The sequence below is a fragment of the Brienomyrus brachyistius genome, chromosome 15 (genome assembly GCF_023856365.1).
Source record: "Brienomyrus brachyistius isolate T26 chromosome 15, BBRACH_0.4, whole genome shotgun sequence".
Taxonomy (NCBI): Eukaryota; Metazoa; Chordata; class Actinopteri; order Osteoglossiformes; family Mormyridae; genus Brienomyrus; species Brienomyrus brachyistius.
In genome coordinates, this window is record NC_064547.1 from 17683036 (window position 1) to 17827214 (window position 144179).

The 144179-nt window shown below is 46.5% G+C and overlaps 4 protein-coding genes across 7 annotated transcripts; 2 read left to right on the plus strand and 2 right to left on the minus strand.

Moving 5' to 3' along the window:
• Positions 1-412: 412 nt before the first annotated feature.
• lrp8 (low density lipoprotein receptor-related protein 8, apolipoprotein e receptor) lies at positions 413-91805 on the minus strand. 2 transcript variants are annotated; one of them, XM_048976087.1, is made up of 20 exons: positions 91669-91805; positions 81781-81875; positions 81124-81243; positions 40542-40664; positions 29895-30023; positions 19243-19617; positions 16775-16897; positions 16318-16437; positions 13316-13435; positions 13096-13221; positions 8596-8767; positions 6568-6795; positions 5545-5663; positions 4940-5079; positions 3653-3794; positions 3272-3424; positions 2500-2841; positions 1660-1728; positions 1503-1586; positions 413-712 (listed from the first exon to the last, which is right to left on the minus strand). In XM_048976087.1, the coding sequence occupies exons 2-20, from the start codon at positions 81845-81847 to the stop codon at positions 435-437; spliced, it is 3030 nt and encodes a 1009-aa protein (XP_048832044.1). In that variant the 5' UTR covers positions 81848-81875; positions 91669-91805; the 3' UTR covers positions 413-434. The 2 variants fall into 2 exon arrangements, with proteins under 2 accessions (XP_048832044.1, XP_048832045.1); XM_048976088.1 differs by lacking the exons at positions 1503-1586; positions 91669-91805 and having other exon boundaries at positions 413-697; positions 81781-81978.
• A 20761-nt stretch (positions 91806-112566) lies between these two features.
• Positions 112567-117732, plus strand: dmrt2b (doublesex and mab-3 related transcription factor 2b). 3 transcript variants are annotated; one of them, XM_048976093.1, is made up of 4 exons: positions 112567-112836; positions 115303-115590; positions 116030-116123; positions 116599-117732. In XM_048976093.1, exons 1-4 carry the CDS (start codon positions 112816-112818, stop codon positions 117339-117341), a joined length of 1146 nt encoding a protein of 381 aa, XP_048832050.1. In that variant the 5' UTR covers positions 112567-112815; the 3' UTR covers positions 117342-117732. The 3 variants fall into 3 exon arrangements, with proteins under 3 accessions (XP_048832050.1, XP_048832049.1, XP_048832048.1); XM_048976092.1 differs by lacking the exon at positions 112567-112836 and adding an exon at positions 112884-113929; XM_048976091.1 differs by lacking the exon at positions 112567-112836 and having other exon boundaries at positions 113963-115590.
• A 19049-nt stretch (positions 117733-136781) lies between these two features.
• fam183a (family with sequence similarity 183 member A) lies at positions 136782-138857 on the plus strand. Its single transcript, XM_048976100.1, has 4 exons — positions 136782-136984; positions 137080-137139; positions 138437-138540; positions 138668-138857. The coding sequence occupies exons 1-4, from the start codon at positions 136852-136854 to the stop codon at positions 138779-138781; spliced, it is 411 nt and encodes a 136-aa protein (XP_048832057.1). The 5' UTR covers positions 136782-136851; the 3' UTR covers positions 138782-138857.
• Positions 138772-143315, minus strand: ebna1bp2 (EBNA1 binding protein 2). The gene is made up of 9 exons (XM_048976094.1): positions 143113-143315; positions 142760-142843; positions 142432-142604; positions 141762-141885; positions 141115-141204; positions 140926-141001; positions 140180-140261; positions 139847-140018; positions 138772-139494 (listed from the first exon to the last, which is right to left on the minus strand). Exons 1-9 carry the CDS (start codon positions 143191-143193, stop codon positions 139447-139449), a joined length of 930 nt encoding a protein of 309 aa, XP_048832051.1. The 5' UTR covers positions 143194-143315; the 3' UTR covers positions 138772-139446.
• Between the last annotated feature and the right edge of the window lie 864 nt (positions 143316-144179).

Sequence of the window (144179 nt, forward strand, 5' to 3'; positions counted from 1 at the left end):
CGGCCAATAGCAGCAAGGAGAGCTACCCCTCCGCCTCCCTATCTTCCCCTTCATAGACCATGGCAGCAAAAAAAAATAAATAAATAAAATTTCTTCACGATCGTATTTCATCCTTAAATAAATATGAATATAAAGACATCGACAGCCATGGTTACAGATTGTCCTGTCATCTAAGGTGCTTACTGCATTCACTTCCTTTTTTCTGAGGATAACGCGAGCAGGTCTGATTTCTGACAATGAGACAAGCTGACAATGAGAGGAACACGGAATTAAAACGTACATCTGACACACGCAACCCCAAGCAAACCCCGTTTTCTCTGCCCCAAACCTCGTACACATCAGTGAAGGTTCGCCAGGAGAAATCAGGCATGAAAAATGGGTTCAGTGGCTCAGAGTACTGCCCCCCCCCCCCAAGTGCGCCCCCCCCACAGGCATCACTTAGTACTGCAGAGCATTGGTTGTGCCGAGTACCAGTGAGAGCTGGAGTCTGGGACGCTGCCCCCTAGTGGCAGGGCGATGAAGGGCTGGCGGACGCCTCCACTCACTGCGGGGTACACGTGGCCGATGTGGATCTCGTCGTCGCCCTCCTCTGGACTCTTGCGGTACACGGGGTTGTCGAAGTTCATGCTCTTCGTGTTCCTCCGACGCCAGTTGCGCCAGGTGAGGTAGCCCGCAGTGCAGAGCAGGCCGACGACCACTGCAGCCAGTGACGCTGAGGTTAGAGGCCACGGGAAGTGGGAGATCGCATGCAAACATCGGCGCATCCCATGCAAATCAGGGTTGGGCAGGACATATTATCAATCAGAGCAAGAAGTTCAAGGAATAAAACAGGGAACAGTGAGTCAGCTGCAGCACCTGGCCTGCATATAAACAGACTCACTATCCAGCTTAAGCACCTCTTCTCCTCAAGGGGGACCTGATGTGCACCCCACCCTCTCATAAGCAGGAACAAAAAAGGATCTTCCTGCTTTATAGGTTTCCACATGCTCCAGACAGCAGGGAATGGAGATTTACACTTTTCTAACACAGACTCTGGTGTAGGTGGAAAAAAATCATCAGCACAATCACTACTTACCTAATAAAAATCTATTTGAACTCAATTATGTGCAGAACTTAACATGGAAATGTTTCCCGCCGCTATGCCTTTTGCTTATGCGATTTCACTCATCTACGCTAATGAGAAATTACCCCAGAGTTTCAAACTTACTACCGCTTGACTAGTTAATAGCTTGTCTGCCCAGGTAGGGTGTGCGTACTCAAACACCTCATTTTTGTTTGCATACCACAAGCTACAAGCTCGCAGTTATGTTACAGACCTGTAGGAGACCTCGAGCAGATACCGTAGCTAACATGCCTTCAAACAGAGCAGAAGCCTCAAACAGAACGAGCAAAGAATACAGACGAGGTTTATGTTCCGCGCCGCTCCAGAGGAGAGTCTGAACTGCGCCTCGCGTAACGTTTCGCCGCAAAAACGACTCCCAAGGGAGACCCAGCATCAATACCTACGAACGCTGAGCTCAGACGAAAAGCCGGAATCGCTACGCTTGCTTGCCAACACCTGCTTCTGACGCCTGCCCGGTGTGTTCCTGTAGATTTGGCCAGTAAGCAGGGAGCACAGAAAGGCCAGGAGTGTGTGACTGGAGAGGCAGAGGCACCTACCGATGGGGGCCACGACGCTGAGGACGGAGACCGTGGTGATGCTGCCAAAAAGGTAGTGTTCACTGCCGGCTGTGGGAGAGGGGGGGACATGGAGGTCAGGGGGGGGGGGGGTGATCTGCTCTCCTGCTTGACCCCTCCCATCGCTTGCTGTCATGGCTTTCTGGTTGTTGGGGGAGTGGGGCTCAGTTTTGATACATCTACCTCCCTACCCCGAGGGGCCCACCATGGAGCATTCTGCCGAGCCCAGACCTTCCCACCCCTATAAATCACACCCCTCTCGCTTGCAATTAGAGGCACATAGGTCCTTAGTGCTGCTGTAATTAAAAAAAAACAGGGTCTTTGTGGAAAACAGAACAGAGCAGCAACAGAGAAGGAGGGGGGGGGGCGGGGAGAACGGGGAGGTCGGGAGGGGGAGGAGGAGCAGCACCCTCCCGGCGCTCACAGCCCCCGGGGTCGCTCCCCCATTGATACCCAGCGGGTGTCACCCATTCCCACCAGAGACGTCTGCGTGGGGTGCAGAGCGAAAGTAAAACTACCGAAGGACTCCAGAGGGAGGGGCACGGATCAGATAGGGCTGCCGCCGCCTGCCGACACCCCCGGGGGCCGATGACAGCTCCATTCGGAAGGAGCATCCATCACCTGGAGCGTCTAAAACTGCTTTTTATAGTCGCTTCTCCTCTGCATGCTACACGCAGATGATGGATTTAAAGAACAATTATTTTAAAAGAAGCCTTCATTTCTACAGAAGTCATTTAACTTTCTGGTGAATTATCTGCTGTTAGGCTGGGGGGAGATGGGGGGGTTCAACAGAGGGGGCAGGGGAAGGGGAGTGTCACTTACAGAGGTGGGACAGGTTCCTGTCGTCCCGCAGGATGGCGTCCGGCTGTGTGGGGGGGGAGAAGGCCGGTTTTGGGGAGGAGAAGGTAGGGAGGGGGCTGTAGGAGGTCTCTGGGCTGGATGGAGAGGTGGGGCTGGGAGGGGTGGTCATCTGGGACGTCGTGCCCATCTGGGACGTCGTGCCCATCTGGGATGTGGTGCCCTGTGTGGTGGGGGGTGGTGGAGGAGCTGGGGTGGTGGTGATGGTGATGGTGGTCGTCGTTGGTCTGGAGGTGGTGGTTGTCGTCATTGAAGTTGTGGTCGTTGCGGGTGCTGCTGTCGTTTTATGCCTGACAGGTGGAGTGGCTGGGGAGGAAGATGGCCCATTTAATCAGGGTCTCGCCAAAACAAACACGCATCCACAAAGAGTCACATGATACCACCAAAAGTCACATGACAGCACCAAGGGTCACAAGACACCAGCAACCCTTCTAGGGTCTCACACGAGTGACAAGACATAGTGTCGGATTAACCTGGAGCCTTAACCGCCTGGTCACACTACAGTCATGACCCCCCCCCGCCCCCCCCCACCCATGCAGCATTGGCGCCTGACGAGCCAGCAGGACCCTCCTCGGCCTCCTCCCTGGTCACCCCTCCCCCCCAGATCAGATACACATGCTAATTATAAAGCCCCTAGCATTACATCTGGGGCCCTGTGATTTTGTTAAGATGACATTCGCAACCCCACAGGCTTTTATTGGTTTGTGGGGGGGGGGGGGGTGGCGTGTGCCCTTACCTGCCACGCAGCGTCGCATGTCCGGCCCCAGCTCCATGCCATCTGGGCAGGCGCAGGTGTACCTGGGGGAGTGCTCTGTGATCTGGGGGGCTTTCAGGCATAGGTACTCGCAGCCACCGTTGGGCAGAGAGCCCAAGTTACAGCTGTCAGGAGCTGGACAGAAACATCCAGAGCAAAGGAGCAAATAAGGCGTGTGGAGGGAATAATGGAATGAAGACAAATGTGAGGAGAATAACCAGAGAAGAGAATGAGCTGGATTGGATTGGATTGGATGGATGGATGGATGGGTGATAAAAAGAGCCTAGAATCACACTTAACTTCCTCCTCCCTCAAACCCCCTTACAGACCGTAACACACGTTCTCTCCCCACCACCCACTCACCACTGGGCTGCCGCAGCTCGTGGAACACCACCACGTCCAGGGGGCTGTTCAGGTGCTCCACCAGTGTGGCCACATCGCGGCCTGTCAACCGGTTGGCGCTGTAGATGGCCTCGTTGTCCAGGTCGGTCCAATAGATCCGGTCCTGCAGGGGGCAGCATGTACACGTACCCATACACGCACACACACACAGATACACACAGATACACGTGCGTGCTCAGGGCTTGCATCACAGGCTCTCCCACTCAGCTCTTCTGAAGCACCAGCAGGTCTCATTAAGGCTGAAGCTCATTCCAAAATGCGCCACGGAGACCCGCGAGCATCAGCTTTGCCGTTTGAAAACTCTACAGAGCAATTTCACCTTTTTTTTTTTCATAACTGCGTGGAGAATGATGAGCTGACAGTCGACCGTTTTCTCTGTGATCTAACGAATCTTTTTTTCCCAGCAGGGGAAGTGCATGGAAGACGCACAGCAAAGCTAGTGACCAGATTCAGGAAGGAGCCCCCATCCCCCATGTGTGACGACCAGCAGTGAATCACTGTCAGACTTTCATTTTTTACCCTGATAGAGCATCAGGTGGTAGTTAGCGCAGAGCCCGGGGGTTAGACCCTGTGCCATTAGGGCGTCAACATCGCATATGGTGACAGCGGCTATTTATAATCATCCACCAGCACTCCCACACCCTGTTGGGTCACTCCCACACCCTGTTGGGTCACTCCCATGCCCTGCCAGGCTACTCGAATGCCAGCCCTCTCCCACTTCCTGTCAGACCACGCCGAGATCTAGTAAAGCCACACCCATACCCAACTGGGCCACACCCACACCCCATCAGGCCACTCCCACTTCCTGTCAGCCACTCCCATGTGGTTTATAACATCCTCAGCTCATTCTCCACACTTCTCCCAAGACAGCAAGAACCGGCACTGGTGAAATGGGGGGGGGGGGGATGTCTGGTGACCTATGTAAAGACACCCTACTCCCCCAAAAAGGACCACAGCACCAGTCACAGCCTCTCAGCATATTACTGGTCAGATCCTGCTCCCCCCCCCCCTCTGCTAAAAATAAAACAATGAGGAAAACACATTATTTCCCCTCCGGTCCATGATGGACGACCTGCACCAGGGCCACAGCGGCAGGAAAGCAAGAATCCTGGTCCTCTTTAATTCGATTCCGGTCTCAGAGGCGGTTCCCTCCCCGGCGCTATTAATCTAGCGCCCAGTGATCTGTCTCATACAGTGAGGCCTGGCACCCCCCGCCCCCCCCCCCCCCCCCCCACGCGAGAGCCTCACCTCAAACACCGTCAGGGCGAAGGGGTGGCCCAAGTGGTCAGAGGAGGAGAGCAGCACCTTCCGGCTGCCTCCGTTCAGGTCGATGCTGGAGATGAGGTGCAGCTTAGAGTCGACCCAGTAGAGCCTCCTGCTGGCCAGGTCTGCAATGACAGCGGCGGGAGGCCCTCAGAACCCAGAATATTCATTCGGCATTCGTGTCCCGAGATCCCCCCTAAATGCAATCATCGCCGGCGCCTCAAAGGGAAAATCAATATTAGAATAGAGAAGCCACTATTCTTGGCGGGGCCGGGGGCCACAGCAGCAGCTCTCGCTACACAAAATAATTTGTTTTTCTTTTGCAGACCAAGGCTCCTGCTTGGCTCTGCATCTAAGACTGCCTTAAACCACCCCCCCCCCACTCACTGTAACCACTAGCCGGATTGAGTTATGTTCTGGGGGTAAAGGAATCACGGATACATTGACATCGCTGGTTGTACAATTTCTTTCGGGTTTCCTAACTATTGAGTGATTTATGAACACGGGCCTGTGAATGAGTCTCTCAGATGAGGGGTGGGGCTGTCGTGGGTGAGGGGGTGGGCCTCTCCACCCTCCCAAGGGGGTCTTACCCAGCGTAATCCCATTGGGCCACTCGATGCTGTCAGAAACCAGCACCTGACGGTCCACTCCATTCATTCCCGCCTTCTCGATCTTGGCCTGGGCTCCCCAGTCTGACCAGTACATGAACCTGCAAAATGCAAAGCCCCACTGGATATTGGAGCACAGACAGGCAGTGCGGGAGCAGCTCCAGGTGTAAGATGCAGGGTTTGGCAATGCCGTCGTTGTCGGTGCGTACATAGCGCTTCATCTCCCAAACGAATGTAACCGCACAGAATTATGGCCCACCAAAGGAAGCAGCACGTCATGCCGATACCAGTATGGGGGATCCCCACACCAGTATGGGGGATTCCCCACACCAGTATGGGGGATCCCGTGTTTGCAAACATGACTCTGGTCCAAACCCAGAAGGTCCCCAAGCGCTCACGCTGTCCTGGAAAAGGAGACCTACATCTCCTACATTTACGCAGCCTGGGAATGTTTACAGACACTATGTAGGCTAAATGCAGAGCTCTAGGGAATTCCAGAGGATCCTTTTCGGGGAATACTTCTTAGCCCGCTCCAGCTCCAAGTGAAGACCAGAGCAGAGCACCGGAATTAAAGCCTTATTCCGTGTTCAGTATTCCCACAGGGCAATTAATGAACACACCGTCTAGGACCTGAGCATGACCAGTGTTCCATCACAGACTACTGAACATACGTATGTCCATCCCATACACACTCCCACTGACATATGTAAATAGTGACTGAATTGCTAATTGCTAATATTCTGCTAATTGCACACTATTTATGGACATTTATGATTATTGTTTAATGCATTGTCTCTTCATACATGTGTGTCACAGAAGCTACACCACCAAATATCTCACTGCACACTGTACAGATTATAACTGTGTGACAAATATAACTGATTGGATTACTAACAGCTGCGGTTAAGGAAGTATGCAGAAACCCCTTTGCAGAAGGATTCCCTCAATCCCAAGCTCCTCTCCGGCTTCCCACTCTCTTGATATGAACCACAGCCCATCACTCACCCTTGCTTGGGATCCACGGCGATGGCCCTTGGCTCACTCAGCTCCGTGTCGATCAGCACCCTCCTCTTCTTACCGTCCCCCGTGGCTACTGAGATGGTCTTGTCCCCCGAGTCAGTCCAGTAGAGGTTCTTGTGGACCCAGTCAATGGCCAGGCCTTCCGGGGAGTGCAGGGCGGAGTCAATCAGAGTTATCTGCTGGGAGGAGTCGCTGGCCTTGTTGATGTAAGCACTACACAAGAACACAAGGGAGTAAACTTAGTCCATTAGACACAACAAGTTCTGTCAGAAAAGTCATAACTTTCATGGTATATGTTGCACATCTCACCATATTACCCATAATGCATTTTTTTTCATAAGAGCCACCTGACCTGACAAAGGTAGACAGTGAGTCGTTTGTTACTCCTATTATTAATGAAAATGCTGGAACTTTATTTTTTAGGAGAACTTCGAGGATATTCTGCTGTCCCAAAGGATATTCTCATGTCTTTAAGATCCAGCACGTTATACCGTTATTAAGTCGACATTGATGCAGATTAAGACACAAAAGAATGCAGCCAAAATGAAACAGAGCTCTGGAGCTGAACTAATCTGGAGTTTCCCAGCCCCTGATGGGGGTACTGAACGGGACAGGAGCTGGTTAAACATGCCCCACGGATGCTGGGGAGCCTGGCCAGTTCCCCTGCTCCCCGCAAACGTCTCAATTAGTCTGAAAAATGAAAATCGTGGCCAGCTAAGTGACGCTAATTCGGAATTAATTAGCGGGCGAGTCACATCAGCGCCGCGACGTTAATCACGCAGCGGCAAGATGGAGAGGGGGGGGCAGCGGCTGGCGGACGCGACTTCCCGCGGCACGGCCTTTATTCCCATTGTTCCTGCAGTTGTCGGCTTTCGGGAGACGAGACAAGAGGGAGACGGGGGGGGGGGGGGGGAGCTGGATGAATGTCGGTATTAAAATGACAAAGCTGGCGCATAATTTAGATGAAAATAGAGCCGATCCTCCTTGGGGATATGGATCCGCTTGCAACATCCAGGACAAACACCGCGGAAGTTTAATAATTATAATAATGCATTCAGATTGTCTAGCCAGGGTTTAACATGAGCGTTTCTGTTTCTACCAAAGGCTCCCTTGGAGAGTAACTGTGTCAGAGTCGGACTTCCTTTGACACACTGACACAGACGGAGTGTCCTGCTCATGAACACGTTACGGTCAGCCGGCCACGCCTCTCGCCAGTCACATGACAGCTGCCGGCCAATCATCGAAACCCATCCCTCCAGAGGTCGAGGCCTTGTTCTCTTTCATGTGCAGGTGGCTCCAAAAAGCCCCAGCTAACCAATCAGCTATGGCCTTACAGAAGGGCTAACTGAGAACGGGAAGTCTAAGGGCACCGGCTCCCTCTGTAACCCGAAACCCCACCTATGCAGTTTCCATAACTACTTATTCGACACGGCGATGCAGACCTAGGAGGAACAGGGAGTGAGGCAGAGGACAACCTGAAGGAGACCAACAGGCCCCTAACAATATACAAGCCCACACAAAGGGAGCTGGGGCAAAATGGACCCTAAGAGCCAGTTGGTGAGGTCACTGTGCTACCCAGAGAGCCACAGCGCCCTCTACATTTAAATACATATATAAAATTTCTCTGCCATCAAATTCATATTACGTGTGATTGTTTTTTTAAGTGAATGACTGGACTTGAATAACACGCTCGTAGGAGTTTGACTTGCAAGAAAATGTTCTGAGGGCAGAAGAAAAATGATTGGTTCAGGGAGATAGCCAATCAGATTGGCGAGAAGGTGGGTCCAAGCAACTACAGGAGGCAGGATCAAGGTGTCTGACTGCTTGGACCCACCTCCTCTCAAATCTAATTGGCCAGCTCCCTGAACCAATAATTTCTCCTTCTGCCCTCAGAACATTTTTGTGTGACTAACTCTCCCATGAGCAAAATATATTGCCAACATAACAATAATATGAATGTGGATCCTGCAGGGCCAGAAGCTGCCCAGGCCATATGGGTGGAAGGTGACACACCTGTAGATTTTGCGGTGAAACAGATCACACCAATACATCTTGTTGGTGGCGACGTCCACATCTAGTGCCACTGCGTTCTTCAGGGTGGGGATCACCTGCGTGTAGTCCCGCTTAATCAGGTCAATGCGTCGAATCTCGTGGCGATTGGTAAAGATCAGGTAGGGGCTTTTCCCTGAGAGTGCACAGGTGGAGAAAAAGTAACAATGTAAAGTGAAGACCTCCAAGCCAGTAGGGGGCAGACAAGAAAATGTGCTCCTGCTCAAATTGATGTCATTAGTATCCAACCTGTCAGCTATGATTTTACCTCCAAAATATTTTTAGATGTTAAAAATGAAGACACGTCAGGCAAAAGTCAAAGAATAATTGTCCATATCTTATGGAATCATAAGACGGCAAAGAGCCCATCTGTTATCGTGTGACTTCGTTAAGGTAGCTGCATTTGATGTGTCGGCTGCGTTTGGGAGTCCTGGCGACCTCCACCCGTCTGCCTTGGACTTTATTTACCCGGAGTGTGACGTGTGCGTCTGTTCGCAAGGCAGTTTAATCTGTTCCTCTGGAGATCCGTGCCTTTGAATATTCAACAGAGCCCCGCAACACAGAGCGTGACCTTTAGCGTCAAACGCACCACTGTCCGATCTTCTCTTCCAGATTCTGGTAAGTACAGCTCCGAACTCACCCTTTCTCTGTTACCCTCCACGGAGTACCTGTATTAATCTTTAATTTGACTTCTTATTTGTAATGCCCAGCTACTCTGGTGCCTCCTAAAACGAACGCCCTCTTTTTATCTATTTGATGTGACAACAAGGAGAACAGCGAGAGGCGATCTGCACGGTACATGCAATCCGTAAATGATTTCAAAGCCCCACACGGCGAAATTCTCCTCACATGCCTGTTCTCTGCAGATATTCCCTGGAATATCTTCCATCTGAAATTCTGTCTTGGACCCCGGTCAGAAAGTGGAATGAATTTACTGATGACACTAAACAACGCCGCATGAAATTTATTTGGACCGGCTGCTCTGGTCCTACTGCCCGAAATGCTTGGGAACTTCATTTAATTCCTTAACCCGGGAATTTTATATTCCATTATCCCTGGATCTCATTACTACTGTCAGAGAGTGACCGCTAGGGAGATCCACAGCATAAGCCGCATCTTCCTCCGAATATAAATCGGGAATTATATACAATAAGACGCAGAAAAGCCCCTATGCTCTATGATGCTCATGTTCTGCGGTTCATCTCCGGAACACTCTCATTGGAGGAGGCGGATTCGCTCCCAGGTGCCAAGTGGGCGGTGCTTGTGGCTCAGGAAGGTGCTATTCTCTGTCTGAGGGGGTGTCACAGCACAATGCAGCATATTTAAACAGTACAGGCGGGGGGGGGGAGTCTTACCGTCTATTTGCCTCGACGCCCAGGCACCAGCACTAAACTCTCGGTTTAAAATAATTTTACTAATTGTTTAACGAGGTATCTCGCCCTCCACCCGGGCGTGAATAATTAGGAGGGTAATTAATTGGAGTGTTCGCCTTCTTCCTCCGTGCAAATCTGTGGGTTTAAGTATCACAAAATGCCCCCCTCACCCCTGTTGTTTACATTCAAATCCTTTGACGTTCATCCAAATATTCTATGTAATGGGAGAGTCACTGCGCCCCGACAGGCCTCCCTCCTGGGAACACAGACGTCATGCTGCTGATTGGCTGTCATGTTTATCCGGGAGTCTGCACCAAGGAGGTCACTGTCACACTCCGTGGGCATGAACCAATCAACTCTGACGAACAAAAAAGGACCACCCCCCATCCGTAGACTCACCCAGAAAGTTTCACAGAGGGCGCCAACACATCTAGGAGTGCGAGGAGCATGTAGAACGTGGTCTGAGACAGCGGGCTCCCTAGGCCCCTAACTGCCCGGCAACTTTAACGAATACATTGGAACGGTCAGCGTCCTGTCATTCGGTTGACGGCTGGGGTGATTATCGGTTTGACAAAAAGACTTCACGGACTCTGCAGGCGAATCGCTATGACGAGTGACTACCAAGGCGGGGGACGCGGCGGAAATCAGCTGTAAACGCAAACGGCAGCTTAAAAGATAAAAATTTTTTTTTTTAAATCAGGTCATGATGCAGCTGAACGTTAAAGCATTCGGAGGGATGCATAGCGGCTCGGACTCGAATCGACGCGCGGCCGTTTTTAAAGCGCCATGTTCGCCCGGAGTTAATCCGCGAGACGAAACGCAGCCGGTGAAGCAATTAGCACTTCCTGAGGAGGGAAGACAGGAGAACAGCCAGGAACATTTGCTCCTTCAGGCAGATAAGAGGAAATGAACACTCATTCCCAAACTGGTCTGAAGTCCGGCGTGTTAATTATATCGATAGAACACACCTACACAGTGGATGCCATCTGCCATAACACCCAGAATGCAGCATGAGAAATAGCGCTCATTTACGAAACGCACGGACGCCATTTTGAACACTACAATCTTGGCGATCATGCAAACAAATAAACAGTCGTGGAAAAAGACCACAGCACAATTCTTTTGTGTCACTCATTTCTCAATTTGTGGGTGTGCGTCTGTCAGTAATACATATTTCTCTGAAAACTGCAGCCTGATTCTTCTCCGTTTCTCATTACTGAAGGGCTTCTTCCTTCCTTTATGGGACCTCAGTCCTGCTTCTAGGAGCCTGATACACACTGTCCTATCAGTGCACCTCACACCTGCACTTATTGTTTCCCATTCCTTCTGAAGGTCACTTGATGTCAGCCTGTGATTCATGAGAAATTCTCAGATAAGTTAACAGTCGTCTCTGGCATTAGATTGTCGCTTCCTCCTTTTACCTGGCTGGTTTCTGGTCGTTCCCAGTGTCTCCTGCTTCACCTTGATCTTGAGTACTGCTGCCTTAGAAATTTCTAACCTCAAAGCAACCTGCTGCACAGCGTCACCTTCTGCCAGCAGAACCACAATTAAACCAGGATTTAAAAAGGCAGACTTGTTTAAAAATATAGAGTGGCCTCTTTGTGTACAGCCGTGGGAAAAAACTTACACCATCAGTACCCCATGTAAAGCAAACAACCTTGACTATCTCGTAAAAATGGTACATCTGCGAAGGCAAGCTAACGTTCTGTGCCAGGAACTCACGTGCTGAATGCAGAAGATATGGACAGGGGTAGAGATTCGGGGAGAAACACTGATAAGGTCCAAATCAGCTATCGTCTCACCCCCACAGAATTGGCGGTTCTATGGATTCTCTGGTTTCCTTCCCCAGTCCAAATAGACACAACTACTTGAAACGACATTTCTAAATTGCCCACAAAGTGTGAGTGTATGAGCTCTCTGATAGACCGGCATCCCATCCAAGGTGGACTCTTGCCTTACTGAATAAGCTATTGTATGGTGCTTCATTCCATTTAGCTTTCACTTTAAAGTATATTAAGTGCTAAATATCTAATAAAGCTCCAAAAATGAGTCTATAATGAGGTGCGTTTGATCTACAGTCACTCCCCACGGTACTGAAGCTGAACAATAAGTCACATCTCACATGCATTTATTTCTTCTGAACAGATTGCAGCGAATCCAGCTAGTGTTCAGGTCAGTGGGGCGTATCTGAGAGCCCTCATCTTCACAGACCCCCCCCTCCTTTCATCACTGTGTCTGTGCTCCCAGAAGACTTACAGTACGGCATTAATGAATTAACCCTTCGTTGGCAATACATCACCTCCACATCGACATGCTTCCCGTCGTCTTAGAGTAAACGGGTGACGTTTGTAGGGTGGCCACCTAATCTGTGATGGGGGAGGGGGGCACCATGAGCTGAGACAGGGTTTGTAAACTAACACCTCAATTAAAAAGATTTCAATTTAGCACTGAGTTCTTGCTGTGTGCTGATTGGTCAGTCTCCTATAATCATGTACGTGTCACTAATGTTAATGGGAAACAGCTGGGTGAGTCTTTCAATCAAGGAAACAAACCAGTAAAGGCACAAGAAGAATTGAACTAATTAGCCAAACACAGGAGCCTTTCAGGTTTAAAGTAGTTTGTGGCTCAGTCCCCCCGACACGAATTAGGTGGCCACCCTAAACCTCTCTGATTTGCTTAGCTACCCTCCTCTCTATCGGGACATTTCATTTGCCATGACAACAGACTCTTTGTTCTGAGAGAGGCAGGTCCTTGGAATATCCATACTGAAACGAGCAGGCGGTCAGTGGGGGATCTGTGATATTTAAACGGAAGCTAGAGATTTCAGAACGAACCAAACGTGCAGATGTGATCTCATGTCCTGGGAACGGCCATGTTAATCATCCAGTCGCTTCCTTTCCTTTACTCTCTCTTCACCCACACCTCTCCGTCCAGATCTGACCGCATGCGCACCAGGGCAGTGAGGAAGAAATCAGACAGCACTTGGTTTGCGATTATGCCCCATTCACCGAGCACTCGGAGGCTGTCTCTGGCCAGGCTCTGCAAAGAAATGAAGGTGATATTCCGGGCCGGATGAGGCGGGATTCCTCACCCACGGCTTTGCACATCCTGGTTACGGGGTCCATCTCGTAGCCCTCATAGCACTCGCACTTGTAGTCACCTTTGTAGTTCACGCACACTTGGCTGCAGATCTCCGGATTCTCACATTCGTCTATGTCTGTGGGGTGGGGGAAGAGTATGTCAGAAACATGTCAGCGACCGAGGTGGGGGGGTGCGAGGCGGAGGGGGGGGGGGCGGGGGGCGGAGCTTACCACCACACGTCCTCTTGTCCAGCAGCTGGTATCCGGGGGGACATTCGCACTCGTACCCGATCCGCCGGTCACGGCACACGTGCGAGCATCCACCGTTATGGTCTGCACACTCGTTCTTGCCTGTGAGAGGGTGCGATCGGGGGGGGCACCCAATTCATGTCTTATTACCATGCTGTGCATGTGATAAGACCCCCCTGAAGGACATTAACATGACTGTATCTGAAATGCTTCATTTAAAATGCATGTCAGCATCTGTGACATGCTCATGTGCTCCAGCGTTTAAAGCAGGGCACCTGTGTAGCGTTAAACCCCCCCCAAGATCTCACAACAAACAGACAAATGAAACGAGATCAGTGGCCACAGGACTGGACTGGCAGCCTAGTTAGCGTGATTAATCGCCTTAATGCTAATCTCAGAGCATGGCATGCAAATATCGCCAGACGGAGACGGCAATAAATAACCTTAATATACAGAAAAAGCGCAAGATCAAAGACTGTGAAGGCCAGACATTTCTATTTCGGTCTCGCTGAATAAATATTTGTCAAAACAGAGACAAATGATTGGACCTGATTTTCAGAAGCGATGATATCATTAATACAGCCGCAGAGCAACTTTCCGCAACACTTGTGGACTGTAGAATCGGCGTTTTAACCAATCGGCAATGCAATGTCAGTGCTGTGGGGGACCTCGAGCTATCAGGGACCGCCAAAAAAAAGTCAAAGGGAACCGAGAAAAGCACCGTCGGTTCTCCCATCGGTACCGTTCTGCACCTTCATTTGGCCCCGTTGGGTAAATAAAATAAAACGACCCTTTAACAAGCCGCTACGCTGGGGCCCTCTCCTGAGTCATGGGTTTCCAAGAGAGGGGCTTACTGACCCTCCCCACCCAGCTGATGACATACGAGGTCAGTCCCCCCACCCCCAGAATTTAAGTCCAACCATCTAAAAGTACAAAGAACCAGCACCTAGAACACAAAGAAACACTTAACAGAAGGTGTACAGCTGCTAATGTCAGACAATGCCGGTAGGGAGAGGATGGACCGTGGACCATTGTAACCTCCCTCAAATAAACATCACCACCATCATCATTACTTACATAATTACTTGCATTAATATCATCATTGCTGCATCTGCATTTGTCCCATGACCGGTCTACGCAGTCATGCCAGCGCAGATAATGCTGCGAATGCATTCTTGAACCTCACGGCTTAGCCGCACGCGCAGGCACGTATCCGCTGGCGCGACTTATTGCGCATTCCGCTCCAGCGAGTGACAGCCGTGCCCTTTCAGAGAGCCAGCTTCTTAGGGCGCCATTCCGCAACGCTGATCGCTCACAAAATGACTCGGATCTCTATGCAAATCCACTGTTGTCGTCCCGCCATCATAAGCACGACCCAGAAGCAGACAGATGAATGAAAGATTTTTTTATTACAATAATCCTATCTATATGTACGCACTTATTCAATTCAGGTTACAGTGATTCAGAACCTGATACGGATCGTGTCTGTTGTACATTGTGTAATAACACACGTTCACCCAGCGCAACACAGAAAGACAAAGATGAGCAGCGTCTGAGCTGTTCGGCTCTGAGATGTCAGATTGGAAGTAACCGATCCCAAATTCTCACCCTACGCGCTAGTCCCATAATAAAACCCACAATACCATCCTTCTTACATGTAATTTATTTATCTTGTGCTTGTAGCCAAAGTGGCATACATTTCTGAGAGTCAGTCCTCAGAGCATCAGGGCAAATCACTTGGCCCACCACGGGATTCAAACCGGCAACCATCTGATGACAAGCATGGCATCCCGTCCCGCTGAACCACACACCTTCCCCAGCAGCACTGACGTTCTTGAGTTGCCTTGTGATGGTCTGGCATCCCGACCAGCATGTCCCCTGCCTCATGCCCTGTGTTAAGTAGGATAGGCTCCAAGCTCACTATGACCCTGTTCTGGATAAGAGGTTATGTATGATCTCTGTACCTCCAAGGACATGGATGGGCTTTAAAATTTTAATGTAATAAACACTAACACACTAATGCAGAGTGGTGGCTCTGAGGCTAGGGATCTGTGCCAGCAACTGGAAGGTTGCTGGTTCAAATCTCATAAATGCCCAGAATGATACTACTCCATTGGGCCCTTGAGCAAGGCCCTTAACCTGCAATTGCTTCATCCTGGGTATGATGTTAATCTACACCCAGTCCTATAAGGAGGTCCTCCAATCATTAGGGGAAAACGTGGGGGTTGGTGACAGGATTGGCACTCCAGCCACCAGGAAAACCTCACACTAGTCCATTCAGACTAGTGTGGTGCTGAGGTCTCACCCCCCACATGGCTGCACTCAGGTTCTCGTTCCTGAGGTGGTTTGCCATGTGATGGATGCGGCAACGCACTGTATGAGTGTATGCTCCTTACACACTGTATAAGTGTATGCTCCTTACACACTGTATAAGTGCATGCTCCTTACACACTGTATCAGTGTATGCTCCTTACACACTGTATAAGTGCATGCTCCTTACACACTGTATCAGTGTATGCTCCTTACACACTGTATAAGTGCATGCTCCTTACGCACTGTATAAGTGCACAGTATAAGTGCATGCTCCTTACGCACTGTATAAATGCACTGTATAAGTGCTATATAAGTGCTTACACACTGTATCAGTGCATGCTCCTTACTTAATACACTAATGTACCCAAATGTCTTGCTTTGTTGTCTACAGACTGGTGGGGGGGGCATCCTCCTATCATGTTGGCCAAGCTGAGTCTCTCCCCACAAAAAAAGTGGATCCCCCAACACCCCAAATCAGCGTTTCTCACTTTACTTCCTCCGAGCTCCAATCCAGTCAAGAACACCAAATACCTGGTAGAGGTGAACTGGGAGCTGGGAGGGAGTACAGTGAGGAGCGTCTCTGGGTCCCGGAGGACTGGGCTGAGAAACATGATCATAAATCCATCCCCCAGACATGAAAGCAAAGCTCAGACGAAGGCGTTGGCTTTTACCGCACTCGAGAGGCTCGTCCGACCAGTCCTTGCAGTCCCTGTGGGAGTCGCACACCCTGCTGCTGTCGACACACTCGCCGTTCCTACACATGAACTTCAGAGGTCCTTCACACTTGCTCGCTAGGGAGTGCGGTGGGGGCAAAATAAAATAGGTGTTTTATTACTTTGCCTGGGAAAGTCAGATTAAAAAAAAAAAAAAAAACTCAATTCACTGAGGCCAAGTGGGACCTGGAACGGTGAGTTTAATTCGTTACTCGGCCTCCACACTTAATTGACAATTAAATAACGAGTCTGCCTGAGCCCACCCTCATTTGAATTATTAATTAACATGCACAGTCCAATGGCTTTAACTCTTAATGGTCGGCCTTGTCTGGTCGTGGATACACAGTTACGAAGGCAGAGAGGGGAGATCTCAGCCCATAATGAGAGGAGAGAGAGAGGAGGAGCAGCGACCCACCATTGACACATCCGACCTCGTCGCTGTAGTCGGAGCAGTCGTGCACCCGGTCGCACTGCTTGGTGCCGTGGACACAGGATCCGTCGCCGCACTGGAACTCGTCCGGGCGGCAAGTGGGCACGGCTGCAGTGGCAAGACAGCAAATGTGGAGTCAGTTGGAGGCGGGGTCATAGAAAGGGGGCGTGGCCTTTGCTTTACCACAAGGGTCAGCATGCTGCATGTTATTTTACCATTCATAATTAAATTTCCGCACTTTGGGGACACTGTGATCTATGCAAACCCACACACAGGCATAAATTATGGGGAGGGGGGTGGAATTCGTACACGGACATAACAAAAAGTTCAACACTATATATACAAACGGATATATACATTTACAGTTTTACAGTTATTAGTTATCCGACTGTCTGCCCAATACAATAAATTCTTCTTTGATATATCTGTCTGCTGCTTGTCTTGCAGTACCGTTAAATATTGACTCGGCACATTTTAGAATCGATCTCTGTCCAGTTTGGAGGGTTTCGCTTCCTGAACCGGCCCAATCGCGATCGCAGGGCTCCCAAGAAGACCGTGAAAAAGCAGATATCGCGACTTCGTGTCGCCTCTGGAAGGCAGCATCGCACACACGATAAGCAACGGAAATAAATGATTACCCCCCTCAAATCCATGCTAAATTATGGCGTGCCGCTGTCTGGGGAGGAAACGGAAAGCCCAAGTGATGAATGGCTTTCAGACGCCTCATTTCCGAGGGAGTGCCCGTCCGGCGCTGCGCTCAATCCGTCGAAGAACTACAACACTTCACATAATTGCTTTACCCCTCATGCATCTTGGTGTAACATTTGCATTTAATAAGAAATATAGAAATATATCAGCGCATGCTCTAGCCGCAGACAGAGAGTCCTCTGTATTAAAATAGCTCAACGAACAAAAGGCTATACAGCTGCGTAAAAGATCTCACCAGTACTCAAAACGCCACCTTTTTCTCTGCTCACCTGCAGCGACAGAGGCGGCGGCCGCGGAGCACCAACCTCGGGTTCGAGGCCGCGCTCATACACCACGGCGTGCCACGGTTGCTAGGAAACCCCAGTGACAGGCGCTAGACATTCAAGGGCGCGTCTTGTCGGTTCACCGCCACAGCGGAACGTGCTTAACGGCAATTTCATAGCAAAATACATTTTTAATTTAAAACACCCCTACCGACAACTGGGAAATCAATACACTCCGTATTCAACAAGACAGGGGCTGATATCGAACCATTTATGAACGTTTCTGTGAGGTGGCCGCTAATTCATCCAGATTGCACCATTAGCCCTGTATCACACCGATTTTACCACTTGTGGATTGTTGCTTGCTTCTTTGTTTGCCGTTCACACTTTACAGACATGGTGTTAAGCGAACCAGCGTGAACCAGGACACCTAGATATTTCACCAGTTCAGTGAATCATCACAGTAAGAAAGACGGTGAGCCTCATTCAATCAGAAGTCATAGATCTCAGAGATTCACCGGTCCCTCTCTCAATAAATCACACTACTGAATCAATTATTACCCTACTTGTTTTTCAAGGACAGTTACCACAGAATATTATCTTTTGCTAAAAGTAAATATCCTGCATAGGCAAATGCAACATCTCTATTTTGTGAATTTTAGAAGCTTTGTGTGTGTGTGTGTGTGTGTGTGTGTGTGTCTATATATATATATGTTTGTACGTTTAGCCAGACCTCCCATACAGGCAAACTCCGAAACACCCAGACACGGCGTATATTACAATGACACGGGCAGCACAAAGCCACCCACGATGCGTTTGTACTGGGGGGAAAAAAATCAATATTTCATCCTCAGATACAGCTACTCAAAGAGGAAGAAAAAACCTTTATTCTCTCATTACAACTTGTCAGATAATAGATGAGACGTTGAGCGTTTGAATTCGGGAGACGATTTCCACAAAAGCGTAGATAGAGACGACTGCCTGTGAGGTTCATGCTTCTAGATAAACACTGCAGACAAAACGAAAAAATCCCGAGGCAGTAACCCGAGAGAATGGTCAGGGCTAACGATCGAATGCAAACAAGGATCTGGAGGTAATAAGGCTGCCGTTACAAAGCTGGCACAGCTTGGTACATTACCACAGTTTGGCACAGCTTGGCATGGTTTGGTACATTAGCACAGTTCAGCACAGCTCGACATAGTTTGGCAGAGCTTGGTACATTAGCACGGCTCAGCATAGTTTGGCACAGTTTGGTACATTAGCACAGTTCAGCACAGCTTGGCATAGTTTGGCAAACCCTGGTACAGTTTCACAGCTCAGCATAGTTTGGCACAGTTTGGTACATTAGCACAGTTCGGCACAGCTCGACATAGTTTGGCACAGTTTGGTACATTAGCACAGTTCGGCACAGCTCGACATAGTTTGGCACAGCTTGGTACATTAGCACAGCTCGAACCTGAACCCTGTTACGCACATCCTTACCGCAGTTGGCCTCGTCGGATTTGTCCTTGCAGTCGGCATCTCCGTCGCATTTCCAGCTGAGATGGACGCACTCGCCGCTGCCGCACTGGAACTCCCCGTTGGGGCAGCGTGGTTTTTGGGGCTCGGCGCGCCGGCCGCAGCGTTCCACGGTCTCGTCCGAGCCGTCAGCACAGTCAGCATCGCCGTCGCAGCTCCACGGGCGCGGCACGCACTCTGAGCTGTTGCAGCGGAACTCGTGCGGGCCACAGGTGGTCGCCGAGCACTTCTCCTCGTCGCTTCCGTCGCCGCAGTCGTCAGCGCCATTGCACAGGAACTCAGGTGCAATGCATTTGCGGTTACGGCACTGGTACTCGCTGGGGGGGCAGGCTTTGCCATCTGGGGAGTGGAAATGAGACACTAAAGTAATCCCTAAGACTGATTCCCACGGACTGGATCTTCTGACTACAGCAATGTGAATGCGGCGGGACTTTTAACAACTAAACCTCCAAAAATCTGTAGTCAGCTGTCATACTTGCCTGATCCAGCCTTAATAGGGTCAGCTGAGCCATAGAGAAAACATCCAAACAAGACCGAAAGTAGTAGTTTATGGTAGTAACCTTTTGTTTAGTGATTAGTTTGCTACGAAAGGTGCTATCTGTGATGCCATGTGACTTCCACTGCTGTAAATAGAAGCCCATTACCATAGTAACACTATTTCCATCCTTGTTAAGGCTTCACTTTGTAAGGACTGCCAGCACCTATTCCATAATTTTGAACACAAACCTCATAAGTAATGTGTAATCGAGTTGAGTGACTATCCCCGGCTCAGGTTTTACAAAACCAGACAGACATTCCTCATTTTACTCGGACTACCATGGCCACAAAAAGAGAGGAAGTTGCTGATTTAAGTTCATTTGTTCACCTGCCACGTTAACCTGAATGATGAGACCTCGAGTTAAACGGGAAGACCTGAACCATTTCACTGAAAGACTTAGAGCTTGGCTCCAGGAAGCTCCCTGGCACGGGGATTTGCTTTGGACAGGCTGCTTCCACGACAACTGCCTGCAGATAAGCAGGCCGGCCCTGACCTCTCAGAGTGCTTTATTGCAATCCTGGCTTTGTACACGCCAGTCCACACGAGAGAGAGTGCAACATCGCATTTCCCCGCCGCTGCACTTAAGCCTGGAGCTCAGCTTGGTAAATAATATAGCGAGCGTGAAAACGCACGGTTCGGGTCGGCGCCTCCCCTCGGGTCACGGTGCCACCGTGTGAGGTAGGCCAGGGTCTCACACACACACACACACACACACACACACACGCGCCATGATCGGCATGCCCCTTCATGAAACCCCTGCTCTACAAACAGCCCATGGCTGAGATCTAATTTCACACCGATGATAGGTGGGTGGAAGAAAAGCGAATAAAAAGCACGTACGCACGGAGAAATACAAATGACACTTCACTCATCCGAGGATTGGGGCTCGAAGATCCTTTCAGTCCATTAAAACCCCAAACCTCACCGGGGCTGCACCCGCGGAGGCCGTCCTGAAGGGGGAGGTGCAGGAAAAGGGCAGCAATCTAACAGCAGGCCGGGAACATTAATGAGGAACATCACCCCTTATCTATGTGCCAATCCAATCCAGGTCTGATTAGTCGCATCACTGAATATGAGCATGAGTTCTCTGACCCCGGGATTCACGGTCTGCTGGAAACTCGTCCGCAATCGCACTTCCCACGGTGTATGACCTCGATATGCTATTCTCTCCGCACCACCCAACTTTCCAGACCGTGTCATTCAATAAGACCACCCACCCTCAGTGGCTGACATGCCACGTTCCCTGTCGTCAGGTGTGTGAACAGAGGTTGGGCTTGTTGCTCTAAAATGCCATATCAGAAGCTCAAGTACCAGCTGTGGCTTAATCGAACACCCCCCGGCAACCAAGAGGACACGCAAATCTAATTATCTCAGTTTCTGTTCTTAGAGCAGTCACCATCCAGGGCTGGCAAAGTAGGCCTGCATGATCTTCAAACCTACAAGGGACTGCAATACGTTACCAGAAAATTGTCTTAATCAGCATATGTGGGAGCATATGCTATAGTAATGAAGAACATTATTGCTAATCTTATTTTTGTTGTCTATTTATGTACTGTTTGCCGTGTTCACTTACAAAGTAATGGGCTTCAGTGCTGGGTCTGAGCGTTTCGGAGTCTCTCGTCAGATTAAGCACAACCCAAAGCATGCAGCCGGTCTCCACTCAGTCATCGAACCAACCCCCCCCCCCCCACCCCCAATCCTGGCTCGTGCCTCGCCTGTTTCGAGAGTTAATGTACCATCCACCGGGAAGCACTGTGTGTCATTAAAGCAATGAGCATCTCCGAGAAAACTCCCCCGGGGGGGGTCTCAGCACGTCACTCACAAAAGAGCGACGATGATTGATGGCCCCACGTGAGTGGCGGCCGATTGCTCTGCCACAAGGAGCCCCGCAGGGCCGCAGGAAGCCCTGGGAGGTGATGGAGCAGCCCGAAAAATGCCCCTGCGATGAAATGTTTTCTGGAGGAATCCATAAACAAAAATACTTTGGGCCTAAAACTGCTGACGTCACTTGATACTTGAACAAATAAACAGACAGACAAAAAAACAAATATGCAGACAAAAAAGTAAACAGACAAACAAACAAATAGACAAACAAACAAACGAAAAAAAAAAACATAACCACCTCTGACTGCGGTGTATGTCAGCTAGTATGGAGAAGGAAGAAAATACCCCTTGAGAAATCGCTACGTATTCAGGTTTATGCAGTAACGTGGTACAGTACTTCCCAGGTTTCCCATCCATACGTTTTCTGTACCCACTTGTCTCGTGCAGGGTTGTGAGGGTCCGGAATCTCAGGATCGTCCCGGCGCAAAGCAGGGAACAACACAGGATGGCGCCCATCCGTCACAGGGCACAGACCCTACACACCTACAGACGATTTGGCAACTCCTACTCACCTAACATGTTTTTGGACTCTGGGGGGGAAGAACACGCAGATCCACAGTCGGGGCAGAGACTCAAACCTCGGCCTCCAGAGGCGTAAGGCAACAGTGCTAACCACTACGCCTGCCCCGGCCAACCTTTTACACCATGGAAAACCTGCAGCTTTGAATCATGATGTTGAATAATTATGACGTGCTCCAAAATGGGCCAATCAGGATGACCATCTGCTGGCCATTCTCTTAACTCTGAGTCAAACATAACTGAACCTGATCTTAGACTAAGCCGGTGTTGAGTGCTTGGGTGCCGCCACAAGCCTTTCAGGTCCGCTCCACCTTCCCAGCATCCTCCGGGAAATGCTTGGGGTCATGCCTTGTTCTAAGGAAACCTACTATCTCGAACACTAAAAAGGGCCATCACATTGCAAGCTGGCTCCGGTAGCCTGCTCACAGCGTACCCCCAGCGCTCAATGTCCCGGCTAAGCCAAGCACCGGCGGCCTCAGCGTTCCTCGAGGACCCGTTTGATCATGAACCTGCGGATTTCTGATGGCGGAGGAGGAGGAACGGCTAATTGATGCGAGCGCTGTCCCCACATCCTGACAGACGCACCAGCCTCCCCTGCTTAACACATGCTGCATGAATATTCACGGCAGGGCTGAGGAGAGCCACGCAGTCTGGACTGTGAGTCATCTCCAAAAGGCCCCTCAGCCTTTGATAATTAGAAGCTCGTGCCTTTTTAATTCCTTAAACCCCTCATGGATAAATCGACTTCCCCAGCCAAAGAAACATTCGCTATCTTTACAGCCCCAAAAATGCTGTTTTTTTATATACATTATCAATGAAGTTCATTCAGATCTAACCTGCACTGAGCTGTTCAGAGATCCCAAAACTATCTGTGGGATAAAAATCAGGCTACTTTGTGTCAGGAAAAAAAATGAGAAAACAAACGTTGGGAGGGTTCTGGAGGCTGTTAAGTAGAAGGATTCTGCGGATCATTCCTGTTAATTCCCGTTCGTTCCTGATTGCCCAGCCCTTATGACAAGGAAAGCGAGTGTCCCGCTGGACGGCAACTATATCTTCAGGTGAACAGGAAAACCAACGTGGCACATAAGTACCAGGTTCAGGAAACATGGGACACGGGCTCGCCAGGGTTGGCAACTTTGGTCAGCTGACAGGCATGAAATTTTCAATTCGAGACAAGTCTACACATGCATTTACATGTACGTAATAAATTTAACGTGTTCGTAGGGTTTACGAACTACCCCAAAGCTTTTGATGTAGATAATTTAGGTTTACAATGGAATAATATAGATTTGCTGTAAGATTTATCGCGTGACCGTTAGAGTCTGTAAGCGCGAGTGTCATGCTGGATGACAACTCAGATTTCGCGGTTAAATAATAAGGACAGAAGCACTTACACGGGTACAAGGAACCTAAATTGGGTCCCTCTATACCGCACTGTCACTGGAGCAAAATAATGCACTACACACGCGATACGTACATCGCTAGTACTGTAATAACTTTGACGATAAGGGTCACAACCAGATTTAGCAACAGTGCCAACGATTATTTTCTAAGAGGCATATCCAGGAATATCAAGCAATAGATACTCAAAACAGCCCATTTCCTCAACTTTAGCTTTATTAGCAGGTAATAGCAAGTCCGTTAACCGATTGCCTTTATAATCTCTACGGGAGCTAAAACGAAGAAAAACAATCAAAGAGGGTAATGATGGACATCGCATACAAGCACAGAGACGCAGGGCACCTCGCTGGCAGAATAAAACCGAGTCGTTAATAAGCGTCCCGTAAGCTGGGATGACGGATCATCACCGACCGCAATAAAGCGGAAGATATTGCGGCCGAGAGGTGATTTGCGCAAACATCAGCGGCTGCTGCTCGGGTAATTAATTTAATGTACACGCAATTATGGCGTAATCTTCCGGCATATAGACGAGATCACCGCGGTCTGATTTCCATCAAGACGCTATAAAGCCGGGGATTTACCCAAAACAGGTGCGAATCCACCTCCAAAACCTCTGTGAAAATCAAAGCCATCCTTATTTGAATAAATCTTCGCGAACAAAAGTACTAACCTGTGCAACACAGCATAAACTCCCTTGAAAATTATCATTTTCATCGTGTTAACGAATCAGAAAAGTCCGTAAGAAATGGTTTTGAAAATCCGGTACATTTATAATAATGGAAATATGACCGTAAACATAACGATTTGCCTAGCTGTCACGATCAGTGAGAAAAAAAGTTCAGAAAGACCAAAGAGACAATGGATATTACTGGTATTTGAGTGAGAAGCACTTATTCTGGGTGTAAAGGGTAGGAAAGACAAAACGCAGGAGCTATAAAGCAAGATACTGCTGTCCCAAGGGAGGTATCTGACCCATTACGGCCAATTTTCCGCTCAGATACGGCAGTTATATAAAGGTGACTTGCGAAAAAGGCCCTCATCGTGATCGCCAATTTGGCAGGACTGAGTAAAGGCTCATGCATGTCAAGGCTGTGACCCATTACAGGTACGAGGTACCTGGAATGAAGAGGTGCAGGATGTCAGCCAACCAGGCTCATAATTAGATGACAGCGTTTGCAGACTGGGAGCGACACCAAAAGTAGCAGTCACAGCCAGGCCAGACGCATCAGTGGGTCTTCGTGCTGGACAGACCCAGCTGTTCACCTTAAAGACCTTCGTCAACTGAGCCCAGAATCTCCACAAAGCAGACTGACTATAAATAAAATACCAATTTCATGCACCTCTGTGCAGAAGATAAGGACTTGCACCGCAGACATGAAGGTTGCTGGTTCCAGTCCCAGACAGGGCCATGAATTGAACCACTGCAGTAAAATATCCAGCTAAAAATATAAAATATAAAATGGTAAAAAGTCACCTTATATAACAGTGTCAGCCAAGAAAAATGTCCTATAGACAAATAACATCCATCGATCTTCTAACCACTTATCCTGGTCAGGGTTGAGAAGGATCTTGAACCTGTCCCAGGCAGCAAAGGACACGCTAGATGGGATGCTAGTCCATTGCATGGCACATACACACACACCCACACACATGCGTACACACACACACAGACACAGCTTAGGTATGTATATCCTTGTGGGGACTCTCCATTCATTTCTATGGGCATAACCCTAATCTCAACTACGACAGCCTTAACCCCTACCCAGCCCTAACCTTAACTTATAGCATTTTTAGTTTTTTGTATTCATAGATTGTTATAAAACAGTGTTTACCAGGCAATGTCCCCACAAGGTCAAACCAACAAGTTCTTATTACATTGTACAGAAATTTGGTCCGCACAATATAATATATGCATGACCCCCCCCCCCACACACACACACACACACACTTTATCCTACTGTATGCCTTTGGACTATAGGGGGAATCCAATATGACTGAGGAGAGCATGGAAATTGCACAGGCAGTGCAGAGGAGGGATTCAACCCCACACCCTATAGGTGTGAGGTGACACCACTAAGCTATCTACCCTCATAGAAAAACTACCCAGAACCAGTTTTAATAAAAGATTAATAACTGTAAGGTAAGAAAGGCAGATTATTAAAGACAATGGCGACGTATCACGAATGCCAAGGGGACAATACCAGGGGTCTGTATCCCAAAGCAGGATTTCTTGCTTAGCGAGATAACTTGTCAGATTTAAGATAGTCTGGGCTAAATGTAAGTGAACGAAAATAAAGTTAATTCATCCCATAGTACTGACAAGTTATCCAGCTAAGTAAGAAATCCTGCTTCGTGATACAGGCCCCAGATCAGTCGACACTTGCTGTGCGTGTGCCTGTTTATTCATAAATACATCTCATCCTCTGATTTCTCTTATCACACACTTTTTCCTCCCAAAGGCTGTAAACACTTATTTTTATTAATATACTCATACATTTCCTAGTGGGACTCAAGACACACAGTGTCCTCAAACATGCAATTTTTTTTTAACCCTAACATCATCTGTGTTAACAGATCCGTTAAAATTGGGCGTCAAATTACAGCTTCATCATTTAAAAACATGCTAATTTCAAAAGCATTTGTATGATTTATTTTACTAAATAATTATAAACACTGTAAATTGTGGTAAAATACAAGTTTTCTACGCCACAGTATTTTCAGAAGCTGCCTTCCCTGAATACATTTCTAATAAACTGCTGTTTTTGAAGTGCACAGCCAATTCTGAAAGACAAACACAGGAATGATAATCGTAACATGCATCTAAGATGCAGCGATTCCAATTCTGTCCCCTGTCACCAGCTTCCTTGCCTCCCACATCTACGGCAGCTGAAACCTGCTTTTCCATACATTTTACTTACAACTGCTCTTTTTAACAGAAGCATAGCAAACTGAGATGTTTTGTACCAGGCCATAGTGGGAGGTATCCCAAGCGTCCTATTCAGTTTCTGCTGTTCCAGCAGATTCAGCAGGAGGGAAAAGCAATGATTCGGTGGAAGATCTACTTCAGATTGTCCAGAAGATGGTTTGTAATTAAACAGCGTTCAGAGACTCATGACAGGAGAATGTCGTTTAGAGATGTTCCCTTTCTCACCAGCATAAACGCTTACAGAGGCAGGCAAGGTCATTTTGTCCACTTAGTGCCTTGTGTCCTCCACTGACGCATCATTGTTCTGAATGAACAGACAGCAATCATGCTCCATGTGTTGCAGTCTTCAGTATTCTCAGTCTTTGCACAGGAACATGTGCCAAGATGAACCTACTAGGTGTTCCCCACTGGAGAGACATTGCACTGTTAATCTGGGCTTCTGAGAATATCTAAAGAGCCATTTCTGCAGATAGGTGTTCATTAACCCAGAACAAACATGGAAAATTATTACACCAGGAGAACAGGGTTATCCGGAGAGGGATTCCTCTTTTGGGTCGGCATGGTGCTGCAGTGGTTAGCATTGCTGCCTCATGCGTCTAGGCTCTAGGCTTTGAGTCCTCGCCCTGGCTACATGTGTGTGGAGTTTGCATGTTCTGCCCATGTCGTCGTGGGGTTTCCTTTGGGTGCTCCGGTTTCCCCCCGCAGTCCAAAAACACGCAGAGGTTAATTGTATTTCCCAAATTGCCTGTAGGTGTGCATGTGTGAGTGAACGGTTGTTTCCTGCCTTGTGCTCGTAGCCTCCAGGATAGGCTTTGGATCCCTCATGACCTTGAATAAGATAAATGGTAACAGAAAATAAATGGATGGACTCCTACCTGCCTCAAAACCTCAAAAAGTCAGTCTTCTACCAGGATTTTTCCCAGAATTCCTTCTGTAGGCTGTGCAGCCATCTAGCAAAAACACTCCTCCAGACAGCGATGGGGACAATGGGCCTTCGGTGCTCCCAGCCCCCCCCACACACAAAGCTGCCTTGATCTGGCGGACATGATTGCAGAGCAGAAGAGATCTCACTGGATCTCAGAACGCAGAGCACCACTCGTCTGGTGAAGGCTGGGATGTTCCGCACGGCAGGCTGCAACTTACCCCAAGAGAGGGGTTTCGGAAAGATATGAAGGGATTTCTCTTTATATCGATATTTAACAAAAATGGGGCAGGAAACATCAAGTGCTTGTTTATCACAATTACATATTTGAAAACACAATATTTTTAATGAGTCATGCTGCACTCCCAACCATCGTGAAAGCAGCATCATATTTCTAAATTCTCGGTGCCAAAGCGAAATGATTTCCACCTCAATCTCTCTGAGGTTTTGTAAATAACAATTAAAATACCCAGAAAAACAAAAGCCTTGAATGTACCGCAATCCGCTCCAGTCTTTTGATGTCCAGAAGTTGAGCGTGAAGGTGTTCTTCAGGGAAGAAAAGGATAAAACGCTGAAATAAACCTCCGCTGGCAATTGGACGATTAAACGTAAAAGTTGAGTACATTTAAATGAATGCAAGCACTTTTAAAACACAAAAAGATCAAGGGACTTAATTATATCGAGGTCTTAAATTAATACGAGTTCATTCCAGCTGAGATATGGGACCCCAAAGAGTAGGTGGACCGAACAGAGGCCTTTCTCTGAATAACCATAAGTGACATTCTTTAATCTTTTTTAAAAAAAACATGAATAAAAGAGAAACATTACAAGACAGTTACCTTTTACACCACCCCCCCCCCCCCCTTTACATCCCCCCTCCCTCAGCGTCTGCTGGACAGAAAGAGCAGCTCAGAGAGCGGGATGGTCTACATCAGGCCCTGATTGGTTCGCATTCTGCCCACATGGGACACTAAACACTGGAAATGTCACTCGCGCACAGGAAGCCAAAGAAACAGGCGGCGCGTGTCGAAAGGGGATGCAGAACATGCTAAGGACACGCTTCCAAAGCAAGCGGCACATTCACCCACGCGTCTCATTTACATTTATTTAGCAGACTCTCCTACATTTTTGTGAAAGCAGGAAGAAAGACTGTTTGGTGCTATTGGGGGTTAAGGGCTTTGCTCGGGTCTTGACGGGAAAACGTCTCTGGGATTCGAGCTGGCAACCCTCGGAACACAAGGGGCGCGTCCCAGGTCCCGAATGCAAGAGGAAGGGGCCTTAACCGCGGTCAGTGCCCCAGCATCGGGACATCGCCTGCTGTATCCCTGAGCGAGGACACAGTACGCAGAATGGAGAGCATACAGCAGACCCAGCACTGGCAGGAGAAGGGCGAGATGGGACGCCCTGTTCTGCGGGAGGGGGCCGACATGTGCCGATCCATTATTCATCCCACATTCACAGCCTGGATCACAAGGGCCGCCCAGCTGTCAACAAGCCCCGTGGGGGTTCGGTTTGTTTAGGAACAAATGGGGGGGAGGGAGCTCCCTGGTAACGCTTGAACCATACCACTCCTCCCATAAGGATCTCAGTTCAATCGCAAAGGCACCATCACGTGCACGAAGGGGTATATGGCGCGCAGACAGACATAATGTATGAATCACGGGGGGGGGGGGCTTCTGAAGCCGACACGGGGTGTCATCAAGCAGCCTGCCCCCTCCACACAGATGGAGACGTGTGCCCACAGTACCACACCAGCAGTGCATTGTGGGACATGTAGTTATGCTCCAGCAACCTCATCCAAAGCACATTCACAGTGGGGTTCCTTCCATAACAGTGCACCCCCCCCCCTCGCCCCCCACCTACCCACCCAGTTCCTATGTCACACAAGCTTGTAATGACATACAGAAATCAATTTTCCAGTTTGTCATGAACGATTAAGCTCGAGAAACGTGTATGTGTATGTCAATGCGTTTGGCACGTGTAACATGAGGTAGCCTGACAGGGACTTGGGCGTCCAGATGTATTTTAAGCGGGGGGGGGGTAATTAAGTCACGTGAGTAAAAGGTGCTGAAACGAAAGGATTTGAAGGTGCAGTGCTGCGATACTCATCATTAGGCACGGAAAGTCTGCATACCAAATAATGCAAAATGGTCCATAAACATGCAAAGTGTCCCTTTAAAAAAAAAACTCATTCATCCTGAGAAGCTAATTTGGAAGTCAAATAGTGTTAGTTTATAAAATTTCTGATCTTGGATGATGATAATAATAATTGGTACTTCATTGACGGCCGAAATCAACTTCTACCTAAGATTTGGCTTTAAGCTGAGGTGAGGCCCCCTGCTGGCCATAAACCAACACTACACTAAATATTAAATAAAGGTTCTGGTTCTGCTAACCAGCTCCCGACTGCGATCCCTGAGACGTACCTGCCACGCAGGCCAGCTCGTCGGCGCCGTTCTCGCAATCCCGCTCTCCGTCGCATCGCCAGGACAGCGAGATGCATTTGCCCGAAGAGCCCCCGCAGTCGAATTTCTCGGGGGGGCATAACTGTCGACCTGTCAGGGAGGAGGGGGCAACAGAGGGAATCATTAGTGAGGCGGAAATATTCACTGCCACCCCCAGCTGAAACAGGCACCTCACTTCATATTATACATGACAGGATGAATGGTTTGCAGGGCATCTATGTTTGTGTGAGATTTGTTCTGGGGCTGATCGGGAAACTGGGCCTTGATTTTGAGTTATAATGAAGATTCTGGGGGGGCAGGTGACGATACAGCCAGGTCACGCTGAGGGTGACAGACAGGGGGCCGGTCGACGGCACGTTTCCCATTCCTGTATCACATGGTCAATTTTAATATAGAGAGTTTTAAAATTCCAAATAAAAATGTTTCTCTCCCAGCATGCCGATCTGCAAACACTCCCTGCGTTGGGGGGGGTTTCTTTGCTCTGGCATAACGGACTTGTTTCTTGGCAACATCACAGGGGTGCTAAGTCCCAGAAGCTTAATTTTATTTTTTTTTAAATTTCCCTCACAATTCCTCTCCCCTCCAAGGGACACACCACAGAGTGGGCATTCAGACCTCATTTCAGCTATCTCCGCATCGGTGGATGCCCATTGTATCGACGTCCGCCATTTTCCTTGCCCCGGACACTCGATATCTCTGTGGACAATGGGGGGCGGGGCTAGCCCCTGACTGCACACGGCGCAGGGTGGGACCTGCTTGGACCTTATGTTCCCGGAGCTGTGCCTTCCTGCTCGCTACTTTTACCAGACTGCCTCTCCAACTGGCGAGAACCCATCCCATACTGGCAAAGTCAAACTGACCAGAGGAAAACTAGAAGGAAACTGACTGGACATCTAGAAGGATTCAGCAATTCCTGTCCCATAAATTGTGAGCAGAAATAGAGAAATCCAGGCAGGAATGTAGCCCGATGAAATAAAACATTCATCCATCTTCCATAACCACTTGGTAGTACAAGGCAGCTAGTTGGCATCTTCCACATAAAATTTGGGATTCAAACCCCCAACCCTGAAGACTAAAATATGACCCACAGACATACAAGCACCCCCATAACATATGGTCTCATATCCATTATTATATACTATTCCATATTTCTAGATGTTTTGATGACAGATATAAATTTACCCAATGGGAGTCATAGCAAGTATAGCTGCGACATCTTGCAGCTCCATGTGTCTGACGTGTAGGAAGTGAGGTCTGAGGTGGGAACGAATCCCATCTCCACGCATGAGCACACGGATCCTGTCAGGTGGGAACAGACACGTGTTGCCAGAGGACTGGGAATGCAAGGGGGGGGGTCATTACTATAGGCTACCAGAAGCATTCAGGTCTCTGAAATACACATCCACAACTGGTCATGTGACCTGCCCCCCCAGTCAAGTTCTGGGGTGTTTTCTGCCCCAAACCCCGAGAAAGACCTCAAATACGACGAACCCAAGAAGAAGCAAATGCTTACTTGTGACCGGAAAAATCTATCATAGCGTAAGTGGGACAGACCCCGGGAGGCGACTTCCACCTGACAGGTAAATGACGATTCCGGGAGCAGAGACACATTGTCTGGGAGGTGATACTGGGCTGTTAGTGTGCAACACGCCTCACCATAGCAACCCAGAGCAGCAGAAAATAAAGATGGACCATGCAGGAGGAAACAAATGGTGTAAGTGGTGCATTTTCCCTTCCTACTCGACCACAGACAGAGATATTGCCCCCCTCCCCCCAAAGTCCCAAAACAGAAACACAGCCTTAAAACCTTGACGTCATAACCACTACCCCCAAAGTTTAAATCAAATCTGACACCACAAATGGGGTCCGACAGCAAGCTGAAGCCAGTATTTCTACTAACATGGCACAGCATCCAGCTACAAGAGGCTGCATTCTAACCCGAATTAGATGGGGGGGGGGGGGGGGGGGGGGGGGGAGAGAGGCTGTTAGAAGAGGACAGCGAAACACTCAAAATAAAGAAGGGACCAGGCCCTGTCCATCTCCTCTAGAGGTCTTTGGAAGAAGCTCTTCAGATGGTCCTCAGGAGGTGTGAAGATCCGGAGACAGGCAATAGATCTGCCGATGCTCTTTGGATGACTCAATTCCCACCCCCCATGATGCACGGCTCATTGCAGAACAGCTCAGTGCCATGATTGATTCCATTACCTTGCAGTCTAAAGCAAAGATAATCAGATTGCTGTACAGTTTGTGTACATGACGCTAACTCGCTGCCACGTGGATCTTCCTTATCGTACAGTCTCACTGCGCGGGCTGAATTCATACAAGTCAGTTCAAACAGAACAAAGGGAACAGAGTTCGCAAATTCGCCCCCGTCAGCAGACACAATAGATCACGCGAGCGCACATCTGTGCCGCGCCGCGTAGCCGTGGACGTTAGCCTCGGCTAACGCGTTAATGAGGTCGTAAACCTCTGGACGTGGGGCGATATTGAACCGGAGCTCTTCCTAAGCCATTTCCCAGCAGGCACATACAGCCAGTCTCAAAACTGCATATTTCCGGAAAAAAAAGGTCAGTGTCCATGGAGAAGTCTGATCGCGACAATGCCATCTGTTCATAATAGGAAATAATCAATGGGACGAAGAATAAAGCAAGAACGGCAAATAAACAGCTGCATCGCTAAACTAAAACAAGGTTGTGCAGACAGCCTAATAAATTAACGGCTTAAAGGAACAAATGTTGCAAATTTCCACCACTTTTTCAAAACACGTGATTAACTACGGGACTGTGTGGTCATTAATACACAGCGTCTATCTTTCCATCCTCCGAATCCTTTAAACGAATAAGCCAAAACATAAGCTTTAAAGAGGAAATCCGCCCTGAAAACTGATTTGATTTATACGCTGTATTTATTGCTTTCAGAATCGATGCCAAATATAACCTTTTCAATTCTGAGTAATAAAACTGGCCTTTTCTTTGTTTGTTTCCCGGAAGGAGGAGATGAGCCGGCAGAAACAGACGGCGGTCCGTCTTATTTTCAACATGAACTTAATGACGTGGGAATGTTATTTTAACAGGGTAAACGCATTGATTGGCAGAAGGCAAAAGAACTGATGTTTACACAAAGCAAATGAGACCAATACTGACATTTTGAGTTTTTTATTGGTTCTGGATTGATTTTGCCTTTCAATCTGTTTCTTGAAATATCATACAGTTTTTTTCTTAATCATATGCCAGTAAGATTATGCTAAATACTATTAAATTCAGATTAAAGGCTTACATAGAAGGCTAATTGTTGGATGCACAAGCTGGATTTAGGAATGACAGAGAAATGAGAGAAATCATTACGAACACACAAAGGAAAGGGAATGCCAGAAGGAAACCAACATGTGCTTAATTGATTATAAGAAAGCCTTTGCACGCGTGACCATGTCAAACTCCGGAATGTTCTCAGGAAGATGGATGCCCCAGAGCACCTTACTGACCTTATGAAGAATCTTTATCACGGACAAGAAGCCTTGGTCAGCAGAAAAAACATGAAGAAACTGTATAGCTCTTGACTGTACAGGAGGTCAACAGAGCTGCATACTAATATCATACCTATCGACAGGGCTGTTGTTATCATATTGGGCCCCTGAATCTAGCCAGTCATATGTTCCAGATTTAAGGCCCCTGTTGCTTAAGAGCCCTGGGATTTTTTTCTAACTGCCCACCCACCCTCCCCTTTACAGCACCTCTGCCAATTAAGAGCGCCTATGAAAGGTTGATGACATCACACTTATTAAGAAAATGATCATATGAATATACTTATGAGGACAATTAAAGAACAGAGAGGAAAGACTACAGCTACATGTGAATAAGACAGCAGTCATGACCGCTGGAGCGGCGGCTAACATCAGACATCGAGATTCTCTTTAATCAACAAAGCATCCAGTAGTCACAAACTAGGCAGCAAACTGGACCTTGGGAAACCTCAACGACCCGGACAGAATACAGAATATTCCGGAGGAATGCGATCTATATGATTGCCTGGAGTTGACATTGGCTTGACAGCAAATAACATAAAAACATTAACCTTTAACATAGACGTGCAATGGTTCAAATATCAAAGAAAAACATTAAACACAATGATATTTATGATGGTAAAGCATGACCTCAATACGTAAGCTGAGTCCCGGACTCACACAAACACAAACCCCTCACACAACAGGAAATCATTAGTGTTCGAGAGACTTCGTTTCGTCTTACCCTTGACGTCTCGATTCAAAAGCTCCCTACACAGCTTATACATTTTTCCTGTCAAGTTAAAATTTGTTTTAAAATCCATTATAAATCATTATGGGCAAATCAGAAAATTTAGATGCAAATGTTCCGACCTCTGAGATGTACCCTACTAACAACCCTTCACATCAAACTGTGCTTTCTGGTTTGAAACTTAGAGTAAGAATTTGTTTGCATTTGAGCTATTTTGTAACTTCAGGAGATTATATCGGGTTCATGCTGGCTTTCCGCCTCTGAGGGCTCCCCCTATTGTCCATCGTCATCATTGTCAATAGCCAACGTGACCCTATGTGCTCCTATATGGAGCAGGTCGGGGGGGGGGGGGTGATTGCAGACTGATGTAAAATTGATTATATTGGATTATAATATTTAATTATTATATTTCATATATTGACCATGATAGCTTCTTGGGATTTATCAACATTGAGGTTGAGGAATCGCACTCCAGTGCAAGCAGCCTAACCCCAAATGAATGTGGAGCCGCCGACAGATCGCTGCCGTGCATGATGGTCCGGAGAGAGCGATTCCTCATTTGTCATCCACCTGGCCTTCCGGAGGAGGCTTCACTCTCCAAAACTCGCGTTCGTTCTTTCTGGCTCCTCCGCAGAACTTCTGGAGGTGACATTAAACACCCACCCAGCTCTGTCTGCTGAATTATTTATGAAGTCGGCGCATAATCGATCCGGGGGCAGGCCCCCGAGCCCACCGCCTCCTTCTGGGCAGACGCTCGGCCCCGTTCTACATTCACCGGCCGCCAGGGTAAACAGGAGGCGACAGCTCCCAGCGCTCTGGTTAAATGTCACGCAGGGAAAGTGCTCCTCCATTACTGTGTATGATTATTCAAGGATTTAAAAAAGAAAAACGGTAGGTAAACTAGCATTAAACATTGACCTAGCAGAGATACCCGATAAATCAGGGGTCATTTTAATATAGTTCAGCATCTCCCAAGTACTAAAAGATCATGCCTCGCTGCTGCTGCATCATTGTTTATTATTCGTTTCGCGTTTTCACCTTGCCGGCGGGATAAATTTTTACCTTTAGCAAGTGCAATTTGAATACAATGCTGAAACAAATGGTCCGTCATGCTTATGAAAAGCATCTGCTAACAGGATTAATTGTGTTGTTTTTTTCACCCCCTCATACAAAACCTTGAGCGGAAATTGACGCGGCAGTTACTTCTGCGTTAGAGAAATCCAAAATCACCCGCCAACCACTGCTTTTCCCCTCGATTCCTCAGTAACTCCGACAGGTTAACCAGTGTCCAGCCACAGTTAACCTGTCAAAGTTATCCGTGATGTCTTAATGTAATCACAACTATTTTCCCTTTATAGCCAGTTTTCCCCATTTTATTTCATAATGATGTTATATAATAATTTTAATAAGTAATCCAAGGATGCTTCATAACCATTTGTTACCGACTGGCAGTGCAATTGTCTTAATTAAATCGTCTTAAATTGCTCAGTCCTCTCTTAATTTGGTACTTCTATGCCTCTGAACATCTACGCGTTTTACTCCCGCATTAATTAAAACGATGTTGCATTTAATACTGAAAGCGCCACTAATGAAAGCTGCCGCAAAATTACGATACGCAGTGCGCCGTTGGCGGATCGGTTATTTCTATCGCTGCATGTCACAGTGCTAACTGCAGCTCGTTCGAGACAGTAGAGGATGAGTGTCACACACTTGCAGTGGAGCCTTCAGCCTAAAGAAAAAAAATTATAAATACAAATGTGTATAAATATGATATCACATTAAACAATGAAGTACAGGAATCAGATTTCAGTGGCTCCAATTATACCAAATACCAACGATTTGCATATATTACATAGAGAGTAAAATGCATTAAACTGGTAAAATGGTAATTGCTTGGCAGCAGTATGTTGTTAACACATTAAAGAAGGGCTATTTATAACTTTAATCAAAACAATGGGTTTGTTCATTCTAGGAGACACTAATTTTCTTGGCATGAAGTTTGTGGTGGGGGGGGTCACACCTTAATTTGTTTAAATTCACTGAGTGGGACCTTTTCTCGCAGGCCCGGTTGGCACCAGAACCCAAACAGGTCAAGGGGAACATGTTTTTCCAAAGGGACTTAATCAGAACTCTTGCCCTAACAGCTTGGTGAGGCACTAATCAGGTCACGGCGACACTGTGGGTCTGTGTGGGAGACCTGGGCAGGCATCTGGGGCCGGGCCCCGGGGCCCAAGGCATCTGGGGCCGGGCCCCGGGGCCCAAGGCATCTGCCTCGCTGCTGGTGTGTAGCCGCAAGGGAAATCACTCCAGGAAGTACAGCTTGAAGCATGAAATTGAACCCATCCAGTGCATCTGACTGAAACTTCCCTTCATATTCAAAATAATTAACAAGTAAAACTGCCTCACCGCATAATAATGGATCATTTTTTTTGTCTCCGACTTCATCTATATACAATTCAGCTGTCAGAGGAAGAGTTCGGCTACCGGGGATAATTTTTAGAGTGGCTGATACATGCAATTTCCCAGTATTGGAGGGGGTGACACATTTTGAGGTTCGACAGCTGATAATTGCAGGGTTAAGATCTAACACAGTACGGCTCAAGGGGGTGTACAGTCACTCCGAAGCCGATGGGGACTGTAATGCTAATGAAGTACTGCGGAGCACCGCAATAAACAAGCCTTTAAAGAATCTTGACGAGCACTGCAGCATTAGCCGTCAGAGAAATGCGCGCTGTAAGGATCCGACTTTTCTTTAACCCCTTGCATAGTTATGCAGTAAGACCACGCCCGGAACGACGCATCTGAATTTGCAAGAACCCGGGTAATCTGGCGAGGAGAGGAAAAAAGTGGAGGGAAGTGAAGAATGCGAAAAGAGGACTGTATGGGATGGAATGGGGGAGGGTCATCAAGAAGAATAATGCAGTCATCCATCGTCAGAGCGCAGCCCTCCGTAGCAATATGCGGCATAATTGTAGCGTAATCAGGAGGCACCAGAGCTGAGCTTCACTGTGGACAAAAACAAAAATCCAATCATGGAGTGAGCCCACAAACAGCGGCACGGACACACCACGCTTTTAATACCCACAATGCATTTAGCCGAAGATTCCGTAATCACCAGAGCTTCTGACACTACTTCTGGAACCCGGACTTAATCTGATTTGCGGCCTCCTGGGTTTTGCTATTGATTCTTCGCTGAGGGAAATCAATCATATAAGTCACGGTATCTTAGCTACTGGTGGCCTCGTGGTGGGGGGGCTGGGGGGAGGCAGCATGGTCGAAACCATGGCAGGAGAATTACGGGGGACTAGTGAAGGTAATGCAAGGTCACATGAGCAGACGGCCACCAACAGACAGATTGTGGGGCTTACAGAGCTGTAGGTGCCAAGTGCAACTCAAACCTCACATACCGGACCCTCCCCACACAGACGGCCCTGAATGTGTGGGATGTGGGAATAGCCCTGTATAGAAGCGAAATGAAGGCTTCACTGTATCGATGTTTCTTTTAAATGCCTTATTTCTTGTTCCTTATTCATAAAATAATCAGAAATGTGCATTTTATATATTAAGCAGATGCTTGTATCCAAAGTGATATACATTTCTGACATTTCAGGGTCAGCCACACATATGGACTTGCCGTCGGGAGTTTCTCGGGTTTCTCCCAGTCGGCGACACACAGAAAAACATACGACGGGAAACCCTCCTCTTATAGTGAAATATGAAATTGACAGCAAATTCCTGCTTCTTGCCGATCTGCTCCGGATCACACAGTCCCTGGAGCAACTAAGGGTTAAGAGCCTTGATCAAGGACCCAGTGATGACAATGCCAACCATGCTGCTGACCCTGGGATTTGAACCAGCAACCTTCCATTCACAGACACAGCAGCCTAACTGACGGAACCACACAGGTGGCCCCATAACTATTGGAGGTTACCCACAAAACACTCTCAGTATCATTCTATCTGCCAAAATAACTTACACTGTAGAAGGGTCGTGAGCTGCTGATGTAGTGGTGTCACAAACAGACCATATTAATTCATTCCCATTTAAAACCACCCGGCTCCATCTCTTATGTCCAGTGTTTTTATGACACTAATTACGCCCGGGTCCAGCTATGTAATTCTGCTGCTAGATTAGCTAATGGGCCTTGTTTGATATCACCAACTCTACAATCTTTTCATGCTAATCTGCTTTCAATGCTGTCCTTCCCTACATGAGCATTTGATAAAGGCCTGTAATTTTAATTTTTTAGTTGTACATTAAACTGACATTGTATTCAAAGCTGGGTTCAGTTTATACTGTTAATAAACCTGAGTTCATAATGCTTCCTTTATTAAAGCTGTATGTCTCCGCAAGTGTCTTCTGGGAGGTCGAGCCGACAGCTTCACTAGTGACCTGGGGGAGGAGCCCGCCATTAATCTGTTTATGACACGGCGACCCCTGTGTCTGGCTCCGCCCACTTAGCCACATGACAAACGATCGTCACGGCGATTTGGGCTCATGGGCGAGCTGGACACCCTATCCCAGCCGTCTCTGCTGACCCGTCGTTGGCCCCTGTACAATCATGCCAAAAGGGGCCCTTCTTCTGTCAGAGTGGCAATAAGCCACAGAAAGCAATTTGTTGGGCAATTGGGATGGGTGCCCCGCCTTTAATGGTGGGGGGGGGGTAGTCAGAGGACGATGCGATTTACAGCATCAGCTTAAACGAATTGCACCCGTCCTGCGGTTAGCAAGCCCCCTCCCTCCTCAGAGGTAAAACAATGTTTTATTTGCTATTCGCACAAGCAGAGTAGAGGTACATTGGAATGTTGCCTTTCAGATCCCTTCATGGTCTCCTTGGAGACACATATATACAGAGAGTGAAGCTTGGAGTCCGAACACAGGGCCGTTCGGCCATCTATCCAGCTCCCCTAGGGCATTTCCAGGGGTTATGGGCCTTGCTCAAGGGCCCAAAAGAGATGTGAGCATGGAGCTTGAACTGGCAACCTTCCGATCACCCACTGAGATATACGCTGCCCCCTAAAAGGTGGTGGGGGGTTTAAAGCTGGGATTTGTTGGAACCAAAAAATGGTTCACACACTTCCTCACGAGCTAAAAATATGAAACAAAACACAGGTGAGGGCTTTATTTCGGCCGCCGACACTTTTGGCATTTTTGGTTCCTGGCGCTTCCCAGCGGCGCTGGGCCGATGTCGCGGGCGGCAGGAGACGGCGTTACCGCGCGCTGGGGGCTCAGCGCGGCATGTGGGTGGTGCGGACGCGCGGCGGGGATGAATATTTCAGCTGGGCTCTTATGTAACGGGAGACTTATGACAGGAGAAAAAAGATGGTGTCAGGTGGGTGATGCGGGGAGAGGGATTGTGGGAATCAAGGGGCTGTAGGGAGATGGCTGACGGGGGGGGGGGGGGGGATATGCCACACACACACACACACACACTCACACTCACACACACACACACACACACACACACTCAGACACGCACGCACGCACACGCACGCACGCACGCACGCACACACACACACACACACACACACGCACACACGCACACACTCACACTCACACTCACACTCACACTCACACTCTCACACACACACACACACACACACACTCACACTCACACTCTCACACACACACACACACACACACACACACACACACACACACACACACGCACACACAAATACATCAACGTGATTTTCCACTCCGTCTCACTTTCTCTCCACTTACTGAGCCGGATGCGATCCTGCTTTCGGGCATCCAAATGGAATGTGCTGGAATGACTCTTCCGAGCCAGGGAATGGGCATGGCGGGTGTTGCCATGGCGAGAATAGTGAGAACAGGACCAGTGTCTGCATGTTAACGAATAGCGGCAAAACCCCGACACGCACATGTGCCTTTTTACAAGAGTGGGGGGGGGGGGGGGGGGGGTCCTCGCCTCGGTCCCAGCGGAAAAGTAAATCAATTAAGGAGGGAAAACATGAAGCAGGATGCAGCAGATGAAAATCCAAGGGCCCTCTGATTAGGAGGTGGGGTGCAGCAGGGGGGGTCATACCGTTGAACCATGGGATCTGCGCTAGTTAATTCACATCACCCTCCTCTGTTAGCTTTGAGGGGAGGGGTCATAATATTATGTACCAATAACACGACCGCAACACAAAGCGCTTAAAACGATTAATTAGACGGGGATTATTTAACCAATATATGCGAGTCAAAGGGGGGGTGGGTTGGTGATATTTTGACCCAGGATTGGGAAGTATGCACGGGAAGCCTAAACAGGAAGTTAAGCGTGACCACTTCCTGTGTGACCACTTCCTGTGTGACCACTTCCTGTGTGACCCGTTCCTTCTTGCCCCCTACTTACTGCACATGGACTCCGCCTCGTCGGAGCCATCCGGACACTCCGGCTCTCCATCACAGCGCCACCGCGAGGGCACGCACTGCCCATTTCTGCAGGCGAAGTCCGTTGTGGCACATGTCTTCTTCGCTGCTCCGGGAGAAAGAGAGAGAGAGAGAGAGAGAGAGAGAGTGAGAGCAAGAAGGGGGGAGGGGGGGGGGGGTTAGGGGTTAATGACAAAACGCAGTTGCCGGTAAATCACCACAGGTAATAAATCGCTCGCAATCGCTGGACGCGGAGATCACCTCAGTGCCAGTGTATGGAGATTAACAGCGTATTATTCTGTGAGGGATGTCAGGGGGGCATGGATTGCTTGGGGGGGGGGGGGGGGGGGGGGGGGTGGACAATCGTGTCAAATCTCCCCACCTACTCTTTGCTTCATTATCAGTATGAATGTTTCCTGTGGCCAGAGTTAATGTTACAGATCTGAACCACTTTAGGGGAAAGAAAAAAAAAGATGATAATAAAAAAATATATCAGACAAAAATCCTGAGCCCTGCAGCTCCCTGGTCCTCACAAAAGAAGCACTTACACTTCAATCAGCCACCAGACGCCATCCGATGGCAAAGGAGCCTCCCGCAGGCCTGGCCGGCGATGCGGACACTCGCCTTTAACACCATTTGGAGAACGCAAACCCCAGCGGGGGGGGCACCGGGGTCTTATTTACATTCAGAGATGGGGCTCACTTTGAAAAGCACCATTGACTTCTTCCCTTATTCAGAAGTAATTAAATAGTCAATGTTGTTTATGCAGATGGGAAACGCCGGTGGTGTTCAAGGCGCATGGGTGGCAGGGTACGTTCCTCCGGGGGACGCTGAAGCGATAATGATGAAAACAACCAAAGGTATTCAGATGGCCTGCTGTACGTATGCTGAATATATATGCTGGGTATATATGCAATACATCTAAGTCAGAAATCAAGCAAAGCCTTGGGAACAATTAAAGGGAAATCAGCTCATCCCTTTAACAACGCATCCCTTTAACAACGCATCCCTTTAACAACGCATCCCTTTAACAACGCATCCCTTTAACAACGCATCCCTTTAACAACGCATCCCTTTAACATGGGAATCAGCTCATCCCTTTAACAACACATCCCTTAAAACATGGGAATCAGCTCATCCCTTTAACTGAATTACTAACTGATGTTGCACACTGTGGCTTCCAACAATAAAATAAAAAAAAAAAAGAAAAAATGTTGAAGAAAAATAAAATTGAAGTCTATAAAAGATATTCACATACCTAAAAAGGTTAAATGAGCAATCAGACTTCTGCTCACAATCAAAAATGAGATTAGGAAATTTGCAGGGATGACATATGGGCAGCACTGCTTTTGATCTGACGTGTCTCGGATAACCTTGAGCTCCCGGGGGATGGCGGGGGGCAGCCGGACCAGTACACACGACGTGGATTCTCCCGCACGCCCCGGAGCGGCAGAAACACGGACGTAACCGGACACGCCATTCCTACGCTCGGCACCTTCACATTTACTGCTCATAATTTCTTTGAAATTCATATAGAATAATGTGGTGGGCGGGAGGAAAGGGGGTGTTGAGGGGTGATGAATGGGGGGAAAAAAGGACGGAGGAGAAAACACAAAGCAGAGGATTAAGGAAGAGGTGTGCAGAGGTTTCCGGTACCAGAATGACTCCTCCAGAGACTAAAGTAATCCCTGACTATGTCCCTGATCACCATATCGGGATTTAATCTCCCTCCCCACCCCCAGCATCTCCTAGACCGAGCGCTCTGATAACAAGCCCCAGAACGCCTTGCAATTCCGGAGAGTCCCATGTTTACTCAATCTCAAGGTTGATGCTCGAAAAGGGGGGACACTTGGAGGACTTTTTAAGGCACAATAAGCGGAGGCCTGTGCTGCTCTCTCTCGGGATAATTCCCCACATTCCCCTTACAGTGTCCTCTTCTTCCTAAGGTACCGATTCCAACACCGTAGTTTCTCAATTTTAATCATGTGGCCCAGCCAGATGCTCCTGGTCCGCAGCACAGTTCTTGCTCACAGGCCCCCGATTCTCCCTCCAGCTGCCAGAAGGATAGTAATCCACAAGCTGTCCGTGTCGTATAGCGAGCGCTGGGCGGCCACACAGGCCGGACTGGTCCTCTGGGCAGGCGTGGAAGTGGCATGGAGGCGCTGAAGAAGACTAGGGGACGGGGTCAAACGCTCAGATGCTCACGTGGTCCAGGAACACAATCTCTTATTCAAGGCGTCCAGATGTTCCAGGTGGGAAGGTCGTCCGTCGTCATGCCGCGCATCATATCCTCAGCCCAGCTGTTCTTTTAGGGTATATCATTATTCCTCCCGGGACAATAACAAACGTCACTCGGAAATGTCCATTATACTTTATGAGGCTGATTAGCTCCAGACCTGACAGGCGATCGCAGATCACACGAGCAACCGTTGGAAAATGAGCACGAAACGAAACCGAGTGGCGCTCGTTAATCTCCGGGTGATTGGCGATAAGGAGCCGGCGGAGGTCGTTGTTAACGGGAAGAGCCTCCCGAGTGACCTCATTAGAGCGGCTCTGCTGTGTCTCCCCCCCGGGGGGGAACGGGGAAGTGGTGAATCCCCTAACCAGCCAAAGACACCAGACTGCAGAAGCTCAGGAAAGTTTAACCTTGATAAATTGTTTAAGATGCACTTACTCAGTATCTATTTAGCGGAATAAAACCAACTATGAATGCATCTTTGGATAAAACTGTCTGTGCTTAATAGTGAACTGCACCCATCCACCCATCTGTCCATCCATCTGTCCATCATGCATCCATCCATCCATCCATCCATCCATGCTTAACCATATATCCAGTACAGGGCCACAGAGAGTCTGTAGCCCATCACGGGCAGCCCAGGGCAAGAGGCAAGGACACCATGGGTGGGATGCCACGCCAACGCAGGGTAAAGAAATAAAACACAATTAATTTTTTAAGCATGATGGAATAACATTAATAAAATAAAATGCAAATATTACTAAAACAGGTGAAAGTGGCATAATTCTGGGGCGAAGTAATTCTGAGTATGTGTGTGCGCGCGAGTATTCCTCTCAAAATGGGCCCCCTGGAGGAGGGGAGAGACAGTCATCAGAAGAGCCCCGAAAGCCCCGGAGCAATGCTGAGATGTGCCCCTCCCCCTCCATTCATGCTTCTCCTTCACAGACAAAACACCCGCTAGGTTTAAAGGCACATACGTCTGTGTGTCTCTGCCCCGAGGGCGGCCCGCTGCGCCGATACTCCAGCACTGCCAGATCTGAGGGATCAAAGGCGTCTGTCACAGTGTCACCGACGTGCCACGGCGCCGCCCTGCTGGCGAGACCTGGAAAGCCCCCAAGCACCAAATAATTGGCCAGGATCGAAGCGCAAACCCCCATTTCCGGGTGCTTATCCTTCTGAGACGATCCATGCTACTCTTTCTGCGGACACCACGCCACCACAGAATCTGCTGTTGCAAGAAGAAGAAGGAGGAGCCCCAATCACAGGCCCGCAGGCCATGAAGTCGAGGTTCTGTTTGTTCAGAACAGGACGGCATTCTAGGAAAGCAGACAGTCCACCATGTTTGGTCTTCGCCGAACTGGAAAACCAGACAGAGAAGGGACTTGGGAGGGGTGCTTTGTTTGCTCTGGCTCTCGCTCGCTTCAACCTCATTCTTCAGTAGGATGCATGACTGAAGGATGCAAAAAGCTTCTAATTACACTAACGAACATCTAGCGGTGATCGTGGCGCGGCTGGTGGTGCCAGGCACTTGGAGCAGGTTCCTCTCCGAATCAGGCCGGTGCCGGATCGATCGGAAACACCAGAACCTCGGCTTGTTTTTCTGGGATTCGTGTTCCCTGGAAAAACATCCACACAAACAATAAACGGAGTGCATGTCCCAGGGCAGAGGGTGGGGGCATTAGCATTGGGGCAGGGTTTTGCAGTTAGGCTGCAAACAAAAAACTCCCGTTGTTAAGGTGAATGGGGGGGGGGGGGAGAGCCCCAATTAAGATAAACTCCTCAGATTTGGCGTTCTCACTTCAGACCGGGTGCTTGAAGCTCGGTGGGACTTCATGATAAAGGACACCATCAGTCAGCATATGAAATAGGGCGCAGGATGGAATATTCTGGAAAACGGAGGGAGCTGCTGGAGAAGACTGACAGGGACAGGGTTGGGGGGGGGGTGCAGCCTGACAGGTGCGGGGGGCATCCGGTGAGAGCCCTGACAGCCGCGAGACGGACTCGCTTATTAGCCTAGCATTTGTGTCACCCGCCCCGCACGCCCATTAGCGCAGTTTCCCCGCCTGACCCGTGATCGTCCCTGAAGACGAACCCGGACGCCCCCACTGCCGCTCTGTCCCTACAACGGCGGTGCCACCCTGCTGGTCGTGAAGGACAGCTCATGTGGACCGCAGGAGCCGCGCTTAACCCCCCCGGCAGCCACGGCACCCAATGGCCCTGCCGGTAACGGACAGCGACGGAAAGACGCCCCCGTTAGCTTAGCCACCTCGGCTGATCATTACGGCCCTGACACTAGCGGCTAACGAGCGCCAGCTGACTTCCCACAATCCCTGCGGGCGTGATGTGCGACTGACAGGGCTGCCGATGCGGAGAGATGCGTCCCACGCGGAGTAAGATGGGGGAGGAGGGCATTGTCCTTCTGAGACATTCGTCCCCTTCACCTGAGCCTCATTATCATGGGGTTCCATTTAAAGTCCAAACTCCACAGTATCCCTTACGGACCCGACTCCCGTTTAGTTATCCGATTATCCGTTCACCAAAGGGATCATTTCAGTGTTCTGGGAGTCCTGCAGCCTAATCCTCCCAGACCGACACTGGTTTAGTGGGTCCATTTCCATTCCCTGCCCAAACCCCTTTCCGGACCCTGACTCTCCTCGCTATAGCAACCTGACGCACCATCCTTCAGCAGTTGGGCCGTTGGTCCCTGAGGCACCCCGTCAGCCATCAGGACCGATGGAAATGGAATTTGTGCTGGCACAGGTAAGACGCAGTGAGCTTCTCCGAAGGACCCCACCTCCGGGTCACACTGGCAGGCCGTCTTTCAGCTGCCAGAGCTGGGAAGTCAGGTCTGGCTCATCTATTTTTATCAGATAATAGCTGTCAGGATACAGCCTCTGTCCACTCTTCTCCCCGGCGGTGACGGGTGAATAAAAGCCGGGTGCTGGCAGACCGTCTCTCAGCGCTTGTCCTGTTGGCGCAGTGACCTGCATACCTCCCGCAGAGCCAGACACTCGCCACCCTCGCACCACTCCCCGATTAATCAAGTCTGATACAATCTTGTCAGAAGAAGCAGCTTAAGAAAGCCGGGCACTGTCTAGCCGCGGCTCAGGATGTCAGCCTCAGTCATCATCACGCATAAATAAATCACGATGCGGAGATTACAAAGCAGAACGCCGAGTCCCCCCCCCCCGACAAGTACTTTTTGGTCCAGATTACATCCATAAAAGAAGACCGAGACATACCATTCTCAAGACACGGGGGGGGGGGGGGGGTGACAGGGCTACAGCCACCCCCCTCCCACTACACTGAGCTGTCCGGAGATTTCCACTGATGACATGATGCAATTGTTTTCTCTCTGACATAGGAAGGCAGTCAAAATTCTGTAATGGCATGGCGATAGCTTACAAACCAATATAAACCCCCCCCCGCCCGCCTGTCCAGTACCCCTTTGTTTTCATCCTGCCCTCCACGCTCTTTGTCTAGCGCGTGCTTTGCGACCTGCGTTGGCTGTCCTGGTGCCTCGGGTTGCCCAGTGTCTCACCGCCCTGGTCTACAAACCACCCATTAAGCACGTGGACATTACTTCTGGCAAACTCCCCACACCCCTCACACATGCCGATATGTCCCCTCAGACTGCCTGGCATCACAAGACACTGGAGAGGATGCAGAACAAAACAACCCTAACCCTAGAAGCTTTGAATATTAATATTTTATTAACATTGAAAGCCTTTAAATGCACTTTCACCCACATCTACCAAATCCCCCCTGAGAATAAGTACTCGGGTTCTGATTCAGATTCAGACTGAAAGGGAAAGTTTCAATTAAACATCTACAATCCCATTAGGGGATTTGCCTTTCATTTCAAGGCAAAAATCATCTAATAGCCATCTAAACATGTTCCCACAATTCATTTCAGACAGGGATAAAAACTGTAAAACAAATCTAAAAAGAGACAATGAGTAAACAACAAAAACAGTAAAAAATAAAGCAGAGATTTGCATAACTGTTAATAACACATACCAGCTGGGAATACATGCAAGTTAAAAGTGGATTCATTTTCCAAAAAGATCTCCCGTTAGACAGGAAAACCTTCACGGATGGAGAGGCTGTGCAGGAGATTGGTAGGGCATCTGGGGTAACCTGGAACATTCTAAGGCGATCCGGAATATGTTGGAATACCTAAACCTCATATTGCATTTTGAATATTAAGGGATGGATATGGCCCCCTCCGGTCGCCTACGGTTACGGCCAACCGGGTGATGGGGGCGATCAGCATGGGTGTCAGAGCACGTCAGGCAAAAAGGAGTTCCTGTTCCAGAATGCTTCCCAGTCACCCGAGTGTATCCAGGACGACCCCCTCCATCAGAATACCAATGGATATCCCCCCCCCCCCCCCCGTCGTGTCACCCTCCGACAAGTAAACAGAAACCCGGGACCAGAGAGCCCGTGGGGGAAACTGAGGGGGCCGGGGGCCACATCCCTCCTCACAGCAAGCTACGAACGTGACAGGCCCCCCCAGAAAGGTTTGGGGGGGGGGGGGGGTGTGCCCTGTCACTGTGTTGGACCCTGGAACAATGGCTCGGTCTTCACTAATATCCAAGATGCAAATCTGCTTCTCTAAATAAAGAGGAGCGAATCCTCTTCACAGTCCCCCCCCCCCCCCCCCCCCATCCCGGAGGGGCCCAGTGCAGACCTTGCCAGACCAGAGCTTAGCAGTCACCAAAGGTGCCAGAATGGATGGATGGGTGGGGGGGGGCAGTGATCACTGGCAGGTGAGAGTATTTAATATTCCCCTCTCTTGGATTCCTGGTTTACGGAGTGTTGGTGGGGGGATGGGATTTTTCCTTCCAGTGATAACTGGTTTAAAAGACTAAATATATTATAGGCAGAGAGTCTGCGGTTTGACGCATCCATGCTGAAAACTGCCCCCTTTCCGGCACCTTCCGGCAGCTGATTTTTAGACATTACAGAGAAATAGTACGTTTTCCCTGGCTTACAGGCTCTGTGACCTTAAAAATGCTTGCCACACCTAAACACGCTCCCACGACAGTGGAAAGATAATTTCAATCTGCATCAGTCCCTCCGCTTCCAGGAGGTCTCTGTTAAATTCACTCCAAAATACTGCATTCTATTAATAAACCTAAACCGAAATTAAATTAGTAAACACAGCTCCTTTAAGGGTCGATTTCTGGTCGTCTCATTTACGGAGACGGACTCGGTCAGGTGACCCGCCACACGGCACAACAGCTGACTAACAGAATAATCCTGCAAGCCGGCCGCTCTGCTTCTTAATTAGCAGCGTGTCGGGCGATGGGGCTCGTTTGCCGGATCTGCCACACTCCAAGACACCTCGCGGGAACACGGAAAACTGCGGGAAATCCAACATTCCGCCAGCATCTCCCAGGCTGAGGTCACCCTGAAGGCTTTTTGTGACGCGGCGTGATGGATGCCATCGCCACGTACACGCAGGAACAGCTAATGACACACTGGCCGCAGTCAGCCACGCCCCCCTGCAGCGTGGGCGCACAGCAGGGAGGGATACCAGCGTCCTTAACGAAGGACATCCCGGCCCAGCTCATCCATTTAGGAGGCAAATTGGAAAGAGGCAGGAGGGATTCCTACTAGCCGCCAAAGGTAGAGCTTAACAGAGAGGCCCAGAGGTCGGGGGAATCGGAAGATTCGGCAGGGAGACGGAGTCCGCGTTAGCTGAGCCCACGTGACCGTGATCAAGCTGGGCGAGGATGGAGGGAAGCAGATCAGGCGACGAGGCTATCGAGGAACAGAGGGACCAGGGATGGCTTTCGGAGGAGAGCACCCACTTGAGGAAAAGCCAGGGAGGTGAAGCACGGTAACGACCGGATCACGAGCAGCGGAACAATTTGGAAAGTCCCGAGCTCAGAACAAGCGGAGAGACAGACATCAGGGTTGGTTCAGAACACTGGGGAGCAGCACAGACAACCAAACGCTGCTGTCTGGAGGGGCAGTGGGCCTGATGCCACAGGTTTCAACTGCACAGATTCATTATTTAGGAGCTGCTGAATGTCGCGATCGGCACAAAAGGAATATACACAAACTCTCATGCATTCTGCAGATACTTGTACGCAAAGTGACGCAGAATTGAGAGAGCAGGGTCATCCAGTCCCTAGAGCAGTTGGGGATGAAGTCACTCTGCCAATCCTGGGATTTGAACCCGTGACCTTCCACTCCTGGGCAGAGAGTCCTAACATGCAGAGTCACACACGCCAGTCCACGTGACACTCAAACATCCGTTTCTTCTTCTAACAGACTCCGTACCACGCGATCTCTGCCGCATCCGGCCAAAGCGGCTTCTGCAAAAATCCAATTAATCCCGGCAGCATGAGGCTGTGCTGATGCCCCGACTCCTACAGAAGTCAGAATAATGACTTAATACAAGACGCCATCTGGATATTTTCCAGCAAAACCCAGCATTCGCATCCTCCTCTTTGGCTACTGGCTGCATTCACAGAAAACATTCCAGATTCGATCCACGCACATAATTACACACATAAATATCTATGTACGGAAAATAGAAGATTCTTTTTTTCTTATAGAATCGTGTGGAATTTTAATGCAATGTTGGCAGCCCTAATAGATTCAGGCTGCTTCATGGAACCCAGACCCACCTGAAGATATCCAGCACAAGCCATATTTGAGGTTTAATGTTATCCTAGGTACAATATTCTGCATTCAGATATCAAAACTGAAGCCACATCAAAACTAAAAACTTTTCTTATGTAATCAGCCCAGATTATTTATTACACAAAAAAAACACCCAAATCAGATTCCTAACCACTTAAAAATGAGGAATACTGTTAACAGGTGGAAATATTGTCTGCAGGCATGACATAACATGAAATTAACCTGACTGTCATCAATAAATACCCATCTGCAATATTCTGAGGAGTTTACACCTGCAAAATGAATAATTCAATAATAATAAGCCCACCTGTCATGAAATCATAATTATGAAGAACTTTGAGATCATTCTCCTAGTCTGTTCCCTCCTGGTGAAGCCTTTCAGTCAGCGGAGATACCGTTCCTTAGACAAAAACATTATAATCCAGTTTCTTAGCTGCCCGGGACTTGAACCTGGAGGCTTCTGAATCTCTGAATCGTAATCAGTCAGGTTGGGTGCGTGTGTGTTTTTTTTCTTCATAGCTTCAGACTAGCATTTGACACGTTGCAGAGATGAGTCTCTGAAGCCAGGGGGCTGATGGGTAATTACTCCACTTTTTAACCGCCCACACACAAACAAAGAAGCCCACACGAGGCGGAGGGATATTTGTTATTCAAAGCCAGGTTTTCATTCTTAATTGTATCGGCAGGAGACCCCAGGAGAAGGACGACTCTGAAGTTTAATGTGTTATTCTTATTTAATGGAGAGCTGCCATGACTCCTGGGGATTTAGGGGTAATTCTGTGAAATGGGGAATGGGGGGGGGGTTAAAACCTCTGGTACGTGGTGGCGCTGATGAGTAAGGGCAGTTAAAAATAATAGACTGCGAATCTCTCTCAGTCACACACATGTAGACCAGGATCATTTTCCCTCCAAAATAAATTCCCGAACGTGACAGGCCCGGTGTGTGGCCATGCGGTGTGCTGCCGACTCCCCAGGGTTGGTTCCAGCCAGGCTCCGGTCCCCCCCACCTTGAGACCCCAAGCGGTTTCAGAAAACGGATTGATGGATGGATGGACACGCCCGGTCTCACACAGGAGATCGTTGTGCATCTGAACTCTGGCATCTCGCCTCCTGCTGACCACATCATGAAACAGCACCACCTTTTACTCACAGTGCTGATACCAGAGGAAACATGAGAATGGCGATAACCTGGCGGTCGGTGCGCAGCCCAGAGGCACGATAAACAATATATTCTTACATAAAAATAAATCCAATCCCACCCACATATACGAGATCACCCCCCCCCTTCCCCCCCAAGGGGGAAAGTCTTTCTTCAAAAGACGTTTTACAGCAGAAAGCTGTAATGATACATTTTTGTGAAACACTGTATGAACCAAAATGGCCGTAATGAAGAAACTCCACACATATTCAGGGGAAAAATATATCACGTTTTTAAGATATTAAAATAACGTGGTTGTTAATGTATTTAAAATCATGTAAGTGAGAGCACAGCTTGGTATGTATAATACTTTAAGGAGTATATATCCATAAAACAATCTTATCAAAATCATTTTTTTTTGTATGAAATGCTATATAATCTGGAAAGTCCTTAATTTGCATCCAAAGGTCTATTTAGCTAGCAGTAACAATAGAAGTTAAACTGAAAAACACTACATTATTCTCAATGCTAATGAATTACTTATTTCTAATGTAAAATGTAGTTTAAATTCTTATCAGCTGTGCTATTCTGAGGATAGATGAAGGTTGAACCTTCCCTGAGCTGGATGATTTGGTGATTAAAAGGGCAGGTTGTTTGAAGGAGGTTTCGGACGCTGGAGAAGCTCACAAAGCTACACTCACTCCCACCGGAAACACAGTGACATTATTCCTTAGTATTTGTGGAAGGTTTCCCACCCCCAATCCCCTCCTCCTGCAAAGGCGTGACGGCTGTAAGCTTTGAACCCGAAAGTGAATGCCGTCTCCAACACAGACCGCGGACTCCACAGAGCCCTCCCCTCCGCTCAGGGCTCACTGCAGAATCGCCCCCCCCACCCCCCACCCCATCAATGTCACCACAAGGATTTACTACGGCCCCCCTGTCAGGGTCTTGGAGGTGGAGCCAATGCACCCCCCTCCCCTCCGGCCCCCAACAGCGGACGACCAACAACTGGAACCACAGCACACAGGGAAACAAAAGGCGTCGGGAGAACCACCCATGAAAGAGAAATGCATGAAAATTCTGGTGTGAGAAGACTTTCTACTTTACATACTTCATATGAAAGGGCATTTCTCTGCTGGGGAAAGCAGGGGAAAACATTAAAAAGAAAATTCAGCATGAGATTTTCATACTGCGAACGTTCCCTGCTGATCAAAAGTAAGGCAATCAAAAACAAAATCAGACAATATACTTCCAGAGAAACTCGTCCATCATTACGGGACTAGATTAAGCGCGTGCAGGCACACGTAATCACGACCACATCGTGACACGCAAAGCTCCTCAGCCCTGCTGGGCCCCGAATCTCGAAAGCGATTCCCAAATGAAAGGAATCCACCCCACCTGCCAAGGTATGATTCATACAGGAACCAGTACCTCCTCCCAGAATCCCCATCTACGGTTGTATTAAGCCATGATGGATGGGTGTAACCAGAGCTGACCCTGTACACAGGAGTGGAAAGACCGGCTTGACCCCATGCACACACACCCTCCCCTGGACCACGTTCTCCTGGTTCCGCTGAGCTCTGGAACCCTGCATATCTCGCAGGGATGGAGAGAGCCTCACCCAGACGGACGTTTAAAAATGCATGAAGACATCAGCAGACGGGGCCGACCCGTGTACAGGCGGCTGTAGACGGTGCCGCCCTGCAACCCTGACAAACTCTTACATGGATGCAACACGCCTCGCTGCCACGGCAACGCCGTCTCCTACATAATGGATGGGAGTAGAATTCGATTTGTTTCAGTCTGTTCTGGGGCTACAACGAAAACACTCCACGTGTTTTTCACGTGCAAGGCTAGAGCGGGAAGGGGGGGGGGTTATATCATATTTTAAAACACTACAGCTACACTGAAGCTAAATGCCTTTTTATGATATGACTGTCTCCATCCATCCATCCATTTTCCAAATCGCTTATCCAACTGGGTCACGGGGGGTCCGGAGACTATCCCGGAAGCAATGGGCACGAGGCAGGGAACAACCCAGGATGGGGGGCCAGCCTATCGCAGGGCACACTCACACACCATTCACTCACACATGCACACCTATGGGCAATTTAGCGACTTCAATTAGCCTGTGGGACTGTGGGGGGAAACCGGAGTACCCGGAGGAAACCCCACGACGACATGGGGAGAACATGCAAACTCCACACACATGTAACCCAGGCGGAGACTCGAACCCGGGTCCCAGAGACGTGAGTGCTAACCACTGCACCACCATGATGACTGTGGGCAGTATCAGCAAAGACATTCATCCATTGATAGTTTTCTGTACGAAATTCTTTATTATCCAGCACTGGCTCCTAATTTATTAGCAAAAAACAACATTAATTTTGATGGTAATTGATAAACATATTTTTAACAGATCATTTACATCCTCATTATCAACTGTGAAATTCCTGAGGATAATAAGATGAGGTATCCTCAATCTTCAGTTAAAGCAACCAGTCTAAATCTAACACCATATAAACGTAAAAAGGAACGAAACAAGTAATCAGCCAATCAGCTTGCTCGTATGAGCAACTCGGTCCACCGTAGCGCGTGACCTTGCATCGCTGCGGTGCAGCAAACACTGAGCATCGTAGCGTTTAGCTACACGTTTGGGTAAGAGCAGGGGCAGGAACTTGCTAATGGACCTGGAGACGATTCCATGCCCAAGCAGAGTCCGGGAATTAGGCCAAGATGAGAAGGGATAACAGGGCAGCCCGTGGCAGCCAGAGATCTGGGATATTTAATTCCAAGCTGCGACATCCGAGTTTGGACAGCAGAAAAAAAAAGGATCTCTTTCATCGTGTCTTTTTATTACGAACAAACTACATACATATTTTATACCCTTTAAAAAGCTCATTTGCTTAAATGTGTGCAGTATATTCAGATATTACTTTTTTAAAAGTCTTTCCTCACAGCGGCCTTAGATACACAGAATACTTTCATTAGTATGTATTTCTAGTGTTTATTATGGGAAGAACTTGTGTGTGTCTACGGGTCCGTGGAAGTGAGGGCATCTCCAGGGGCCCCAAACACCTAGAGCGGAGGGGCTCAGGAGCCTCAGGGGCCCCAAACAGCTACAGCGGAGGGGCTCAGGAGCCATGGGGGCCTCAAACAGCTACAGCGGAGGGGCTCAGGAGCCATGGGGGCCCCAAACACCTAGAGGGGAGGTATCCAGAAGTCAAAGAGTGCAGTACAGTGAACACATTCTACTCTGGCTGTTGATGAAACATTGAAGCTCTATATCTATAATTATAATCAAAACTGAAAATTACATCTTAAAGCTAAAAGCATGCAGGAATTTGAATATTTATGGTATACCTGCAATATTTCAGTCCAGTAAAAGCAGCTGGAAGACGGGCGTGAAATTTTATTCCGAGGCATAAATTAAACGGAGGATCAAAGAGCATTAATGAAAGCCTGGAGTTAGGCTCTCTGAGGCCTGCACAGGCCCAAAGCCTCCTGGACTGCACCGCCCTGGGGGGGGAACAACCCAGAAAGGCCTAAAAACCCAACAGGCGATCGAAGGGAAACTCTGGCTTTCTTATCCACTGCGACTCCTGCGGTCTGATTAAATTTAGATCACAGAAAACCCACCGTAAAAGACGGAATCTGAGAAAAACTTCTGGTAGGAGAGCTCTGCTGAAGCTAACAGGTGCGCAGAAGTTTCCAGACTCTCTCTCGCTTCTCCTTTTTTTTTTTCTTCTCCAAAATCACTGATCAAGGTCTGGAATGATTTCATTGATCACAGTCAGGATGAATTTCAAATCCCAGCATGCATCAGAAGGCTTCTAGTCTGACAGTCGAGGGGCTTTGATGTAAAAGCCTACCCTTTGGCAAAGAGAACATGGCGCTGAGCAGTCTTTTATATATTTAAATATCATTGTTTTTGGAGGTTTGTTGGTGAGGTTTTTGAGGTTGATGAAGCTGATCACGCTCAATACCAGGTTTAAGTGCAAGTGGTCCATGACCCAATGAGAAGACAGGCTGTCGCTAGGAGAAATATTACATCATCGCCGGCCACCGCTCACTCCTCACTGTTTTAATGCTGGTTTCCTTCTACTACTCTGGTTTCCTCCAGAAGTACTAATAGGCACATCGGTGTAGCATAAACTAGGGTGTTAGGGTGTGGTGGAGTGTGTGTGTGCGTACAAGTGTGTGTTTGTGTGTAGACTGTAAAATGTCAATAGAAAAACAAACAAACACAAACAGCAAAAACCACCCAGACAAACTACAGCATCGCTCAGTAATATCTGCGACATGGAAACAACGCAGGCAGGAGTATTACAGTGATTAAAGGCGTCATGCTGTTAGCGATAGCAGTCAGAGACAGTGTGGCATTACGCTCTAATCCCGTGGCTTTAAAACCGCAAATCAACACGAAATAAAACCCAGTTCGGTTTGGAAAAGCGGCGGCCGTATAACATAAGTGAACGGAAATGAGCTTCCAGTAAAAGCATTTATTTCCCTCCCTGAGGCTTAAAGGAACACGCTGGCTCCAGGCGTGCCTGGCATTCCCGCTAAGCATCAGCATCAGCGGCGCGACCTGAAATGCGGCATTTTCCCACCTCCGTTTGTAGCTGCCCTGTGGCTACAGTCAGACTCACTGGAAGCCTTTCGGAGGGGAACTGGGCGACTGAACCAACTAAACTGTCATTACACAAATCACAAAAAACAACTTCAAACAACTGGCTCATCTTATATGGTCAGTCTGCCCAGGATACCAGGGGTGGGTTTGTTTATTGTAGGACCCCCTAAGAAAGTAACCCCCCCGATCCCCTTAGAATAGTAACCGTCTGTGGTCAGCAAGGGGCTCCCAAACCTTGGGGGGCCCTGTGCAGAAGTGTGGTTTGGGTGGTGATGAGCACCATCACTGAAGGCAGCAATAAAAGTATTAGTCCCTCTGAGAGGGGGGGTCAGAGTCCATTATGAGGTTTGAGTCAGGTGACCTCCGACTCTCTCCTCAGACGTGTATGGCTGCTTGTTTAGCTTTTTTCAGCGACCTCGTAACCCTGACCGCCAAGCCCATTTATCCCACATGGGCCCATTACCTCATCAGCTACTCTTTCATTGGTCCCCCCTACCCAGAAACCCCAGCCCCTCGCCCCCAACACAGATATAGGCACACTCCAACACCGGATTACATTCAGTTCCCGAACTTCCCATTTCACGGGTCTCTGTGTTTACACCTGAACAGCTTTCTCCGCTGAAAAGTAAATAAAAAGAGCATCAAAGTGAAAGGTCGGGGACGCAGCGGGGGGCCAGTTGTGTCAATCCCACACGTTTGGTTGTTAACGGTTTATCGACCCACACACCGTCCAAAAGTGGCTGGAGAAGACAACCAACCTCAACAGCAATGCTAGGGGCAGACCCCCCCCCTTCCCCCCCCAGCCCGACGTCTCTGCAGGGCTTCCCACGTTAGCCGCTTTAAACAAAAAGGAATTACATTTTTTTAGATTTATTTTCCCCTCTGTCTATTACGAGGGCTCAGGATGTTGGGCTGATTGAGTCATTTATTTGGATTTCCAGGCAGGTCACACTTCAGATCCTCAGCCGCACCCCGCCGGACCCGTCTCATGTTCAACTCCACCTTCGAAATGATTTTTTTCCACGCTAAATTACACACAGCCAAGCCACTGCCCCAGACCGCACTGTGCTCTGCCATTTTTCTTACAAAGACAACCGAACACTTTAATCAGAACATTCCCGGTTGAAGGTGCTACTCCAGGCTGGAATTCCCACACCGCCTTCCCCACGCTTATCCTAAAAACGACACATTAAAAAAAATATGACACTCCTTTCAACGGAAAAACATCGTCAGCGTAAAATTTTATTAGCCAGAATAGCAGCCGAAAGACAGAAGGACAAAAACTGATAAACTCAAACTGCCCAGGACTGGATAATGGCTCCAGCAAACCAGATTTACAATTTTCTGCCACCTGAGTCAGGTACGCTGGGGGGTAACAGCCATCCCTATCAGCGCTGGACCACGGTATAATGACAGTGGGCAAGCAGCATTAACACCAACGGACAACCGGGCCTAACATCTGCCCAGCAGCGAACAGCAAACACTCCTGGCTTTGAATCCACTCCATCTAGGCGATAAGTGCCCATCCACAGTCATATCAGCATCAGGACCAGAGGTCCTGTTGAACAACGTAGAAATACCCGCTTCATCTAAAAATAAAACGGCGAAATAGCCAAAGCAATAAAACACGGTATTTCCAGAAAACGTACGCAGTGCGTACACCTCCCACCCTGAGAGGGATCTGGCATTTCCGAGGGAATCCTGCGCACTCCCCGTGCTGTACGAGGTCACCTCTTACATGTGGTTAAACACGACCGTATTCGCGGACTGAGCCGCGTTGGCTCCCGCACGTACAGACACACCAATAAAACTTTCAAATAAAGATCAAACTTTTCATACGAGATGCTCGCCTGTGAGGATGCATCGCGGCACTTTCAGTCTCGCCTATATTCTTGACAATCTTCACGTTTTTTCCCCCCAAGGGTTCTAACCCATTTGCTATTGGCTCGAAAGAAGAAGACTTCAAAAAAAGAAAACTAAGGTGTTAAATGCAACAGAGGTAGCTGTTCAACACCAGCAACCAGCGTGAGCGGAGCAGAAGTGGACATATGCGATCCGACACCCAACTTGGACCAGAACTGGCTGAAACCGGATGGGACCACGGGAGGGAGTCGGTAAAGAATACATCCTCAAATGAAAATTGAAAAACGTATCAGGAAAAAGATCCGACAGAATATGTAGCATAAGAAGATGGTGTTGAAGTGACTTCACTGCGGTAAATTTTACTCGACATACATTAATGCACAGTTGACGCAGTATGTGGCTCGACTTAATCGGCAGTGAGTTTGGGCGTATTTTTCGAGTTGGATGAGATTATGGGACGGTGTCATGTCCGATGACGGACCGGCAGGGCATTTTTCCACCGTCAGTGGCCATGACTTTGAAGGATACAGTGCTCACTGGCGAGTAACTGGAGCTGAGTGTACAGAGATGGCTTCCTGTCGAGTAACAGAGTGGCTGAGCCTGACAGCTCAATCCAGGTTCCTCTGACCCAGAGGGAAACGTCGCCCTCCCACTGACAGCTGAAGTGAGGCACGTGTAGAGATGCAATCGTTTTACACATCATTAAAAAAATGAAAGGAGAAGAATGTGTGTCTCCAGCACTGATGACTGACAGCTACTGACATGTCATAATGAAGATTTCCATCTGGCACGAAAATCCGAAACGGGAATGCAAAATTTCCCAGCTGGACAGTTCCTCCTCCTGTCCACGGTGCTTCATCAGGTACGCCTGGCACACGAAGATCCGGTAGCCCAACAGACATCATCTACCTCCTACAAATCGAGACCGGAATGTAGCACAGCAGCACGGGCTCCGGGACGGTGAAATCAGGATGGACCGAAATTTGGAATTAGAATGAAAGAAAAGTACACTAGTGTGCAAAAGCGCCGGGCAAAAAATGTCGAGAAAAAACATCATTTTCTTTGACAGATTTAAGTGATTTTCATGTCGGCGTAAAAGTGATGATATTTTGTCATTTCAAAACCTCTCTTAATGTCACCCCAGCATTTGCAGAAAAACACACAGACCTGCTAAAGCCTCATATTCACCTCACTGCAGATAAAAAAAAAAAAAAAAAAACTCTGTGTACCTAAAGGATCAACACCATTAACAGAATTCGGCATTAAGGATTAAGCGCTAACACCAGACGTGTGATTCACAACAATCGCTTTGGCTGCCAGGAAAATATTTACCTATAAGTGGTTTCTCCCGTGGACCTGTGTGACTGATTTCATTGACAGCCAGTGAAATCCATGGTGTTTAAAATGACCTGATACACAGAAGCGACTCGTCACGCCAGATCATAAGCTACTATGACAGGCGCGGGAGAGAAAAAAATAAATAAAAAATACGGCTCCCATTTGTTATGGAGCCTATAGATCGGTATGTTCAGCGTAAAATTAATTCACAACGGCTCCTATCAGGGTACGATCAAGGCGGTGAAATTTCTGCAGGCTGGTCGTCACCAAGACAGACAGACAGACGGACAAACAGACACTCTCCATTATTTCTGTGGGTAAAACCCTAATCCCAACTATTATGACCTTAACCCCAACCCAGCCCACGCTTTCAGCTTAAGTAACCAAACAAACTCCCTCATCTGTAACTGTAACCCTAATGTGTGCCAGTTACCATCTTCTTACACATACTGGGGGAAATCAAAATGGCGTTGGACGAAGGTCCATGCTTGAGTTTATGGGTCTGAGCTCCGGGCCTGAAGGCAGGACCTGTGTGACGTTTGTGTGCAGCACGAATCTCGCAGAATCCCGCAGAGGAGAAGGGCAAAATTGCTTCAATTAGCACAGTAATTACTTCAATCAAGTCCTTGATGAGACGGAGAACCAGGAAGAACCTACAGCCCAGCAGAAGCAGAGTGAGGAACTGCTGTGTCTGTTACGATGCACTTACCGTCGTTTGTCAACTCTGCGAATGATGTTTTATTCAGCGGCTTTTCAGATTTGGGAGGATTTAATTTGTGCACCAAAGGTTCATGAGATGCAGGCAGGTGCTGCTACACCTGCATGTAGATTTTTTGATAAAGTGCATCAGAGGAGCTCATGAGGGAGCAAGTGATGGACAGAGGAGGGACTGTGCTAGGGGGTGTCACAGGAGTCAATACGAGCCTCCCAGAGACCCCAGTCATGTGATTTTAAGCGCTTGTGGTCAGAAACCCCCAAGATCAATGTGTCCCTTATTCATGAGGTATTTGAAAAACTGTGTTCTTCTAACCAGCTAGCTAGCTACGATCTTCTGACGAAAGCCATTCATTTAGTTTTTGGATCACTGGAGGTGGGGGCTCAAACTGATTTTTTGAGGGGGGGGGTCGAAAACAATAAACGCACCTCTGCCTCAAGCTGAAGCACAGTTAGCAGTCGGGTAGCAGGAGCTACACACTCAGTGGTTCCTCAAAAGGTGATCGAGGGGAAAACGTCCGACTCAGCCAGCCAATGGGGGGAGCTTCTTCCAGTGGGAAGTGTTTTATTTATTTTGAGGAAAAAAGAGCCGTGTGGTTTTGGGAGGAAGTAATTCCCCCTTTCAAACATTTATTTTAAAGTAATGTTCTCTGCAGGAGACTAGCAACCAAAATATAAAACACTGCTATGAATTATGATCAGGCCGTATGTCCGATGCGCACACATGAAGCCGTCTCCCTATCTGTGATCGAGATTTTTCGGAAGCCACATGGTGGAACCGTTAATCTTCTCTAATAAATGACTCAGATCAAATCCTCCATTTGTTTGCATTGACAAAATTACAGATTTTCAGTTAATCTGATCCAAACTCCCAGATATCAACACAGGACAAAGACGCTAATTCGGTCTATGGATTCTCCGTCTGCCCACCGACTAAAGACAAACAGAAGTTTGATTCGTCTAAACCGACCTCAACCAAACGCAGAACAAGACGCGTTAAGTATGGACATAAAATGAACAGACTCAGGGGAACGACGGCAGAGAAATGTGGAGCTGCTAATTCAGTCGAGAACAGCAAGTTACACAATAGAATCGCCCGAGGAGGGAAACCCAAAGAATCCATTTTCAAATCTAATTTCATATCGTTATGCTAATTTCACAGAAAGTGTGGGCTGTTAGACCCGTGACCAGAATCGGCACATTAACGAAATAAGACATTTTTACTGACTGATGCTCATTCACGTCGCAAGGGAGAGGAAGGAGGCCAAAGATACAGGACAACATTTCTGCTGGGGATGCGGAGCCGTGTCCACATTTACATTTAAATTTATTTATTTAGTGGACGCTTTTATCCAGAGCGACGTGCAGGCGAAGCAGATAATACATCACAAGCATGCAGCTGTCAGGCTGCCAACTAGGCATGTAAGTGCAGCTAAGCTGAACGTCCAAAGGGTGCCCAGTAATTAATAATTTAAGTACGACCTCTCTGACTAAATCAAAATTAATTTAGATTCATTTAAATCCATAGGATTCCAGTACAATCTGCCGTTTTATAGCATCACATGTCCGACAGAGCGTTTCGCTGCTCTAGCCACTCACGGTGCCTGACCGAGGGGGAGCAAGTGGCAGATTTATACAAAACCCAATACAGCAAAGCCATATTCCCCGCACTGCAAATTAAATACCGCATTAAATAATTACAGGGGCGGCGGCGCATTATGAGGCGCCGCAGAAACAAACGAACGGCCAGCGTCAGCACGGTGCTCCAGCGAGTTGGCCCCGCGCCATAAAGCCCCCCCCCCCCCCCCCATAAGTAATACTTCCCATTATGCATCAGTACTGCCTTCAAACCCTAATCCTCATTTTATTAAAGGGAAACACCAAAAAAGAAACCAATATTAAGAATTACAAAGCTCAGCGGGCAATGAAATATTTCATTAAGGCACAATGAGCGCAAGTATGATGCATTAGAGATGCTCTCTAATTGAGGTGGGGGGGGGACTCCCCCACCATGTCTGGTTCCTGGGGTGCCAGACAGTCCAAAGACCCACCGCATTCCAAAACATTTTATAACCTGATGGAATTTAAATAGAACCTAAACACAACCAGCCTGGCGACAAAGCTCATTTTGTAAGGATGTTTGTTATTGTAGAATAATTTGTCTTTGATATAAATGTAGCTAATAGCTTTATTTAAAAATAGGAGTACGGGAGGCGATTAAATTGTTCAGTACATCAGAGCTTTACGGCCACAATAGTAGGGGGAATCGGAGGTCATTAGTTTCAAAAGACGCAGGCGATAAGGGAGCCTAAGTGGGAGTAACGTCAGACCTGGGATGGCAAGGAAGTGGCCCTTTCCCAGGTTCCAAGCAGCGCTGTGATGTCCAAGCTTTAATTTAATCTAGACAAATAAAAACACCAGAGCCGAATAAAATTTGCCTGAGGGAGTTTTACTGATTGGTTCAGAGAGATAACCAAATCAGATTGCAGAGGAAGTGGGTAAAAGAAGTGGGTCCAAGGAACTAGAGGAAGCAAGACCAGCCAATCAGATGTCTTGATCCCACTTCCTCTAGCTGCTTGGACCCACCTGCGCTACAATCTGATTGGTTATCTCTCTGAACCAATCATTTTTCATTCTGTCCTCAGAGCATTTTTTTGTACAAGTGAAACTTGTACAACAAAAAAAATTCAGTTTCAAAGAAATGACAGTCAAGAGAATGTTACACAATATGGGGCTTGGTGTCCATCCCCACCTGGGTTAATCTCCGAAAACAGGTAAATGAAGGTCACCACAACAGCCCAGCCAAAGGGGCTCATTTCTTGCGACTGGTCTTGACTCAACGAGAAGCAGGACATCAACCGGTACATGCAAATCGAGCAGCATGTCCCTGCATGGCATGCCCCAGGGTTTGGTGGTATTCCAAGCCACAGTGCAGCTCATCCTCTTAGCACAGAGCCGAAAGACAGAAGGTCATTTTACGTTACGCAACTGCATCGACATGACAAGCCTATAAAAAAAAATTAATCACTACGGTGGCTGATTATAGGCAATTATAAGCCGATTCCGGAAGTTAATCCGGTGGGAAAGTCACTGTTACTTTGGGTGAAGGAAAAATGAAAGAGTAAGTAAGGGACCTTCTCTCCATGCTGTCTTAGAGCATGGAAGAGGAGGGGGAAGGGGGGGCCTAACTGGGGGGGGGGGGGGGGGGAGGCGGGTCAAGGGGTAAGGCCTGACTGGAGGATCCTATGTATCGTCCAAAGGGAAAATATCAGCCACTGGGGTGTATGTCGGAGGCGGGACCAAAGCAGCACTAGTCCCAGGTGAAAGTTGATTGGCTCACGGAGCACCCCCTCCTCTGTCAGTCAACGATTGAAAACATATCATTGGCTAACGATAAGTCTGACCCCTCAGTATGACTTATATCTCCTCTCATGCCCCCCAAACAATCCTAGAATCACCCTTGATCCGGCCGCAGAGAGAAGGGGAGCGTAAACAGGGCTTTTAAGGCACAAACAGCTCAACCATTTAAGGGTTTATAAAGGGACTTACCCTTGTACAATAAAACGGTCTTGGGAGCAAATTAAAGGTACAGCCTGCTTCTCGACAGAACGGAACAGCCGCGTGATGAAAGCAGTTTCCATCTGCCAAGGCGGCGTTTCAATGCGCGAGACATTTCTCATATTTCTTTCCGTCTTTCCTTCTTTAATGAGAGGGCATGCCCACGTAGGGGGCCAGGCTGCGCCAACGGGAACCTTTTTCCATAAAGCTGTCAAAGAGGTGATAGGGCACGTGGAGGGTCCCGGGCAGATGGAACAAAGCAGCGACAGTAAATCAGCACTTTTATAACTACGGGAGCTGAGAAAAATAAACGGACGCCCATTTAAGTGTGATCATAGAACAATAACACGCTGGGACGCGTAATGTGTTAATCGTACAATGGGGGGTAGGAGGGCTTTGAGCCGTTAGGGTGGTGAACAGAGTGCAGACTGGGAGCCAGACCTGAGGGGGGGGCTTGGGGAGGGGGGATGGGGGTGAGTAAGCGGTACAAGATAAGTCTGTTGTTTCTCACAGGCAGCAATTACCCAGAAGCCTGTTCCATTTAACTAATTAAGAACATACCCCCCCCACTCACACCTCCTGCCACATGGTTAAATAAAGCATGCGAGGTCTTCAGGGGTTTCTCGGTCCTGGGGGGCTGTGTTTTCGACCCCACCCCCCACCAACCCAGTGAATTAAGCTCCAGTGCTTCCACATCTGCCAGCAGATCCCTGGGGGGGGGGGGGGGGGGGGGCTGCAGTGGTCGAGGAGGCACCATGCATGGAGGTGCCAGATGCTCCAGGGCACTGAGGGTCTCATGGGTCTTTCTCTGGAACTTCATGAGAACGTCACTGAGACCATCAAGTGACGTCAAGCTGACAGAGGGAGTCCTAGATCAGGGGGGGGGGGGGGTGTTAAACACACTTCTGCAGGATGGAGTCAGCAGAGCATCCTCGATCCTTTATCTGCTGATCCCTGCTTTGAGCTAAAGAATCACATAAGAACATACTGAAGCGATCTGAGAAGGCTTAGCTCCGCCTCTGCGGCGCCGCTGAGGTCCGGCATGCTCCGATACCGCCGTGAACGTGCCCCGGGTTCCATTATCCTGCCGGCATGGCTCAGTTTGGGCTCCGGGTTTAAAATCCACGCAGACTGCACTTCCACACAGCCACCATCACCCTTAGTAAAGCAGAACTTCTGCATGAAATCGCTGCCCATTACTGAAAGCTAAGAAAACCCCAAATACCAATACATTGCTTTCATGGGAGGGGGGTTTCCACAGCGTGAAACCTGGAACCTGAGCACGCCTGTGATTGGCTGCTGGCGTGTCATGACACGCCCACTTCCTGTATATGTCACACCAGGGACTGACCTTTGCCGTGAGATGAGCAAAGCTCCATTGGCTGGTACCACTACATGCTCCAGGCACCAACCACAACACACTACACTGTAAGAAGGTGCTAAACCAGGACTGCCAACTTACTTGTACTTTCAGACTCTCATGCTCACGCAAGAAATCTTACGGCAAATCTATATTATTCCATTATAGACCGAAAATTAGCTACATCAAAAGCGGTGGGGTAGTTTGCAAACCCTACAGACTATTTACAAGGTAATAAAACTCTTACATACATGTAAATACGGGTGCATGTGTGTTCAGACTGGTCACAAATTGAAAATCTCACCCCAGCCAGCTGCCAAAGTTAGCGACCCTGCTCAGCAAACCGCAGCAGGCCCCCGCAACAACCCCGCATCTCACATTTCACCTTCAACATCCAAATAATATATAAAATTACAACAAAAAACCAGAGAGAAGCACACATAAGCATACATGCAACCTTTCCCCCACGTTAATATCCAAAATCAGCGGTGAATACGCCTGGCTTGTCCATAAACCCGCCGCTAATTCCCGAGCCGGCCTGAAATGTCACGCAGGCCGTCAGCGTTGCGCCGCCAATTTACATTCACGGCGTGTAACACTCACGCAGAAATAAGGCGGGACAGCCTAGTCATTGCCGTCTTATGATAACCTTCTGCAGTACATAATAATCCGGGGAGCGCCTCCAGAAATAAGAGTCCTTGTTTTACTTGGATTTGCAGGCCAGGAGCAGGTGAGGAATAACAAGCAGGCGGCCAGACAGGGCCTCCTCGCTTCATTACGGCCGTCGCCCTCGCTGCTGTAATTACGGCGCCGTTCCGGGCAGCAGGACGTGAGGAGCCGCGGTCCGCCATCCTGCAGCCGCCCACAGAATATTAGCATGTCTGCTCATCTGGCGGCCCACAGCTAATGAGGACTAATCTAACAGGGTGAGGGCCGTTCACCTCAGAGCGGCAGTCATCTGCAGTAAACAACCCTTCGGCGCTAAGCAGCGGGTTACCCCAAGATGTCAGGCGACCGCAGAATAGGTCAGGTGACAAGTGGGTTAGTAAAAACATAAATAGCACCCCCCCCAAAAAATGAAGAGACCACTCTATATTTTTAAACAAATCTACGTTTTTAAAATCCTGGTTTAATCCTGGTTCGATGGCAGAAGGCTGCGCTGAGCTGCAGGTTTGCTTCCAGGTTCAAAATTCCCAAGACAGCAGCACACGAGAAAAAGGTGAAGGAGGAGATACTGGGAACGACCAGAAAGCAGCCAGGGAGAGAGCAGAAGCGGCTTCCTAATTTTCTAAATGACCGTTAACTTATCCGACAGTCTCTCATGAATCGGAGGGTGACATCGAGTGACCTTCAGAAGGAGTGGGGGATATTAAGCGTAGGTGTTAATTGCACTGCTAGGACAGTTGGTATCAGGGTCCTAGAAGCAGGATTGAGGTCCGATAAAGGAAGGAAGAAGCCCTTCAGTAATGAGAAACGGAGAAGAATCATTGCAAAATTTTGTATATTATTCACAAATGCACACCAATAAATCGAGAAATGAGTGTGTTACGGTCTCTGAATTTTTCCCGTGGCCGTATACACGTTTGCATATATAATTGCACATATACTTGCTGTTCATTTATTATTCATTATAGCCATGTGTAGAATGTGGTGTTTGGCTCAGTAGGTTAGGGGGCTGTACCAGTGCTCAGGTCACCATCTCAAATCTCAAGGTCAGTACAGAGCAGGTTGCTCCAGAGACTGAATGACCTGCCTCTCTACCTTTAAAAAAAATGTGAATTTAGATAAAAGCATCCGTTAAGGAAACAAATACCTTTTAATAACCCTTTTCAGAATGTTCTGTTTGCTGTGTGCTTTTTAAATTCTTTTACACTATGATTGCTTTAGTCTGCACTGTGTGTTCCGTCTTTGCTCTTTGTCTGTTTTCTACTATATTTGTCTTTGCTTTAAGTACTTTGCTGCTGAATGCGCCCAGAATTTCCCCCTGGGATCAGTGAGGTTAATCTTATCTTATAAAATTTGATATTTTATTACAGGGGTATGAGTGTGGGGTGAGCATCCATTAGGCTAGAATATTTAGGATGATGATCACAAGCATCACATTTCAGGCTGTGGGTGTGTGGAGCAGGACCGTCACCCTCAGAAGAATCCACACATAATCCAGATCCGGAACCATTAAATAAAAAAAAAAAGCTGATCGATTGCATAAAGGCAGAGGACCAAGTGTCTAAGTCTCCTGCGAGCAGTGGGGGTATCAGTTGCCTATAAATTGAAAGACCAGCCGTAAATCCAGGATTGAACTGCTGCAGCAAGAGTGCTGAAGGAACCAGATAAGACATACAGGATGATCGAATTTGAGACAGATTTGCCTGTATCCCGAAAGAGGGGTATACCTGGGGGTAGGGGAGGGGGTCACCTTCAAAGAGGGGCCACATGAACTCCTACCAGGAAGCACAGGCTCGCAAAAACCACATGTTCAGGTCATGTGTCATTTCGATGAAAGAGCCTCGTGCAAGATCTCTGTTACTGGCCTCCTGTTAACTCCTCAGTCAGCTGACTTGGTTAATCTATCTGCTTTTAATAGCCCAGGGTTTTATTTACAACCGATCCTCCGCTGCAAGTAGCACCAGTCCTCACGAAGTACGTGGAGACCAAGAGTCGGCTGTTCTAAATTCTCTTCTCTTGGAAGATCCACTTCCAACAGAGAAACAGCCACACCAAGCATTCACACAGTCCAATGAAACAGGGTTTTACACAATATATCATCTGATGATCAGACATTCCCAGGGGACGTAACAAGTCCAGGATGCTATTTCATTCATGCCTCTTAATGAGGCAGGAGAACAGACAAGGCAACACTCTAGTCCCAGTGATACCATGCGGCTTGAAAACCAGCCCATACTGCCAAGGAAATCTGACTCCCAAGTTAAGCCCCCCGGCGCTTCAGCCGTCACAAAGGCCCAGGAAGCAAACCGACCAAGGACACATCATCCGAAAGCCGCTCTGACAGGTGATACATGGGAGGGTGATGGTTCCCATAAAAGATGGAGTGTTTTTAGATACCTCCCACCCGGAGCAGAATAATTAAGATGCTGTCTAACTGCGGAGATCACGGATAAAATTCTCAGGGAGAGAGGCCTGGGCTCCTCATCGCTGACCACGGATCTCTTGTTCAGAGTGTGGGATGTTGGTCACCATGGGAATCGACGCAGGATATCTGGAGATGTCTTATAATAGGCAGAGAGCCTGAGGCGGTGGCACGGCGGATTGGCTGAGCGAGGGTGTAACGAGACCCCTCTGGGACTGGGACTCATGCAGGCAAGAACACGGGGCTGTGGTGGCACAATGAGGTTGGGCATGTTGCGCAGACCTGTACCATGTGACAAGGAGCTCGTTTAAAGGCCATTCTTTGGAATCTGATCAAAATAACGCTAATGGTGTGGAGGAGACAGCAATGGCTTGGGGGAACACGAGGGTTTGCTCACCATAGAACCCTCTCATATCTGGGCAACCCAACATCTCACCCTAAGGTTCCACACACCTGCAGCTCAACTACACCCCCTACCTCTTGAAGTAGGAATGGCGTCCATTTTCATTTCGACACCACAAGGCCAATGGAGCACGGAAGGGAGGGTTTGACCCAAGGATCCTACAGACTGCTCCTTATGTGACCGTAGCAGGATCTCAGGCAGGTTATCTGCGCTGGATCAGACTCCCCGAACCGACGCCGTCGAGCCCAGATATCTGGAGGAGGTGTGAGGCAGCCGCTGTGTGGTGAACAGCCGGCTCATTAACACCTCTTCCAATTATTAGTTGTTAAACTTTGGATGCTGGTGCTACAATTCCTCGACTCGTCAGAGTGCCGGCCATCTGCGGAGAAGCAGGCAGGATGGAATCTTAAAGCCTGCTTCCAAAAAAAACAAGGGACATCTTTTTCCAAAAAAACATGTATCGGATTCCGTATTACAAATAAAATGAACATCCACAGAAAAGGTGTACAATGCACCAAGAAAATAACTGTACTGTGATTTTCCATACTTCAAGCTGTCCTCCTAGCACAGGTTCACCTGTCAGTCATCCTCAGGTTCTGTGAGTCTTGGATGGATAAGAATGGATCATTTATTCTGCTGGCTCCCCGCTGCGTGACCTCCAGCCCGACCCCATGGCGCCTTACAGGAGGAACTGGATTATGTAAACTGCTTGCACAATGGGCCTCAGCTTTCCGGGCGCTGGACGGAACCCCTGATGTTGCAGCTCCTAGGAGGACAGGCCACACCATCCCAGAAGGATCAGAAGGCCGGTTAGGATACTAAAAACGTGCAGGATCCTGGTCCCACTCGGCCAGCTTCTCTCAGAGGATGGAGTGGAGACGCAGCATCATGCAGCAACTGCAGCCCCAGAGCACTGGGCCCCCTTTAGGTTTTACTACACGGCCACATTTAATTTACACCTGAAGCGCCGGGCACAGCGAGGTGTCAGTGAAATCCATCCATCTGTCCAGCCATCCATTTCCCAGATTGGTGTAACCAAGGACGGGCATGATGAGCCAAGGCTCCCTCCGGAAATACGAGGCCCAGGACAAGGGAGACCCTGGACAGGAGGCTGGAGCGTCACAGGCAACGTTCACACACACCAGAGAGGTTAGTGATGCCAGTCTGTCTCAGAAGGAAACATAACCCTAAATCCCACTCCCATCCATCCATCCATCTTCTGTAACTGCTTGTCTCGTTCAGGGTCACGGGGATCTGCAACCTATCCTGGAGGCTATAGGCACGAGGTGGAGAACAACCAAGCATGGGGCACCAACCCATCACAGAGCACATTCACTCACACAGCACATCTACTTCAATTAGCCTCAGCATGTTTTGGAACTGTGGGGGGGAAACCGGAGTGCCGGGAGACACCCCACAACAACACGGGGAGAACATGCAAACTCCACACACGGAGCCAGTGCGGGGACTCGAACCCAGATCCTAGAGGTGTGATGGTTAGCCACTATGCCATCCTGAACCCCAGACCCCACCAATAAAAAAATAGAATTAATAAAAAAAAAAAAAAAATGATTACTTAGATCAGCATTTCTCAACCCAGTCCTTGGGTCCACATTTTTGCTCCTTCCCAGGTCCCAGCCAATCAAGAACACCAAATATGTTAAGCTGTTATATTCAGTTATAAGCTGAAAGGGAGCAAAAATGTGGCCTGTCCAGGGGTCCCCAATGAGGTGTAGACTTGGCTGAGAAACACCGACTTGCATCACAACTTCATACTGCAGACATTTAAAAGGTCATGACTATTATGGAAGTAGGTAAAGTTAAGGCCAATTTCCTGCAGCACCACTGCAAGGGCCAAACACGCCAGGACTGTTTGTTGTTCAGCTCCTCAGCTTAGCTCCTGCTCCGCATGATACCAAGTCGTCATTACACTAGTGTTGCCTTTATAGGTTGGAAATCAACACATGGAAATCAAGAATTAGGCAAGGGATGATCAGACGTCCAAAGGAGGTTAAAGAGAGTGAGCAGGACAGTTTATCTTCTCTCTCTAGAAGCCTACACTGATACCTATTATTTTAATGTTGTTTCAGAACACAATAGAATAGAACAGAAATACTTCATGGATTCTCATGGGAAAATGGTCCATTCCTTTACCCCATAATACTCTCTGATATCCAAACAAGGTCATGTTCCTATGGTTTCTAATCTACTCATGGAAGATACTAAAGACAGGTGTAAGTTGCCCCTTTCCACAGAAGGATCCCAGAATGCTCAGTTTTAGCACATTTCACGCAGTTTTTTTTCCATGCCTTTGACCACAAGCGGCATTAATTACTGGAAGAGTGGGATTCGATTTGCATGAAGCTGGGAAAGCAGTGAGGATTTGTCATGCGTCAGCATCCCGCGGGTTCCGCTCGGTTGCTATGGTCATAGCAGTAACGCACACTTTCCGGAAAATCCAAGATTTACCCAAGAATCAGCTGTTTTGGTGCAAGTTAGAGTGACTAACCTGCTTACCACGCAGATTCTTGGACCATTCTGCAAACTCCCGCTGATTCAATATTGTGTCATTAATAAAACGTCATCAAAACAGCTGTTTCCAGACAAGAAGCTCTCTTTCACATGGAAGCTGACACCACAGACGTTTATCGGGAAAGAAGAGATCTATGAAGACCCACAGAGCACAATAGGGCTGCTGTAGAGTATAAAATCCCTATAATTATAATCATATAATCAAAGTCTATCAACATAACAGCAATTTTCCCTTCTCCGATGACTAATAAACAGATGATCTGGGTCCACAGTAATTAGCAGAATCATTATATATATAAATCGCACAGTTTCACATCACGTGGATTTTGTGGTGAGACCCTGCCAGTACAAATTGATATTTAAATGTTTGAGTCACCAAGTGACGGCATGTATTTGCCATTTTAAAACACGTCTGCTCGTTTAAGATCTCCAGCTAGAGTGCCTCTAGTGGTAGGGCGAAGACCGGTAGAGCGGGAAGATCAGCATTCCTAATCCAAAACCAGGATTTTTCTGGAGGAAAAAAAAACACTCATATTTCTTCTGATCACCATAATCACTGCAAATGAGTTCTTACATCCAGCTGTCGAAACCTTTTCCAGACGAGCCAATCTGGAGCAATGCCAGGGCCACCAAGGGCTTCTGGGTAATCTTTAACAGGGGCCTTCGGCAAACCTGCTGTAAAACAAACGAGGACCGACAACAGTCCTTCTTACAGAACAAACATTCATCTCTGAGGCACCCAGCCAAACCATTTCAAACATCCTCAGATTCCCATCAAAGGCTTTCATAACCTGCTGTATGATTTTAGCACAGATGCAAAAAATGTTCTTGAGAAAAATCGCACTTAAATACCTTACATGCTCAGTCCACACTATTGAGTAACACTAGATAAAGATTAAGGATCGTCTCGATAGATAAAGGATTCAAGGTTCGAATGGGGCGCCATAGACTGGACTGGTACTCCTTCTGGGACTAATTCATTAAGTGTTCTATAAGCCCCGATTAGTAAAATTAGTAAAGCTTTAGTGGTTTATAACCCCCACAGAAAGGAACCTCTGTAATTAGGTCACTGGTAAATTCTCTCCAAAGATCACTGAGTTCCACCCTTTTTTCCCCCAGCACACAAATTCTTTTCCACCCTCATTAACTAAAAACACCCAAACCCAGATAATCCCCAACATCTCTGACGTGCTTCTGGGTTACATCCTCAGACAATAGGGAAAGCACATCTCAGCTGGCTTAAGTGTCGAGTAATGTTTAATCTTTATTCAACTGGGAGGGTCTTCTTTGCATGACAGACAGACCGGACACTTGTTTATGTGTTTGTAACAGAACAGCGGTACAGGATAGAGGAAGCGAAGGAGCCAATGGGACGCCAGAGTGGCATTGCCGTGTTTCTCAACATGCGTACTTGACCATACTTGTGTTCTCTTGAACCTGTCTTACATCATCTTCCATCGCCAGTGACCAGTACGATCTATGCATTCTAGGTATTCAGATTCACCCAATTTTCCCCAAACTGATGTAAATGACGCAATTATTAATTGAGTAGTACCCAGAAGAGCATAAAGATGCATCAGCCAATCACGGCCATGATTAATGCGTCTTTTAAGAGAATGTGTGTTTTTTAATTATTTTTTGCTCTTTGTACAAGGACTCCGGTCACAGGCTTCATTTTCTCCTCTACGGATGGGCCCAACTTTATTACTGATGGCCCTCACCTCCGTACCCCTCCCCTGTGCCTTTGTGCTGTACTCCTCCGCAGTCGCAGGTTCCAGTCTGAAAGTCATCCCTACACGAACAGGGCTTCCCCGCTGTGCCGAGCTGTTTAGTGACTGAGTTTCACTGGATGAAAATGGATCTGCAGTGGACCGGGCTGTTTACGCTGCCAGGTGCAAGACGTTGCCTCAGACAGCTTCCGAAGCAGCAGGGGGCGCGACAGAACGAGCGGCTACTAAAAGAGGGCCAGGTGTTCAAGCAGTTCCGTACTTTTATTTTTCTTGCAGATGCTTTTATCTAATTGGACGTACAACTGGGAATGTAGGGTGAACCAGTCCCTGGACCCATTGGGGATTAAGGGCCTAGCCCAAGGGCCCAACGGAGAAACCAGTCAGTTGGCCTCGGAACTAGAACCAACAACCTTCTAAATCACTGAGTCCCAAATACAGAGCCACAGCAGCCATACCACCTGCAGTTCAGACCAGGGAAACCCATCTGAAGCTAAGCAGGTTTGGGCCTGGACAGGATTGGGATGGGAGACCAACTAGGAAAGCTGGGCTGCTGCTGGAAGAGGTGCTGGTGTGGCCAACAGGTTAGCCCACCCTGTGGTCAGTGTGAACCCCAATGTCCCAGTGCAGTAATGGTGCCGTCACTCTTAAAAGACCGAAAGAGTAGGGGTGGTACCCCGATGTCCTGGCTAAAATTGTCCGCTGTAGCCCTATCAAATCTGGCCTCCCAATTATCCCCAGTATGTAATTGGTCAATTCTCTCCTGCCCCTTCACGACCTTCTGGTGAGCGTACTGGTGCAGAATGGCTGCCGTCGCATCATCCAGGTGGGGGCTGCAGTGGGGGTGGTGGAAATGACTCCCCCTTGGTTCTGTAAAGTGCTTTGGGTCTCTTGAAAATGTTGATAAATGTAACATTCAGTCATTCAGCTCTAGCCGAAGAAAGCAGCTCGACAGAGATCACAAATACGGTAAACGAATAGAGTGATTAGCGAAGCCTCACGGTGCCCAATCGGAGATGGCTGTCCCACGCGATTTCCCCCAGCTCGGCTTGCCCCTCTCATGTCAGCACCAGTGAGACGGATGAGCCCATGAGGCATCTATATTCACCTGGTCGTCCTCTGCGAATCACTGCTTCACAAGCGACTGCTCGCTAAACACGCCATTAACAATTGATGCCCTCCTATTGACTTTGTAAGGCGGCATCGCGCAGCACGGTAAACACATTTAAAAATGTACAAACAACTTAACTCCTGCGGTAATACGGAAGGCCCGGAAGGTCAGTCAGATGAATACGGACCCTCATCCATCCAACTGCTTGTTTCGCTGCATCTATAGTGAAACGTTTAATGCACTTAGCTTACACTTTTATCTAAAGTGACACAATTGGGAAAGGAGAGTCAGCCTGTCCCTGGAGCAATTAGAAGCTAAGGGCCAAGCCAACAATGAAATCAGTCTCCCAACCCTGGGATTCAAACCAGCGACCTTCTGATCACAAGTACAGCGCCGTAATCCAACGAGCCACACAAAAACAAGTGTCTCTCTTACATACATCCAGACTAGAGCTATATTAGCCTGTCATGACCTTCCAAAAAACAAACTCTGTTGTTCCATTTGCGATTAACAGCCAAACCGCCGGCCCACCCCCTCCTTTACCCCAAAAGGACAAAGGTGCATAATAAAGGCAAGATCTTATTTTCAAATTCCCCTTGTCACATGATTATTTCCTCAAGCTCCAACGCAATGTGAAATATAAATTACTCCTGCAGCACAGTCTCTGTTGCAGAACAGCTAATAAACAACGAAAGACAAAAGATATTCCTTTGCGTATTTTGCATATTAGTTGCCCATCAAAAAAATCCCAAGATGAAAATGCGCATTTTAATTTAAAAAAAATTGACACTGATGCATAAAAACTGCCTGCACAACAGCTCATGATATGGATGATGCGTCTGCAGACTCTTAAATAAAGAATTAGGTGCGTTTACTTGAGTCGGTACTTTGAACTCGGCATTTTCTTTCATCCAAATCCTCCTAGAGTTGAATCCCATGAACTCCAGTCATGAGCATTTCAAAAAAAAAAACTATTAAATAAAAGACAAAAAATAAAATATTCTCCAAGCAATTCATATTCACTATTGCCTGCCCAGATACAAGAATGTTCCGTGCCCAACTACAGAACCATGCAGAGGCTGTTTGATTAAGAAGCGAAAATGCCTAAAAACGAGATCAACTCGGGCCGCTGTTTTCAACATTTTGCATCCAATATTATGTAACTGGAGGCAGAAAATAATGGGAACAGTGGCCACTGTCCAACAACTGCGCAGTGCTGAGGCCTGACAGGATGGTGGTGCGGAACAGAAGAACAAACAGAGATGCTAACGGTGGTGAGGACAATGGGTGAGGGTCTCCACCCATTTAAGGGGGCCCAGTTTTATTGGCTGGAACTAGGGTTTCAAAGGTCTGGGAATTCTCTCGTTAATTCCCACATTTTCCCATTAATTCCCCATGAAAATTTACAACTTGGAATATTTCCAAAATAAACTTCTCCTGCAATGGATAGTTTTTGGAAATTTTCTACCCCTTTGTAACCCTGGTTACAACCCCCACCCCCTATAATTCACTCCCATGAGAGAGGCAGACAATCACACTAAACCCTAATAGTTTTTCTAATACTCTAAATTACTCTTCTTTAAGGAAAAAAAACACAGAGACGATATAATACCACCAGGAAAGACAAGTAATAAGTCAAAGAAGGGACTGAGAGGTCAGAACTGGGTCTGGAAACCAGCTTTCTTCTTGCAATCTCAAATGTTCATCTCACACTGGGAACAGCAATAAACCACAACCCACACGGACGGGTGACATTTTGTTTATTGAAGATGGTGGTTGGGATATTGTACTCTCTCACCCATATTTGTTGTCTACTTTAACAAGAGTCCAACGTGTCAATTTGATCTCAGACCAGTATTCAAAGCAGAGGTTTCTGTGAAGCAGGTTTAGGGAGCGTGGCACTGTGCACGTCTTACATCGGGTTAACAGCTGGTGTCACCATAGTGACGACGGGTAGGCCGATTTTACCAGGAAACTACACGACAATCTACATAACCATGTCATATCACCATTTACTGACTTGCGGTTGCCACAGCAACAGGCACGTTTGCATTTGTCTTCATGACTAAACTGGCTGAGGATTCATACAAGTTCAGAACCTGTGCATGGTGCCTATGAGGACACTGGGGGGGTGTAGAAGCCTGCAGCTCAAGGGGTTTAGACCGTGTCTATGATTGGATGGACGGTGGGTCGAATCCCAGAGCTGGGAGACTGATGCCACTTTTAGGGCCAGTGAGCAAAACCTTTAATCTCCTGTGCTCTAACCCCAAAGCTTCCTCTCACCCGAAAACACCAATCTGTGTCTCAGTGAGAGCAAGATATGTCGGGAGAAACGCAACTCTCACATGTATCACTATTCTACTCTAAACAATTAGGATGGGCTCATGTTTTTTGCATTTGTTTTTGTGGACTGTCTGGCAAGGGAGATGGGAGGGAGCAAAAACCTGGACTGGCTGCGGGTCCCAGAGGACCGGACTGGGAAACGCTGCCCTACCTACGTATTGCTCTGAAAGCTATTAGCTGAAGTAAATGCTTCGCTCAGAGCTGGGTGGGGGCAGGAGACAATGAAAGATTTTGGAATCAGTGACCCGGTGAGCTACGTGTATATATCAGATACGCTAATAAGCAAGGGGGGGGCAGCAAAGCCATGTAAATAATAGCCCCTTCTGTGTATGTGGCATGGAGCCGGAATAACAGCCCGACACCTTGTAATCTGAAATCTGGCTCTGCTGAGGCTTGACAGTGGCAGTTCCAGCCCAGTGCCGATATTGTGCTGCTGGGAGAGGGAAAAGAAGGGGTGGGGGGGGGGGGGGGGGGGTTGACAGAGCCAAGCCTGGATGTTATTTCCCCCACAAAATCCACTTCATCCCGCACCGGGCCGGAGGATGCAGACAATTGAAGGCACGCGACCAATCAAAGCGCACGTCCCCACGACGAGCCGCCCGGGTTTGTCCGCGGGGTCGTCGAGGGCGGCTGCAAAGATGGCTCCTCTAACCAGCCACCTCATCCGTTACATAATGGCTTTTCCCGTGAGCTGAATGTGTGGGAGGCTTGAAAACTGTGACCGAAAAAATGTATATCGCAGAAAGGGAACAAAGGAATCATAAAAGGCCTTAAATCAGCTGAGTACAGTGGTGGGGGTGGAGGGGAGGGGATGGTCTTCAACCGATGGTCTTCTCCTATGAGAAAGGAGAAGATTTTGTACCATATTTTTCTACAGGATATAGCATTATGCTATTCACCCCCCAGTCAGTGTGGAGAGGATCCTGACAGGGATGTCTGATCAGGCCATGAAAGGCTTACAGGAAGTACTCTTTCAGGACGACGCCCACACAAAGCGAAACACAAAGCGAAACAAAACGAAAGCGCGGAAACACACGAGCACCGACGCATGTATACGCACCCAAATCCACACCGATCGCACACTGTTCGCTCCACAGAGGGAGACGGCAGGCCGGAGCGCCGGGGGGGGCCGTTTACCGAGGCCGGTACCGGGAGGGGGCACCGGCAACAGCGAGAGCAAGGTGTTTACGAACGTGCGAGACGGTCGCTCACGCAGAAACAAAGGCACGCGAATAAAAGGGGAAAAAAAAACAGGTAATGGTTTGGGAAAAGTGGACAAAATGAAGAGAACACAGGGGGGGTCAGATCCTCATCTCTTTCCCTGCTGGGCCTCTCAATACAAACTGCCCCCGCTTGTCAGAGACTTGCAAATGACATAGGAATGCAGGAAGCCACCTCAGAGAGCCGGAGAGGAGGATGCTGACGATAGTCCTGTCTGGTAAGGGCCAGGCGGCTGGAAAAGCCTCACCGGCATGAGAGGGACGCAGCACATGTACGAGGAGCCTAATAGGGAGGGGGCTGCATTAGTGACAGCCGTTGGAAATGGACCAATCAGCATCCTGAGTCCCTACAGACCTCTGGGGGAAATGGGGCTAAGAAAAAAAAAAGCACAACTTCAGACATTCACGGCAACCAGTAGCGCCTCCTAGAGGCAGGCAGGAGCTACGCACGCAGCGCTCACTTAAAAAACCTACCGCTAGTATTATTCATTGTAATTAACATTCGGTTTTACACAACATCTCAACAGTAATAGTGCGAGATTTAAAATTCACTTTAAACCTCCCTGCGTCGGCTTGGGAAACACGTCACCGTGATTGTTTTCAGGTTGACTGCAAATTAAAAGTTATTTTTTCACAAAAAAAAAGAAAAATACTGTTTGTAGGAGGCTGAAGTGAACACGAAAGAGAAGGAAAAAAGGTAACGACATCAAAGGCGGCGATGTCTGGGGAAGAACAAATGCCATTCCACTTCAAACGTTAATAATCTCACCGGGGTATTAAACGATTGCAGGTTAATTCGTACATTCTTCTAACAGAGCGACTGGCTAATAAAAATAAGAAAGGGATTACTGGAATGCAAATAAACGAGTCGTTTTTAGACGTTACGTTATCGGCGGAAGCGTTACGTTTTAGCATCCTGCCAGTCAGCGTAGCTGAAACAAACAGAACACATACCTGGCAACCCAAAGCTGCAAGATATGCTCTTTATGGAGATGCTCAAAGAGAGGAGAGGACATACATACCTGGCAACTCATAGCTGCTGGCTATGCTCTTTACGGATGGGCTGAAACAGCCTCACACAAAGACACTCGGGAAGCACCGAGCCTACCCCGTCGCCCATAGCGACCGACGACGAGCATCCCCACTCACTACAAGCAGTGGGCTCATCAACAAAAAAACAAGGAATATGTCTTACTAATGGCTATCCCCCCCCCCCCCCATCCACCCACACACCTGCCCGTCTGACCCAAATCTTCACAGACAAGGCACCCCTTGCTGCCCGCGCGCTAAATGACACGGAACGCACACACTCCCTAGAAACACAGCTCGATAAATCACTCTGATGATGGGGAGAAAAGCAAAAAAAATAAATAAAAATAATCACAATAAGTAAAACTGGAGTCTGCCAGGAGGCAGAGAGCTTTAGGAGGCTGCGTTAGACTCAGGCAGTGAAGAGGACTGCCATTTGGGGTCCTCTGGAGAGCAGTCGGCTTGATGAATGAACTCGCAGCCCACGACAGCGCCCGTGCCTTACCGGGGAGTGAGCACCACCTGCAATTCGGATATTAGACTCTCAGGGAGTGGGAAGCCGTAACGACCTGCTGGACGGTCAGCAGAGAGCCAAAGCGAGAAGTCGATGGCCAACTCTCCGCAGCAGGAGACGGCGGACCAATCAGGCGACACAGGCGGCTGCCACCCTCTGGGGAGGTGCCAGGCAATTTTACTTGGTTTCCAACAGGGGGCGCCGGTGGTGAAGCTTGCCTAGGGCGTCACATGGGCTTGGAGCGGCACTGTCCACGGTCACGAAAACAACAGACTCTCCCGCGTGAGTGTTAAAGCTCGTCTGCTAATATGATTAGCATGCAGATGAACAGCTCACCTCAGGCCTGCAAGTTATTCAGCTGCGCCCCTCAACATAAACACAAAGCCTTTCGGGCTGCCAAAGCTGGCCCCGGTGCCCAACCCCAATGTGCCAGCCTTTTAAAAAAGAAAAAATAATGACCTTTGATTTCACTCAGCTGCAATTCAGAATAAGGCTTCCCAACGCTTCACAGACAGGTCACACGCTGCTGTCGCCCTCTGGCCCGGCCGGCATGTGCGTGACAGCTTGCTAACGCGCCCCCAGCGACAGGGGGAGCAAGGTGACGGACACGGGCCCCCTCCGCGGTTCAGGTGGTGAGGAGGAGAGGTGCGGCAGGACTCTGGGGACAGGTCAAGCTGCAAGGTTGCTGTTTCTGGGGCCACAATCAAAAAGCCATTTTGGGACCCTTAGTGTAGTGACAGTTTGTGGCCAAGAAGGGCCCCCAACCTCAGGGGCCCCACACAAATGCGGGGTTTAAGTGGTGGAAAACATCACCGCTGCCCCCCAATGCTTTGAACCTGCCATGGCTGGCAGTTACATAAACAAGCCAAAGACGACATCCGTGCATTAGCATCCGTGCATTAGCAGAGGTTGCCTCTATATTGCGAGCAGGAAAAGTGGGTACAGTCTGCCACTCCAAATAAATATGCCCAAATACAAGAAGGGCAACATCAAAGCATCAGCACCCTACAAGGCACTACAGATGACTGCGAACAAACAGCCGAATCATTCTGCTGGGGCGAGGCGACCCGTCAGCGAGCAGATGCATGCAGCCCAGCTGCGATGGGCCTCTGCGGGTGAACCCGGCCTCCCAGACGCCGCACTGTCCTTTCGTAAAATCGCCGGGCCGAGAAGCCCCCCTGCATTCCTCGGAGAAACACTGGGGGGCACTAGCAGAAAAAAAACAATTCAGAAAAAAAGCTCGAAAACTGGAAAAGAAGGTGGGAGAGAAATAACCGTTTGGCCACCTTTGGATGGTCCTATGGTTGTATGTCGAAGGCTACAAAAAAAAGACATAAATAAAAACTGAAACCAACGGATGCAAAGGATGCGTGACCACAGAAGATGAAGTGAGAAGTGGGACTTCAGACTGAGCTGTTTTTCTTCAGTCATGGCAGAACACGACGTCTTCTGAGCTCCTCCTTAATGTCAGACCTTCTGGCCCTTTAATTCAGCTGCGCTCACCCTGTTCCGTCCAGCCCCTGAAAAAAGGCCCACTTCATCTAAAATAAAGCCCCAAGATCTTCTAAAAAAAAAAGGCGGGGGGGGGGGTGTCAGTCCCCCCAGTCTCTACAGGCAACGAGACAGGAATCCCCGGTGCTCTACTGAATGGGGTGGGGGGGTGGGGGGGGGTGACAAAGGACAATCTTCAAGGAATTATTCAAATTCATTTTGCGGATGAGGATTGGGCAATCTCCACAGAGAGAGGCCCACCAGAGTGTGTGACAGGACTCCCAACTGACTTACAAAAAAGACAGTGAGTGTGTGTGAGAGAGAGAGAGAGAGAGAGAGAGGGAGGGCCCTCGTCAAACGGCACCGAGAGGCAGCAGCACTGACCTCCGCCAATACTGCTGTCCCGACAAGCGCGGAAACACGAGAGGGAAAGTGTTCAGGAGCAACAGTCACAAAAGCAGCGATGTCACCACCGGATTTCTTCCGCATCTCCCCCTTCACGGTTCGCCACACCCACCCCATCACTCAGAGTGGAGGGGCTTCAGAGAGCCCACCACACTATCAAACACTCTGTAACAGGTTTGCGTTCATATTTCTGTATTGAGACAAAGGTTTGTCGCCCTTTGGTAGTGACAGTGTGCCTGAACCTTGGGACCCGTGAGCCAGCAGGGGGCGCAGTGGTTAGGGAAAGCGAGTAAGGTCTTGCCAACTGGAGTGCCAGGAGTGATTATGCTGTGGTGGCTTAGACCAAACTAACCTACAAACACTGAATATCGGGGTAATTGGGGAAAGCCCAGATTGAGATTGGGAAAAGTTCATTATTATTAGGGGGTCTTAATAAATAATAATAAAGTTGTAATAATTTTGGTAGGCACAAACAGTACAGCATAATGCAGCGAAGAGAGAGACTTTCTGTGCACACCGAGACACATGTTGAGGTTAAAAAGATTTCACATTTGCCGTTTTTACCTTTCCTGAAACTGCCCCGGTACGCCTGTCCTTAAAACAGCAGGCTACACAACCGAACCGGAAGAATCATTTCCGTTTAACATACATCGACGTTTTCTCTGAGCCCTACTAGCCAATGGAGTAAGATTTGCATCATCATGGTGCACTCAATAAAAACTGGCGATTTCAGTGCACTTTCGCCTGGCACCATAAGCCCTGCATGACCACATGCACCATCCTTCCTCACGGGGACGCCGAGAGCCACAGCGCTTCTCTTCCCGATTACTCAGAATCACCCTCCCGAGTAACATTACTCATAGTAATGATTATACATTTCAAGAACATAAAGAAAAAGTTTTGATGGAGCTGTAAAAAAAAAGCTAGTTACAGTTTCTATTCATGCAACGTGCGGCTCGGTAACAAGATAAAGAGCCGGTAGTTAAACACAATTGACAGAGCGCGGACGTTTGGCCGCCTATAAAGAAGAAATTACAGAAATTAAAGCATAAACTATGCGCACGTCTGCTGGGACATAAACCAGTGTTGATTTCCGCCCCCTTTACACGCAGGGATTTTTTCCGGCAGAGATAACGTGTATATAGCGCCTTTCACAGACGTGTGTAAAGCACGTGTGACAGGGAGCCATATGCGTGCGTACTCACGGCAGCTTTCCTCGTCGCTGTTGTCCACGCAGTCATCATCATCATCACACCTCCAGATGATAGGTATACACCTCCCGTTTCTGCACTTAAACTGACCTTCCTCGCAATCCGTTTTAGTCCCTACGACGAAAAAGGGCACGATCAATGCAAGTAATCGACTTAAACAAAAAAAAGTTTATATGCAATACCAGGAACATAATACGGATAAGTAAACTATATGCTGGATATATTACGGAAGTATTTATTACCGAGGAGAGAGATCACTGTACTCCGTATTCCTGAAGAGCTTCCCATTGAACACCCGTAAATGAAACCACGATCAAAAACATGTGTAAATACCAACTATTATCTGACACATCTTATACAAATACAGATAATATATTTTACATTACCCGGCAGCATTCGTGCATCCGCTTAAATATGTTTAGATACGCGAACAAAAACGAAAGATCCAAGACACTGCCCTTTGCCTCAGCACTTAACAACTAAAACAGAATTTTAAAAGGCTATATCGTACCGACTAGCTATTTTACTGTCACATTAAATGCCGTTTTATCGTGGATTAGTGTAAACAGCAGGACGATCGCGAGTGCGGGTCCCGGCTCGGCAGCCACTTCATTCATACGTGCAAACGATCATTAAAATTAAAGACCCAACCTTTCGCCGAGTGCAGCTCCATCAGAAATAAATGAAACAGCATGATCTTCCCTATATCCGTCCACATCTCCTACGGCAGGTGGATCGCGTTCAGGCTGGGGGGAGAAAAACAGACGGGGCGATCAAACAAACAAAGCCGGGCTGCGCTCGCTCCCCTTCGGCTGCACTGGCTGCCGCGGTGCCTCTGCGCTGCGCTGCGCTGCGCTCCGTGGATCCGCACTCGCAGTTTGAAGCGGTGACGGCGCTTATGGGCGGGTTTAGCGCAAACTACAGCGCCGCTACAGGAGACGATGCGTCAGTTTGTGCAGTTCGGGGGGTCGGGCTGTCTATTGCACTTAAAGTTTCTCGGTTCAGGTGCTATACAGGTGTCAGACACACGTTATCCTAGGTCTACATGTTTCATCCACAGAAAAACTTTATGTTTTGTTTCATTTTAACATCCCAGGAGTTATGAGTAAACCCGAAAATGGTGCAATTCATACCCAGTACACACGCGGGTTGTCGAGACGCAGGTTTGAAAAAAAAAAAAACTAGAAAAGTAAAAAAAATAATTACATGTAACATATTTAAGTAGTTGATAATGTGGGGTTTATTTTAACACGTGTACCTTCACTTCTTAACGCTAAACCATGCATTCTTTAGGTGAACCGCCAAGCTTTTCTCATTTATGCGTCGCTTTGGGCAAAAGCGTCTGTTAAATAAGTAAATGTAATGAGAAACGTGTTCAACACCGGTTCTTTTCAATGAGTCGATTTTTTTCCGTTAATTCAACTGAAACGTTCATTATAAGTTTAACTTTATGTTGGGCCTAATTAAATGATTTCAGCTATACTGATTATTTCAGGCTTCTGTACGCTATTACACCAGTGGGGGGCGAAGGAGAGGGTCCCAAACCGTACGGTCACTGAATATATTCGTCAATGAGATGTACAATGGATCACTTACTGAACGAAGTGAAGGAATGAGAACAGTGGCCAAGATCATTTTGTTCACTTAAAAGACGCGTCGAAGACGACCGAACAGTTCATGAACAAAAGTCTGATCTTATCCGCGCTACATATAGTCAGGAGCTAACGCAAAAGGCAGCGATCCATTATACTTTCAAACGAAATCATTATAACATCTCTATTTAAATAACAATAGAAGTATGAAATATCCATTAGAATGCAACTCTTAGCCATGGTACTTAGCGAGGTGCAAAAGTAATGTGTACAGTATAAATGAACACTATAATTCAGTAGCTTCCCCGGGCTGGGTCCAGCCATAGGAAACTAGGCGGCTGCCTATGACCCGATCAGCACAAGGGGGCTAGGAGAAACTCAGGAAAAAAATAAATGTTATATATTCATGTAAGTAATTCATAAATAAGAACAATTACAGAAAATTAAGAATAATTTAAAAATAAAACCATATACATCAAATTAAAATGTTTTTGTGCAGGCATACACATGGGCAGCTCCAACTATTTGCAGAATATGCTCCTGAATTATGTGAAATGATCATCAATTTCTTGGTTGGGGGGGCCTCCCAAGTAAATCTCTGCCTACGACCCCCCGGAAATGTAGATCCGGCCCTGTACCTGTCCTGGATTGGCGTCGTGTGATTTTCTCAGCGGTACTACCTGCAGTTCAGACCAGGTAATGTGTCTGACGCTACGCAGGTGTGGGTCTGGCCAGTATTTGGATGGGAGACCAGCTAGGAAAGCTGGGCTGCTGCTGGGAGTGGTGTAGCCAACCGGAAGCCCATCCTGTGGTCTGTGTGTATTCCCAGTGCAGTGATGGGGACACTGTGCTGTGTAAATGGTGTTGTAATTCTGATGAGATGTAAAACCAAGATTCTCAGTTATAATATATGCTTGGGAATCTTGGCTAAAATCACCCTCTGTGACCCTTTGAAATCTGTCCTCCTAATCATCGCCTATATCTAACTGGTGAATTCTCTCCTGTCCCTTCACCACCATAGCTAATGTGTGGCGAGTGTACTGGTGGAGAATGGCTGCCGTCACATCATCCAGGTGGGGGCTGCGCAGTGGAGGCGGTTGAAGTGACTCCCCATTGGTTCTGTAAAGTGCTTTCGGTGTTTTGAAAAGTGCTGTATAAATGCAATAATCTCATTCATTCATTCATTCATTCATTCATTCACCATATCATGCCCCAGTGCTGGCTCACATACCCCTCGGTCCACCGGGAAGATGCCCGGTTTGCCAGATGGCCAGTGCAGTCTCATCATGCCCTGTACTACTCAGGACAGCCTCCAGACTCAGTAACACTGTACTGGGTGAGTGGGATGGATGGATGGATGGATGATTGTATTTAACTTCTCTTAATTCATCCCCCAAAAAATAAAGGTTGCATATAAATTATTAAGTTGTGTTCCTCCCCAATATCAAACTCTATCCTACACCGTTGGGTGGAACTTAAGAATTTTTCCTACTAGCCAACTGGGCGTAAATAATATAGTCCAACATGCAATTTTGTATCATCCAGTGGGCTGGTGTTTAGATGTTTGTACTCGCCCTTTGTGTGAATTATTCGCCTCAAGCATGGGGGCTGCTTCTTTTCCAGCCTTGGACGGCTGGACCCTCTGTGCTTCCTGTATTAAACTTTAATTAGAAGTTCTGTTTGTTTTATTTGAACATTTTTAGCCACCACCAACCCTTCAAAGCTTCATAGCTGAATTTTAAACAGAGCAGGGAAAGGGTCTGTGTTGTAATGCGTCGATCGGCCCCCGTCACTCAGCCGTCACAACCGGCTCGTCATTCAGGTCCCATTGCAGCAAGCGGGCTGCACTTTGTGCGGTCTGGCCCGTATGTCAATGAGCGGGTCGATATCACACGACCACGCCAGCCGTCACACATGCCGATCGCGGCAAATTACAGAGAGAAAAATAACCATAAAGTAGTCCCGGAGGGAGCTCTCCACACCTGAAACCCTTTTGTATAGTAAAATTAACTCAGGGTTTCTTAAAAAAAATAAAAACTTTCCGTACAATTCATTGACACTGGAATTAATTACTCTGTGAAGCGAAACATTTTAATTGCATATTACCAGCCGCGAATCACAGAATAGCTTTATCCTGAACTTGTTTTTCATATCTTTATTGTGGTCAATGCTGACATTCGCAGGACATGCTTTGCTGAGCTAAACATATGTACATTTGGTTGGAGGGGTGCTGTGGGAGGGGGCTTAAATATTCCACCCGGTCTTCTATGCCCCCCCCCCTCCTCTCCCGCTGTCACAGCAGCTGACGGACTGAATGCAGAGCCAGGAGATGTGAGGGTCTGTGCGAGATGGAAAGCTGCCCCCTCTGCTTCCAGCCTGATCTGCTGTCTGGTCCATAGGTGACACCTGGGGGTGATTAGGGCAGCAGTCAGGTGCATCCGGAGGCGGCGGGAGGTGGGCGGGGGGGTGAGGCTGGGGCGTCTGCCTGCAACATCGGGGTCAAATGCTTCTGTGACCTCTCGAGGCTTCCCAAGGATGGGCTCTCAGAATCCTTGCTGGACAGCTCTCAGATGCATTTTAATGGATTCTGCAGTGCTCCCGAGCCACATTATCAGCCCCATAGACGTCCTTATGCTAGAAAAATTGATATGTATCTTATTCCAAGAATTGTACGTATAATGTGCGGTTCCCTGTCAAATGCATCTTACATTGCTATAAATATTTTTCTCTCTCCAGACCTGACAAGAATAATACTGCAAAATAACAAATGACTCATCCATCTCCAAACCATGAATTCCACCAACTTAAAATGCTTTGTGTGGCTAAATAAGTTCTCCCTTTTCTCCAATTTTCCTGTCAAAAACAGTCTTGCAACAACAATTCGGCAGAGCACTAATAGCTCGTAATTATGCTCTAAATGTATGGTGTCGGTTTACTGACTGGTTGCTCAGTTTAATTACATTAACAATGAGAGAAAACCAATTTTTTTTTTGCAGTGCAGCCAATCTGAGGTTAGGGTTGATGGATCCCACTTGCAGACATATGTCAAAATGAACATCTAAGAGGAATCTAGTGATGCTTTTCATTACAAATCCTTTCAAAGTGATCTTCGGATAACTTTGTATTTATAAAAAATATGCTATACGTATAAAAAAATTGTAAAGAACAAAGAGTGAAATCAAAATGAGGCCAGACTAATACCATGTGATAGGACACTTTTAGATCGGATCATGGGTAGTGTTCAGACTGCCCCAGCACGCCGCTAAGGCTTGTGGTTCCTTAACCCCGATTCGCCAGCTGCACACAGCCAAACCCCATCATCCATCACTGCTTCTCTCATCCTTTCTGATGTCTCACCACGATGGAGAAGCACCTCACCAGTCCAATGACCTGTACGAGCTTCCACAGGCATTTATTTATATTCAAAGCCGAAAGGCCACTGACCGCTGAATAGAGACACAGGGATGTATGTCTTTGTTTTGAAGAACACATTAGCAGACACGACTTCTGAAAATAAAAAGGCTCCCCCCCCACTTTGTCCTAACTTGGAACAGCCCGTTACCCCGTTACGGGTAGGCTTCCCCCTTGATACGCAGCATCCATTCCAAGCTGAGAGGGGTGAATTTTAGAGCAGCCTGCCTCCAACTCGACCGCTGTCAGCCACCTGCTTATTCGTACTCCGGCTGCTGAAGGCTTCTTCTAGCCGCGTGACAGGCCTGGAGGAGGATGCGATCCACGCAGATCTGCCCACAGCCCTGCAGGTGGCCAGCCAACCGTAGGCATTGCTGCAGACTTGGGGGGGGGGGGGTACCACTTGTTTTCTGTGGGCCACTAGGCAAGAGGCCAAATGAAGTAACTTTTGTAAGGGCAGCACCCCCCTCTGGCAAACGTCATCATTTTAATGTGGAACACAGTCAAGTTTTTAGTTGCACAGGGAGGGGGGGGGAGAAAGAAAGAGAGAGAGAGAGAGAGAGAGAGAGAGAACAGAGGAGGGGAAGTAGAAACTCCTAAGTTGATGAAGATGGACAAGATCTTGGTCTGGATTTTTACTTGTATGTGCAACTCTGCAAGTAAGGAGATGAATAAACGCATCTGGAGGTCCAAGGTGAACTGGTTGCCCATCTTGAGGCAAAGTGAAATGGACCTGCTAAGCTACCCCCCCCCCCCCCCCAACCAGGGGATGGCACCCTAGCTAGCCGCCTATGTCACCTATAGAATTCACTGCCACTGTTCCTCACACACATGATGGGGGGGGGGTTTAACCCAGAACCCTGGAGGCGTCCCCCCCTCCCGACCCACTGTGCCGCGCTACTGCACATCCCACCATGGACTTTCACTCGCATGATTAATGCAGGGGATTTAGCTGCACTTTATACTGATGTCAGGTCAGATTGACTGAAGTGAAAATGTCCAGAGTAATCAGAGGTAATGAACAGTAAACACTGACTCAGGCGGTTTGATGGTACTGCTCAGTATATCTGTGCAGATGCATCATTTTGCATGCGAGGCAGATGAACAGCTACACAATGTCAAAAATACAAATTAGCAGTATAATTAGTATTAAATATGCATGATGAGGGAACTGATGTGAAAATTCCTCAGGAAGTCTGAGCACGTCAAAGTTTGGCTGTCCTGCAAGGATTCTGAGACACAAAATATACACTAAACACACACTACGTGCACCAATATACAAATGGGACTATGCAGCACTGGTCGGAACTCGAGTCTCTGACTTGTGATTCGGCTCAAACTTAAGTCTCAGATTTGATGACTTGTGACTTGACTTGGCAAAACTGACTTGGACTTGAGGGGAAATACTTGGACCCAATTTGGACCCTATGACTCGAGAAGACTTTAGCACAAGAGATTATAGTGGATTCCATAACTTTAATTTTATAATTCCAGTGTATATGAATTCTGTACTATCTGCATTTTCAGTTGGCTGAATGCAAGGTCTCCTGAGATAGTCTGTTGGAAAGATGCATCAATGTCTGCATATACACGGACATAAAAACTGTGTGAGGACAATCGTGAGTGGAGACTATCTACCTGTAAAGAACATATCCTGTGACCTGCTTTGACTGAATTTCGCTGCAGCAAGATTTAATCACTAAAGGCCAAAAAAACTGACACAGGCAGGTACTTAAGTTACATGACTCACAACTCGAGTTGGACTCGGGTCACAAGTTTGATGACTTGTGACGTAACTACAATTTTTTGACTCAAGACTTAGCTTGGACTCACCAAGGAGTGAGTTAATCCAATCTGTTTTATGTGAGGGACACTGCAAATGCAGTGGATTTACTTACTGTACAGGATATAAAAGGTATTTTCATATAGAATATTGTATTGAATGGTATTTTTCCTTTCTGCAGAGTTAACAGCAGCAAACAGAATCATTCTTGCAGGTTTTGATCTCTGCTTCTCCTCTATCGTTGCTATGACAGTAGATGTTTAAAAGGACTTCACAACAGATGGAACTTTTCCAGAAAGTTTAAAGAACCTTTCTTCTAGAGCTGAACAGCAGCTTCATGTGGATCAGAGCAGCGAACCGTGCCTTCACAGAGCTGCGCCGAAAATCATCGGGGAACGCTGTTTGCTAAAGGCGCTAACCGCGATGCTGATGCAGATGGCGATTAGCCCAAGTTCTCAGCGGCCGACGCACACATGGAAGCATGGCAACCATCACTACAACAACAAGTGCTCACACCTGGCATCGAAGTATCCCAGAGACTGAATGATAGCGCGCATTTCCGCGCAGAGGAGCAGGCACAGACCCGTATGTGATAGCAGTATCATGCCCAAAATATCATTTTCAGCAGATTCTCTGTGCAGTGTGAACAGTTTTTAAATATCACAGCCGATAGCCACTAATTACCAATTTTTTTAATTTGTTGACTGGATTACTGGGTTACAGCTTCTCAAGTTGCTCCTGTTCAGAAGGAGTCTTCTTCCGGCACGTTCCAACAGCCTGAGAGCTATCTGCTGAGCAGAAGCCGTGCTTGGCGTGATCCAGTGCTCAGCACACAGCTACTGCTGACTTTTAGCCTGTCGTACCTGCGACTGCGCAGTGTCCTGCAGTGGGGCCCACAAGGTCTTGGATTACACCTGTACAGTTTCCTTTAGCTACCTGCCATATGGCACCATGATCACCGCCTCATTGGTGACCCGGCACACGTGCTGAAACCTCAAAATGTTTTCATTTATCTTTAATCCTTTATCAATACTCTCTTATTCCATTTATCTTGCAGGCGAAGAGAAAGATATTCTGCAATTTGTCGTCCATAGCTTCACATCCACTGCCGGGCTACAGTAGGCCTGGACTGTATCCCAGAATGCACAGGGCACAAGATAGGACGTCTGTCCATCACTGGGCACAAACTCATTCACACATGAACACACGTGTGCACAAGGATGGTATCTCCACACACCCATACACAGAGCCAAAGTTGCAATAAAGCCCATAACCCATACAAATATCCTAATAGAAAGAAATCCTTTTTCCTCCAGTACAACAAAGCCATTCAAGCCTAATTAAATGCGGTAAACTAAATCACTTAAAAATAAGCCCTTATATGGAAAGATAGCATGTAGACTTGAGTCTTCTTCTTCTGCATTAAGTAACACCATTGTGCATCAGTCCATAACAGCGGTCTGTTGCATTTCGGGGTAGCCCTCCTCCGTGAATTTAGCTCCTGAATGGTGCCAAGAAGCGTTAAATTGACAGAATGAATTTCCGAGGCAAGAATAGATGTCCATTTTTCCGGCCATTAATGAGCAAGGCGCTCTAAGATGGGGGCGAGTCCTGCGTTTTTCTCGCATTAACAAATAAGGATGGATACAATCGGATCGTAACATTTGCACATTTTGGCAGAAGCTACCGGATCAGACGCCGGCACACAGCAAGGGGGTCGTCGGTGAAGAAAGAGACCTTTCGTTGCTCTCGTCAAGGAATGACCCGTACGATGCTACGGGGCAAAGCCTGCTGGGGTACCAGGAATCCAGCAGCGTGGGAATTGCAGGCTGACAAGAAATCAGCACCGGACCTCTGTGTGTGACTCCCAGAGAAGCAAAGGACGCCCACGTCCTTTTGAGCAGCCAGGACCGCAGAATCTCCCCGGAAAGCCGCCCGCTGTCCGAGGTCACGTCCCCCGCAAAGCTGCATCCGCAGGGGGAAAGCTTTCTACAAATCCTCGGCAAAGTCCACACGAGATCCGGAGCCATCAGGTGGAGTGACGACTCTATCGAACTGCAGAATGACACTGTCGAATGTACGCAACTACCTCAAACTGCAGCTGAGGCAAAGGCATCATTAGCTATGTCGTTAAAATGGTGTGAGACATTTGCATTTTGATTAAGATTCTGTGCTGGCTTCTCTGTAAATTTAGCAAAAGCCCTTGGATGTGAGCAAAGCCAGGGCTTATGCTCAGGCTAACCTGGGCCCCGAGTTCTAGGTGCCCGCCATTTGTTCCTGCTTGTTACAGCAGCATTTTAGGTAGGGCCTCAACAAAAACTTTATCCTGGGGACCCCCCCCCTGTAAATTCAGCCGGGGATATGAGGCATATTCCTGGTGATTCTGGGAACAAGGGGGTCTGTCGCCCTTCTGCTCGTGCTAAGATTCGGCTGATCTCAACGGGCCCCCGTGCCAATTTGCGCCCAGGTCGGTCGGCAGGCCAGCTCCCGCGTTCCCTCTCTCAGCGCCCAACTCAGGGCCCGCTTTCCCAGCAGCAGATGGCTCCTCATTCCCGCTAATTCCCAGCTATTTCACATGACAGCTGTCTGGGGGAAGTGGCTCCGGTAAGACGGCTTTCGGGGGGGAGAGGGGGGGCAATCGCGGCTTTACAAACGTTTGCATAGACCGTGGACAACGCGGCGACATCGACGGGACGTATGCGCGTATATTTCAATGTGAAAGATGATGAAACCGTGGTGAAACGTTTGCTTCAACCAAAAACAGAAATTGTTTTTGTGCCGTCTCACCGAACGATTCAATAAATGGCAGAACAGAAAAATACACGAAATTAAAAAATGCGCCGAATGTTTTTCATGTTTATAGACTGCAAAAAGCTTTAACAATGAAAACACATATGAAGTTTTATATAGTTTGACCTCTGTTTCTCCTCTTTGTACGTGTTTTGCTGTAAGAAATGCTTCTCGCTTTATGTTTCATTCGATGATGCGGTTGGAGTTTCACTGTAGGAAACTGGTGATGCTCAGTCCATGCAGAAGAGGAGCAAAGGACTGACAGAAAAGAAGTTGACAGCATAGAGAGAAGGTGGGCTTGGGTGCCGTTCCAGCACGGTGATGTCATCATTGTCATGTATGAACAGAATTCCGCTGGCTGGCAGGTGCAGCAATGACCGACATCCCGTTTCCCTCCCTACAGAAGCAGCGATTGTTGTCTATTGTGGTATAATCGACGCAACTGAACACCCACAGGCCGCCGAATGTGGACAAAGCAGGCGAGGGACACAACACCCCCCTTGTTCAAGTGCCCCACCACTGGCAGCCGAGCGGACCTCGAGTTTAGTTCTGGCACCGGCAGATGAAGAAAGCCGCCTTCCCCAGCATTGTCTCGTGATTGGCTGGCGCTAACCTGTCTCACAGTCTATCTGTTGATTGATTTATGAGATCGGAACCACAATGCGTTCATTGTACGTGCCGGCGGAACAAAATCAGACAGCATGGGTTTCAATTCTTAAGCACAAGAAAATGTTAAAAGTAACGTATTTCCTTATAGCTCTGATGTACGGTGAAACGATTTACGCAGTTCTCAACTCGACGCAAATAATCGATTTCTGAAAACCACAAATTTGACCCCAAATACCATTGAAGACACCTTATAGTGAATAATTATTAAGCCAGAATTATATTAGTGATACACACCTAAAGAGTAAATATTAAATAAATTAAAAGATAAGCCGTAAATTACTTACAGGCATATACCTCTGGTTTTGTTAGCGTTTCCGTGAACTTTTTTTCTTTGTTTATGTCTGGTTTTACGTAAATCAAGAGACACGAGTATTCCAGAAAAGGGGAAGAGCGTCAGAACAGTGCTGAGGAGAACAGTGTGAGGGTCGAGCTCATTTTCTGACGAAATGAAGGGATCTGAGAATAGACGACAGGCGCTATACACGAGGGGCTCGGCCGAGGCGGCTAACCGGGGGGGGGAGGTTGGGACTTCTCACCCCAAGTCTCTGGACGGAGACCCATCCCCACTGGCGGGGGATCGTTCCCCCCGGGCCGAGACCATCACAGGGACTGGCAGTGTTGTTTTATTCCGTTGTTACTTTTTCCTCAAAAGCACAAGAAAACCCTGAGGCTTCTTTATTCTCCATCCGACCCCCCCCCCCCCCCCCCCCCCAAGAGATTCATAGCCAAAACAGCCGTACAGATGGCAAACAGCACACTCTGCCAAGAGTTTCAAAGTGCGGGCCGGCTCTGAGAGGTGAGGAGAGAAAAGGATGGCGGGGGGGGGGGCGGGGGGGTTGTCTGTCTGTTTTTCAGTTTTCTGTGTGTGCGATTTCACTCAAGCGGACTGGGGATGTGAGGGGAAAACAGCGGGTCTCACTGAGGTGGGGGCTGCAGCTGGGGGCCAACCTATTTGACACGCCGGACCACCGGAACTGTCAGGACAGGCTGCGGCACAAAGGGGCCTTGCGGAAGGGTCCGGGCGTGTGGAGAAATGGAACATACATGGCCCAAGTCGCTGGGCAGATGAAAGGCCAAACTGATGTGCCCCCCCCCCCCCCCAAACACCGCCCCCCACCTCCGCCGGGTCACGAATTCCCAGCCACACACAGCCTTATTGAGAAGGAGATAATCCAATTTAGGGAGGAAAACAGCTGCCATGGCGACAGGGGATGGATGCTTTCATCCAATGACCTTCCGCGTATTTAACCACCTGACGTTCCCGGAAACCTACAAAGGCGCCGTTCCAGTCTCATGACCATGATGAAGCGTGTAAAGTTCACAAGAGGAGAGAACAATGCACAACCAAGTACTCAGTATTCACACTGATGATTCTGGAGGTTAATTTCCTGCCTCTGCCCACCCTCTACCCCACACATTTGCCTCATGATTATCTAGATTTCATTAACTACATATTATTAATTTCAATGTAATACTTCCCATGACAGAAAAAAAGTAATTGTTAGGAGCTGGATATAATCATGAGTGCCCAGAAGATGTTCAACACTCCTACTGTAATTAAACCCAACCGGTTACCACTTTGATTACTCCAATAATTTGCTTGCCGTGAGTACTATGCACAGAAACCTATTGAGAAGTATTTATAAGTTCTAATCGCACTTGATATTTCAGGCTGCCATCATCCCTCTGTGAGTTTGAGTTCTTTTCGGAGACAAGCTGAAAAAAAACCGCAGGCTTGCGGGCTTGATGTTCAGGGGATGTGTCTCAACAGTCACTCAGGCATCACATCTTCTGCCTGGATCCACAGGAACAGGACCGCACAGGAAACAGATGGGGCTACCTGAACTCTTCTCCCTCTTCCGCGTCTTTCCAGCCTCATACATAAACATGGTGCTTGGGTGAAAGTTTCGGGAGGTTCGCCGAGGCAAACAGCTACACGCTTGGCACCGGAGATGGATCTGGGCTCGGAGAAGATGGGCGTCACGGCGCAGTGGGAATATGCTGGCAATGAGGAGCGAAACAAACAGCAAATATTGCAGATATTACTTCTGAATCCGCTGGTGCGGAATAATAACATTCGCGGTTAAAGGTCAACCGTATTGCAAGATGCACGGTTTGATTCGATGGACAAAAATATCAAGCATTTCTAACATGATGTAGTAGGTTTGAAAATCTTGGCATTTCCAACCAAGACTAAAATGCTTGAGGTTGCCCGCACACAGAAAAGGTGTTTCTCTCGGTTTATGGTATCTCATTGACTTAAGTGACTCCAGGTCTCCCCACCTTTGGGAATTTCAGGAGCTTGACCCTGCCAGTTTAATTTGTTCCAGAAAATAAGCCGGTAAGCTGAAGCTTCAGTTTAACTAGCGTATTGGTTGCTTCACCACCATCATTGTACCTGGGAACTCAATCGAGGTGCTTTTGTAGGCTGAAAATAATTCATTGCCCAGCTATTTGATGGAATGTGGCATGAAGCTTAACTCATGCATCCCTGTCTCACATAGGACCGCAGGCATCCAATGATGTACAGTCAGGGACGGATTACGGACCGGGCCAGCGGGGCCGCTTCCCAGGGGCCCTTGGGGTGCAGGGGGCCCGTGGGGCCCCTAGCCCAAAACAATTTGCAACGCTTATCAACAGTGTATTTTCGTTTGTCTATTTTAGAGGGTCTACGTTCTTTGATCATCCCCTATAGGGAGGGCGTTTGGCTGCCAAGGGCCCTTGAATTGTGGTGGTTGTGGTGGTGGTGGTGCTGGTGGGGAGGGGGGGCCCTCACGAACGTTTTGCCCAGGGGCCCACACAACCCATAATCCGTCCCTGTGTACAGTGATACTGAATATAAAATAAGAACGAAAACCTTTGGTGAAATCATCGCAATCTTCCTTCGCCACTAACACGTACAGCCCGGACGGTCTCCAAGGTTTTTATTTTAAACCTGGTGGTTGAAATTATTCCATAATACCTTAATTATCCCAATTATATTTTGCTAATCAATACAGTCATGGCCTTAGAACATCAGAAAGATCGTCATGCCAGACGTCGGCTTGCTAGGTGAGATGGTTAAACGTTCCTAAGGGTGAACAAGTGCATGGAATATAACGATATTGTGTGTTGAATCAATTTTAATCATAAACGTATACAATGCATTCAATTCACGTTACCTAGTCACAAGGGTGTCACTTTGGATTGAACAATGGAGGGGGGGGGGGTTGAGGTCCCCACCCATTCATCCTGCCAATATGATCATTTGGGAGGGGGATATTGGCCAGTTCTGATTATTGTGGGGGTTACAACCCCCCAGTCCCCCACCCCCTCATAATTTACGCACCTATCTATTCATCTACACATCTATTAAGTCCCGGACTGGAATCTCCTCTTTATCACAGGACAATTGGCTCTGCAGCTTCTTCTGCAATGTAGGAAAGACCCCAAAGTGCAGCATATTAAGCTGTAATAAACAAAGACTGTATTGCAGCCCTAGGTGTGAGACTGTATGTCTCGGCAAACCACTGATCACTATCTTCCCAAGCTTCATGGGAATGAATAGAATTATCAATAAGACATATATGTTTTGAGAAAAACCCTACCAGTAATAGTAACTGCTCAAAGAAGAGTCCCGTGGTTTATTACAAATAACACTTTCTTACTATCTACCAAGTGCTTTTTACAGATTTAAGGAAAAGTTTAACAATTAAAAATATCACATTGTTTAAAACCCCAAAAGGCTATTTTCTTTTTTAATTAATGAAAATATTTGAAAGCAATTCAAATTAAAGCTAAGTTCAGCCATCCAGAAAACATTGTGTCTTCTGATTACATCATTTAAGAAACCTGTTACATAAACCTGTGACAAAAACACCTTTATTCCTCTTAGAATCCGCTTCACCTTCACTTATGGTTGACTTAACCGACCTCATTATGCTCCTCAGCAGACGCTTTCAAAGCATCTATCTCAAATTAAAAACATCCATAAATACTTCTAAATTCGCCTTGGGGTAAATGATTATTTGTTGCTGACGGTTCTTAATTAGACTGCCTAGCCTGAATTTGCTTCGTGAGAGTGACATGTGTTCTCTCTGCAACGCACCCAGCAATGAAACACACTTCTGAAAGCCACAGAGCAAAGTGATCACGATCTTTTAGCTAAATTGCATCTCTCCACGCACAGATCAAAAGACAAGTCAAGTTATTTCCGCAAGAATAACTGCGACAAATTGCAAAACGCAGTTGTGGTCTCCGTTCCAGAAGTCGATGCTGTAGGTGTCTGGTGGTGATTTTGAACTGTTCTTCCACGGTGACTTTGTTTTTCAAAAACCGATTATCGTATCATGCCAACCCGCGCGGCGAGCGCGCATCGTTTTCCGCATTTCGGCGCGTTTCCACGATTCATCTGCGATTTAATCTTCTGCGGTTTAGAGAGCCTGGAGAATGACACAGATGCTCTGAAACGAGGCACGCTTGGTGCGGTCGTGAAACATCAGAGATTGTACGCGACAGATGGAAAAGCTTTCAAAGATCAACTGCAAAAATACAGGCCTAATAAGAAATAATTTTACACTGGCAAATGGAATTTTTCTGACAGTACTGCAGGATTTAATTCCATGTTTGTTTTCATTTATTGCTGTTCAACTCAGTCACTCTTGTAAAACGCAACAGCTGTGTAATGCACCATGCATAAACAGATTGAGCTGGTCTAATTGCAAGTAAACCACGAGCGTATTACTGGGTTTCGGCTCACGAGTAATGCTTGATTAAATCATGTATCAGGTGAGGCAACAATGGTCTAAGCTAAACAGACTGGCCCACACACCTGTCAGCTTTGCTTTCACCCACCGATCAGACCCTCGGCAACACCCAATAGCACTTCTCCAACAAAAGCCACCCGTTGACATTTGGAAACATGTCCATTTCCAAGCTGGGACATTGAGTTTCCAGACTAACATTGGAATCTGCTGGATCAGAACTTTGGAACATTGCATCTCCCTTGTCTTCCCTGAGACACGCTTTCACGTGAAGGACGTGTCCACAAGTTCCACATCATGTTCTCCTCTTGCAATCCAAAGTATTTCAGTTTCTGGCTGAAATGTACATATTGCTCAAAACCAGTGACCAAACTGAGAAGGTGATACATCTACATTACATCTGCTTAGGGAACCAAACATCCACAAATGAGTCAGGCTATGGAGTAGCTGGATTAAGATAACAACGGACCCCCCCCCCCTTTTGGAAATAGGGTTTCTTCTGCAATAAAGATATTCAACAAAAAACCCTTTTGCTTATAATGATTCCTGAGGTCACAAAATGCATCTCACCATCCATCCATCCATCCATCTTCCATAGCTGCTTATCCAGTACAGGGTGGCAGTGAGTCTGGAACTTATCCTGAGAAGCATTTTGCACGAGGCAGGGGTCTGCCTGACAGGACGCCACTTACATTTACATTTATTTCGCAGATGTTTTCAATAAACTGAGACAGCGGGGTCAGTTAGTCCCTGGAGTAACTGGGGTCAAGGCTCTTGCTCAAGGGTTCAATGGTAAAATCACTCTGCCAGCCAAGGGATTTGACCCAACATCCATCATAGCACAAGACTACAAAAACTTCAAAATGCACTGTCTGTGTTTTGACCGATTAAACCAAAAAGGAGTTTAATCATAGATTTAAAATCAGTTATCAGTATTTGATGAGTCATTATGAAAGTGTGAGACGGTTTGCTGTTGCTGCTCTGATACTGTCTAGATAACAAAATCAGCACATTTACCCCTCGAACTAGCTGTGCTAAGGCAGCCATGGTCTGTGAAAGAAGGCAAATGCATAGCTTGGGCTTTGCCTTTGAACTGAATACAGATATTAATATATTATTACCCTATTTGTAGCAACTTAAGGAATATCCTATCTGGCCAAAAGTATTGGAACACAGCTGTTAATCATTAAATTCAGGTGTGTCATTCAGACCCATTACCACATGTGTATAAAATCAGGCACCCAGCCATGCAGTCAGGTTTGCACACATTTGTGAAAGAATGGGTCATTCTGAAGAGCTCAGTGAATTCCAGCATGGTACTATCATGGGATGCCACCTTTGCAATAAGTCACAGTTTGTGAAATTTCTTCCCTACTAGATATTTCCCGGTCAACTGTAAGCAGTATTATTACAAAGTGGAAGAGTTTAGGAACAACAGAAACAGAAACATGAAGTGTCAGACCATGTAAAGTAACAGAGCGGGGTCTCTGAGTGCTCAGGTGCATAGTGCGTGAAAGTCTGTTGACTCATCAACTGCCGAGTTACAAACGTCCTCTGGCATTAACTGCAGCACAAACACTGTGCACAGTGCAAGCCTCACATCACCAAGCACAATGCCAAACTTTGGATGGAGTGGTATAAAACACCACCACTGGAAATGTGTTCTGTGGAGTGATGAATCGCGCTTCTCTGTCTGGCGGCCTGATGGATGCGTCTGGGTTTGGCAGATGCCAGGAGAACATTACCTGCCTGACTGCATTGTGCCGACTGTAAAGTTTAGCGGAGGAGGGATAATGGAATAGGGTTGCTTTTCAGAGATGGGCTAGGCCACGTAGTTTCAATGAAGGGAACTCTAAATGCTTCAGCATACCAAGGCATTTTGAAAAATTCCATGCTTCCAACTTTGTGGTAACAGCTTGGGGAAGGACCTTTCCTGTTCCAACATGTGTGTGTCCCAGTGCACAAAGCAAGGTCCATAAAGAATTCGGAGAAGGGGCAAAATTCCCACAGACACACTCCAAAATCTTTCCAGAAGAGTAGCAGCTGTTATAGCTGCAAAGGAGGGACCAGCTCCATATTGATGCCTATGGATTTAGAATGGGATGCATTAAAAGTGGGTGCAATGGCCAAGTGTCTCAGTGCTTTCATCCATATAGAGTATATCAGTAAGCAATTACCAAAGGCCTCTGAACATATCGAAAACATAAATGCTAAAAAATTATGTAACTAGGATATGCTGGTAAGGGAGAAAGTAAAAATAAGCACATTGAAACTGATAAAGATACTTATATGTACAAATATATTATTCAGAGTAAAAGGGGGAGGGGCTTCGCTAATCTCAGTGCTTCAGCCACCAATCACATCACGTTTCTCAATCTAAGGGTTAAAAATGACAGGTTGCATTAAAACAGAAGCCATTGTATTAAAGACAGCATTAAATTATGAATGAGGGGGGTTTCACTGTCTGCCAATGGAAATATTAGCTGCAGCCCCCTGACTCGGGGAATTTGAAGGCGGCAGAAAATGAACTTCCAGTGACAGGTATCTGGTGACAGGCGGATTCTGGCTGGATTCTGCTCTAGTTCCAGGCAGACCTCCACACTCAGGGGCGGATTAACTTATCTGGGGGCCCTAGGCTGACATCAGTGTGGACACTCAGGTGCTGCGGATGAAACTAACCCTTCCGTGTTTCCCGAGGTGGGATGGGACGCTGATGTTTGCCAGGGCCCGAGGCTGTAGCTTAGGATAGCCTGAGCATTAATCCACCCTGTCTATACCACACACCACCCCCACCCCCCTCCAAACTCTGCCAACGCAAGATGGAAAAATCTGAAAAGCACAATTTGTCTGTGACTTTAACATACCAGGTTATTTCTGCTATCAAATAATTCTTGCTTGGCGTTTCCCTGCAAGAATAGTGGAGAAAGGGAATATTAACGAAGAATCACGCACAGCGGTGTTTGCTTCCGTATGCATGTAGATGTGAATAAATAAATCTCTTTTCAAATTAGCGCCCGGTTCTGAATCAATAATCCCTCCTCTTTTATCTGGCATTGTAGTGGAGACTGTGAAATTAACCAGGCTTTAATCGGTGTTTGGTAAACAGAGGGTCTAATGAAGGTTGCCTGCGTTTTAATATCGAGGCGCTGGAGTGTCACTGAAGTGCCCCCCCGTCATTTAAAGGGGAAAAGAGCTGAGAAAAGAAACCTGCAGCCTCGCAGCTGGAAGAAGACAAAGGCTGTATGGGGGGGGTTGGGGTTGGGGGGTGAGGGAGAAGTAAACAACATTAAGTCTCCATGTCACATCAGAAGAGCAGCACTGCCGTGCACAAGATGTCACCGAATGTCACGTTTTGTGACATTTATAGGATCTCACATGCACTCCCAGAGGGACGAGGGAAAACGTTCAGGAAGAGCAGGAGCACGGCGTTAAGGCCTGGCAGTCAAAGTTACAGCCCTGAACATCAGATTGTCCCAGATCAGGGTCAGGCAGAACATCCTGTACGTCGCTTGCTTTGAATTTCAGCTTCATGTGCCGCTAAGAACGGCGAATTCAACCCAGAGTTAAACATCACAAAAAGAAAAGGCTCAATTATCACTGTCTCCCGTTTTCTGGTCTCTCCATTAACCTGCTGGCCCCTGACATAAAGGGGACAGGCAGCTTAAAAGGCAGACGACTCGGAGAGGTGGAGTGGATTGATCTGCTAAGCAGCCAGCTATGAGGCTTGAGATTATCACTTGGGCAAGATTGATGCACTGAAATATGACTGTTATTACTGTAGCTCTTTCTTTACCTGACACTTATTTTACTGGAGCAATTAAGGTTATATGCACAATTGAAGCACACAGTGGGGCTCTTTTTAGGACCTGAAAGTGATCCTCACCTTTTTCTTTACCCAGACTCATCTTGCCTTAATGTCAGCATGAACGTGGTAGATGCTCACTTTCCACAATCTTGGGGGCAAAAGGTCATAAAAGCTAGTCATTGGCTCTGTATACAGTGCAGGGGATGCCAGGATATATCAATGGTCCAAACCGCACAGTAAAGGACCATTTTGCATCATCTCGAGGGTGGAATGAGGCACATCCAACTATCGGAGAACCGGGGGACCACCATCGTGAATTGGAGAGGATCCCTGAATCTCCATCTGCCCAAAGCCCAGGCCCCAAAGGCGGAGAAACCCGTACCATGGAAAAGCTCCTTCTCCGACGCACGGAAGAAAGTTAACCGAGGTTGTAAAAAGTAGGCCGTTCAAAGGAATCAAACAAGCCGTGCAAGACGGCCTTTAAACGTGATGGATGCAATGTTCAGGCCACGTTTGAGTGAGACGCGACACATTGCAGGACATCTATTCTGTGGGGAGCGGCAGAGACTTGACTGTAATAGGTCAGCTGTAGATGTTTTTCGCAAAGTCATATTTCGCTGTAACCTAGGTAACACTCAAAAAAGAAGAGTGGAAATTCTAGAAGCTTCCCTGATATTGACAAGAATACTGATACATTTCATATAGCAAAAAAACTAGAAAACCCAGTTTTGTGTTACATGAAACCATCTGATTTATGAAGATGGATGCAGCATATAAAAGTGCAATACATTAAAATGTTCCACTGCTAAGCAACTAATAATATTTTGTCATTGTAAATTGCATTTTTGTCATTTTGTAAATATGATTATGGTCTTCATTTATATAAACTGAAATCATGCAAATTCCTTATGATGAATGAATAGGTTTCACTCTTGTTAGAATATATTACTTTCAAAACCATTACTTTGTATTATCTTCAACAAATTTAAATATTTCTAAAGATTTTTAACGATTTGACTTTGCATCCTGAAAGTGTAATCACAGCAGATATGGTCACATGTTCTTGTCAGGCGCTGATCACATGACATTATATTCATCATGTCATTGGACAAACAAAGTCCTCCTGTCTGAAGAGATGCCTGCCTGAGGGTTTAGAGTACAGGGCAGTGATGGAATTCACAGGCTGCCAGGCTGCCAACTGCCCACAGACAGAAGGACAGAGGAGACACTAAAACGAAAGCAGACAGTCACCGCGCACTTTGCTCGCTGCGTTCTTATGGGCAGACGCAGGATCCAAATGCAGCGGACAGGCGAGTCACAGCGGCCCACTTTCTTGGCATTTCTAGGGACAGGAAAAGGTCACCACTGCTGGGGAGGGGTAGGGGGTGGTGAATCTTTGCCAGAGACCGTGAAGCACAGCACCCCTCCCGGGCAGGGCATGACGTGGCGAGAGTCAGACCCCTCTGGGGAAGGTCATACGTTCCCCCCGCCCCCCTAGAGCCACGGGACACCCCGTTTGAAGGGCGTGCATTGAAGCACTTCCTGTCAAGCTAATTTTGATTTTTACTGCTCATTATCCCACCCCGGGGGCTGCGGGTCGACGTGCTGCCCGTTCCCCTTCCCTGCATGTTATTTTAATCCCATTTCCATCACCCGTCTGTGCACCCCTAAGATCAATGTGCTGCCTCCTGTTAAGCAAGTCTACCTTTAATATAAATTACAAACGTGTCTCTGGGGTTATGACAGCATGCAAGGGTGTGTGTGTGCGTGTGTGTGTGAGTGAGTGTGTGTGTGTAGTGGGGTTCTTTTTAAATCATTATATATGCGTTTCTTCCCAGCCATTCCCCCTCAACCAGCCAACCACATTTCTATTACAGTAACCCATTGCCGGGACTTAAGACCATCTACGCTGCTTTCCGGACTGTTACTGTCTACCATGAAAGCTGCGATTCTTTTTCCAATTACATTTTTTTTAGATCGTTAACAGATGCTTTTTATTCAAAGCGGCACAACTGAGAAAGTTTGGTCAACCAGTGGTTAAGGTCCTCACTGAAGATCCCACCTCTGCCAAGCAGCCTGGTGACCCTCCAGAGTGGAGATCCTGGAACAACAAGGTCACCTCCCAGATGGGCGTGAGCCTCATTAAAATCCGAGGAGGAGATGTGAGCGTTTCGCAGGATGAAGCTTCAGCGGAGTCTCTCTGGGGTTTCGATTGGTTCCCTAATCGCAGACATACAGCTAACACTCACTCTACTGAAGAGCACGTCTATGAGCGTGAAAAGTAAAGAAATATGTGTAGAAAGACATTATTTGGCTGAATAATGTTCTTCTGCAGCTTCAAGTCAACTGTCATCGATCAGACCTCCTTCCAGCCACGTTCTCCAGCTCTTCACCAGGCTACACCAGTGACAATGAGAAAATATCTAACCAGGACTGCACATAACTGGTATGCAAGTACACGTTCACAATATAATGCAATACGTGCAGCAATTTGTTTTTGCAAAAGTGCAGATGCATACAAATTTTATGCACATTTCTACTGCTATAACAAGAAATTACCGTGCATTTTAGCCACAAATGAAGTACGAATTAGCCGTATAAAATTAAATGCGTGGTAGTTTCCTGTCGCAGCAGCGCAAATGCACATAAAATAAGAACGCATCTGCTCTGTCACAATGAGGAATTGCCACGTGTATCACTCTGTATGGCAAATGCGTACTTGTGTAGCAGTTACGTGCACCTCTGGCCATCGCGACTTCAGTGCGAGTTGCAGGAGATCTTCTGTGCAGAGCAGAGCTGCGTTACTCATGCGCTCTTGAGAAGATGCCAGCTAGATCAGTGAACAATCAGCCGTCGATAAGCTGCCTTAGGTAAACCTCCCGAGGTCAGTAATGCCACGAAACAAATGAGATATCATGTGTCTAGAAGCTGCTGATGTGCCTCACCCCTGAGATAAGAGTTTTGAGAAACTGAACGTGGGTGTAAAGGAGACAGGTCTGTATTTCCAGTGCTTGTCTGTGGTGGGAAATATAAACGGCACACAGTATTCCCATGGTGCCAGAAGGCAGTGTGTGTACACAAGTCTAGAGGGGGGATTCTACATTAGGTGGGGGGCATAAGAGGTGTTATACTTCATACAGAGATCCCAACCATATCATTACCCAATAAGATGTTTTGAATCAGTGAGTGATGGGAGGGGGTACTGCAGGAGCCAATCAGCTATCAGCTGTGGCCCTGCCCCTGTATCGCCGCTGCTTGCCTAGCACAGTACTGCAGGAGCCAATCAGCTATCAGCTGTGGCCCTGTCCCTGTATTGCCCCTGCTCGCCTAGCACAGTACTGCAGGAGCCAATCAGCTATCAGCTGTGGCCCTGCCCCTGTATCGCCCCTGCTCGCCTAGCACAGTACTGCAGGAGCCAATCAGCTATCAGCTGTGGCCCTGTCCCTGTATCGCCCCTGCTCATCTAGCACAGTACTGCAATCTCCTCCAATCGGTGCAGAGCTTGATTAGTCCTCTCTGCTGCCGATTGGGGTCAAACATCCCAGACATCATCACCGAGGGAAGAGTTACCTGGCCAGGAGCACCAGACAGGACCCTTGGCCTAATCTCGTTAATGGTGAGTGATTTCCTGGCAATAAAAACAATAAAAAAACAGCCGTGTTTGGTAATATAATGCAATGAGAAAATGCATTTTCCAGGAGCGCCATCCACATTTATTTGGAGTGAATAAAGATTAAAATGAGGCTTGGAACCGACTCCAATTAAAATCCCCCGATCCCGAAACGGAATTCAATTACAACTCCGTATGGGGAATCCTTCAAAAAGTGACAGCATTTCATTTTACTTAAACAAAAAAAAAACATAATTCATTGACGATGACCATTCTAAACTGAAGCCTAAGACTGAATTTGACACCCAGCCACCATTCCATAGTGTACGACCTACAACCTGTGGTTAATTATTCAGTTAAACAAAAGGACATGAAAACATTCATTTACCCATTTCATTATTTATCTGGCGCTGACTTAATCTAGCGGCTGTAGCTCCTGCTCCACCAGAAGACCCTATTTCTCTCTCCCCTTTGTGTGAAGAAGCGCTTCTTTGTTCTCACACTAGCTGGGTTTCCAGTAGCCTACAGCTCTGCAGCCTTAGTTCAGCACTAGCTGCACAATAGCTGTCAGGGCCGAGCTTATCTGCTCCTCTCGATATTCTCCATTCTTGGATCATGTCGTCCCCCTTTGCTCCACACTAAAGGAGACTTTAATCCGGAGGCACATGATAGGCCCATCAAGAATCGTCTATTTTTTGTTCTTTGTCGAGCCCGCTGTGGAGTAGCTACATCCTTTCTGGAGCGGGCCGGACCGCATCGCATCGAGAATCAGAGCGTAGAACTTCTTATGTTCTTGGCATGGCTTCTGTGGAAATGCATCCTACGCCCTTACGAGAACAGGAAGGCTTGTGTCTCCCCTTTTAAGCACGAAACTGTGACGTGAAGCTCTTCACATTAAAGGAGGCCACAGCCATTGCTGCCCCCCCCCCCCCCCAACGCAGTACCACATCACACATTCCAATCTACCGCATTTATTGAGTGTGGGCATGGCCACTCAAACCACCAAGGTTTGGAGACCCTAAACGTTGAATGAAAACATTCCTAATTTAGGAGCTGCTGTAGCAGAATGCTCTGCCAACCAGCCAGTCAGCTATTTATTTCGTTTTTGAAACATCTGAGAGGGGGGGCAGGGCAGGTGGGGTACCAGAAACAACAATCCCACCCCCCTGAGTGTTGATCCGCCCATTAACCATCTCCGGTTCCAATGGTTACTTTCTGGCTGCATGTTCTTGCTCCTGACCTGATATGCAACCAATGAGTTAGGAACGGCAGAATCTTTCATGTACATTTATGTACAATCAAGAAAAACTATGGATCAAAAACAGAGCCCTGAAGTACCCCGCCAATCACACCGACCCAGAAACAGAGTGTGGCTCTATAAAGATTTACATGTAATTAGCAAATATTTTTATCCAAAGCAACATACATTTTTGCAGAATTCAGGGTCAGCCTGTCCCTGGAGCAACAGTGGTTAATGGCCTTGTTCAGGGTTCCAACATTGGAACCACTCTGCTGACCATACCACGGGATTTGAACCACCGACCTTCGGATCACAGTAAGTGGCTGAGTCACACGACGGTCCGTCGTGCATCTGAAATCTTTCTTGGATCCAGTCTCCATGTGGCTTTCATTTTAATGCTTTGGTTTAAATGAATCAGATGCATTTAGGAGGTGTAGGAGATATGTCTAAGTACCCTTGTGTCCTCTATTGCCTAGAATAAACTCCAGCCCCCACCCCCCCCCCCCCCCACCCCCAGTGACCTAGACCAGCGGTAAGAAGATGGATGGCTGGATATACATAGGTTTTCATATCGTCAGCAGTCTCTGTCTCGTGCGCAGCAGGATTGTTGGGTAAGAGCTTCCTTAGCTGTACATCTCCATGACATTTACCCGCGCACTCGACACCTCTGCGGAATAAGCCGGGGACCGGGGCAATGGTGTGATCTATGACCTCCACCTCGGGCCAGATGCAGCGCCCGCCTTCCTTAGCAAGCATGACACGCTCATCAGAAGCCCTCGTTTATTAGCGCCTGCCATCTTAGGAATTTTCTGCGGAGAATGGATCGCACGACAGAGAGACAGAGAGGCTCACAGTCGCGAAGCCCATGAAGTTAAACTATATGCTTTATTTGCCATTTGCACAAGTACCCTGGGATGCTTCTTTTTGCATCTTGCTCTCCATGGAGACAGATACATAATCCAGACGCTGCTCATTTAACGGCCGGGTTTCGTTCCCCAGACCAGGTCATTAGGTGAATTGGTCGATAAGTGAGGAGCGTGTAAGAGCAGAGGAAATCAGCTCTAGCACACATTACTTAGGTTTGGACTGTAAATACAGGTAATCGTTTTTATGTATTTTGAATAAAGCAAAGGTCTAAGGGAAACTCCATCTTTGTTTTAATTTGCATAATTGCTCCATGCTGAGATGCCACGTTCCCATTTCTGTGACTAAACAGGTAGGTCGTTAAGTGAGGAGTGTCTGCACAGGCAAGAGTGAAGTTTAAGGCCCTTAGAGCAGTTGCTATGGGTTTAAGGGCCTAACAGAGTCGTGGCTACAGCACCAAGCATGGGTTTTGAACTGGTTCACTTCTGATCACATGCACAGAGAACTCACCCACTGAGCCACATATCAGCCCCCAACAGAATTGGCTCGAACCCGGGCCCTTCAGCACCGCAACAATGTTCTCAAACCAATCAGTCTATCGCCTGGTGTCCATTTTGATTTTGTCGATTTTCATTGCTGTGCACGTGAATTCAGTAAGTTGTCTGTTTTCAAGGCACACATTTACATCAGCATGTCCTTTTGTTTTGGAGTCACCTGCTGGATGCCGAATATGCTAATGAAACCAGCCTATCAAACAGCAGATACTGTCACGTTTAAAACACTGGGAATGAGCGAGCAGGTGACATCTAGAAAAAGCTGGGAATCAGTACTTACCTGGCGGCTTTTATAACCGAACGAGGGACGACTTTGACACGGCGGATTTGTTGGGAATGATTGAAGCCTGACTGGCAAGTGTTAGAGAATCTAGGGCTGGATAGACAGATCCAGGGAAAAACCCCCGGAGGAGGAATGAGAGAGAGAGAGAGAGAGAGAGAGAGGGAGAGAGAGAGAGGGATGAGACAGTATGAAATGTGACAACTTTGTGAAAGCAGACATACGAGACCAGTAGCAGGAAGCCACTCGGATTGGGATTGGGGTGCACTCCCGCCAGTCGCTGGAAGGTGGCAGCACTGAGCGTACCCAAGCTGGGCGGATGAAGGGGACCATGTGGCTCTTTAACTAACCTCTTTCTCCTGCTACGTTTATCCGTATCGGCCCTAAAATGCATCCATACCACTGCTGGGAGCTCAGGAACGCCGTTCTCCTGGAATTCTCCCACCAGAGCGACAGCAAGCTGAGTTCTTTTAATCAGACCTTTCATTTGGAAAGAGCTGCAATGTTCAAGCCAAGGTCACGTACGCATAACTCCTAGGTGACTAAGGTGTCCCTCTGATCTTTAAAGACCCCAAAGAGTTGGATGGCACATCAGAGGCTGGGTCTTCTGCATTGTAGCTCAGAAAAGTCACCAAGAGTCCCACCAGCCAGACCCTTGACTTGCACCAGGCAGGATTAACAACTAAATATTGATCCCAGGCCTATAGTGGGTTAGTGCTCCAAAGGGAAGGTATGTATGTTACACAAAAAGTCATTTTTTTCCCCTAATGATATTGATACTTTTCTTTCTGTGGGATGGCTGCAAAACTATTGAAAATAAATGTTTATTCAAAAGACAAGTAAGAATGAAGACATTACAATGGAATAGGTGATTTCTACAGGCAGGACCGCTGCTGGAGATCACGCCTCAATGCCCTCAGTGACGTCATGAAATGTTAGTGCATTTGGACAGAAATCTCCGAAGCAGATGTTAGAGGACGGTGTTTGTACAGTATTTTACATTAATGCCATCTATTAGAAAGGGCCCATTATGAGAAGCCGCGTCTGTGCGTGTTACGTGATTACGAAGCAAACATCGCTCATAAAATGACAGAGTCCTTTTTAAAAATTAAAATCATATTTTAAATAACTAGACTTAATCTTATTACGTTCGGCTAGTAAAAAACAGAGAATATAGAAATATTCCTATAATAAACTACAGTCACAGAAATGCAAACACTTCTACGCGCGCTGGTCTGTTTGCCGAAGATGCTCAGAGCTCTTTATTTTCAAAATATTATTTATGAGTTAGCGCATTATATGTATTGCCCCCCTCCGCCATTTACACATTTTCTGGTGGTTTATACAACATAATTTTGTTCACAAATGGATTCAATAAGGGAAGCGGAGAATAATAATGAGATGCGACGCATGCATGGTAACCTGCACTGTTCACCCGTGGGTTTATTCAGTGAACCCTTAAAACACAGCTGTTTCAGTGACCGGACGTTCATAATCAAATTTGTTATAAATAAATTCATAATTTTAATAGCGGCATTTTCTCCTTTTTTCCCCCATGTGTCTATTTTTATTACAGACTTGATTGAGATCACCATTAAAGCGTGCATAGGTTTTTAAACGATTCATAATTATTTTTAAAAAGCATTTCTGGATGCCCGTGGTATTCTGGGTAATGTCTAGTCTTTTTTAATATACCGACGGGCAATTATTTTTTATCACAGTTTTTGTTTAATATAATTAACTAGCAATTTGCATAAGGACGTGTAATTTGGCTTCTCCATACAGAGGTCTCAGATAATAAGATTCTAAGATAATGGGTTTGGCAAATGCAAAATAATGCAAAACACATATTTATTCCGCTTGGACTGACATAAAATGTCCCAGACCTTACATTTCTAAAACAAAAGGGTAGATATGAGAATAATCACACCAAGTTTATGCGCTTTTTTAATCTTTCAAATAGACTGAGCAGACGAGCGTTTGGTTACCAGTGAGAGGAAAAGGCGCATCAAAGACCTGACGCACTGCCAAGGAAAAATCCCAGGTATGGGCGTATAAATTATTCAACGGCTCTCATTAACCTCGACCAAACACCGCTAAAATCAATACTCATGCCGACGCAGAGCGCCCCGCTTTTATTGCCTTTGGTTCTGTTAATGAGCGACATGTCGGCGTAGGTAACACACATAATAGCGGATAACGACGGCATATATCTTCGCGTCTAATCCGGAGACGACAGAAAGACTGCACTGCTTCCGCAGCCACGTGCATGTTAAACAATAAACCCCAATTACTTTTTTTCCCCCGTATTGTGGTCCTCATATTCACAGACTATCTCCAGTGAGGGCTCAATTATATTCCAGAATCTTTCACCTAAGTTAATGTGACACTTTCCACCGATCAATATGCAGAGCAGGGCAGGAATTGTCAGTTCAAATGGGCCAGAATGGAGTGACTGGTAGGTAGGAGGTTTACTCTGGTGACCGAGCAACAGATCTATGAATTCTGTGCAAGTGTGCGCTACCTGTCAAGGTATCCATTGCACAACTGTTAATATGGAAAAGTCTGCGAATTCTAGGTATGGCCATGCAAGATAAAATAACTTTATCTCTTCCTAACCATGTCTGAACTTCAAGGACTGTCAGGTGGTGTGTCGGGATCCTTTCAGATCTTCCCAGAACTGTCCACTCTCCTCTTTTGATGATACCCATCAAAGCCTTCTCCCAGCTTCGGTATTACGTTAGTCTTTGTACCGTTCCTTTGGAGGCATCCTGGATACCTTCGCATCCTCCTGCAGCCATGCCCATTGGCCTGTAAACACTCCAGGTGTCCATGCGCGTGAGGAGATGCGTCCATAACGGGCCGAACAGGTAAACTGAGAAGATCTGGTCAGTTACCCTGATCCCGACACAGCAACGTAACCGTATTTTGCTGTCGGCGAGTGGCAGTATTCGGGATGAGAATCACATGCCCAGAGTCCCCCACCCACTGGTTCCTTGGTGCCTATGAAGCATTTAATCTGCCATGTTCTGCCTTGCTGGACCCTTGTGACCTGGATGGAGCCACAACTGCAAAATCCCGTCCCACGTCCCCTTAGAAACCCATTCGTTTGTTTTTGCTTTCAATCCTCGCCAAGGGCCAGTATTCTCCTCCTGCTTGCCCACTGTGTGCTGTCTGTGCAGTTGCCACTTAGCCCTGTTTCCTCTGAAAAGGACACTTTTTTCCCCAAAGATCCTGCTCCCTACCCTGCTGTGTGTTTCAGTTCCCAACCAGAGACTCCTCCACATCTACTTTCGGTTTTTTTAATCCGTCCCATACAAACACGATTTGCTTTCTGACTTTAATGTGATACCCTCCCAACTATACCTTCCCAGCACGGCTAACTTGTAGCAATAGTTTAATCTAATGTTACCTTTTGCTCAACACAAACCACAATCAAAAGCAATATGTGTATCCTATTAATTCGTACATTTACATCTTTGTCTCTTTATTCGAAGATTATTCAAGTTAGACTTCCTGGTCAGGAAGAACAACTTTTGATGTGCAACTTTTTGACCAACATAAATATCTCCAAGTAAAATGCTCACTTCTGCCTTAAATTATCTAATAAAAGAGCCAGTAGAGTTTCTCTATGTTCTGTCTCAAGAAGCAATGCAGGAAATTTCCAACAGAACGATGTCAATTAATGACAGAAAGTAGACATTTACAAACATTTGGTAGTGTTGCTTTCTGAGAGGCGACTCTGCTCGTAGTCTCACAGAGTCACTGTACGATTAACGGTAAGGTGACAGGTAGGCTTGAAGCCTATAAAATGTGTTAGGAGAAACTGTGGACAATCATTGAGCATTTAATGAATGATCGGGATGCACCTTCCCATTAACTAGAGCTGACAGGTAATTATTAATGCTACCAAAGGGGGAATCCAGAACAGCATTACTTATGCTTCCGCTGTTACTCCGTAAGATCTCCACCACAGAGGGCTGGCAGTTCTTCTCCAGTTTCATCAATAAATAAGGAGAAGGCTCACTTTCTGGAGATACCAGTGCCCTTGGAGGCCACCACTTTTGTCACGGAGGCCGGCTTCGCTTAGCAAGTTTGCGGCATTTCAGTTGACAGGATCTGACCTTTAATTCTATTGGCTCCTCCTGTCAGTCCGGTTCCACGGAAGACAGACGGAGCGGAGAGAGGGGTGCCTCGAGTCCCTCGGCGACATGCAGAACCGCTCGCATGCAGAACCGCCTGGATTAACAGACGAACATCTGCTCCTTCTGCCTCCCAGAACGTCACAGTCAAGCTCGGGGTGACGGGAATGACGTCCCTCGCAGAGGGATGCCGAGGCTGCCGGAGAGCATCCCTGCAGACTTCACTTCTAGAGTTTTAGAGTGTTTCACACCTGAAACAGCTGCTGCGATGACATCTTTGCCAAGTACTTAAGTTAACCAGACACTGATCAGTGCAATCAGGGGTGATTCTAGGACAATAATAATTCATAATGAATACAAATGGGCCAACTTCATCAATGGCAATGGTGTGTTTTGAATCAGAGAGTGACAGTGGAGGGGGTACAATGGGGGCCAATTAGATTTCAGCTGGGGCCAGTGCCCCCTGTCCCCCATCCCAGTATACACCCCCCATTAGTTAGTATCTCCTTGTTTTGTTAGCTGGCAGACATATACATGTTATTGTGGGGCGACATAAAAATGTTTTTGAGCTAAGATCCGGACCAGGATTTGTGTATTAAAAGATAAGACGTCTAAACTGAAGGAAAGAACATTGGTGCGTGTCTGATACCTGACAGTACAAACATAACAGAGACGGCAATTTTTTTTTCCCGGTGTGGCTATGAGCATCACTTATACATTCCAATAGATGGCGCCAGTATTACTTCTTTTTTTTGTCGGTACCCAGTTACTTGACAAATTAGCTGAAATGAACGCTAGCTAGATTTAACGTTGGCGACAACAGGCAAGATAAACTGATAATACTTACATATTCATGTTCTTTCCAAATTATCATTATCTTCATATAATGAAGTATGTAGACCAATGATATTCTCAGCACTGAATCATGTTCTACGTAAAGAAAAGCGCAACCAACAGGGATAATGCACCACATGTGAATATATATTATGTATTCGCAAAAAGAAACTTTTCAGACATCATGAGTGAGGTATGACTTGGGATTTGCGTATCAAATTAAAATGGCAGGAAGTACGTACACGTCACCAGGGCGTCTACGATCGAAGTACACATTTTGTCTTGGTGCTTGGAGATGGATGAATCAATCCGAGTGCAAAATAAGCTGCAAGTGCTTTTCCACCACACGACAGGAGTGATCAACCCAAAACATTCAAATGGTCATACATTTTCAGCCGGTGTTCCCAAACAAATCATTTATTTTTGATTATATCATAAAACCACAGATATCTGAAATAAAAGACATGGGGCTTATTTCAAGAAAACGTCAAGAAGTACGGAGGCTCATTTTTAAGAACATATCAGGTTTTTTTCTTGTAGAACAACTATTAAAATTAACTTTGAGTTACCAGAAGGTGGCACTGTTGGCATGCCAGTGTGGACACCTATAACCGAGTCCGTATTTTTAAACATTGTTAAACGTTATCCGGAGTAAGCGGTCTAATTTTATATAACTACTTTGATGCGCTACATTGGTCATTTAGTCTTCAAATAAGGGCAGCAGCATAATTTAATCCCTTTACTGTTAAGGGTGCTAAACCCAAATGCTTTTGAATAAAGGCTAGGCTTTGCCACAAGTCAAGTCAGAAAGCTGAAAGAACCTACGTCCTATTAAAAATAGCAGTTAACAGCTTATTAAAGATATTAAAAGTAATCTAAAGCCACTTAAATATAATCTTATGCACTGCATAGCACAAAATAATAGCAAATTAAAGCAACTATTAATCACTTAAATTATTAATCACTTACGTACAATAATATGGGTTCTAATATAGGCCTAATCAGGGACGATGTTTGGCCTGTTGTGTATTCATTGGCTTTAGTCATTCATATGATATACTGTATAAGTTTGCCATCGCCCTCCCCCCAGTTAAAGCTCAGCCCCCCTGTCCATTCATCTCTAACTACACCACTGGGTCTAATTAATTAATCCATCCATCTATTTTCTGTAGACCTACAACCACTGTTTATAAACATTTGACGAACTTTGACATCCTTTTTCGAAGAGCGAATAAAACGCTTTCTAACGAGGTTTGACATTAATTGGTATTTTGAAAAAATCACCAAAACTAGCTAGAATTTTTAACACCAGCAACCCTAATTATTGTGTTACAATCACACTTGAAACCTCGACTAAGGGGCTCACGGACATGATGGTCTCCGACACACAGGTGGGCGATTATCTAAATTTTAATCTGTGTACGAAAAGAAGGCGCCTGTTTCTGCTGTGGGAAACTTCGCGAAATGTGCCCACGTCAGTAATATACAATTGCTGTTAAACGCTGCTTCCGCCCGCGTTGTATTTAATGCTGGAATCGGCAAAATTGCAACCCCGTATTTATGAAAGAAATATAATATATGCGACAAACCTGGCAAACATCATGAACTGCATGAACTGTAACAGGTAGCAATTGCAGTTTCCATAAGCATTCGCTAAAATATGCAGCCGTAGCTTCTTTGCGGTCTTTTATCTTACGACAGCCAAATGAAAATTTATTTTGTACTAAGTCTAATGATTATTGTTCATTTGGAATTTGCATCCGTTTTAGCTACATTTAGCTTCAGTTCTTTGTGTGTTGGTGGGTGAAGACAACGTGTCGACAGTCCTGCGATTATTCGGTCAGAGATTATAATCGGAGCCTATAGAGGTCTTTGGGAATGTGATAAAGTGTGAAAAGTGCATGAAAGAGAACAAAGGGTCCCCCAACAGTGACAAAGAGCGTCACTTTCAATGCACCGAAAACACAACTGTGACAAGGCAATGGTTGGGATAAATGAAGGAGCAATTCACACTGCTCAAAGAAACCTATGGCTTTTGAAATCACAGAATGGGTGCTTGTTTGAGCTTCTTTGGGATGGGCGTTTATGAGGGCTGATGCGCGAGGCGCTTAACTCCTCCAGGGGCTATCGCTGTCTGACCCTTCATTCTTGTACACTGTTTTGGGTAAAACTATCTGCTAAATAGGCCTATGTACAATGAAAGAAAAAGGGGGTTTTAAAGACATACCAGAAAATTAACCCGCTTAAACAACAGCTTTTGAAATTAAAAGTTAAGTTTCAGCATTTTTCCATCAACATGCACAGATTATGGTAATATAAAACTTAAGCAGATATAGCCTACAAACGCTCTTATGGGCTTGCCTGAAATCACTTTTTACGGCACAAAACGACGAACTGTGACGAATATCCTTATGGATGTAGGACGCTGTCATGAAGAGGGGAGGAAATGCAGTTTTCCTTTTCATTTTCACCGCGGCATCAATGGTAGGACGAGCTTCCTAAACAAATTTTTGGATCCTGTGGTGTATATATTACGTAATTAATCCGACATAGGCCCTAGCATTTAAATGAGCATTTCATTAACGAATTAGCTAATTATAACATCACATGTAAGATTCATTTAATGAGCCCATGTGGTATTTCGTTACAGGTTTAATATATGCTGCTTCAGCGCGAGTAAAACATAAATAACGAGAATAATCAAATTTATCCATCTACGTTGCGGGGGAATACCGGTGTGACATACGCCAGGCTGGCGCGCGAACCCACACCCTCCAGGACAAGCGAGGCATCATTGCCATCAGCTGCACCAATTACTCGTGGATTTAGTTCGTGATTGAACTAACACTGGTGTGATTTATTTGAATTGTTTTTCTCATGCATGATTCTGAAGGCGTTTCGCATCACTTTTATTCCGATATTATCTTGCACTTGTTACTGGTTAGGGGCGGATCTAAGGGGCGGCCAGGAGCCGTCATTTTCACTCCATTTAAATGCGCGACCACATGCTGCCACCCCACGTCACAATAAAAAAAAAACGAAATATACATTTCATTTTCTAAGCGGAAGCATAGAATAAACGAAGTATAGTGCGGCCACCTCCGAAACCGTAAATGGCCATCCCAATTAAAATTCTCTGGTCACGCTACTGGTTACTGGTCATTCACTAGAAGCTCAACGTATATATCAGCACTGGTACACAGGCTGGTTTGCACGAAGCATTGAACAAATATGCAAATTAAATAAGTAGGCCTTCTGTTTATCTAACTAGCATCATTTTTGTTGGCCCACCTGCACGCCACCAAGAACCCGTAATTAATAACATTATTATAACATTAAGTCCACTAGTATTGACTGTCGGGAGTTAGACCGGTTGTATTGCTGAACGGCGCTTCGGGCGGGGGGCAGAATGGGGTTTTCCTCAGTCGGAAGCCCTGGACTATGACGTCAGGGGATCTGGCTGAAATAGGAGACGAAGCGTTTCAGCCAGATGGTGGTATATGTTCTGTATCTATGTATCCCGAGTCATTCCTGGTACAGCAGCTCACCATGGGCTCGGCGGTGTGTCTGATCCTGGACACTTCGGCGATTTATCAGTGAGCAGTTGCATAAAGCGTGACTTTTTTTCAGTTTACAGTCTTTGCCAAAGCAAAAAAAGTGCTACCCCTTTGAATTTGCGTAAGTTCTTTGCGCCTTAAATACAGCATGGAAACTTTAGCGCGTCTTTAAACGGGTGCCAGTGTGATTTCTTAAAGCAGGGAGAAGGGATAAAGTTAGCAGAACTTAGATCAGGTCTATATATGTGCACTGTAGCGTTAGACTTAAATTCAATGAAGCTTGATGTGATCAAATCCGAGAGCAATGAGGAGGACATTGACGTGGAGAGCATCGACGGGTCTGTGCGTCCGGAATTGGACGGCGGCAGCGGGAAGGGAGGCAGCGCGGCACCGGAGCAGCAGCCGCGGAGGCTGAGCCGCAGCCCCAAATGCGCCCGGTGTCGGAATCACGGCGTCGTTTCAGGCCTCAAGGGCCACAAGCGCTTCTGCCGCTGGCGCGACTGTCACTGCGCCAACTGCGTGCTGGTGGTGGAGAGACAGCGGGTCATGGCCGCGCAGGTGGCTCTGAGGAGGCAGCAGGCGACCGGGGTAAGAGCACCATTCTTCCACTTGTGGCTCCGCAGCCGTGCCGGTACTGTTATGCTGTCATGCTGCGTAATTAATCAAATAAGTAATTGTGACGGTCAGTTATAGACTAGAGTCAAGCAAAAAATGCACTTTATTTCGTAGTTGCTGTACTGCTACATTACTGTCGTTGATGAAGATGTTAATAAAAGTCATTTAAAAATGCGTTATTTCAGTATTGAACATCAGTTTATCGTGAGGTATTTCAACTTTTTCAGTTTTAATATCTGCTTTTGATAGTGAATTATTTTGTTTTTAGAAAGTTGTGCTGGATCGATAATAAAATAACTAATGATCTTGACTTTTCCTTAGTAAAATAACGCCGTAGGCGGATCTCTGTCTCCTGCATCTTTGAAAGTTCGCCATGCAGTTGTCATGGCCTTCACATTTTCTGCATTTACAGGGGAAAAAAGACGGCAGATCATCCTTGTCATTTAGAAAATCGGCGTATCATCGGTACCAAAGACCCAGCTTTCTGGCAAGCAGCATATTGCAAGGTAAAGCATAGTTAATAGGGGTAAATCTTAATCCCTCCAGATATTTAATAACAGCTTGTATTTTGCAAGGTAACATAGTAAATAATTTATACTCATTCATCCAGAGATTGTGTCACCCATACAGTTCACTAAATAAAGTACCGACCTCGTTTGCAAAGTATGTAACATACAATACAATAGAATTTTTGCTATTTCAGTATGTTGAAAACGCGCATGGTTTTTATTACCATGTATAAAATTTTACCATGCATGAAAAAATTACCCTCAGTATTTTATTAATATTTTGCTGGATTACATATTATTTACTTGTATATCTGCACGTACAATGACAATAAATTGTTTTTATATTCAATTCAGGATTTTTTTATTTGCCTTTTGCGTATCCATGAATAGGAATTCTTACTTGCACCATCCAGTCAATAACACATAAAATGTAACGATAACATTTATTCCCCCCCCCCCCCCCCCCCCACAGGGTATAAGCCTGTTTCGGAGGACCCCACCTGGCCGAGGAGAATGCACTACCCATCTCTCAGCGACCGGATGAGGAAGAGGCGAGCGTTCGCCGACAGAGAGCTTGAGGGCATCATGCTCGAGCGGGAATTACAGCAGAGGGAACTGGAGGAGCTGTCCAGCCTTAAATTCCCCCAGCCCGCATTTCCTCCAGCCCCCGCCGTCCAGTGCTGCCCCTTGGCGGACCCTTTGTCGCTGGCCTACCTCCCTATGCACGGAAACTGCCCCACGCTTCTGAAGGTTCACTGCCACCCAGAAGAGATCTTCAAAGCCCGGGCGATGGGGAGCAGCTACGAGCCGCCGGCCGCCCCGTGCAGCTTAGCGCCCAGTGGGGTGGAGCTGGGGCTCCTGGAATCCTGGGAGTGCTGCACAGAGGAGGAGCTGCCGGCGCCCCCTGCCTGCCAGGGTTATTTGGGCAGCCTCAGAGGTCTGCACGCTGCCTCATTGGCGGCGAACATCAGCGTGAGAGGCTTTGGTGGCTCGGTCGCACCCGAGCCCATCGCCGGCCGGCTTCCCCACCAGCCAGAGCTGCTCTTCCAGGATAGTTCTCTCTCCTCACAGCCCTGTGGATCTTCTGACTCGTGCCTCTTTGCCCCAAAGCCCAGTCCAGAGAAGCAGGCCCGTCACTGGTCCCAGACGGACCCTGGGAAAAAGAGCGTCCCGTCTGCGTTGCCATTTTCAGTGGAGTCGCTGTTGAACAACTAAAAAATACCCCCCCCCCACCCCCGTCAGATGAGTTACTGAGGCTTGCGTGAATGTGTTTGAGCTGGGACCAACATTGATACCAGGGTCTGGGATTTACAGGGGGGTCCTGAGAATGAATGTAACACAATTCATATCACATTTATGTGCTATAGCGCCCACCGGGGTTGTGTTGGGTTGTTACATGAAAGTTTGAGTTGTACAGGTATATTTAGTAAAAGCGTATTTTGAAACATTGGCAACAGTTTAGAAAAAATTCTACTTTCCCAGACCTTAAAGTGTCATTTTGTATAATTATATATTTTTTTAAATGAAAAGTACATGGCTTGTGGAAAACAATCAGAATGCAGTATATAAAGTTTTGTAAAATAAGTAATAAATTTATTTTAGTATTGAGTCAAAGTGTATGTGAATATTTTAAAATGCATTATAGTTTGGACTAAAACGATTTACCTGATAGCATTGTAACGTTAATTTAATCTAATTAACCAAAGTTATATTGCAATACAATAGTGGTATTGTATTTGTCACCCAGGGGATAAGCATTTTATTAACCAATATTTACACTCGTGCAGTATTTGTTTTCTCTTTATAAAATATCATTTAACAAATGTATCATTTTATTAACGTAAGTTATTTGTGTTTTTTATTCCTCATCATTCACAAACAATAAAACATGCTGTAAAGATAGAGCCTTTAATACAAATCCAACATCAAAGTCCTATTTCATTTCTTCAATTAAAATGTTAACTTCTTCTTAAAGTAATGAGTAATCAGTAACATAAAGTAAATCACTTGCTGGTTAAAGCTCATCAGTCACGGTGTTATTCTGCTGTGTCAGTTGCTTTTTGCTACTTCAAAGTGATGGAGTGTTTGACCGCTGCGTGTAGCCTGCTGGTTTGCCCATCGTCCCACTTACAAGGCCTGAGCTTTACACCCTCAGCAAGCTTCCCCTTCCCATGGGCGAAAGCGTCGCGTTGGCAACATTGTTCTTTATGGCCCTGGCTGTTCTGGAGCCGCAGTGAGTTTGTTTGTGGCTGCTGCCGATCCGCATCTCGCGTTGGTTTGCTTTGTTTTGTTTCCGCGCGCCCATTGTGCGGCTCGTGATGGGGCAGCGAGATTGCTTTGACAACTCTGGACCGTGCGGCGTCAACATGGGCGATAACCGCGCACAAACGGAGAAGTACGATGCTATCGTGGGGCCCCTGGGCATATGGGTACCCCCCCCACCCACCCAGTCTTCTGACGCCAGGCACAATGATACCGAACAGGATTTTGGAAATGTTAACGCTGAGATTAACATTTCCAGTGCCGCAGACAAAAGACGCGAAGCGAGATAATTACTCTAAAAGATGGGTGTAATTATTTCTCAGCTGAAAGGAGGAAATCCCTTTTTAAATTCCGAGTAATTGTGGTGTCTGTGGAACATCAGGCTGTGATGTAATGTATTCTGACCTCTCTGAATAACATGCATATTCCAGCCATTGTTAGGATGGTCTGAGCTCTGATTAGGCGCCTTGTTCCAATCCTTCAGAGATGCACTTCATTAGCTGGTTCATTAACATTTGGTTTGGCGGCTGAAATGGCCCAATGGCAATGAGCGACGTTGACGGCTTCGGCCAGTAGCTAAATTGGCCCCAATTCTGCATACATTAGGAATAGATTCTCCATTTCAGTGGCATTTATTTCCCGAATATTTCAAATAAGGCCAGATCAATGCTTTAGCTCAGCATTTCCTCAGAGACCCCCAGACAGTCCACGTTTTTGCTCCCTCCCAGCTCCCTGCCAGACAGTTTACATTTTTGCACCCTCCCAGCTCCCTGCCAGACAGTTCACATTTTTGCTCCCTCCCAGCTCCCTGCCAGACAGTTCACATTTTTGCTCCCTCCCAGCTCCCTGCCAGACAGTTTACATTTTTGCACCCTCCCAGCTCCCTGCCAGACAGTTCATATTTTTGCACCCTCCCAGTTCCCTGCCAGACAGTCCACGTTTTTCCAAAAAGGAATGAGTTGGGAAAAGCTGCTTTAGCTAAATTCCCTGCTCGATCGTGGCGACGGTTCTCGAAAGGAATGAAAGAACAATGATATTCCAGAATCTCGTTCAGAGCAGGTCTGCATTGGCGGCTTGTGCGTAGCATGACGCCACCTTAGTATTTCGGTGCAATCTGAACATCGCTCACCCTCCCTCCGTGGTATATCAGCAGTGTTTAGCATCAGGGTCTGACTCCAGACTTTGATCTTTCTGCCAGGCCCCTGATGTGCCGCCCCCCCTGTCTGGCAGACCTGGCCCGATCCACTACCTATACGGTTATAGTCCTGGCCCACAGTGTCCCTGGCAGTACGCAAGGGCCTACCATACGTCACCTTCCGGGCCTAATGACCACTAAACCTAGCAAAGGGTGTTTTCTGAGTGCAAGAGGGGGGAAATTGCATCTTTAGATCAATGTTTTCCAATCTGGACAGTTCACGTTTTTGCTCCCTGCCAGGAGCAAAAATGTGGACTACCTAGCAGGGAGCTGCCTGTCTGTGGGGCCCCAAGGTCCAGATTGGGAAACACTGCTTTAGACAATTCGCATATTTAGCTGTTTCTAAATCCCGTCAAAGGTTCAACATCTCCCTCCATCTCAGATGTCAGGCTCTCAGCAGACACAGGGTGGGGAATTTGGACTCTTCTACAGCTGCTAACAACTGTGATTGTTTATGTAATGGAAAAAAATACACTGTTATCAAAATACAGGTATTGTCGCTTCCCCCCTTCCACTACCCCCCCCCACCCCCCCACCCCCAAGATGTTAACTAAACAAACATCTGGCAGTTGTAAGCCAGGATGCCTCATGTGGTTTACCTTTCACTTCGGATGATGATTTATGATCTTCAACAATGAAATGTAGATACATACAGTCATTTAACCCCCTAAAGTCATCTAATCTATTTGTTTGCTCACATCTATTCATGAACATACACCCTAGTCAACCTCTGTAAAAATATCATTTAACGAAAATAATAAACGCAAAAATGCATATTTTTATTGCAGCCATTTATACTGAGGCCTGCCAAGACGTTTGTTTATCCTTAAGCCTTCGTGTGCTGTGATGGAGTGAACGGCAAACTGGCTTTTACGAATCATTTTTTCCACTTTGCCCTGTTCCGCTGTCAAAATGGCAGATTTTTCCTGACGGACTTGGACGCCGGGATCCCCTCCGTCGTCACCTGATCTCGCTTTTGTTCACCCACAGACCCCCGAAAAGAGAACATTCACAAACTGGTTTGAAACCGCAGGTGGAAATTTCTCCGCTTTCAAAGTGTCACCGAAACATTTTCCGCGAATTCTGTTTCTGCCACTCTCTCCCGCCGGGCTGCCGCCTTCAGGCCAAACTTTAATCAGCTCTACATTTCTAGCTCCCGTTCATTAGCCGTTGCTATACCAGCGCTGCAAACGACGAGGTCACCGGCCATGTGACCACCCACGGTCTGCAACCAAATCATGAGCATCAACATTTCTAGCCTGCACGGCTAATTATAGCTTTGGCGTCTCAAGCAAAATCCAAATTCTGCTTCTGCTAATGGGTCGTTTTGTTCTTGACATACTGAACTCAGTTATTGGATGTGAAATTCAGGTCCGTATGTACAACGGCCGGTCGTAAAACCCGGTTTGTCTGTTCACTGACACCTCCTTCAGGCCCACTGGTGGTAGCGTATACTTGGTCATCAGGCCGAAAATGAATACACGCGTTAAACAGAATTTTGATGTTAGGAGGTGGTGAAAGTACATAAAACATAAAATAAGAATAACAGTCACTAAGCCAAGAGAAATTAGTAGCGGTGCATCTGGCTGGCAAGGAGAGATTTGCATGATATGAGAAGCTTGAGCCACACAGAGCATTGGAGACATGGGAAGAGCCAAATGCGTCAGGCTGTGTAAAGCTTCCCCTAACTGGCTTAACCACCAGTGTAACCACTTATTCAGTACAGGGTTGGCGTGAACATAAAGCTTGGGACTTATCCAGACGTGTGTGTGTGTGTGGATTATGTTTATATTACATTGTGGGGACCATTTTCACATCCCCACAAAGATCTGTGAATGCAAATAAAAAAGTTAAATTGCCAAAAATCTCTTATTTTGTTTGGTTACTTATGGTTAAGGGCAGGGCTGGGTGGTGGTTAAGGTCGTCATGCTGTGAGCTTTCCCCCTTAAAAATAAATGGAGAGTCCCCACAAAGATATAATTACAAGCCTGTGTGTGTGTGTGTGTGTGTGTGAGAGAGAGAGAGAGAGAGAGAGAGAGAGAGACTCCTTATCCCCATTTTGAGAAACCACTTCAAACGGGAAAGCTATGGTGATTTTCCACAATACATCCAATATGTTGAGATTAATTTAAAAATTTTGAGTATTATGAAGGTGGGTACAGGAGAGGAGACCAGCCAGGGCTGAAAAAAAATTAACAAATAACAAATAAACAAGAACACTGACATTATCCTTCTCTTTTTGTTTTGAGGCTAATTCCTCTTTCCACCTTTGCGGTGAAGACGGATTAAGCTCTTTTGCATTTTTTCTGTAGTTTGTTATTCACACATGGCTGTGACCCTGTACCGGATAGCTGGCTAGAGGCGTTTTTTTCAAAGGGTGATGGAGGATACACACCAGCTCTGGCAGACATGGGGGGGGGGGGTTCATCCATCCATCCTGTCCTGTACTAAATGGGTGCTTATGGATGTATGGATGTAACAGGTCAGTTTACAGTAATGACAACTTTGCTGCTATGAATTAGCAGCAAATATCCCGAGAGTTTGGCATGAGAAATTCCCTCGACACCAATAAGCTGCCTCTTTCACTTCCGTAGACGTGGACCTGGAATGAAAGCACTGGAATCCAGTGCCAAACTGGGATCTAAAGATCCAGCCGCCAGCCAAATCCAATGCATTTAGACCCAAACATGCCTGAACGGAGTACGAAAAGCACCAGATTACAGCCTGATTGAAGGAGTTTGCATTTGCTGTATAAGAAGCAGATCCGAGATGGCATCTGAACCACCAAGTCGCGGATTCTGTGATAGATACTGTTATATGTAAATGTAGACTATATATGTATTTTAATGTACTTTATATAATCTTCTACAGCTGACCAGTTGTTAAGGCCAGTGGAATTATTAAAATTATGGACTACAAAAATGGCTACTAGATTTAAATTAAGTCGTCAGTGGTTATTTTCCATAATGCTACACAGCTCAGCATTAACCTACCTTACAATACCCATCGTAGTTTGGAAACTGGATTCATGTTAGCTATGTTATGTTATTCACTAGTTTACCTGGTCCAGGTTAATATTCATGATTAAGCTTTGCCTTTCAGGGCAAATCCTACAAATTCAGCTCTAAAGCCAGCAGCTAAGAATGGATGCATTCCAGCAAAAAATCATCAAGTGCCTCTTGTGCAATGCCTGCAACACGCATACATGCGACCGTGCAGAGACATGCTAGGGTCTGCCCCAAGTCTATGAACCAAGCTGAATTAACAGACTGCCACTGTCTTTACACGCACTTCTGCGTAGGAGATTGATGCTACAAGACCGAAACTTATTAAAACATTTCTGGTTTCACTCCCATCTAATTTGCAAAGACCGTAGAGGAAATTATTTGGAGTAGATTAGCATGACCTACAGCCTTCAGCCATGCATCAGCATTGCTGAGATGCAAAATATCATTTCTACTATTCCGATTGCACTGGGAAAATGCAATTACTGTATATGATATAGATATATATAAAACCAAGACAAATGGCCCACACAGTCCATCCAGCACTGATGGCTGGAGAAGCCACTGTGAACGGCAAACTCTGCAGGGATTAATGACACCAGAGCGTAAACAGTACTCTGATTTAGCGAGGTCCTTCATGTAAATATTACTCTTTTCCCTCTGGCTCTTGCTCGCGGTTCCTGTTTCCCCGGGGGTTAGACTTCGATGTTTTCTCTGTAGACCCACGGCCGAATACAGACCTGATTGCATGTGTTACGACTCTGAGCCGATGGCTTTTTCCAAAAAAATATTTAGCTGTAACATGAGCCTTGATGTGTTGTGTTTTCACTCTCAGGAGTAGTCATAAATCAAGTTAATCGCCCTGATTAACCCGAGCGTGAGGAGCGTGTCTGAGTGGCTTCTGTTCAGCCTCAGGTTCTATGCCGCAGAACTCTCACGGCATTCTGGGATTGATAGCAGAACACTAGCTACGTGACAAACGATCCAGAATCCCACCAGCGTCAAGCATGATGAATGTTAAAACTAATGGCTAACATAACACAAGACCTTTGACGGACTGATGCTTGAAACCTTGGAAGAAACGTAGCTTCTCAGATGACAGGTAATACAAGTGCTTCGAGCGATTGTCGACATTTCAGCTCGCCGGGGGGACAGGAAGAACAGGCCAGGATCCAACCAGATATATAAGACGCAAGTCCATTCAATTAAGGAGGAGAAGTCATTAAATTTAAGACAAAGAGCAAAAATATGATGTGCAAAACCATGACATGAAGTATTTTTTCAATAAAAACACCCTTGGTGAGCATTGGTAAGAAGCAATCGATTCACATCCATCATCTTGCTGTTTCACTGAGTATAGGGTCACTATTTTAGTTCCCTTTGACTCAAAATGCAGGAATTCTGGGAGTTGTACCCAGCTACCTCCTCTAAAGCAACAGCTAGTTTTGTCAGCGACTGATTCGGTGGGCGTGTGCACATTTACAGTTGGCTTGCATGCATCTCAGGGGCTTTATGAAAACAGGGACGCCCTTACGAATAGCGCAGATCAATTATAGGAAGTAAATAAAAATGCATCTGAAGGTCACAGAATGGATTGTTCTAAACCTGGTGAACAAAATCAACCTTGGAGAAGGGTAGTTGGCAAAAGACAGTGAAACCTCCTGCGCTGACTGTGAATAATTCACATTCCCCTGGCGGGCGCCCAGCACTGCTCCCCTTCATCCCCTGCTCAGAACTGACGCGGATCCATCTCCGCCCCTGATACAGCTAATACCCGTGGCTTAGCTGCCGAAAGTGGGTGATCCACAGCGTGATCTCAGCGAGCCGGGATTTCCTGACGTGAATTCTTATTCCAGGAGCAGCAAACATGTGCCGTTGCTGCAGAGGAGCGCTTGCATGCCGGAGCATGGAGAGTACCTGCCCCACAAATGCCAGGTCCTGTTCTATGGGACAAAATTGGAAAGAAATGGGGTAGAACCGATGCAGGCAGTGGGGATGGGGAAAGGGTATGGCCATTTAAGGGGTGTGGCCATCCTAGGGGTGTGGCCATCCCAGGGGTGTGGTCGTCCTAGGGGTGTGGCCATCCCAGGGGTGTGGCCATCCCAGAGCCCGGCCAATCGAAGACATCCATTCATCTCGCCCATGCCTCAGTCACATGACAGGTTCTATTTCACTCTTCGCCTTCAGAAAAAATAATTAATAAAGCAGATCCTTGGATAACGTTGTTCTGTTCAACATCATTTCATTCGACATTGTTTTGTTATAATGTTGATGTGGAAAAAAAAACAAATTATTGTAAAACAAAAATTCCTACAGTGTACGATAGTAAAACACTCCCGCCATAACCTTCCGTGTTGAAAATGGCCGGACTGACTCTGTCCTTCCGTTACCCTGACATACCTTTACCAGTCACCAGTGATGAGTATTAGCACCAGGGCTTTGCTATACGTCCATACGCTGAGAGTCGAAGTCCCTAAGATATTATCAACGATGTTGACTGAGGTCTTATTGTACATCTCATTCACGAAAAACACACAGTTGAACACATCAGACATCAGGCCTTAGATATTCCTGTAGTGTGGAGTGGGTGGGGGCATCAGGAACTGGGGGCCAACAGAGCCCCGTTTTATACGACTGGTATAAAATGAATGCACTTATTAAAAAAAGGTGATGGTTTATATTAACATCACCTTCATAATGGATTCATTATGCATTCATAAGCAGCACTTACATATATCTTAACAACCAAGCAAACTTTAACAGCTGTAATATACATTAATAACAATAATGTTTGTTAATATCAAATTATGATTGTTAGTAATGTATATTAAAGCTGTGATGGTATGTTAGGATGTTAATGCTCTATGAATGCACTATGAAAACATAATGAAGGTCTAGTTCATGTTCAATGAATGCATAATGAATGCATTACGAAAGTAATGTTAATGTACAGCGTTACCAAAAAAGAGTTTTCCTTAAAAATTTTCTTAAACAAATGACCTGATTGGATCAATTTCCCTTTCTGGGTCACTCAGCAATTACAACTCATATATGCATTCTTTTGTAAAACCACTAATTAATAGAGACATTTTATTTTGTTCTTTTTCATTGCTTGTTTTCTAAGTTTACCACGGTAATTATAGAGTGAGCCAAAATACCAGTGGGCCTACATTTCTAATCATACCCTATAATCTGATACTAACTAAACTCTGCTCCATTAAAACATCCTCTTGTTTTACCGCAGGACTAAACCACAGTAAGACATGCAGTAAATCGCGTTTCAAAAGAACCAATCATGCGTCTGTAAAACGACATCACACTACAGAGACCCAGGAAGTTAATCCTCATTAATCCATGGGTGGAAAAGCCACTTCCTCACAGTGCCACTCCAGGTAAACCACGGGATTCCGTAAAGACTGTGACGCTTCCCAGCCTCGCTGAAGAGTATCCAGTGAAAAATGAAAAACAGGTGATCGATCCGTTCTTCTCGAGAGTCTTTAGCACATTACAAAACTATGGGGTTGACCCCCAATTTTAAGTGCACAATTTTTAGTAGCACAACGGAATTGTATGCCACCGTGCTCCTATTTATTATAGGGTTACAGGATTTATAGGAATTATATGATTATATTTTTTTATGCAATACAATAGTATCGATTGACTGAAATATTGCAACACTTAGTGTTATATGAAACAGCTTAGATAAGCAAATATAAATAATTTATCATGTATGCTGTCCAACCACTCAAAAACTGGGCATTAATTTCTATCGTTGAATATTTAATAGTGGTTTTGCCTTTGCCATTTTCTCTTTTCTACTGACATCATATTTTACATTATTGCCAACAGTATGTGATTATTTAAGTGCAAACATGCCCATTCTGTCAGTAAATGAATCCCAGTGATCTAGGCCGGTAGAGACTGACCTGTTAAAAGCAGACAGTTTGCACTGCGGCTGGTTCTGCGGCTCGTCTGTAGGGCCTCAGTCAAGTCGACAGTAACTGGAAACGCACTGTGGGCCCGTCATTAGCAGTGAACTGAGTTCCCGCTTGTTAGCATGTGCCCATCAGCCAGGACTGGATCCCATTCACATACTGATCCTGCACTCCAAGGACTACAATTAAGGCGAAATTGTCGGCAAATTTCCAGAAAAATTCCAGCTGAGTGTGAGTAATTTCTTTAATGAGCCCGTCTCATAAATGAAGGCATTGATGACTGTAATTCTTCGGCCTCTGCCGGGACCCCCGGCCATCCACAGGGGGAATTAACCCATTAAAACTGAAACCTGCCTCAACAAAATCACACCCCCCTCCTCCAGCTCAGGTTGATAAATTATGAGGAGAGACCAGCTGGTTTCTAAAGCCGTGTGTGTTTTCTATGTGGCTCAGTGGATTAGGAAGCTGTGCCTTCGATCCGAAGGTTGTTGGCTCAAATCTCCAGGTCATAGGTGTGATTTTGTTGTTAGACCCGTGAGCAAAGGGCTTTAACCTCCAGATGCTCACCCTATTTCGTCAAAAAATGTACATCACTTTGTGTAAAAGTGCCTGATAAATAAATAAAATTATAAAAGAAATAAAAGCAATGAAAATAGCTCAGGGTATAACAAGACTTTCACCAGTGAGTTGAACTATAGCAAACAAGAAACTGCACTTACATTTCTTGCTGTTATTCATGCTGTTATTAAAATTTTTTTTTTATTTCTCAGCTGGTTTATTTTCGGCGGCCTTGTCAAGCCGGCCTGCCCTCAGGAGCTCCTGAACTGCCCTCACACCACGGTAGCGAGAACCTGGCATAACCCCCCATTCCTGGCACAGGTTAGGCAGCATCTCCTCAGTGTTTGCTTTGGGCTGAGCCCGGAGTGTGGAACCGGGACTCACCGTTGCTTCTGGGTCTACGGTTGCCTTCGGCGATACACCTCTGCTCTTCCCAGTCCCATTCCACGTTTTTTCTTGGTGGAGTTTCGATTCCAGCAGGCCCCGCAAAGCCAGAGGCTAGAGTGCCACTATCTAGGTTTATTCACTTAAGTTTGTTACGGAAAAAAATTAATCTGGGCAATTTATTACAACACTGTTTAATTCAAGAATGTTTGTTTCCAAAATCACAGCAGAAAATTAAAACTGTCATGTAGAAAAGAAAACAGGCAGGGAAAATTACACCATTGCAAACAAATGAATCTGGGTTTTTTTTACACCACTTTGGCCTTCCCTTTCAGGTGAGTGACTTCATTGCTTATGTTTCAACATAACGGGTCCTCATGCCCAGTGTTAGGGAAATCCAGATTTTCGCTGACTGACTTTCTCCGATGTCTGTTGCCAGTCTTTCAGCTGGCATTGCTCGGCGTGGGTGTGGGAGGTGGGCACCCACCAGGCATCTTTCCGGTGGTCTGAATGCTCCATGCAGAAAACTCTTCATTTCATCAGAATTGTCATCACTAACCTTCCTTCAAGTCGAGGGTCTCACATCTCCAGCACGGACGCAACTGCTGGAAAAATCCCAGTGACAACACAGCAGTAATGAGTCATGTGCAATCATGAGTATAAATGCAACCTTTATTAAGTATGCAGTTGGTGTGGGGGGGGGGGGAATTGGAGGTGGTGACAGGGTAACTGAACACATATTTAGACACCTTGCATATCCACATGGACCTTATTTACTTTGTAGACTTGGTAGTACATTCATTTTTGTCCATCCAGCCAAATGTTTTTTGAAACCGTTAACCAGGGACACGAGGTTAGACAGAATGGTGTGTGACTCACTGGGCTAGGAATTTTTTAAAAAAAATTTAAAAAAAGGAAAAAAAAAACAGAAGGTTGTGGGTTCAAAACCTCATGTGGCTTGCAAAATAATTGTACCATTGTTGGGCCCTTAAGCAACACTCTTAACCCCAATTGCCCCCAGGCTCTTTTACACCTTGCCTTGGACAAACGCGTCTGCTAAATACATAAATATGACTGCATCAGTGATGCAGCTATGACATCCGCAGCTGGTGACCCATACCTCTGTTAGGAGGGTCCACCATCTGCCCGGATCTGAACAGCAAAGCTCCTCCAGCATCCAGGAGGGCCGTATGCCCAGTGCGGTCCGTGTCACGCCGGCTGCACAGTCCCGGTACGTCACCAAGGAGACACTCGACTCGATCGTCCCCCGATTGTCAGCCTGCGTGTCGGGCCGCGACGCCTCGCGGTCCCTGGCACTATCTCGGGCCTATCGTTGCCCCCCCGCCGCGTTTCTCGCCAGTCTGCCCCTTGTACCTTGTTTGGATTTCGAAAGCACGAGCCCAAGGTTCCACTGATACTATCACCTGGCCGACTGCACCCGAGTCGTCTCCAGAGAGAGAGAAGATACACGACTCCATCGCTCTGTGAAAGGGCTCCAGATCACAGACGAAATACAGTCCGAACGAATCTCACTTTTTTGTCTCACTTTTTACAAAGTGCGCTGCTCTGCTTTCTGTCGCAAGCGATAGAAACCAACCTGTACCAACAAGCATTTCTGCAGGTTTTTTTTTTCTACATGAGTGAATTTAAGGTCTGAGTTCTTTGAATCCAGAGAACTACATTTGTTGTCCTTAAATATCCAAAACATGACGATTACATATTAAATGACCGCATGTGACGATCACTGTGGGGATGTTATGCTAAGGAATAACTTGTCTAAGTAACTCTTATGTATCTGAAGAAGGAACTAGTCACTTTCTGTGGGTGAGTTTGTGTGCAGCTCCAGTGCAGGATATAAGACTTATCTGTGTGGTACGTAAAGTGGAAAAACCGGGTCTTTGATACAAACACAAGCGGGCTTTCTGTTTAACAAACAGCCATTAGTGTCAGTGCGCCTGTCAAACAGGATCAGGGGGTTTCGGAGACCCCTCCAATTAATATGAAACAAATTAGCCCGTGTTTTTCTCTGTGTGGGACCTACAGCTGGTTCGGAACTCTCCGGAGACAGGCGGCCAGCTCCGGGGCTGAGTCCGTCATCTGCAGCCAGAGCCATTCCCGAAGCTCATCGGATTTCATGACTGGGGAGTTGCCCCCCCCGATTCCCAGCCTGGACTTCGCTCTGAGGGTAGCTTTCATTTCTTGCCGGTGGCGTCCTCGTGCAGCATCAGGGTACGTGCCCTGCTTGGCTCAAAGCCTGCCAGGCCATCTCACCGGCGGCACAGCCAAGAAACCGGAGAGCGCTGCTTACATGCTCTTCCGTCTTAAACCCTGGGCCGGCCTACAGAGAGGGCGCTTGTTCAAAGCCCCAAACGGCACGGCCTGTCTAACTCCAGCCGCTGCTCGTTTCTTATCTGCCTGAACGTCATACTTTACTGCATACAGTACAGATGCACTTCACTTTATCAATCGCTAACATGCATTGGTTGGAAAACACGATGGCTGATATCAGAATCCACACAATACTACATTCATCGTGCACCGATAAGGGCAACAGGTATGGTTCTATATCTGTCTTTGCAATGAAATGTAATGTAATGAACATTTTTATTAGGAATTCTTATCTATAAAAATGTAGGTTTTTCCAGCCACATACATGGGGATTCCCCCACCATTCATTTCCTCTGACTGCTTGTCCTATATGGGAGGGGTGATGGTACAGAGCCCAAGGAACAACCCACACCAGGGCACCAACCCATTACCGGGCAATTTGCCAACTCCAATAAAACTTAACCGATTTTTGGACTTTGGGGGGAAACTGCCAGAGAAAATGCGATATTGGGAGAACATGCAACACATAGAAGCCTGGCATAGACTCGAACCCTGGTCTGAGAGAAGGGAGGCAACAGTGCTACCAAATAATTAAAAACAGACTAATTGTTCCGATCCTTCAGCCTTTGTGAAACGCTCCATAGGCCTCGCACACCCTATACACCATCAGGATGATGCCGCACTGCGTTACGTCTAAACAGACGAGGACTTCATTGGGCTGACAAACAAGGAACCAGAAAATCAAACCATGAGGGATCTAAATGGCGGGCAGGAAGGAACTATGAGACGTAGGGGGAACCACAACAGGGACAATGACCAAGCGGGAGAACACAGTGAGGGCAGGCACATATATACACTGAACACAATTAGCAAACTCGAAACTCGTGTGGGTGGTTAAGGCATTGGGGCTGGGAACAATTATGTGATTCTGACATAGCCAGCGACCTCTGCTGGCCATATGGGGACATGACGGAGGCAGATCATGACACACTGAGAGGGCAGCAGGTCACTCGCAGTTACTCTTATCCGGCGGCCCTTCTTTAGGTGGGCCGCTAGTTTCACCATCAGCCTGGATGAGTCTCCCTTCCTCGTCGCACATGACACAGCAGCATGAATGTGGGATTCCTGACGAGGAGAGCTTGCTGCTTCACTGGAAGGAGGGATGAAATGAGGGACCCAGCTGGAGGGGGTTTTGGGGGACAACGTGATGAAGGATGTCTAGACAGGAGTTTCACAAGTCACACGCAACCCTCCCACCATGGCCGTTGGTCGTCTGTGCACCTCAGGCTGCCAAGACTGCAAAGAGCTGCTGTCAGATGCTGCCTGTCATTCGTGCACATTAAACCAGGGGGGCACTTCCCCTGGAAAATATATCTCCTGTCATTTTATTCGCTGTTTACCTTAACAAGGATTCCAGAGTCTGAACAAAGCCTAACTCTATATGTCATGTGATGGTTGAAGAAGAAGCCTGTCCTCACTGGCAATGAAAAGCAGTTTTTTGGATGTTTCATCCGGCCATGCATCTGTCTGTCTATTCATCCATCCATCCATCCATCCATCCATCCATCATCTAACCATCCATCCATCCATCATCTAACCATCCATCCTCATCAGGGTTGTTGACTATTTCAGATGTGCTTCAAAAAAGACATTAGAATTTCCATTAACATTTCCACTCATTGATCTGGGTTGCAGATATAGCTTTTGTTTGTTCTACAGAGATCCAAAATCGTCAGCCTTACTGTTCTCCTTTCTCTGTTCTTCCGTCTTCCCTGGCGTGGGCCAGACTACCCCCTCAGTCCCACAAACCACAGACAATGAGACCCGGGCAATTATGCTTAGCGTAATTTGCACTCTCCCCCAAATCTGCCAGTTCTAGGGTCACGAACTCCAACAGCTATTACAAGTATAAAAATCCACAATATCTGCTGCCTCAATTTGCACCTTATTAAGGTTAGTTCTTCCTAGTCTTGCCACATTTCCCAAGAACAAAGATTAAATTCACATTAATTAGATTATACCAATCAGCTCTGTGCAAAGGGGTCCGTTTTACCTTTAAACCAAGGCCTCGCTTCTTTTACGACTGAGAATGCAAGTGAAAAATAAACAGAGGTTGTAAAACACTGTTAAGTGGTTCACATTTGCTGACGCGAAGGATTTAAATTACCGCATTAAAGCTGTAACACTAGGGAGCCTTAGCCAGGTGAAAAGCCTTAACGATTCTATCATGGCTGCCTGGCTGTCATCTTGGAAAGTGTCAGATGGTGAGGTACCACCCCCCAGACATTCCTCATAGGAAGAGCTGAGCAAGGTGTGCGTTGAGTTACACCTGTGTAAACAAGAGAGGAGTTAAGGAATTCCTCTATGTTGATAGTACCTTCAAAAAGTTAAACATTTCCACATAATGCAGATCTTTCTAAGGTCTAATGCTCTGCTGTTGTCCCCTTCCTGAACATTAATCTCAAAATTTAATTGCTTCTCACCACAAACTAAGACATTGCGGGAGGAAATCCCATAATTTTTTTAATTTATTTTTACCTGAGGGTCTTCAAACTGAACTTTCATGTAATGTCAACATAGGTGTGAATGTATTTTTTTTTATAAAGCAGTGAGCAAGAACTCGAAAAATTCTTGCAAAGGGTGGGAGAGGATTTTACTAGATTTCAAAAAATGTGACCTCAGACTTCAGCTGTCAGTTTCAATCATTCAGTGCTTCTTGGACACGCTGCCAGTGTGAAACGTAGATAAATATCCTGTTAACTCTTGAAATGCATTACAAATATTTAGGAGGTTTTTTTTAGCAAATTTGACCAATAAACCTCAGAACTGCCAACTGCATAAGTAGTTTAGACAATGGACAGATACAAGGAAAGTAATGTTCAAGCAACTCGGCATGGGAATTACAGCTTAATTTGTAGTAAATTGAAACTACTCAAATCTACATTAACTTCTCATCATCTGAGTCAGTCTTCATGGATACGGATTGGCATGGCTAAACCTTCACTGCTGTTATAGGGATCAAAATATAAACTTTCCCTGATAAATAGTATATTTTTAACCCCTTCCTTTCTTCCCTCCACTGTATCTGTGGAAATGGAAATTTAGTAGAACCTCTTCACAAACACTCTACCATCGTTTGTTGACGCAGCATATTATTTTACACACAGAACTTTTGCTTATAATGAAATTTCCAACATACTGAGGTTACTTGATTCAGCAAAAAAAAAATAGACTGACAACACCTCTTAACAGATGACTAAGGTTACACTGCATGGTTTTGCCTTCCTTGTCTATACATAAATGTGGCAGAGCTCAACGGGGAGGACCAAGTTGACAGCAGCAACAGTATCTCCGCCTCACTTCCACCACAGCTCAAGATAGCGACCAGAACCCAGGGCCCAGATGTTGTCCCCGCTTCTCAGCCCGAAATCCAACACTGCTTTTGTCGTGCGGCGAAGTGGTTAGCTGTGAACAGACCTGACGTTTAGTTGGCTTGTCAAGCAGAGGAAGAAACCACAATCGAATTTCCCCCCCGCATCTTAAAGAAGAGTTGGTTTACTCAACTCGGGCATGATCTAATCATCCCCAAAGTTATGCTTTTAAAAGATTAAACAAGGAGCTGTCACATATTAAATGACCTACAAAACAAATCAGGCTGCTTGTAGTGATCTTGTTCCACAGAAGAAAAAAAAATCAGGCAACCTATGTTCTTTATTTATATACCTAGGTAAATTATATGTGTAAACTGAGACGAGTGGCTTAGAAAATGTGGAAATTCCTGGAAATGAGCACAGAAAATAAAGTAATCAGAATTTCACTTTTCCAACGACCAGCAGAGTTTACCATGCGAAACCCGTTGATGGGAGATATGAAATCACCGACATGGGTAGCTTGAGTACTTCTGTACCATTTCACTGTATATCAGTCGTAATCAAGCCCCTTCATGGGAGAAATCACTCTTCTATATTCCCGATTGTTCACCTTAAGCTCCAAAAACAAACATCTGCAAACCTTAAAAGAGTCCATGCGATGCCAGCAATGAAAACCTGAAGGATTCCATCTGTAAACCTGGTCTTACTTGTGCCTTGTTCACCTGTCAATATATCCCACAGTAGCAGGACACGCCAATGTGTGCACAGAAGAGATCCCCTTTCCAAACAAAGGCCACTTCACGAAGGAATGTGACATGAGCGATGGGTCCATATCTGACACAACAGGCCCGGTTTAAGTGGCATTGCTTCAAAAGTCATCGTGATGATTTACTGATCACTGGCTTAGTGATGATGAAAAAAAGATGAATGATCGTGCCACAGTAACAAAATCCCTAAATCCTAAAGACGATTTCATTTATTGTAACCATTATGTTTCCTTTATAATATTACAACTGTACACGCAGTTCAAAAGGGTTTTAGCATTTCTAACTAGAGAGCTAAATCAGATCAACCAGACCTGCAGATTGCTGAAAATGTCCTCCTTGTGTTTCTGAAGAAAATATATGTTAAGAATGCAAACACAAAGAGACAAACATACTGTTAATACTAATAATTAATAATTGTTAATTGTCAAGAGATCCAAGTGTCTGAAGACTGGGATATATCTGTAGTATTAATCGTATACATTTTCACTCACTCAGTGTATCAAAACTTAGTGTATCACTGCAACTTACGTTTAAATGATGTCGAAATGATGATACCGCTGTATAACAGGCAGAAAACAGAATTTTTCGGTAATCACAGTAATTAAAATAGTCATTAGATTAGCTGCATGAAGCATCACCTTTTTTAGGTCAGATAAAAACACCGCATACAAGTGTGTTTGGAGGTTTTGAAGAGAGATGTACTCGACAGCCAGTGGGACATTACAGAAGCAAGCTAATGAACACGGACGTTTGGTGCACAGTATCCAGTTCCTTCACTGCTCCCTTTATTCTGAGACGACTGTTGGGTTTATGTTTTATATTTTATTTGCACTGCAGTTTGAGAGTAAAATGTGTTGCTTCCCCTTGGCATATGGTATAACCCCACAACAGAAGGCATCCCATAGCAGGTTTAACATAACAGTAGCTGTCTTTAATATCTCCCATGTTGCTGTCCTTAACGCCGAGCCTGTAAAATATCAGAACTTCTGTCCTCTGCTCCCCAGACAAGTACAAGCCTGAGAAATACAATGTCACTGCAGGGACAAAACAGGGAGATTAGCAAGATGTGTGTGGGGGGGGAGGGGGGGGGATTATCTTTATATGGTGTTGTGGGGACCATATGTTCCCAACAGTGTAATAAAAACCTGCTATTTTGACATTATTTTGACCTTTTTTCAGGTCCCCACAAAGATCTGTGGAAGCAATAAAAAAAAAAACTAAAAACGTCAAAGGTCACATGTTTAGTTTTTGTTTGGTTACTTGTGGTTAAGATTAAAGCTGGGTAAGGATTAAGGTCGTCACGTTGGGATGAGAGTTTTCCCCATATAAATCGATGGAGAGTCCCCAAAAAGATATAATTACAAACGTGTGTGTGTGTTTGTATATGTGCGCGCGTGTGTGCGTGTGTGTGTGGCAGGGAGGTGACACGTACTATCTGACATCCAGGCAAAGCGCAATATGTAGACATTTCCAACAAATGAATTGCCATCCCAGCACTTGGGTGAATAAAAGACCAGTTAAGACAGTCATAACTGATGGATGGTGGGGGCGGCGGGTGTCTGTTTATCTCCAAGATTACGATTTTCCCGTCTCTCCCATTCGCCGGTGTTTAGGGGAACGAGGTCTCCTCCATAATATAGCCACAGCCATGGAGCCAAAAGGCGATAGCGGGAGGATTCATGTGAACCCACACAACTAGCGTGTTCCACTCTCTACATGCAGTACAAAGCGATCTGCGTCAGATCAGCCCTCGCTTTATCGGAAAGCCTGTGGAGACGATCAAGGATTTATTTATATGTCGTGTGCGATTGTGGTTACGGATGACTGGCGGTCTGAGACAGACAGAGCCCAGCTTCTGCTCCGGAGACACTTTTCTCATGGCTCCGCTGCAGATAAGAGTCTCGCAGAGCAATCTTTCCATGCACCTGTGAAAGGTGAAATTTTAGAAAGAGAGAAGTCATGCATCTGACACTTTTTTTTCAGCTTTTACTAAAACAATATTGATGTTGGAAATGTAGTGACATTGTTACAAAATAGCACAGGCTTAGTAACACATAGCTGTGGAAATATTTTCTTGTCGACGCTTTGAAAAGTAACCAAACACTTGTTGACAAAATCTATCCAGTAACTGAGCCATTGTCTACTAATTTATATGAAGCATATATATATATATATATATATATATATAGTTAAGTAGCTGAACTTAACAGAAGGGTTCGATCTAATCAAGATAATTATATATTTAATAAATGAAATAATTATTGCTAAATATTTCTGGATTTCCATACTTTATATGTTTCTGCATCCGGAGATAGTAATAGATAAGCACATTCTGAACACCTTTGATGGGAGGTTTCCTGAAATTATGCCAATCTAAAGTTAAATTCCAGATGTTCAAGAAAGAATGATTCGTTGTCATCCTGACTACCAGCAAAGTTAAAGTTAAAGCCTTTAATGTTCATTTCGCCAGGATAGAGCCCATTATTTCCCCAAACTGCCAGCATTATATCTAAAATGTCTTATTACAAGTAAATTGCATGTTTTGAAAAGTGAATCTGTGGTGATCATTTTTATTACAACAACAGCCACTGGAAAAATACTAGGGATCTACAGCATGGCAAATTCAGACGGACATTGTAATAAAAACGCAAGTTTTAGTCTACAGTTTTTGTTTAATTGTTTGTTGGTTTGTTTGTTTACTAACACGTTTACGATCCCTTCCCACAACTAAAGACTGAACTACAGTTCAAGGACTTAACTTCCAAGATTTCGTGTGCCGATAACTGCGGATAGGGCGCCCCCTGGCGGAATTATAATTGTTTCCCCCGGTTCGTTTACTGTTGCCGCGCAACGGAACCGTTTCCGCCAACAGCTTCGCTTTGGCAGAGAGGCTTAGGTGCCAGCGCCGTTAATCGGCGAAATGGCAGCCGTTAAACCCAAGGAAAAAGTTGTGGACGCTGTTCACCAAAATGCCATTCGGGTCGAGACGATACGGAAGGAACTACAGTGTCAAAAACTGTACACGGAGTTTCGTATCAATCCCTATACAAAGTGTACGGTCACACTGACTTATACGATGCACGCTTGCAGTTAGGAATAACTAAAATATTATCTTGGTGTTCTTGACATGTACCTATTTATGTTGCAGTTCATCCATTAACTGACAAGCCCATGGTAAGGAAAACCGACAACGATGAAGAGGGGGACCGTAAGTGTTATATGTATACAGCTGCGCTGTGCGGTTTTCTTAACCTCTTGCGGGATTAGAGATAAAATGCAAGAGAAGGAAAATGTTCAGTTTGATCACTAAAATGCAACAGAGGTTAGAAAGAAAGATTGTTCGTATTGTTGGGGGCAACAGTCTGACACCACTGGTAAAAACTTTCTATTTTGCATTCCTTTCTCATTAAATATTCATTCATCATTCACTCATTTTCTGTAAGTCATTTTCTGTGTTGTCATATAAGCACGGAAGAGTTCATTACAAATTATTGGCGTAAAAATTTGATTAGCTGAATCGTTGACTGCACTTGAGCCGGCGATGACTCCAGACGTTTCTGCAAAACCTAATGATCCTTGTTACCCCAGCATGGTTCGATGCTGTTCCAAAAAGCATCTTGCGATGTTACTGAATGATTGACTTTCTCGGTGTTCAAGTGCCCCCATAAATGTGCTGTGAGGTTGAGGTCATTACTGCCCTAAATCTCAAACTTGGTCTCATCAGGAAATGGGACTTATTTCTAATGATCCACGGTGAAATGCGGGTATGTCTTTAACTCGTGCCAGAACTTTATTTCCAGAATTAAATTAATGTAATCCCGGATTTTCAATATGGTCTCACTTCGGATCCCACTGTATATAAATAGAAACAAGATTCTGTTCTGAATCTACCAGGCTGTGAACTTCTCTGGTAGATAATTTCCATAAGCAAATGGTTACTGCATTCAGTGTGCTAGAATGTTAAGATAGTAACGTAGACCAAGGAATCGCCTGCATTCTTCATCTGCATGATTAAACTTCAAAATCACATATTTTCCCATTTATATAAGACCTGGTGAACATGGAACCAATATTTTATAATTTTCTTTTACAACACCTGACTGTAGCAGACACCTGTAAACCTTCCAAAAGGTATAGCATATAACAAAGCGCTGTCATAACTTGATAAAACGTAACAAATTTTCATCGCATGTGATATTACGTTACACACCATGAGACAATGCATTATGTGATGACTCAACAGAATGTAACAAATTTATAGACTACATTATAAAGGTAAATTGCAACATCACCCTATTATCATCATCATCATTCAATTTATTACATCCTATCGAGTTACTACATGATGCATTGTTACGCCACCTTATCTTCCCTTTCTTTTTTGGTGGTATTTCATGTACTTATTGAAGCAGAGATTATAATCATTTCCTATTATCCATCAATCTTATTTTCTATAATTGGGATCTATTTACCTACCCGAAGTAACTATCATTATTTTCTGTCAGGTGCTTTTCTGGAAGTCATCCACAGAGGTCAAATGGAACCAAGAATGAAGTACACCCAGCCGATGACTGAGAGCCAGGAGATTGGCTGGATATCAACACCCTTGGTAAGGCGACTGACAGACACGGCAGATGTTAAATATCTGTATATATTCCTGCTTTCATCACCATTGCATTTAGGATTTAAATATTTCGCATAAGGTTAAACCTGACTAATGCTGCTTGAATGCACAGATCATTTCGGATCGTGGCGACCGAAGACTCAACTTTCCTCGTCAACAGTCCGAGATCACCAAGTTCATGGATGCAGCATGGCGGTTACGGGAGCAGACACAAAACCTAGGGTAGACATTTATTGTCCAAAATCATACAATTCATAGCTGGACAATACAAATGCTATAAATAAACTGTGGACATTCAAGAACATGCTTTAAATCATGTCATATGGATGAAATTCTTCAAATACACTGTACCCTTTCTACTCGTGTATAAAATGAAGTTCGGCAACATGGCAAATGGCTATAATCGAGCAATCTTTTTCAAATTAATACATTGGCATATTGTCATTGAACTCTTCATACAACTATTAACATTAAATCCAGTCCTCTCAAGTTTTCTGGGGGGAAAAAAATCTGTCATCCAGATGAACTGCAGGAAACTGTGTAGTTTCAGTAAATAGTTCCATCAAAAATTTCCACTCAACTATAACAATAAAAATTTGCCAGAATGAAAAAAGAAAACTAACATGCCTGTATAAACACCATCTTGTTTTCCATGTTTACGGAGGGGAGTCAAAAACCTGAATTCTTCGCAGACATCACAGCCTCCCTAATTCAGTCGCCTCGGAGAGACTTACAGAAATGACAGTCTGCTGTGGTGCCGTACGTTGGAATGCAGGAAGCTCAAAGAAGCGCGTGTGATTTTACAGGCTACTGCACGATACTGCTGCACACTGAGGTTGTTGGTTTGTTTAACGACAAAAAACACAGCAGCCTAAGGACGCCTGCAGGCCGTTAAGAGCGACTCTTCATCTTCCTCCGTGCGTTTTTGCCTGGTCGCTTCTGCAAGTGAATCATGAGATAAAAGAAATCAGACAAACAGCAACTCAAAGTAACTCAAAACACTTCCGGCGCCTTCCCACTGGCGCACTGGATTTTCGATTTTCCACTGCAGAAGGGTTGGCTTGGACTGGAGACCGAAAGCCATGTAAAACCGAAGAGGGGCTCTAGTACTTTTTTTAAAAAGATGTTGAAAATTTTAAAGTTCAGAGTTATTGGGATTGCATCAACATATATAAAAATATATAGAACATATGCTTTCTCCTTCCGATAATCCATTCGCAGATTACTGGTATCTCCGCGCATTTCGACTAATCAGACTTTATACAGACACTGCGGCGGACGGGGTACATACATTAGGGATGTTCTTTCCTCCTTTGCCAAACTTCTTCCCCCCTTTCCCATGAGCCACCTTGGCTCGGAAGCCTGACACATCGTCATGGCTCTCCTTGGTGTTCCATTTGGAACCTCGCTTCTTCCCACCGAACCCAAACTTCTGATCTTTGTACTTCCTCTTGGCACTGGGGCTGTGAATTTACATAATTATACTGTCAAAACGGTCCACTATAACCTACCTCACAACATTTTGCAAAAGGCCACAGGCAGGTCATGGCCACTGACAAATTTAACACTGGCATATCTACCAAAACAATTTACTGCTTTACAGATCTATGAAGACAGCTCTTACGCTTTCTTCGCCGCTGCCTTGTCCAGCGCTTTCTTTCCTTTGTCTTTATCTCCGTCCAGGAAGTCCAGCTTGTCAGACATTCCTACAAAGGATAAACAAAGTGTCAGTAAATCTAGTTATTCATTTATTGTCTAGTTATGTCTACACTAGTTTTACATTTCTCAAACTGTCAATTACAGTTTCTCTTTATAGGAAATGCAATGATATGAAGTGGACTACATAGCAGAAATGCTGTGGTGAACTAATTTTGTTCCAGTCCCACACTTAAATTTCACTAATGGGTGCAAAAACTCCAGGATTAGGATACTGAAACCCCTCTCTGGACCAGAACCCCTCGTAATTACTCCAGCTAGCAAACAACACTCCTACTCACTTCAACTAAATGGCATCATTGGTGGTCTGATCTCTGTTTGGTTATCCTTAAATCTAACTATGACACTGACATGGAAAGTGGGATTTTTAAGATTCCCATGTTAAATTCCAGCAGATGGTGCAGGACAGTCTAAGCGTGTGCGATTTGACAGTATTAGATCGTGAACATTTAACATTTCTCCATGATCTGCCTTAATGGAGAGATGCTAGTATCGTGCTACAGTGTACATTGTTAGTTGCGGTTCTAGAGCTCATACACGCACCTAAACAAGCAAAATTCATTTTGACACACCAATAAACCAGTAATAGCAAACATTAGATGCTGCCTTAGATTTGGACTTTGGCGAACAAACCAAACTGAAACTGCATCACACCTTTCTGATATTTCTTTACAGCTGTCATCATGGCCTTTTTCTCTTTCTGTCTCTTCTGAAGAACTTCAGTCTGAACCTGAAAAACGCACAACACACATCTGGATATTAAACGCAATTGAGACACTGAATGAAAAGCCCCGTGATTCTATCACGTGTCGTTTGTAAAGCTGGGGCAGGTGAAGGACGCACCTTCTTGCCGTACTTCCTCTGTTCTCTCAGCTTCTTGGCCTTCTCAGACTTCTCCATCGCCACCTGTTTCATCATTAGCTTTTTTCTAATCTACAGGGGGGGGGGGGAGAAAAGACAAGTACAATATGGTCATCAAACGCAGAAAAACTCAAAATCATCCATCACGTTTTACCATTTTCTGCATATGAATTTTGGAATATTGTGATAAATATAAATATTGTGCAAAGCACCAATGCCATTTTTAGGGCGTATCACCCGGCCCTAGTCAAACCCATTTCCTGGAATGAGGCTAAGAAAACAAACAGCAATAAAAGGGACTGTCTGAGTTTTTTAGTGTTATGTCCTATGACAAGAAAGTTTATTCTTAAATGATGTATTTATTAAAATTAGATTTCACTGCAGTCCATTCAATTTGTCTCCTTTTTCATGTTCTGAATCTGTTTAAGGGCAATAAGAGAACTTTAAGCAAAAAATGAAGAGCTGAAGTGAAGTAATAATGACTCGAATCGCATCACAATTACCGATACGGTTTGATATGAAAAACAATGATCATGATTATCAGCAAAATATTTCCCAGCCCTATGTACCGTTTTCTAAATTCAGATATTCAGTCTGGAGTAAAAAAGCAAGCATCCCCATAAACACACCTTTTGCATGTGCTGATCACTCTTGGCCATTTCAGCAAAGTAATCTTCTGGGCGCTTGGTGGGAAGCTTCAACATCTGCAACCGTGGCATCGCCTCAAGGACGGCCGCTTGCGCCTGCCGGTAACTGGGAACAAATTTGAGACGAAACATTGAGTGTATTAAACAGATTTGATCTTAAACTCCTTGAATGCTGTCATTTTGCTAACAGATAAATATTCGTCCCGAAGGGGTTCCTCTCTCAAATACTTCAAATATGTTGTCAAATACGCAGTGTCTAGATTTCCATGTATTCCTTTTCATCCATGCCTACCTTTCCTATTATTTTTAAGATGGATTCCCCCCCCCCCCACTCTCATACCCAAACAAGCCCCCACCTTCTCCCAAGAATTCTGAGGTCCACAAAAAGACAGGGGAAGTCAGTCAAACAGAGTACAGACATTACAAAACCTTACACACCATAAGCCATCTACGAACGATAGTTCCCCTAACCACATGCGTCAGGATTGTGGGGCTGAGGTTTGTGCATTATGCCCTTACACCATTTCCAGTAAATACTGCACAGATTCCTGCCCTTTTATTATATGGGGAAGGAATAAAAAAGGATCACTATATAAACCAGCACTGGAGTCATGTATCTTGCTCAGCTTTAAGCATCAAACGAGATACTCACAAGTGCATTTCCCTCTGGAAGTCATCCTCAGCATTAATTTCTCCACGATCCTCCAGAGATGTCTTGCCGTCAGCTTTTGCCACAATATCAGCCACAGGACCGTTTGTTAAGTCCAACCTTTCCACCCAAGGAAGATTTCTCCGGAAGTCAGCCAAGCATTGCTTGAGACCCGCCTGTAAATGTTTCCCGTCGATATTCAACACTTTTTTTTACAGCAGATGGGACACTAGCGCTTTCGCGCCAAACACAAACAAAATACAGACATTTCACACGTTTGCTCATTGATCCAACAAAACAGAAATTACATAAATGTTACACCGGCACTCACCACATTATTGGCCTTCTTCTTAGCTTCTTGTAGAGGAATATTCAATCCCGGCTTTAGCAAACCTTTTGAAAAGGCTTCTTGAAGCTGAAAAAGTATTGAAATCTCGATTATGAACTAAATTCCCTTCTATGTTTCATAATTAGTCCACATTTTCTATTGCAATGGTAAAATTAGTTTAAAAAACTCTTCATAAATCTATATCTGAATGTCACAAATGCCTTTTCAGTTATGATACAAACTTAAATCAGTTACGACTTATTCAATGAGTTACATCACACTACCTACATTAATTATATAGCATAATTTAGGGTATATGGCTCAGTTAGGTATACAAGTAAACAATAATAAAATACCTCTCCGTCTGAAATGTCGCTCTCTTCTTCCTCTGATCCAACACCCAACTGATTATCGTTCTCGAAATCTTCCATTTTCATTTAAATATACCTATTAAATAAAAATCTACAGTGAACTATAAACTCATGCCAAGTTAAGTGAATCGTCACATGGGTAACTGGAGGAAGTTAGCCTCGTTCCGTGCGTAAATTGTTCCGAGCAAGAGCAACAACTTCCAAAGAAAGGTTCCTGTTTGAATTCCGCACTACGCGGTGTGTGTATGTGCGGCTGGGCGGCTGGGTTCGGGTGCGGGTGTAGCCGAGAAAGGTCGTTAATGTTTCCATCTTGTGAACTTTAATAATAAAGAACTAACGAGAAACCGCTATCACTTATAATCAACTCTGCCATTGTAGAATTTACTGGTCATCTCTGAGTGCATTCTAGTGTGAGTTGTTTCCACTGTATAATTCTGATAATTGAATTTATTTGTTTGCGTTGTCTAGGTTGTATTCATGTTGTGATACAACTACTATTCGATAATAATAATTTTTATGGAGTGAATATTGAATAAAGTCGCCCAGTTTATTTGTTTGTTTGTATAGTTGTTTGCATATACACGCACGCACACACACACACACACAATAAATATTCAGCCGACTGTCCAAGGACGTATATAAAGAGAATATTTTATTTCTACTCAGTCAAACTACAGAAAATCAGCATTGCATAAAATCTCCTCTGTACTGCAGGAGCAAGGCACACACACAGATTACTGCATAATTCAGATACATTATATAGTACAAAAGTATTGGGACACGCCTCTTAGTCATTGAATTCAGGTGTTTCATTCAGACCCATTTCCAAAAGTGTATAAAATCAACGCCTAGCCATGCAGTCAAATTTATAAACATTTTGTGAAAGAATGGGTTGTTCTGAAGAGCTCAGTGAATTCCAGCATGGTGCCGTCACAGGATGCCAATAAGTCAGTTTGTGAAATTTATTCCCTGCTAGATATTCCATGGTCAACTGTAAGTGGTATTATTGTGAAGGGGAAGCATTTAGGAACTACAGAAATTCAGCCATGAAG

Coding starts and splice junctions, on each gene's coding strand:
- ebna1bp2 (XM_048976094.1), bottom strand. CDS start 143,193: ATGAAAATGGAAGATTTCGAGAACGATAATCAGTTGGGTGTTGGATCA. Junction 142,844..143,112: donor GCGACATTTCAGACGGAGAG/GTATTTTATTAT, acceptor ATACTTTTTCAG/CTTCAAGAAGCCTTTTCAAA. Junction 141,002..141,114: donor AGAGGAAGTACGGCAAGAAG/GTGCGTCCTTCA, acceptor TGCGTTTTTCAG/GTTCAGACTGAAGTTCTTCA.
- lrp8 (XM_048976087.1), bottom strand. CDS start 81,847: ATGTGGACGGATATAGGGAAGATCATGCTGTTTCATTTATTTCTGATG. Junction 16,438..16,774: donor CGAGGTCGGATGTGTCAATG/GTGGGTCGCTGC, acceptor CGCACTCCCTAG/CGAGCAAGTGTGAAGGACCT. Junction 13,222..13,315: donor GGACAAGAGGACGTGTGGTG/GTAAGCTCCGCC, acceptor CCCACCCCACAG/ACATAGACGAATGTGAGAAT.
- dmrt2b (XM_048976091.1), top strand. CDS start 115,246: ATGTGCACTGTAGCGTTAGACTTAAATTCAATGAAGCTTGATGTGATC. Junction 115,591..116,029: donor GGAGGCAGCAGGCGACCGGG/GTAAGAGCACCA, acceptor CTGCATTTACAG/GGGAAAAAAGACGGCAGATC. Junction 116,124..116,598: donor GGCAAGCAGCATATTGCAAG/GTAAAGCATAGT, acceptor CCCCCCCCACAG/GGTATAAGCCTGTTTCGGAG.
- fam183a (XM_048976100.1), top strand. CDS start 136,852: ATGGCAGCCGTTAAACCCAAGGAAAAAGTTGTGGACGCTGTTCACCAA. Junction 137,140..138,436: donor CAACGATGAAGAGGGGGACC/GTAAGTGTTATA, acceptor ATTTTCTGTCAG/GTGCTTTTCTGGAAGTCATC. Junction 138,541..138,667: donor GCTGGATATCAACACCCTTG/GTAAGGCGACTG, acceptor TTGAATGCACAG/ATCATTTCGGATCGTGGCGA.